This window comes from Cricetulus griseus (assembly GCF_003668045.3).
Source record: "Cricetulus griseus strain 17A/GY chromosome 1 unlocalized genomic scaffold, alternate assembly CriGri-PICRH-1.0 chr1_0, whole genome shotgun sequence".
In the NCBI taxonomy this organism is placed as follows: Eukaryota; Metazoa; Chordata; class Mammalia; order Rodentia; family Cricetidae; genus Cricetulus; species Cricetulus griseus.
Genome location: NW_023276806.1, coordinates 258,218,635 through 258,361,025, shown reverse-complemented (window position 1 = coordinate 258,361,025; position 142,391 = coordinate 258,218,635). Strand labels below are relative to the sequence as shown.

Sequence of the window (142,391 nt, the reverse complement as noted above, 5' to 3'; positions counted from 1 at the left end):
GGGCTTATGACTGTAGGGGAACCTGTAGCCACGCCTGCTTAGTGGCTGGCTACAGGTCTGCCTGACCACGCCTCTGAGGGCGTGGTCAGGGTGATGTAGAGTGAGGGGGGTCAGGGCTTCGTTTCAGTTTCAGTTTCGTTTTCCCTTTTGGGCTTGCATACAGACTGCTACCTTGCCGACTGGCTAGGTCGCTCTGTAAGTAAGGCTTTTCCCTATTAAATACCCTTATATTTCTACTTGGCTCCGTATTGGTAATTTCCCACTATATATGACTGCTTGTAACTCTAGTTCCCAGGGATCCAATCCCTTCTCTGAGCTCTGCGGGCATGGGCACTCTCGTGTGCATGTAACTCCCACACACATACGCCCATGATTAAAAACTTTTTCATTGATCAGTGATGATGAATGCCGGGAGGCAGAGGCAGGCAGATCTCTGTGAGTTCGAGGCCTGCCTGGTCTACAGAGCGAGTTCCAGGACAGCTAGGCCTACACAGAGAAACCCTGTCTCAAAGAAAAAAAAAAAACCAAAGAAAAAGTTTTCAAAATTTTAAAGCCTTAGAACCTTGTCTTCACAAACATTATCAAAAGGATCCAGCACATTAGAATGCTCACCGTGAATGTGACACCCTCAAACCCCTGCCTGATGCTTCTGAGATGTTGCTGTGTTTCTGTGAACATTTGACATACCTAACATTGCTCTGGTGCCCAGTGTATGTACCTGTGTTTATGGTTTGGGAACCAGGCAGCTGGTGGGTACCTGGAGGGGACCCGAGAAATGAGCATTACCAGAGTGAGTGACGAAAGTGACAGTGGCAGGAAGAGAGCCCAGAGAGAAAGGGAAACCAAGGAGAGTCCCCCCTTTCCCTCCCCTGGTGCAGGGATTCTACTAAGTTGCCAGAGAACATCCAGGCAGAAAGTAGACAGCACTCCAGATGTCTCAGACAGGAGGAATATAAGACAGATAGTTGGTCAGACAAGGGATGATAAGACAACTCCGGCTGGTGGGAGGAAGAACGTGATGGTCTGTCCCTTTATACTGTAGAGACAGAGGCAGGAAGTCATACCATACTCCAAGGCTACCCCAACAGCAGTCAGGGCCAGCAGGAAGCTAGCTGGCACAGAGTCTGATAGCTTGAGAGGCTATCTCTAGGGAGAAGAGAGGGCAATGGTCAGAAATGGGTCTGAAATCAATCCATCCCTTGAGAAGGTGTGAAGGACCTGGCTACGGGGCAGAGACCAGGCAGGAAAGGCCACCTCATCTAGATTGCTCTTGTAGAGGTCCTGGGCTCCATTCTCAGCACCCACATGCCAGCTCACTACTGTCTGTAGCTCCAGTTCCAGGGATCTGATGCCTTTTTTCTGAGCTCTGTGGGAAGCAGGTACACACATGGTGCATGTACATACATGCAAGTGCACACACATCAACGAAAAAAGAAGAATAATAAATACTTATTTAACAACAACAACAACAAAAATCAAGGTGGGGTCAGATTCCATCTACTTGGGGTCTGTAGATACCTGCTAATCAGACCAGATTCCATCTACTCCTCTGACCCATGTGTCTTCCTTCCCCCTCTAATGGACGAGACCCTTGATAATCAAAGTGATTTATACATGCAAACAGAGAGCTTGTTCCAGCATAGGGGTCATTTTGGCTCTGGGGGAGTGGTTGCCCTATGACCTCATATAAGATACTGACCTTGGGCCTCCTCTAGGAATGGCCACGTGCTGGCTGTCTGGTGAAGGCGACAGTGGTAACTATATAACAGAGAGTAGCTGGATGGGGGTGTGCATGGTACGTGTCATGGGTGGGGCGTGGATGCTACATTGGTGGTATGTGAGGGGGTTGGTGTGGAGAGCGAGGTGTGTGGCTCCCGTGTGGAATGGCAACCTTATCTATTTCCCTCTTTCCCACCAGCCGCCCACACCTCATACATACCAAGTTCTTACCACATCAAGAATTCATAATCATCCCAAAATATTCAATGGGGATATGAAATATTTACACACAAGGCACCAGACGATGAAACGAGCGTGTCCCCAGTCCTGACAGAAACCTCTCTCCTGCAGGGACAAGATGGTGCTGAGGGGGAGGGTGGGTCTCCATGGGTCCTCTCTCTTCCCCAGAACTCTGTACTCCCAGAGCATATTTTGGGTGTGAGGTGTGAGGACAGTATTAGCTTTCAGTCTCCTCCCTGCTCCCCACATGGGAGCCTGAGGGCAGGCTGGCCTCGGATTGGCAGGGGACATGGGGGGAGGGATGAAGTGACAGGAACCCAGGGGTTTCTTATCCATCACTGGTACCTCAAATCTACTCCCCCACCCCAAGTGTTTTGGGGAAGCTCATGTGCCTGCTGGCTTACACCTCAATCACAGGGACCTTATTAAATGATGATAATCTTTTAATAACTTACAGTTCAAAAGCTCTTCCTTGCAACAAGGCAGGCATGGTAGCCTGCGATCCCAACATACAGAGGATCCCAAATTTGAAGCCAGCTGAAGTGAGTTCAAGACCAGTCTCAATTACACAAAAAGGCCCTGCCAGCATCCTTCTCTCCCTGAAAAAAGAGGTAAGAGAGGACAAGAAAGTACACAATCCCTAGCTTAGAAATGGCTCCACACTCCACCCACCAGCCCTACTCAGCCTGGCATTCCAGCAGCTTGTTCAAAGGTCACCTTGCCCATCCCCCCAGCAGCCTGGGTCTCCAGTGTCAGCAGACCCCAGCTCTGTCAGCACACTGGGACACACCAGAGCACAGATGGGCCCCCAAGCAGCCCTAATGGCCTCGTCTGTCTAATTAGCATGCAATTAGCCTAATGCATATTTTAACATCACATCAGAGTTGCTCATCAATCATCCCCCAGCTAGGCATAGACAGACAGACAGACAGTTGGCCTGCAGAGCCAGGAAGAAAAAGACCTTGCTTGTGACTTTTTGGGGGGTCTGTCCCCACTCCCAAGGAGCTACAGGGTTGCCTGGGGGCTGTGCCAAGTCAAAAAGATCAAGTCTTTCCTTCTAGCTCCCATGACAGGAAAGAGATGCCCAGTTCTTAGTTTCCCCTCTGCAGCTTAACTGCCACTTGGGCCAGCAGAATTGGTCACATCTTCCCGCTATTAAAGCAGATCCCCAGGACACTACCTCCGCCAGGCTGGGAATCCTTTGAGGACAGACTCATGTCCTCTCTTTTCTCCACCTGTCCCAGAATTCCCAGCCCAGGACTATAATCTAGGACAGAGAGAGCACTGGTCCAGGAGTCACTGAAAACAAGTGACACACAGAGTAAGATGAAGGCTTAAAAAGTCAAGGTGTCACCCAATGCAGGCCCACTATGGGCTAGCTGGGTGACCCTGAGAAGCTGTGTCTACCTCTCTGAGTCCCTGTTTTTCTCAAATACAAAGAGTTCTCATCCTGTCTCTGCTATGGAGTCGGGAGAGAACTGGTTAGTTGGCATTACACTCACTCGGCTTTCGGTTCACAGGCTCCTTCTTGGACTATGGCCACTTGGCTGCTGGTGCCAAGAGAACCCTTGACACTGGGGCTGAGTAGAGGCCTACGCAGGGGTAGGCGGGCTTTGTGAGGAGAGGTGGGGTGCAGTCACGAGTGGGAGAGGGAGAACCTTCCTCCTCCATGGGGATGAAGTGGAATGTGACATTGTTCCCGCAAGACCCTGAGCGATAGAACAGAGGCGCCTAAATATTTCATGGTCAAATTCATCAATAATGGAGACCAAGACTAAATTACATAACTGTCACCTTTCTGTTAAATAATATTTTCTGCGGGGGGCTGGGAGGGGGCCAGGGAGGCCTTTATTGCAAGTCATGAATGATTTAGGATGGCAAATAAAGGGGATCTGGAAGGGAAGACAGGGACTTCCAGAATCATCTAACGTGCTGCCCTGCCACGGGGGACAGCTGGACAGACTCGGAGGACAGGCAGAGAGGGTCCTGGCATCTCTACAGAGTGTTAGACAGACCTCTGTCACTATGACAAATCACTGGAGATAAATCGATGTAAAAAGAGGAAGGCGGAACTGGAGACATAGCCAGGTTGGTAGAGTGCCCGCCTAAGTATAAAGCCCTGGGAGGGGTTCCCTGTCCCTCACTGCGAGCGGTGGCACATGCCTGTGATCCCAGCACTTGAGAGGATCAGAGCTGCAAGGCCATCCTTTACTACATAGTTTGGGCCATCCTGGGCTACATGAAATCTTGTCTCAAACAGAATGTAACAAACTAAAGTTAAACAAAGAGGGCAAGTGGGCCGGCTCAGCAGCAAGCGTTTGCTGTTCAAGTGTAATGACCTGAGCGAAATTCCCAGGGCCCAAATAAAGGAGAAAGAGAAAAACAAATCCACAAAGTAGTCCTCTGGCTTCCACACATGTGCTTTGGCACATGCTTGCCCTACCCTCAACATCAAACACACACACACACACACACACACACACACACACACACACACACACAGAGAGAGAGAGAGAGCCATAATAAATTTAAATTTTTGTTTGTTTGTTTGTTTGTTTGTTTTGAGATAGGGTTTCTTTGTGTAGCCCTGGCCGTCCTGGAATTTATTCTGTAGACCAGGCTGGCCTCAAACTCAGAGAGATGTACCTGCCTCTGCCTCCTGAGTGCTGGGATTAAATGTGTATGTCACCACCACCTGGCTTATAAATTTTAAATTTTTAAGGAAAGAAAGAAAGATGGGTGGGAGGAAGGAGGAAAGGAAGGAAGAAAGATAGACAAGGCATGGTGGCTCATGCCTTTAATCCCAGCACTTGGGAAGCAGAGGCAGAGGCAGAGGCAGGCAGATCTCTGTGAGTTTGGAACCTGCCTGGTCTACAGAGTGGTTTCTAGGACAGCCAGATAGAGCTACATAGAGAAACTCTGTCCTGAAAAACCAAAAAGAAAAAAAAAGAAATAAAGGAAGAAAAAAATCTGATATGGTGGTTCAGGCTTGTAATCCCAGCTCTTGAGAGGCTGAGGCAGGAGGATTGCTGCAATAATTCAGTCAACCTGATCTATATACTGAGTTCCAGATAGAGAGTGAGACTTTGCATCAAAAGCAAGAGCAAGGTCTGGGGAGGTGGCTCAGTGTTTAAGAGCACTGGCTGTTCCTGCGGAGGACCTGGGTTTGATTCTCAACACCCACATGGAGGCTCTGTAACTCCAGTTCCAGGGGATCTGATGCCCTTTCCTGGCCTCTGCAGGTATCAGGCATCCATGTGGTACACATACGTACATGCAGGCAAAACACACAAATAAGAAAATAAATCTAAAAGAATTTTAAATGTAAAAATAGGAGAGTGTCTTTGTTTAGACTGACAGTTTTGTGGCTTGCAGCCGGGTGGCCCCATTCCTTTGAAGCTGCAGCCAGAGTGTACACAGTAGAAGAAGCCGCTCACTTCATGGCAGCCAGGAAATAAACAGTGCCAGGAGAGGATGGGGTTCCCAGCAACTAGAGGCCTTCTTTTATTTTTTTTTTTAAATTTATTGTATTTCACATGCGTTGGTGTTTTGCCTGCATGTATGGCAGTGTGAGGGTATCAGATCCCCTGCAACTGGAGTTACAGTCAGCTGTGAGCGGCCATGTAGGTGCTGGGAATTGAACCTGGATCTTCTCTAAGAGCAGTCAGGGCTCCTAACTGCTGAGCATCCTTGCTGGAGGCCTTCAAATAGGCCTCACCTCCTGAAGGTCCCACTGCCTCCAGAGAGGCCCTCACCTCTAGTCTATGAGCCTTAAGAACCCTCCAGAGGCAAACCACAGCAGGCAGGCTGTGGAAGCTGCCCTGGTTTGCCGGGGAAATGTCCTCCATAGGCCTGCGCATTTGAACAGTTAGTCTCCAGATGGTGGAGCTGTGAAGGCTGTGGAACCTTGGGGAAGCCGGCCTGGCTGGAGGAAGTAAGTCGCTGTGGACACGCCTTGGGGCTTTATAACAGAGCCCCTCTTTCCTGATGGTGGCTGCAATGAAAACAGCAGTCTCTTGGCTGAAGAGATGGCTCAGAGGATAAGAGCACTGACTGTTCTTCCAGAGGTCCTGAGTTCAATTCCCAGCAAACAAATGGTGGCTCACAATCATCTGTTATGAGATCTGGTGCCCTCTTCTGGTTTGCAGATATACATGGAAGCAGAATGTTGTATACATAATAAATAAAATCTTAAAAAGAAAAAAAGAAAGAAAGAAAACAGCAGTCTCTCACACCTGCTTCCCGGCCAAGAACAGGCTTGAGGGAATGGCGCCCCAACCTTCAGTTTCCATGGAGAGAAAGATGCCCAGAGACAGTCAGGGACATGGGCACCAGCTTCCTGTGCAAACAGAGGGCAAACAGAGGGGTGCTGTATGAGGAGAGGCTCCACCCAAACGGCAGCTTGGGCAGGTTTGTCTCCTGTATGTAGCCAGAATCTGCGTCTTCCCTCACTCCAGCACTCCTCCACCTTACCCACAACAGTGCGGTATGATCTGATCAGGGGCTCCTGGAAGGCTGGTGTCTGTCCCCCTAATCACATCTCCTCTGTTAGACTAAGGGCTTCTTGAGGTCTAGACTGCACCTTCTCCTTCCAAGTCTGTGTCGCCTTAGGGAGGTGCCCAAGACCACTGTCTGGAAGGGTTGCATTGTAGAGTGGCCAGGCTCTGTTGTGGTTCCAGGCCTCACAGCAGGCGAGCCCTCCCCTCCTGGGGAAGGAGTCTCCGTGGGCGTGTGTGCAAACTCACCCTGCACCGTCAGCCCATGTGGGAAGGGTGAGGGGTGGGAGTGCTGTGCCCGCTAAGTGTATAATTACACGGTACTTGGGGTAATTTCCCTGTTCCTCAAGAAGCGCACGTTGGCCCTGATTTTCCTATCTGCAGATTGTAAGCTCGTAATTAGTAGCAAATTACCCACACAAGTGACAAATTTTTGTGCTTTCAAGTAAACAGACAAAATACCCACAGTTCATAAATTGCCTCTCGGTGCAGCAGGCACCTGGCTCTGGCAATGCCCAGCCTGCCCACACATGGCAGAGAAGAGGCCGGAGTAAGCAAGAGGTACATGGCTACACACAGGGAAGAATGGGGACTGGCTCTTCTTTTCGCTTGACTCTTCCAGTCTGCAGACCAACAGGACACCAGCAGGTCACTCTCAAGGGTTGCAGAAACTTCATGTCTCTGGCAAGGGCTCCAGACACTAGGGTCTTAGCCTCAGCTTCAGTGTTAGGTGAGTGTCTGTAACCCACCCATCACTCCAAATTTCGCTGGTGTTCCTCCAGCTAATACCACCTCTCTGGGTATCATGCAGACAGAATACAGGCCTTTGTTTTAGACAGAGTCACATGTAGACCAGGTTGGCCTCAAACTTGCTGTGTAGCTGAGGCTGGCCATGTCTGTAATCCCAGCACTTGGGAGGTGGAGGCAGGAGGAACAGTTCAAAGTCATCCTTGGTTATATAGCAAGTTTGAGCCTGAACTACATGAGATGGTATTTCAAAAATATACAAAAAAAAAAAAAGAAAAAAAAGAAAAAAGAAAAAAGAACAGACAGACAAATACAAATCCTTGAACTTCAACCACAGGCATTTTAGAGTTCAAATCTTGTCTCTACTCTGTTTTAGCTGTGTGACCCTGAGAGTCTGGTAATTTCTCTGTGCCCAGTTCCCTATAGCAGTGGTTCTCAACCTGTGGATTTCGACCCCTCTGGGGGGTCAAATATCAGATATCCTGCATGTCAGCTGTTTGCATTATGATTCAAAACAGTAGCAAAACTACAGTTATGAAGTAGCAACAATTTTTTTTTTTGAGACAGGATTTCTCTCTGTATAGCTTTGGAACCTGTCCTGGAACTCACTCTATAGACCAGGCTGGCCTCGAATTCACAGAGATCTGCCTGCCTCTGCCTCCCAAGTGCTGGGATTAAAGGAGTGTGCCACCACTGCTCTGTTGGCTACAAAAGAATTTTGGGTTGGGATCACTACAACATGAGGAACAGTATTAAAGGGCCACAGCATTAGGAAGGTTGAAAACTGCTGCCTGATGGGTTAGTGTCTTACACAGGGTTGTAAGCATTAGATGCCATAATGTGTGCAAAACTCTTATCAGACTCTTGCACACAGCAAATGCTCAGTTGTGTTTCATTTATCACTGTTAATCCTCAATTTGTGCAAGTCAGTCCTTAATCCCCCTTGCTTGTCTACTGCTTCGAGTGTGTGTGGTTGTAGCTCCCACTCACTCAACAAACACTGGTGTTCCCTGCTCCCTTCCGGTTCCCTAGTGCCATCGCCTCCTGGATCACATGTGCTCTGCCACCCTGTCTGACCCCAGGGTCATTATTTTTAAAATGGGAGTTCTCACTGCATCAGGCTGACAAGGGGTAACATTGTGAAATCCCTGGCAAGAATATCTGGTGTGTCACAGTGCCTGTCACTAGTTCTAGTGTGTGTGGGAATCTGCTACGCTGATGGCATCCAGTGAAGCACACCTAGTCACAGTTCTATGTGCTCTCATCTCACGTGACTCTGGGGTGGCTTAACTGAGACTGGGGCAGGAATCCTGTGGCAGTTCCTGCCTGGGTCTTAGGAAGGCGAGGCAGCCTGGTGAGCTGTTGCTGGCTGGCTGCTACCAACTGGCCAGGGCTAGTTTGTAAATCTGAAGAAATTTTATGGGCTGACTGGTAATGAATTGGTAGCTCACAATAAGTCTTCTGTTGTTGTTTTGGAGACAAGGGTTCATGTAGCTTAAATTTGCCTCCAACTCACCATGTAGCCAAGGCTGGCCTTGAACTCCTGACCCTTCGAATTTCTGCCTTTGGAATGAGCCCGGATAAGAGCATTTATACCATAGCAACTGGCAAATACTCTAAAACCAAAGGCTCTTCCTTCTTTCCCTCCATTGTTTATTTGTAACTCAGAGTCTCACTCTAGCCACAGCTGACCTGGTACACATTTTATGTCACCTATGCCGCCTTCAAATGCGCAGAGATCTTTCTCTCTCAGCCTTCTGCGTGCCGGCCTGACAAGAGTGAGCCACCATGCTTAGCTCTTTCTCTTTTTGTCCTGAAAGGCCAACCTACCCATATCTCGTAGCTTCCATTTCGAGTTCTAGTGGGGCTGATCTGCCATCTGAGCAGTTCCATGCTAGCCTCCTTGCCTCTGCTCTTGTTTCAGCAAAGACCCTGACCCCACCCACCCCACCCACCCCCGTGGAGAGCCCAGGGCAAGGTCTTGAGATCCCCAAAGTGACAACCAGGAATCTGAGTATCTGACTCGAGCCTTTCCATCTGGCTGTAACCCAATGGTCCTCCTACCTGGGGCATCACCTGGGAAGGAAGCAGCTATAGACGCTGCATCCCAGGGGTCAGCTCACCCTTGCTGTAACCTACAGGCTTATGATCAAATAAAACACTCTTGTTTTAAACCAGGCAGTGTAGGGTGTGTTGTATCACAGCAATAGATAACCGAACCCACAAAATCATGTGTCCCTAAGACAAAGAACCAAACAGCCCCGACACCCTGGTTTCTTTATTGTGTGTCCCCCCTCCCCCATCCCATTCCCCATACCTTTCTGTAGTTCTGGAGGGTCCAGGAAGCCCAAATAAAGGATGCTCCCAACAGGACAGTGTTGCTTGCCCGGGAGCCACACCTGTTTTGCAGAGATCCCAGGCAGCATCCTGCTCACCCTCCTCCACAGGACATACAAGGTGAAGGGATGTGGAACGTGGGTTTCCACTGGGGATCTGAGACAGGCGCCGAGTCCCCTCCCTTCCCTGTTGACATTTGCGAAGGACTAAATTAGAAGACAGGTAAATGCTATTCTTTTCTTCTCCTGGGGACCAGGGAGGAGGGAGGCAGACTCCCCTGATTCTGAGTGCTTCAGGCTTAGTCAGTTCTTTGGGGTTCAGTGTGATGCCAGCCTTGCAGGTGTTGGGCTGTTACCCTCAGCCATCGTTACTGAGACTGGTGTAGGGCAACTACCCTCAGGCTAAACTAGCATCCCAGGGCTAGGATTAAACCCAAGGCCCTCTACCTCAGGCATCGTTACCCATCAGTGATGTGTTTCCAGATTCCTGACGGAGCCTAATTTGGAAGATTTGGGAATGGGAAAGTGGTATCCCTGAGAACTCTTGGAAGTTTCTAATACCATACACTATTGTGTATTTCTTTCCATCTCACTGTTTTTAAATAATGATGTGTGATTGTAATGAACAGTCCATCAAGTTTCAAAGTAATGTTCAAAATCTCAGAGGTCACTTTAAAAAAGACATAATATAAAATACATGGACTGTTATTACTAAGAGCCACTCTCAAAAAAAAAAAAAAAGAGCCACTGTCTTCTCACAAGATTACATTGTAAGAAAATATAAAATGAGCCAGACGTTGGTGACGCATGCCTTTAATCCCAGCACTCAGGAGGCAGAGGCAGGCAGATCTCTGTGATTTCAAGACCAGCCTGGTCTCCAGAGTGAGTGCCAGGATAGGCTCCAAAGCTACACAGAGGAACCCTGTCTCAGAAAAAAAAAAAAAAAGAAGAAGAAGAAGAAAAAGAAAATATAAAATATTTCTCTACATGGTGTAGAGGTTGGGCAAGCAAAACCATCAAAATAAGGAAATATGGTTGAGTGGTAGGGCACACGCTTTTAATCCCAGGACTTGGGAGGCAGAAGCAGGTGGATCTCTGTGAGTTCAAGGCCAGCCTGGTCTACAGAGTGAGTTCCAGGACAGCCAGGGATACATAAGGAAACTCTGTCTTGAAAAACAAAACAGCAACAACAACAAAAATAAGGAAATATAAAAATCACAACTAATAGCTGGGAGTGGTGTTGCACACCTCTCTGTGTAGCCCTGGCTATCCCGAAACTCTCTATGTAGACCAGGCTGGCCTCGAACTCACATAGATACTACTGCCTGCCTCTGGCTCTGGAGTGCTGAGATTGAAGGTGTGCACCATCACAACACGTTAATGATTAATTTTTTTTATTGTGTAATGAAAACTTTAAAATCCAGATAGCAACTCATTAGCTAGCCTGGAAGTCATGATCTCTGTCTTGAAACAAATATTCCAAACATAGAAAGCAAAAATTTTGGTGGTGGCATGGGGGTGGGGGATGGGTGGTGTTGACATTGCTGGAGTGACCAAGTCTGTATCTAATGAGAACTTTTAATGTGGGGATTCAGATACTCAAGACTTCAGATACTCAAGACACAAACAATGAAGTGCATTGTCTACGAGCCAAGGTTTCATTTCTATCACTGAAATCGATGCCACTCATTCATATATTGAATGGGCTTCTGAGTTTGCAGCCGAGAATTCCACAGCACTCCTAGTTTTTTTCTCTTTGCATTTTGTTCATAGTTAATATTCAATCACCGGAAAAAGGCAGCACCCGTGACAGGATGGTATTTGAAGAATGGTAACATTTGGGTCTCCCCGCAAGGTTAGCGGTACTATGCATACAAAAATTGCCAATTTAGGGGCTTATTCTGCTTCTAAAACTTATTTCTTGAAATATTGCCCACAGGATCTGCATAATGTATGCTATGCAAATAAACTTATTAATATTTATTTTATTTGGAAGATTGACTCGCCATCGGCAGTAGACAGGGCCACAAACATGCACTCATATAAAGGCTGGTGGCGGGAAGGAGGGTGGTAAGGAGGACCCCTGATGAGATGGCCACTTCCTCCTCCTGTGGACTCTTGTCCCCCAATTCTGGGAATATTGCTTTAACCTTCAACTCCATGTGTCCAGGATTCTGACACCTATTTTCAACTTAACAGAAAGGGATTCCTTTGAATTGTAAACATTCCCGTGGGGATTATGAGGCTCCAGCCCTCAAGGAGAACTTTTAATACCTCTCTGCATTTTTCAGAATTAGAGATTTGGGAAAAGATAACTTCCTGAGAAATGCTAGGGAGAAATTGCTGCATTGTGGCATTGGGATAATTAGGACGGTGGTTAGGAGAGCCAAGGGGGCAGGAAATGTCCAGGGGACTTCCTTGTCCTGTGAGGTCTGTAGCATGGCTTCAGGATGTGGGTTTCCTCGAGGGAGAGTGAATTGAGTATGCCTGTCCCCAGGCAGGAAGGGGGGCTGTGGTTCAGGACTGGGTCCAGGTAGCAAAAAGAAGGCTGGACTTGGCGAGTAGAAAGACCTCCTGACTTTGGTACCACCTAGACTGCTGGCCTCACCTAAAATGACACTGTTTCTCAAGGACCTGGTTTAACCTGTTTACCATCACACCTCCCTGGCCTCTGGGACATCTATGAGCTTGGCTTCACTGTATTAGAGAACCCTAAGGTCAAGTTTCAGTCTAGACCTTCGACAGTCCATCTTCATTGTCAGATTGACTGGAGACACACCTTGGGCATGTCTGTGAGAGGCTTAACTAAGTTGGGAAGACCCACACTAAGTGTCAGCCACACCATCCCATGGGCTGGGGTCCTGAGCTGAATGAAAACAGAAAAGGCGGAACCCAGCTGGGCACCAGCATGATTCTCTGCTTCCTGGTGGCAGAGGCAGCAAGGCCAGTCACCTGACAGTTCTGCTGCCATGATGGTCTGTTTCCCCTCAAACCGCGAGCCAAAATAAACCCTTCCTTCCTAAAATTCCTTAAGTTGTTTTGGTCAAGTGTTTTATCACAACAATGAGAAAAGCTCTAATGTGTGGTAATGGCTAGTGGGAGACTTTAGTAACCCCCAACAGGCAACACTACCCAAGGGTTAGCCTTCCCCAGGCAAAAGATTAAAATCACCCTGCCTGAGGAAGAACTGACTAGCTGAGGTACTTATGAAGACAAATGGGGTAGAGGATGAAATGACAAATAAATGCCAATTACCGACCTGCAGTCTGCCGTGGAAGCTACTGTATGCACCCCGATTGCACTCCAAGCTGTCTTATGGGTATTTATCTATTTTAATGAAGTTCTCTTTGCTCTCCTGTCCTTACTGCCCATTGACCTCATGTGGAGATGCTTTTGACAGTGATATTTAGAACCCACTATATAGATTATAAAATGACATTTGGGATCATGGTGGATTAAGGAGAGAATGAAGTTCCTTTGTCATCCTGGGCAGTGACCAGCAGGGATTTGGCTGGTTCCCTTTGGGGGAAAGAAAGAGGAAATTTTCATTGGCAGGGAAATTGTATTGTGTCAGGTAGAAGCAGGTGTTGGTGATCATGACAGGCAAGAATGGACAATAGGGGCTGGAGAGGTGGCTCAGTGGTTAGAGGCATGTCCTCCTCTCAGAGGACCTGGGGTTGGTTCCCAGCTCCCACATGGTAGCTCACTCCAGTTCCAAGGAACCCGGTGCCTTCTTCTGGCCTCCACAGGTACTTTCTCTGCTTCTCAAATGTTGAGGTTACAGATATGAGATACCATGGCTGGCCTCTGCCTATGACTTCTAAAAAATAGGTTTAATTTTGCCCTTATGAAATAAGTGTTTTGTCTGCATGTTTGTCTTTGTACCAAGTGTCCTCAGAGGCTGGAAGAGGGCATTAGGTTCCCTGGGACTGGAGTTACAGATAGTTGTGAGCCACCATGTGGGTGCTGGGAACTGAACATGTGTCCTCTGCAAGAGCAGCCATGTATCTTACCACCGGAGCCATCTCTCCAGCTCCTCTGCATAGGACTTTAAAACATTCTTCCTTTATAGAAAGCCCCCATGTGCTTTATGTGTGTCCCTGGACACCAAGTTCTGATGGGGAATGTACTGTGTATGTTCATCTTATTGATTGTTGAATAAAGTACTGTTTGGCCAATGAGGCACCAAGTTAGATGGGACTAGGAGTCAAAGAGGCTTCTGGGAAATGTAGCAAAGAAGTGGTGATCCAGGCAGGAAGTGACATAGCATATGTCACTTTAAGGAAGTGAGACTCATATTTAAGGAAGGACAAGCAGGAAGTGGCCCCTTTTCCCCTTTTCATCCTCCAGTTGCATGATGTGATCCAAGGGAGGATCCAATGGAAGGCGTCTGATAAGTTTATAAAATATATAGATTTATGATAATTAAGACTGAGCTAGCCACTATTTGTAATAGCCAGAAACTGGAAGCAGCCTAGATGCCTCTCAACTGAAGAATGGATGGAGACAATGTGGTACATTTACACAATGGAGTGCTACTCAGCAGAAAAAAACAATGGAATCTTGAAATTTGCAGGAAATAAATGGAACTCAAGGAAACCATTCTGAGCGAGGTAACCCAATCACAAAAAGACAAACATGATATGTACTCACTCATATGTGGATTTTAGACATAGAGTAAGGGATTGCCATCTTACAATCCACACTGCCAGAGAAACTACTAAACAAGAACGACCCTAAGAGAGACAAACTTTGTCCCCTGGAGAAGGGGAAAGGGTCACCATCCCCTGAGCAAATTGAGAACATGGGAAGAGGGGGGAGGAAGCTACAAGAGTGAGGAGGGAAGAAAAGGAAGGATGCAGAGGTCATGAGGAAGCAGAATTTGAGTCAGGTGTAGATTAGAAGAAAGGACATATGACAGGTAGGATTTTAGTTGGGGGTGGTAGAGGAGGAAGGGAGGGAGAAGGGAACTGGGATCATCATGTAATTCAATCTTGCTTGTAATTCAAATATATAAAAAAAAAATTTAAAAATAGAAAAAAAAAAAAAAAGACTGAGCTAGCAGATGAGAAATCTTAGTCATTGGCCAAGCAGCATTTGTACTAATATAAGTCTCTGTATTATTTTGTCCATCCACGTGGCGGGCAGAACTCAGGTGGCTGGTGGAGACCGCCCATGTGGCCACAGAGCTTGGGCAGCTTTTGGCGGAAAGGTTTATCGTAACAAAGTTCCCTGTCACACACCCTCTTTCAAGATGGGGATGGCCCTTGTTCCTGGGCCTGGGAAGACATCCTTCTGATAAAAGGAGAAAAAGTACCTGTCGGCTCAGGGTTTCGGTCCATGCTCAGTTTCTTCCTTTGTTTCTGGGCCTGTGATGAAGCTGAACACCACAGAGGGGACTGTATGGGAAAACAAAGCAGTTTATTTACTTCATGGCAGACAGGAAGCTGACAGATAAACACAGGAAAAGACCTGGGCAAGACAAAGCCCCCTCCGAGAGCATCCCCAGGTGATCTATTTTTTCCACTTAGACCCCCACCCCTGACTCCTGAAGTTTCTAGAACCTTCCAAATCAGTACCACCAGCTGAGAAACAAGGCTTCAACACATAAACCTGTGGGATTTTTTGCTGTTGTTTTTGTTTTTTGTTTGTTTGTTTTTTCAAGACAGGGTTTCTCTGTGCAGCCATGGCTATCCTAGAACTCACTCAGTAGGCCATGGTGGCCTTGAACTCACAGAGATCCGTCTGCCACTGCCTCCTGAGTGCTGGGGTTAAGGACTTGCACCACCACCCCTGACAAGCCTGTGGGATGTTTTATATTCAAACCATAGCATGTTATCCCTGACTCCCAAAGGCACATATCCACTTCATCATGCAAAATAGACTTAACTCATCTCCAACTGGCCCCCAAATTTGAAGAGTTCCAGTATCACTCAAAAGTTCAAGTCCAAAGTCTCCCTTGAGACTCAAAGCAAACTCTTTGTGGGGAGCCTTATTACGAATGAAATCAAGTAGGGGCTAGAGAGATGGTGTCATGGTTAAAAGCACTGGCTCCTTTTGCAGAGGACTTGGTTTGGCTCCCAGCACCTATACCAGGCAGCTCGCAACTGTCTGTAACTCCAGCTCCAGGGCATCTAAGTCCCCTTCTGACCTCTGTGGGTACTTCGTGTACACTACATACACAGACACATGTGAGCAAAACACTCATACACATAAATAAATAAGCAAGTTCTGTTTTTCTTATGAACAAAAGCACAGAGTAAGCCTATCCATTTATTTATTTATTTATTTAAGACAGGATTTTACTAGGTAGCCCTGGCTGACCTGGAACTGGCTATGTAGACCAGGCTGGCCTTGAACTCAGAGATCTGCTTGCCTCTGCCGCCTGAGTGTGGAATTAAAGGCATGCACCCACCACACACCTGGTTATGTTCCCAGCACCTCTTCAAACAGCACCCCAGCTGGGGACAAGGGCTTAGGACATATAGCCTGTGAGGGACATTTCATTAAAACCATAACAACAAAGTCTATTCATTAAAACATTAAAAAAAGGGCTGGAGAGATAGTGCAGAGATTAAGAGCACTGGCTGCTCTCCCAGAGGACCTGAGTTCAATTCCCAGCACCCACATGGTGGCTCACAACCATCTGTAATGAGATCTGGTGCCTTCCTCTGGCTTTCAGGCATACATGCAAGCAGAACACTGTAATATAATAAATAAATAATAATAATAAAGCATAAAAACAAATCTACAATGAGATTATAGCTCCAGAAGATTCTCTGTGAGGACACTAAATTCTGTCATATCTTGCTACTCAGGCATAGTGACTAGAACAGATTTCAGTACATTTTATTTAATAGATGGCCGGCTCCAGAGCCATAAACAGTGCATTTTTAGCATGCAAGATCCCATTTGTATTCTTGCCCTGAGTCCTGCCAATGTTAGAGACTAGCCCCAATGTGTGGGAACCAGTGGCATTCCTGTCTGTCTAGTCACAGGTGGAGAAGGCTGGCCCATCTACTTCTCATTTGGACATGGCTCCTACCTGGGAGATTTATAGGCTTTAACATCTGGTTTTCCCAGAGAGTCCACCAGTCACCTAATCCCCTTTGTGAATTCCTCTGTTGTGTCTGTGTGTTTGTTAGTGGGTAGTGCTGTGTGGGAGGGGGTGGGGGGGTAAAATACCCGTTCATATGGTGTGTGCATTTGTGCATGTAGGCACACGTGAAGGCCAGAGGTCAACGTCTGGCCTCTTCCTCAAGGATGGCTTCCTATATTATTTTGAGACACTGTCTCTTGCAGAACCTGGGGCTAGGCTGTACCTGGCTAGACTGGCTGGCTAGCGTGTTCCAGGCATCTGTCTATCTGTGCCTCAACAGAGCTGGGATTTCAGGCCCATGTTGTCACGTCTGGATTTTTAATGGTTTCTGGGGATTCAAGCTCAGGTCCTCATGCCTGCGTGGCCAGCACTGTACCGCCTGAGCCATCTCCCCAGCTCCTGTGAATTCCTCTTTTGCAGAAAGCAGTGGCAATGATCTCTGCTGCTTGCAGCCCAGAAAGCCTGATCAAAAGCAACTGGCTCCAGGCTGTCTCATTTGAGTCAGTTCAACGCACACTGAGAACTCGCCCCTTGGCTGGCTGGCTTACAGGCAGCAGTGAGACAAAGATGTATGAGGCAGGTTCATATTGTTAGAATAGTTGACACTGCTGGGCATGGTGGCCTATGCCTGTCATCGAAGAGTTGGGAAGGGGAGGCAAGGAGATCAGGAGTTCAAGGTCTTTCTTGGCTACACAGGGAGTTTGAGGCCAGCCTGGCCTACACAAGACACTGTTTCAAGACAAAACAAAACAAAATGATAGGGCTGGTGAAACGGCCCAGCAGCTAAAAAGACCTGCCTCTCAAGTGTGAAGACCAGGACTGGCACTGCGGAACCCAAGTAAATGCCTCATGGGTGTGGTGGCCCACCTGTGACTCCAGCCTCAGAAGATGGAGATTGGATCTCCAAATGCTGAGGTTAGCTGTGTGAGCTAGCTCTGGGCTTGATTGAGAGATCCTGATTCAATGAATGAAGAGGCAGAGTGATCAGAGAGGACTGCCAATGTGAACCTTGGGCCTTCAAATACATATGTACATATCTGTACCCACACACACTGTGTGTGCCCACACTCGTGCAAGCACGCATACATGCATACCATAGATACAAGAAAACTTAAAAGTAAGTAAATAACCCTGGCACCGGTGAGATGGCTCAGAGGCTAAAAACACTGGTTGTTCTTGCAGAGGACCTGGGTTCAGTTCCCAGCACCCACATGGTGGCTCGCAGCCATTTGTAACTCCAGTTCCAGGAGACTCAGCACCCTTTTCAGGCTTCTTCAGGCACCAGGTATGTGCATGCTGCACATACATACATGTAGGCAAAACACTTACACACATGAAATAAAGTAAATGAATAAATCTAAACAACAACAAAAAAAGCCCAGAAGACTAAAACAGAGAAAACCACTGTCTGACATTTATCGAGCACATATACTGAGACGACACTATGCTATGAATCCCAGCCCCCCAATATTTTGGTTCTCACATTGGAGACAGGGAAATTGAGACTCAGAGAGGTTAAGTAACTTGACTGAGACACACAGCTGGCCTCTGAGTACAAAGAGCTTGTTCCTAACCATCTGAGGAGATGACCCTTCAAACCAACCATCTGAGGAGAAGACCCTTCATACCATGGAACTGGTTGGTCAGAGGTAGAGCGGGGCACTTCAGACTGTGGAAAAGTGTGCTCCCAAAGGACCAGAGGCACTGGGTTACATGGCTGGAGTGGCCTGTGGCAATGTGGGGGCAAAGAGGGTAGGGCAGGAAGGCAGGGCCCAGACATCCCCCCTCCCAATCAATCGCCAAGCACTGAGCTCCGGCGAGCTGAGCCTAAAAAGCTGAACTTGATCCCGGAGGCTGTAGAGCCATGAAGGGATTTTCAGTGGATTTACAATTCGGAAATCTCTGGCAGGTTTGCAGGGTGTGTGGGCTGGAAGGAGGAAGCTATTGGGAGGCCCTTTATGTAATCCAGGTGAGAAACGAGCAGGGCCAGGATGAAGCCCCACTGGTAGGAAGAGGAAATGGACAGAGGGGGCGAAGATGAGAGAGAAAGGCAGAGAGCTGCAGGCCTGGACCCTGAATACTAAGAGGGAAGGAAGCACTCAGGGTGAGGTCCCCTGAGTCTGCTGAGCCTACGCTGAGATGAGAGATACAGGAGGAAGAATGAGGCTGTGTTCTAAGCAGCGAGGTGGCAGCCCTGGGGAGCTGGGCTGAAGATATAGCTAATGATGGCGGACAATTACGAAGGCATGCAGCAGAAAGGGCGACCTCCCAGGGATGCAGGAAGATTAAATGAATTAATACACACAGTGGGCTGAGAATCGAGCCTCTCACAAAGCAAGCATGCTAAAAGAATTTGCTATTAATTTTACTATTGTTAGCCTTGCTTCACAGCGCGGGAAACTGGGGCAGGCAGAGTGCTCATGGAGTTGGCCTGGGTCACACAGTCACAGGACAACCTCAGTCTCACTCAGGGCACTGTCCTGGCCCCACACATGCTTCCTGCAGCAAACAGAGTGTGGAGGGTGACCAGAGGTTAGGGTGGGTAGGTCACACAGGGGACAGGAAAGAGGTGAAGACAGAGGCCAAGAGAAAAACCCTTCTTTGGCTAAAGTGTGTGGCCTCTGGGCCTCTCTGAAGCCTGAATTTCAGTGACACACACTACTCATCTCTGGAGAACCTTTTTAAAAAGGTATCCTCACCAGCCTTTTGGTCTTGCCTCCTACCCCTGAGCCTCTGCTTCAGCCTTTCTGGAAGGGTCAAGGTCCTGACCCAAGTCTGAGAAAGCCTACACACATGAACGAGGCTGAGTACCCAAGACGGAGTTGGAAGGATAGACAGGGTTCCAGTTTGTTTGTTTGTTTCTATTGAGATAGAGGCTCCTGCATCCCAGGCTAACCTCCAACTCCATAAACAGCAAAGAGTGACCTTCAACTTCTGATCTGCCTGGGCCCGCCTCCTGGTTTACTCAGTGCTGGGGACAGTCCTTGTTACCTGTTAGAATGAAGACTCATGAGACAACACTAGCGGTGATGGGGAGGGGTAGCGCTGAGGGGCAGGGGTGGGTGGCCAAAGCAGCCAGCCTCAGTTTGGGTTCTGCTTCCCCCTGGAAGGTCCTTTAGAACATGTTTCCTCATGGTTAGACTGGCCACCGGAATCTCTGCCTTGCAGGGTTACAGTGATTAAATGACTGGATGTGTGACTACTTTGGGGGCTGCTGGGAGGGTGTGTGTGTGTGTGTGTGTGTGTGTGTGTGTGTGTGTGTGTACAAACAGAGCGCTCTGTCACAATCCTGTTGCTTCCACCTCTAGAGGTGGCTGGTGACAACTAGGAAAAGAGCATGGGAAAGCTGTCTGGGACTCCGTGGGCAGCTTAGTGGTTTGGCAGACAAGCGGAGCAAGGTCAGTGTGTCAGACTGAAGAGGAGCAGGCGTGGGCTGGCTCATCAGACCCAGGAGGGGACTGTCGAGGCTGATGGACTGTGGCCTCCTCCATGCCTCCTTCTTCAGCATGCCTGATGGTTTTTGTTCAGGAGTGCTACAGGGGGATGGGGTCATGCCCGAGGGCAAGCATGTGGTGCCAGAGAAAGAGAGTGTGTGTGTGTGTGTTTGTGTGTGTGCACATGCACACTCAAAGCCCCCCCCCCGCCCCCGCGCGCTTGGGTCCACACTCAAAAGGACACTCCAGGGAGGTGGTAGGTAGGATGGCTTCTCTGAGAAGCAAGCCTCTCCAGTGGGTGACTTTGTTGCTGACCTCTGCTTCCAAACTGTGGGGATAATTGGAGCACTTGCGGCATTTGGTTTGTTTGGGTGTCAGTGCACTGTCTGCAAGCCAAGCATGCGCACATGTGTCTGGTGCCAGCCAACCACCCACGGAGCAACCCCGGGTGAGTGGAAAGAGTGGTTGTTTACCAAGGTGCATCCTGGTGGCATTGAGAGCGGTTGGATGGTGGCCTCTTGGCCACCTTCTTGGTGCCTTCTGCATGTGATAGCCCCTTCCCCCCAACCCCTCCGTCCCCCAGGGTCAGAACTTTCTTTGAGAAGAAAAGGCGATGGGTGAGTTACTGGAAGAAGGAGGAAGGGGAGAGATGGTGTGGTGTCTCAACAACAACATGCCCTGGGGTCAATAAACAACCCCCTCCCCAAGAGTTCCACTCTTGTCATAACCATTTCTTCCTCCAAAAGCCAGCTTTCTGTTGCAGCTGTGACTGGAGAGCTGTGCACTTTGACCCTGGTGGGTGATTTGTGTGTGTTGTGTGTGACTAAGCGTAGGGAGTTCAGTTGTGCCTGTTTGCAACCCCCCCCCCCAAGCCGGGCTTGCTGACTGTTTGCCCCCATTATGGAAGGGTGGAGGAGGTCACAAGGCTCATACTACCCGTTGTATGCAGTTCTGCCTAACTGCACATGGCCTGAGGAGAGGCTAGACTACATAGACCAGGGAAGACTAGGGGACTGTCATTCAAGTCCCCGTTCTTAGTGTGCTTGCAGACGTTCACAGTACATCCATCCTATTGACATTTGACATGACACAGTCATGTAGTTATCCGCAGAGTTGATAGTGAGAACTACTCAGTCATTCACACACACACACACACACACACACACACACACACACACACACACACCTCATTTTAAGTAAATTTATAATTTTGTGTTGGGTCATATTTGCAGCTATCCCATGGGCTACAGTATAGATGTGTCTGGTAGAAGTCTCTTGGGGTTTGGGGGGTCAAATGTGATCTCTAGCTAGACTGGGTTCCTCCAGTGGGGCTAGCATACAGGAATGCTGTGGTAAGTTTAACAGCAGGCTCTCTCTGGAAGTGTCCTCCTGGATGTAGGGTTGTGTCTAGAAGCCTGCCAGTTTGGGAGTGGGATGTGCTAGTTTGAGGATACAATTGTGGCAGCACCTCTCTATAAGCTTTAAAAGCTGGTGTCAGCTAGTACCTGGTGCATAGTAGGCCTTCAGTCAATACCTGTTTAAATGAATAGGCTAAAGGACAGATATATGAATGAATAAACACGAGTGAATTAACAAATGCATGAATGAATGAACAGCTGGCTGGCTGGGAGCTGAGGACTGTTGCAGGTTGGGCTAACTTTGTTGAGAGATGGAGAAAGGGGACAGAGGCCTCAGAATCAGGACCCAGTTGATCCAAGGGGCCCCAGCTTCCCCAGCTTCCCCAGCTTCTCCAGCTTCCCCAGCTTCTCCAGCTTCCCCAGCTTCCCCAGCTTCTCCAGCTTCCCCAGCTTCCCCAGATCTGGCCACCACTTTGCATATTCTCTCATAAATAACCCAGGTATAGTTGAATGCAGGTTTCTTGTTGGATCTTTTTGTTTCTTCAATCATGACAAAAGCCATATTAATGAGTTATTGGAAAAAACCAAGGCCTGCTCCAGGCCAGAGAAGTAAGAAGTGGCAAACACAGAGGGGGGTGCCAGGAGGTGGGGGTGGGTGGGCTGTCTCTGAAGAATGGGAAAGGGAACTTAAGTGTTCCCATAGCTCTTGTCTGTTGGGGCACTACAATTCACACAGACTGTCTGAGGGATTCCTCACAGCCTGAACGGGCTGGAGTCTAGTAGCCTACCACTGTTAGGGCAGCTACCTCAGGACCTTTGCCCCTAGATAGTCACTCCAGTCACCCATCCCTGGTGACCTTGCCTAACAGGTCATTTCTCTCCAGCCCCCTACCCTAGCTCTATTTTAATTTTGGTTTCATAGTATGTAGAAATTTCTAGATTTTTCTAGAAGTCGACCCAGATGAAAAATTTGAATGCAAACAGTATTTGTTGGCCCTAGGAAATAATTAAAAAGGGGAAATGATGGAGGCATAAGTAATGAGGTTGCCACTGTGCAGGGGGTGGGGAGGTGGGGGGGCTGGGGAAGGTGGGGGGTGGGGGTGGAGCGCACATCACTAGGGAACTGTAAGACACATTCTCAGGGACACCTCCCCAAGTGGCAAGGGAGCTGGGATAGACCCTAGGCTCTCTCTGTGAGTCAAAGGTTAGGAGCCGTTCCTGAGGAACATTTTCCTAATGAAAATGGTGTGGCTTGGGCTGGTGAGATAGCTCAGTGGGTGAAGGCGCTTATGATATTATATGGCTCAAGACTGACCTTGGCAGGGGGGTCGGGTCCAAGGAACACACCATGCAGACAGAGTTTATGTGGGAAGGTTTGTTTGGGGAAGGGAAGAGAGAGGGTGAGGTGGAAGGGGGAGAGAGAGAGAGAGAGAGAGAGAGAGAGAGAGAGAGAGAGAGAGAGAAGGGAGGGAGGGAGGGATGGAGGGGGAGGAAGAGGAAGAGGAAGAGGAGGTAGGCAGGCAGAGTTCCACCTTTTAAAGGAACACACAGAAGGCCAGGGTACTGTGCGCCATGCACGTTGGGGTCATGTTCTCTGATAGGTCCTCAAGGGGCGGGGTCAGGTTTGCTTGGATGCTAACATTCCTCCCTTCCTTATTTATTAAAAAAAAAAGGTGAGGAGTTAGGCGTGGCAGGTTAGGGAAATAAGGGCAATAAGTTGAGACTGTTTCCTGCTGATTTGTGGGTGTTGAAATCTTAGGGGGATCTGTGAAAACTGAAGAGATTACAGGAGGTAGGTCTTTGGGTACATCTCTTCCAGTCTCTCTCCCCCCACCCCCCACCCCCGGGTTCCCTCCAATCACATCCCGAGCTAGGACAGTCTATACCCTGGAGGTCCGGCTTGTGGGGTTCCAGGGAACTGTGAAGCCTCCTTCAGGGACGAGCCCTTCTCCCCGGACTTTCCTGCCTCAGCTGGAGTAACCAGAGCTTTGGATGTTGTTGTCTGAGCAGCAGGCTATCCCACAGGTGGGGTGGGGCGACTGAGGGTCTTCTGGTGTGCAGAGAGGCAGTTAGCTGGGCACGCTGATCTGAGAAATGGGGGTTCATCTCGGCAGAGGCGGGAACCAAGTAGCTAGACCCTCCGTGGGTCTGCAGGCCACTTGAGGTCACGAGGATGCCGTGGTGGGTGCCTCTCAGAGTGTGTCCGTGTCCAGGGCAGTGCAGCCTCATATAACCTTCAGGAGCCACAGTGACAGTGACATGGCAACACAGGTTTCTTTTCCTGGGCCCTAGAGAATCAAACATAACGAAGGCTGGTTTCTCAGCATTGCGGCAATTGGAGACTTGGGATCCGAATTTATTTGACTTGGAAAAATAAAACAGGATGACATTTATTGCAGGAGGATGTGGCAGTGTAAATTCAAGCCCACTCCAGTGCAGGAGGCCCTTGGGGCCTCTAGGCAGAAGGGTCTGGGTTGAAAGGCTTGCCCTGGCCAAGTGAGAGGAGGGGCATAGAGGTGGGGGCGGGGCAAGAAGGCCACTAGGGAGACAGCAGAAGAATGCAATGTTTTGTTTTGTTTTTAATGTACTTGAACAAAAAAATAAGGTTTCTTTATTTCTGATTGTAAAAATAACACCGGCTGCTTGTGGAAAATTGGGGAGAAACCATAATATATGATGTCAGAGTTGCAAATCACCCCTAATTCCATCACCCACGATAGTCATTAAAACAGTATTATCCAACCTTCTCATCTTTATTCCATACCCAGCTCTTCCCATAATTGAGGCCATATTAATATTATTTATATAATTTATATTCTATCTATAGAAGACGGCAGATCCCTTGGGCTCTGCACCGTAAACAAATGAGAAACCCACACACACTCAGTCCCTTGCCCATACACACTCACGCCTTAATTTGCAGGGCGGGGGAACAAAGAAGAAAAAATGACAGGTACCAACTCTGCCAACAGACAGTATGGTGACCCCAAAGAAGTGATCCCATGCCTCAACTGCAGAATCTGTACCTCACAGAATTTTTGAGGAGAGTCCTTTGAACAATGTCGTTTAATGACTGTCATGGTGCCATCCAGCCATTGTGGTGAAGGAAGACCAGTAGGCAGAGCTGTAGTGTTCAATTTGCTATACAACTTCAAGGCTGCTGCTTCTTCTCTTTCTCCTTCTTCTCCTTTTCTTCTTCCTCTATCTCTTCTTTTTAAAGATTTGGTGCTGGAGAGAAGGCACTGCGGTTAAGAGCACTGGCAGCTCTTGCAGAGGTCCTGGGTTCAGTTCCCAGTGGCCCACAACATTCTGCAGCTCCAGCTCCAGGGGATCAAATGTCTTCTTTTGCTTGTCATCACCAGGCATGAATGTAGCCCACTTGTATACCTGCAAGCAACACACACACACACACACACACACACACACAAATAAAAACAAATAAATCTTAAAAAAAAGAGAGAAAAAACCTCAGTAAGGTGAAGAAAAGGCAGTCAATAGTCTCTGGTTTGAATGCCAGCTTTGCTTCATGGTACCTATCTGTGAGGCACTGGTGCTGTAACTAAACGTGTCTGTTCCTCAGTTCCCTCATCTTCCAAGTAGTTGAGGACCGGTCTGTGAAGACAAGCGGTTTTTAGTCTGGGCTGTGAAATTTGAAATCACAGCCTCCCCTCCCCCAGAAAGCCCTGGAGTAGGGGGATAAAAGGGGCATGTAATAAACAGGCTGGATTATCTTCAAAGGGTTGAGAGGTTGGTCCCTTCCATCCCTGCAGCCATCCCTGAATCCTATGCTCCATACCCCTGCTGGTAGGCTCTGGAGATCCCCAAAAGAGCCAGACAATGAGACTGGTTAGTCAAAAGGACAGCAAATCCCCTGGACTCTGGGCTTTCTGAACTGCTTGGCTGGTGGCAGGGGGCCCTGGCATTTCCAACCCTCCCTGAATACTCAGAGCAATCAGAGCAAACCCTGTGGAGTCAGGGGACAGAAAAGGGTGACTGGAGGGAGGAATATATGCCCTTGTGGCCCTGGGGTTGATGTAGATTGGAGAGAGAAGGGGGAATGAGGCCCTGGGTAGGGTGATGCCAGTCTGGGGTCACATCTGAGCAGAGGGAGGAATTCCATACTCCCAGTGTTCAGTGGGACCAGGGACAGCACTGGTCTTATGGAATCTGTGTGAATGGTGCCCCCTGCAGGAAATGCCATACCTTCCCCCCCCTCTCTCTCTGTGTGTGTGTGTGTGTGTACATCTGTGGGTACATACAAGCTACCCCTCCACATTTGCTGCCATTCCATGCCCCCCCCCAACCCCATACTCAGGTCACAAGTGAGTCATGGCCTGCCTGGCCTAAACAGAGAGTTCAAGGCTAGCCTGGGCCATTTGTAAGATCCTGTCTTGAAATAAAGAGAAAGGGACCTGGGCATAGCTAGTAGGAGACTGCTTGCCCAGTGTGAGTAAGACCCTGGTGTTCTTTTAGTTCAGTCTTGTGTGTGTGTGTGTGTGTGTGTGTGTGTGGTGGGGGGAGGTGATTGATGACTAAAGAAAACAATTTGGTAGAAGATTAAACAGAAAGAAGCAAGGAAAACTCAGGGCCTGTCCTTGAGCCCCAGGCTATGACCTCAGCTCCACCGGTCTCCTTCCTGGGCCATCTCTTCAAGCCGGGGAACATTTGATCCTGCTTCTGGCAGAGCCTGCTGGGAGAGTGAGAAAGGCCAGCTCAGCGGAACAGGATACTTCTACTGGGGCCCCAGAAGCCAGAGGACAGGCCCTCTCAGCCGATTATTGCAGAAAGAACATGTGGCCAGACCTCTGGCCCAGCCACATCTCAGAAGCTGGAGGCAATGGGGACACTGTCTATAACCTGCTTATACAGGGACTTCCTGTGGCCACCTGCCCCTCACCTGGTTGCTTTTTGTCTCCAAGAATCAGCTCCCCCAGGCTGCATGTGACTCAGGTATAGCTATGGAAGCCTGGGCCTTTGCATTTGCACTTGCCCCTAATCCAACTATCGACCGGGTGGTTCAGGCCTCGTCCAAAGGCAATTTTTGTTGATCAGCTTGGCTCACGAGCACACAGGTGACTGCTGTGTGTTCAGCCCTGGGTGCTGTCAGTGGCCCCCAAGAGCAGGACACATACAAGTATATATATCTCAAGACACTGATGCCTCTTCTAGGCCTGGGACATGGGTGACATCCTGGTGGCAGCTGGGGTTCCAGAAGTGGCTGATCCGAAGATGCTGGGCAGTCCCAGGGGCTGAGATGGCTCCCGGAAAGGCTATTGGAGGCTTCTTGTCTGAGGAAAGCCTGGCACCGCGGTGAGAGCAGGTTCTCTTACCTGTGTGTGTAGCCAGCTGCCAGCGTCAAGGACTTCACCAGCAAACAGGCCCTGTTCCCAGGAGTCTACAGAGACATTTACATTGAGAGAAAATGCCCAAATAACACTCGGGCTGCTTTCCTGGGGTGCTAAAACTGGGAATCTGCAGACAACCAGGCAGAGGGAGCGAGAAGCAAGCTTGCAGTAAGAGCAGAGAGTCATATACCAGCCTAGGGCCTTTCTCTTTACTATTAGAGTCCATCCCTCAACGTGTGTTTTAATCCGTTTCTACATCAGGATGGGACCCATCACCCCTCTACAGGGGGAGACAGGGCCCAGGGGCTGTGCCTCTTCCCTCACAGCCAGGCTCCCTGTGGACAGGTTGTGTTTCCTCAGATGGGACTTTCTAAGGTCAGGTTTTGTCCCCCTCTGACTGGGCCTCCCTGGGGACTGGCCAGGTCTCCACATGCTGGTATCTGCTAAACAATGTAGGTATGAAACTTGACCAAATAAATTGTTCAGTTCTTCTGCCTGTTGTTGGGGACACAGCCTGGTATCCCACTATCCCTTATGCCTGCTCAGAATACATCTATTTTTTTAAAGTCAGTGTTAAAACAAAATTACTTCTGATCTGCTGAGGCATCGGCTCAAAGGAGGTTAAGCAAAACCTCCCCTGTTCCAACAAGAATGTGAGCAGAGGGAGAGGCTGGGACAGCCCAGGCGACTGTCCAGTGGGAAATGGTGTGTTTCAGATGCCAGGCCTCGGTCATAGCTCACAAGCCTCGAGTCTGATGCTGTGAGGAATTTCAAGAGGTAACCCAGCAACGTTGATATATAGCAGAAAATTCTGGAACCCAAAGAGAAGAAGGTCGCACAGTGAGGCAGGGTGCAACCATGGCACAGTGGTTAGCCAGTCAGGAGTAGCTCGTGGCTTCATTGTTCACATCTGTAAAGTGAGAAGGCCACTTGTCTTTACCTCACAAGAAGGTGAGGATAAAGTAGTATAGTCTATGTGGAATTCCCTGGAAAGTTCAAATTTGACCTGACTGTCTTAGGGTTTCTAGTGCTGGGATAAAACACCATGATCAAAAGCAACTTGGGGAAGAAAGGGTTTAATTCACCTTTCACTTCCACTTTATCCTTGAAGGAAGTTGGGCAGGAAGTCAAGGCAGGCACCTGGAGGCAGGAACTGAGGCAGAGGCCCTCGAGGAACCCTGCTTACTGGCTTGTACTCCGGAGGGGGTAAGAGTCTGTCATGGCTTTAATCTCAAAGCCCACCTCCACTGACACAACCCCTCCAGCAAGGCCACCCCTCCTAAATGTCCACAAACTGTGTCACCAACTGGGAGCCAATTCTTGAAATACATGATCCCATAGGAGACACTCTCATCCAAACCATACAGCTCCCTTTGTTCTCAGCACTCCTGCTTCCTCGGCTGCTTCGTTGCCTCCATAGCTCCCTCACCACCACGGGGACTTTGCACTTGCCACCTCAGCCTGGCAGACTCTTCCTGCTAGATATGTGTGTGATCCAGTTCCCTCCAGTCTTTAGCATCATGGCTCCAGCATCAGTAAGAGTCTAGATTCTTTCTCTGATCGTTCATCCCTCACCCCTCCCATGCCTCTCTCTAGCTTTAACATTCTCGTTCGACATATCTCCTAAACACTAGATATGTTTTCTTTATGTCCCAGGTGTTTTGTCTTTCAAAAAAATTTCCCAAGCTGGGTGGTGGTGGTGCACGCCTTTAATCACAGCAGAGGCAGGCAGATCTCTGTGAGTTCCAGGCCAGCCTTATCTACAGATGGAGTTCCAGGACAGCCAGGACTACACAGAGAAACTCTGTCTTGAAGAACCTAAATTAATAATTTTTACATGAGGTTACAGTGTGTGTGTGTGTGTGTGTGTGTGTGTGTGTGTGCGTGTGCGCGCACACACACACAAGCACTGGGGAGTCAGTTCTCTCCTCCCACCATGTGAGTCCTGGGCATGCACTCAGGTCTTCAGGCTTGGCAGCACCTTTACCTGTTGAACCATATCACTGGCCCCAGAAGGAATTTTGTCTCCTTTGTACTGAGTCCCCAGCACCTAGGGCGACTAATGAATGGTTCGCGTGAAAATGAGTGTCTGCATATGAAGCCTGCATTCTGTTAGCGGGTCTACCTGGGCATGGAGGAGAGAGGGAGTAGTCAGGGCTGCAGCCTTGGTGACAAAATTTGGTAGGTTCTTGCTCTCCCAGAGTCTCAAGGAAAGACTGCCTTATCCTTAGTCTTGAGCTGCACAATTTATAACAGAAGTTAACTGCTTACTAATTAGCAGCTGGAATCATTAATTGGCTATTTGTTAGAGCTCGAATTAATAAACTGGTCTTTCAGCGGGGTCATAACTCTCGCCATTTCTCACCCCTCCCAACCAGCCTCCCCCTCCCCCGCCCGCCCCCTGCCCAGAACTCAGCCTGCTGTGAGATTCAATCAATACCTGCCACCGTATGATTTTCAGATGCAATCTACCTGGCAAGACGACGACACCATCGGGGCCAGGCCCAGTCTCTCTCCACTCTCCCTCTCTTCCCTCCCAAGCTCTGATTCACAGAAGGAGAGCAAGCAGCTCTTGCTTGCTTGGATGAGATGGAGAGCTTCCTTGTGACAGTGATGTCATTAGAGTCTGAAGCTAGCTGCCCTGACTGAGCCCTGCCCTGGGACCCTGCTTCCCTGGCCCATCTTAGTCACACAACTAGTGTTAGCTAGTTCTGGTTACTTGCTGGGGCCCAAATGCTGTGCTTTCTCCGAGACAAAGCAAAGAGGGTTTTCTTCTATGAGGAGTGATGGTGGCCCTGGGTGGCCTAGGCTCAATGGTTCCCCTCAGGGGTTCCCAAAGATCTTGGGGATCTAGCTTGCATGCTGCCACACTCTTAGCAGCCCCACGCAGGGTCCAGAGCACTGTTTTGGTGCATGTAGAAACTTGAGATGCTTCTCAGGAGACGTGACTAGCTGCCTCTGGGCTTGCAGTGCCATAGGTAGTTCAGAAGGAAAGAGATAGGCCGTTCAGCCTGGCTACTCATATGAGACACGCCTAACATGAAGCCTTTGCCCCTGCAGCAGGGACCCAGTTCTCTCAACCACTCTGGTAGGTAGGGATCCCACCTACTTGACATCTGGGGAAAATGAGGCCCAGAGAGATCAGGGCTGGAACATGAGACTGATGGCATTTTGCTTTCTCTGAGGTTGCCTGCCATTGTCAGTTCTAGGGCTCTGTCCCAGGCAGCAGGTCTGGAACACCAGGGGAGGAAATGACTGAGTTGACAGGCACACATGAACAGGCTGTCGAGGTGTTTACACTACACACATCAAGTATTCGCAAGTGGATTAGCACAGCAAATGTTCAATCCCAGCCTGCCAGGCTCTGGACTTCTGCTCCCCTCCTCCCCAACCCTCCTCCCTCACAAGGCCTCTCTCTTCTCTAGGCCAGTGTGTGTTCAGACAATATCCCCATCCTCTCTGCTGTGCCAAAGAGGAGCAGTTTGATGCTGTTTGGGGTTGGGGTAGCTAACTGGAAAAGAAGACGGCAGCTTCCCAGAATAGGCAAAGCCAGGGGAGAGCCTGAGTCATCGGGATGACTCTCTGGGAGCTTCCTGGGGGATTCTGGAAGCTTTCCAATAATGGCAACACCACAGTAAACCGAGCTACACACCATCACCCCCTCAGTTGGTGCTAGTTCCCTTTCAGACTGGGTGGGAGAGGTGGGTGGGAAGACATTGAATACTTATGGAGCAGACCATGCGTTTTCCCTTTGGGTTGACGGGAGGCTGTGAGTAGAGATGATGGCCCATTGAAGGTTGCCTTGGGCTGCAGGATCTGGCCAGCGATGGGCATCATTCATTCATTCATTCATCCATTCATTCAGTTAACAAATCTCCAGTTGGGCTGAGTTGGGCTTGGACAACCTTAACTGAGCCTTGGACCTCCACAGTAAAAGGAGGGAAGGAATGAGGAGGGGCAGGAACAGTGTGGATGGCCTGGATGAGTCAAAGGGAAGCTAAGAAAGGGTAGGCTGATGGCGCCCCTCCCCAGGAATGTCATGCTCTCCACTCCTCCTTAGAAGGTTAGGTCTGCCCAGGAAGGCCAGAGGAGGAAGATCACTGTGGGAAATGGATTTGGAGAAGGAGGGGTTTATTACTAGTATTTTAATTTATGAGTGAATTTACATGCAAGAGAATCAACTCTTTGGGTGAACAGGTCTTTGAATTTGGACAGATGTCTAGAGTCATGGATCCACCATCGCAGCAGATTCTGAACTGGATCCAGTCTCCGAGCTTGTTAGCTGCGGCGGCTGTCGGCGCTCCCACCGGCCGGCCGCTCTAGTTCAGTCCCTACGCTCACGCCGAGATAAATAGCGGCGACAGGTGGAGCAGGTGAGATTAGCAGGACCCGAGTTGGGGGACGCGATCGGAGGCTCCAGGGAGGTCGCACGCACGCCTCACTCCCCAGCCCACGCCCCTCCCCAAGGGCGTATGGAAGGAACTATGTCTTGGTGGCGGCTTCGGGGAAGGCCAGGTTGAGGTGACAGGGAGACCTGGAGTGCTGGATCCGGGTCCCCGGCTTGGCTGCGGGAAGGGCGTGCACCTCTAGGACACTTGGCCACGCCTGAGGTCGCGCGAGGAGGCAGGCAGGGTGCAAGAGAAGCAGGCTGAAGGGAACACTTGGTGCCCCCGTGGAGCTCTGGCACTGGGGTCTGCTGGCAAACCTGTTGGCAACCTGTGGGCCGGGGCTAGGACGCGAGCTACAAGCGCGCCCTCCTCAGCGGCTCTGGCCGTGGCTCGGCGCCCGACCCGGGGAGAGGCCCAGGCGGCTTGGAAGGAGGCCGGGGGTCTGCCAGGGGCGGGTGGTGGTGGAGGCGGCGGGATTCCCAAGCCGAGCCAACATCCCTGCAGAGCAACAGCAGGCAACCGGCTCTCGCGCCAGCACTGGTCTAGAAGAAGCAGACGTCTCGGCCTTTCCCTCCGGCCCTAGGCTCCAGTCCCGCCTTCTCCAAAGTACAAAACATTCATAAGTGTCCAGTGCCCTGCAGACATAGGTCCCCGCAGCGAGCCGCCGGTGCCTGGCCCGCGAGCATGCAACGACCGTTCGCATCCGGCCCGGGCTTTGCCAGCCTGGGCTGTGCAAGGGCGGGCGGAGAGCGTGTGCGAGTGCGCGGCTGCAGAGCCCGCGCCGAACCCACGTTCCCGCTACTGTCCTCGGGATAGATGGATCCATTGCTGCTTTCTGACATTTTTCTGCCAGGGGGCTGGTGGGGGAGGCGGAGATAGCAGAGAGGGCTGGGAGGAGGAGAGGAGAGAGAGAAGGGGAGAGAGAGAGAGAGAGAGAGAGAGAGAGAGAGAGAGAGAGAGAGAGAGAGAGAGAGAGAGAGAGAGAGAGAGAGAGAGAGAGAGAGAGAGAGAGAGAGAGAGAGAGAGAGAGAGAGAGAGAGAGAGAGAGAGACTGCTTCCCCCAGCCCTGTTTTGTTTTCTCTAATTGGTCCTGGGGGAAGCGAGGAAATTGGACAGAGGCTGACCGGGCGAGCTGGGCTGCCTTTAATTGGCTCCTTTTTTTAACTGGAGGGGAATCAAACAGGAGAGCGAGCGACAAAGGGTGGGAGAGCGAGGAGAGACCGATCGCAGAGATGGGAGGAGGGAGAGAGGGAGGAGGGAGAGAGGGAGGCGGGGTGGTGGTGGGGAGGTGGAGGAAGCGCGGAATGAAAAGCTCGGAGGGACCAGAAAGCAGCACAGCGAAGCCCAAGTTGCCGAGCGAGCGGAGCGCTTCCGCGGCCCCGGAGCCCGAGTGGCCGCCGCGCCCGGGAGCTCGGCCCGGCCCCGCCCGCTGGGGCCCCCTCGGGCCCAGGCCTCCGGGAGGGGGGCGGGGACGCCCAACTTGGGGCGCGGCGCAGCCCGGCTCTCCCGAGATAGCGGAGCCGGGGAGCGCCACGGCCGCGGCCAGACGGCGGGAGAGGAGCGTGGAGACAGGAGGCGGCAGGCGGCTTCCGCGCTGCTGCCCGGGCCTCGGCAAGAGCGCGAATTATTTTCAAAGGACCCAAACTTTCCTCCTTCCCCTGCTGGCTGCGGTCCCTCTTGCTTTGGAATCGTTCTCTGGATTCCCGCGGGGGCGCCGGGACGAGATCGCCTCCCCCGGATTCCTCGGCGGCGGCTCGGCCAACTTCGTGGACCCGGGGACCCGGAGCGCTCGCCCTGCGGCCGAATCCAGTCCTCGCTGCTCCCACGGTCGACAGGACGGGGACCCAGGGCGCCTTCGCCTCCAGGAAGGGCGCCTAGCCCCGCTCCCTAGGGTCGGGCTGCCGAGACCTCCGCACCCACTGCAGGACTGGAGCGAGCCGATTAACCTCCCTGCCTGGCTCCACGTAGGGGGCGTCCCCTTGGCGGGGAACGACAAGTTTGTCAGGCATCTGTGGCCTGTTGGATCGGAGCTGGGCGGCCGCCGCAACAGAGAGATCCCCGCACTCAGCACCCTCGGCAGACAGCCCTGGGGACCCGGGGCTGCTAGGTGGCCGAGCTTTCTGGGCCAGGGAGCTGGCTGCTGCGCCCGGTGCGCAGAGGCACCAGGGTCTGGGCCAGCGCCCCCTGCGTCCCCACCGGGGCAGCCGCCCTGTGGGAAGAGGACAGAGCCGAGTCGCCGCCTGCTCAGACTCCTGCTCTCGGTCGCCACGCTCTCTGTCGCGTCTCGGGAAAAAGGAGGGAAGGCAGAGGGCATCGCGGTGCCCCGGCGGATGCGCCCCCCGCCGCCTCTCAGGCTGCGCCGCCTCGCGGGGATGAAGCACTGGCCGTGAAGATGGAGGTGACCTGCCTTCTACTTCTGGCGCTGATCCCCTTCCACTGTCGGGGACAAGGAGTCTACGGTAAGAGCCCGAGTCCAGCTCCACCCTGGTGGAGCCGCGCGGAAACTTTGCAAGATCTTGCTCAAAGTGCGCGCTGCCGGGCCTTGGTGGAGCCCTGGGCTTGCACTCTGGAGTGGATGACCGCGTCTCCGCCCTCACCCGGGCGCCAGGAGACTCAGTGGGCTGCTCCCGAGCCTAGGAGATGGTCCTAGGGTATGGCATGAAGCTGGGGGTGCCGGGGCGAGGTCTCGGCTTTCCGAAATCTTGCCAGGGTTTGGAGTGATCTGGAAGTCTTGGGAGAATTCAGTGGCTCAGGAGACCCGGGGAAGAGCCCAAGCTCTGGGCTGGGGAAGCGATTTCCACCGAATCTTCTTCCTTCCCTGGCTCAGCCTCCCGAGTGAAAGCAAGCTCTGCGATCCGGAGTTGTGCGCGGGCGAGATGCTTGCCAGCACCACGGCCGGGCGGCTGGCTCGCATTCCCGGCAGTAGCCACCGCTCAGCCGCCTCTTCTCGCTTCCTTCTTAACGGTCTGAGCAGATGCTGGGCATCCCCTAGTCCAGGCGCCTCCCTTTTCAGACCTCTCCCGAGCCAGCTCCTCCTGTCCCTGGTTCCCACCCTCAGAACCCCAGCCCCAGCTCCCTTCTGCCTGCTTGCACACACAGACACATTCAGCCACCGTCCTCAGGAAACGCAATCACCGCTCGTACCCATCCGGCTACGTGTCTAAACTCTGCCTCCTGTCACGCAGCTCTGCTCCCGCATCCCCAAGCCACGCTCCGGCGCACGGAGGAGTATTTTGGCCACATTTTCTCCACTTCATGCTGTGGGTTTTCTCAGTGAAGGCTTCTTGGTTCAATACTACCCAGGGTCATCCTCCCGACGTACACAGCACAGAGAGTCAGTCCCCAGAGCCTATGGCCCTGACTTTGCCTTCTCATGACCGCAGGGTGGGCTTTGTAGTTACTTTCTAATGATGTGTGGCTGGGGTGGGCAGGGTTGGCCCTCTTTCTCTGGGGCCAAGAATTTAATTATTCTCTTTGAGAGAGGAGGGAGTTGGAACTGTACTGTGTGGGTGACAAAGCCCATGTCCCCAACTACTAGCTTTAGGTCCTGGTTCTCTGCCTGTGCCTGGCAAGAGAAAGGAGCTTCCTGGGAAGCCGGGATCTGGAAAGTATATACCCCTGGGCTCCAACAGCTAGCTGGCTTGGGCTTAATTCCCTGGTGAGGCCAGCCCAGGCATCCAGCCAAACTCCTTTTCTTAATTAGTTTGTGTGTCTCTTGCTGCCTGGCCCCTGGCATGGACCAGACCAGGCAGGCAGAAGGGATGCTGCAAGAGGCTGAGTTGTATGTATGGGGCTGGGTATGAAACAGGTCTTCCCTCTCTAGATAGGAAGATACCAGAGGCCTCAGAGTCCTTCTTTCTCCAGTATCACCAAAGACACCAGCAGCTTAGCCACAGCCACCTTTAAGGGAGTCCCCCAGAGAGGCTATTGCAATCTGCTCATACAACCTCCCAAGTTCTCAGTCTAATACCAGCACTTTCCTCCCGTGCTCTTGGACAGGTCTGATGAACTATCTCACGCTGTCTGGTTTGGGTTTCTCCAGTCATTCTTCATCGGGGTGGCCCAATGAGCACTTAAGGAAACCTCTCTGGGCCTATGTCGGAACCCCAACAATGAGGACAGATTAGGAGGCAAGAGCCACGGTCTCTGTAGAGCCTCTGGCCCTCCCCTTCTCTGCCCCTCCCCTTTCCTTCATTTTCTCCCATCTCTCACACGCCCTGGTCTCAGCTGCTCTTGTTACAAATGAAAGAAGAGTAGGTCCGTTGGGTCCACCCTTGGCTCTTCCCTGGCATTCTTCGCACCTGCTCTTAGAGAGCCTGGCTCCAGGGAAGGCTGGGCTGCAGGGAGATTGCGGCGTGGGAAGTCTTCTTGGAGGTGGATGGGAAGCAAGAGAAAGCTGGGGGACACTGCCCCTTGTGATGCCTCAAGCACCAATGACACCTCAAGGAGGTTAGGACTGGCCTAAGAAGTGCGGTAGAGAGCTAGGGTTTGTTCTGCCCCTCCCATTCCTCTGTACCCCAAAGCAGGTGAGACCAACTAGTAGGAGTCTAGTGCTAGACAGGAATGGAGGTATCCACCCTGGCCATCACCGCAGCATCCAGTCCCAGCATGGTACCTGGCACCCTATAGGAACTCCGAGGAGGTTTGTTGAGTGGGTGAAGAGCTGCGGGTTGAAAATGCTTCATGAAATTCTCAGGTTGTCTCTAGAGCTCGCCGCTCGCCAAGACAAACGGCTTTAGTTGAAGGTTTCTGCTCAAAACCATGAGGCCCTAGGCCTGCAGCCCTAAAAGAGAAGAGACTGAAGTGCTGGGTTTTGCTTTGCATCCAGGAGGGAAGCAGTTTGTTGCCATGTGCTGGGGATGGACTTCAGCTGCTGCTGTCATTCGGCCTCAGGCCTGTGCTGCTGATGAAGGGGTGGGCTCATAAGGAGGGTGAAGACAAGGGAGAACAGGGACAGGATAGAGGCCTTTGGTGTGGGCAAGGGTCAGTCCATCCTAGTGGGAGACAGCTGCTCAGAGCCCTGCCTCCTGCAGGGTCTGCCCTCCAGCTCTAACCCTGCCGTCAGCAGCAGGACTGTGGAGGCCCTCCCAGTCTGGCCAGGTGGCTTTGCTCTTCTTTGGGGCCACAGATGCTACAGCAGCCGGGTGTGAGACCAGATGGTCCATTTGGAGCGGTTTGGAGCGGGGCCTCCTCCTTCCCCGATTCTCAATCTCTAGCCCAGTTTTTGTTTACAGGGTGGATCCTGTAATCTGCTTTTGGCCTGGCCTAGCCAGCGTGTGTGTGTGTGTGTGTGTGTGTGTGTGTGTGTGTGTGTGTGTGTGTGGCTGAGGCTGGCCCCAGAGGTCTAGTTCTTTAACAAACACAGTAGACAGGTGAAAGAGGGTGGCATGCTCTGTGAAGACAGAGTTTGAGGCCTTCCGTTCTCTGTCCTGGCTTCTTGTCCCTCTCTCAAAGCAGTCAGACTTCCAGGCGGGGGCCAGTGAGCAGGATTCAGCTGCTTACAAAAACACAACAAACCCCTGGATTATTTAATATGCAGGAGTGGGAAGTGACATTATCCTTAAGACAGGTTGTTTGCAACGTACTGGGGGAAGTCAAAATATTTCACCAAAGGTGTCATCAGAAACTACTATCCTATGCTAATTTTTGTGGGAACATGAAGACAGATGTTGAATAATTTGACAAGAGCAGCATCGCTTACAGAATTATCACCAAGTCAGCCCCCCCTTCCTCGGGGGAGTGTGGGGAAGGAATTTCGGGAAGTGAGTTTCCAGTGTGGGGCTTCTGAGTGTTGATGGGGGTGGAGGTACTTGGGACTCCCCCCCCCCAACACCCAGTCCATGCCTTGAAAGTGGCTGTCTGTATGGGGTCTTCCCTAGGGAAGGCCTCACCTCTGGAAGCAGGTTGCCCCTAGAGTCAGCAGCAGGCTTAGGTCTCCCCAAATCCCCAACAAGGTCCCTGCCTACTTCCCTTCCTTTTTCCCTTTTCATTCTCTGTTATAGACATTGTCTGAGGGAAAGATTGTCTTGTGTCTACAAATCCAGGCTATTTTAGCTGTGCTGTCTTTGACAACCCCCCAAGCCTGCTTGGGGGCTCCCCACAGGGCTATTCTATAGAGCTCTTCTTGGTGTGCCCCCCACCCCACTTGAGGTAGATGTGCCTTCCTATCCTGCAGGCTGGGCATCCGAATGTCATACATGGGTGAAGTTCTAGGGTCTAGAAGCTAGATTGGAAGGGATTGTATGAGTCAAGGAAAGCACCCTTGAGGGGCAGGCTGGGACTATCTAAGGGGCCTCCGTGTAACTGGCTAGGTCTGGCTCTGAGCTGCTGTGGCAGGGTGGTAAAGCCTCATTTAGAGCCCAGTATTAGCTTTGCTTTGCCAGAGCATGGAGGGATGGGCGGGGAGCTCCGTGGGGAGGAGGAGAGAGCTAATCACAGCCGCCAAGGCCTGGCAAATGAATGATGCCGAAGATCGATACCTGGAGTGGCAGTGGAAATCAGGCCCTGATAGGAGGACTGGCTTCTCCTGGTTTCCCTGGAGGCACGGAGAGGCCTTGGAGTATTAAGGCCCAGGTAGGATATGGAGGACCCCTCCCTCTCAACCCCACAGCAACCTTCCTGTGACTGGGTTCAGGAAGATTTGACCAGAAGGTACCCACCCAGGAAAGTTTGGGAGACTAGAGGTGGAATCTCGGGTCTCTCAGTCTAGCAGGAGCTCCGCTTCTCCCTACCCAGACACCTCTATCTGAGTAGGTCTCTGAAGCCTGTGTGTCAGAGAGGTCGGGTGTAATCCCTTTGGGCCCTGCAGTATAAAGCTGGTGCTGCTCTTCCAGACGTTGCCAGCAGGGGGCGGGCTTGGCCACTACATCGATGCTTCCCTTTGCTGGCCTCCTCACCCCAACACAGAAGAGGCAGACTCCTCCTTCTGATTGCCCAGTCTGAGGTGGAAGGGGGCTCTCTCCAGTTCCCACATACCTGCCTCAGAATCCAAGAGCACTCAGAATCCACTGTGGATAAAGCCACACTTTCTGCGTTTTCAAGATGACCCAGTTCTTCTCTTGGCCCCGCTGAGAACTTTGTGGGCATTCAGCTGAGCTGGCGGGGCTCTGACTCTAGGAGGCTGTGTGTGGGGAGGGGTCTGATTCCCCTACACAATCGCATCTTTGCAAACCTAGGTGCGGTCTCTGGCCAGCATCTCATTTTCCACTGTCACAAGACCAAGGATCCATGTGGCATTTAATAGCTGGTGCAAGAGGCCAGCAAGAGCCACACTTAGCTCAAAGGGATGAATCTTTTCCTTCCTTCCTTCCTTCCTTCCTTCCTTCCTTCCTTCCTTCCTTCCTTCCCTCCTTCCTTTCTCTTTTTTCTTCCTTCCTTTCCTTCCTTCCTTCCTTTCTTCCTTTTTCATTTTTCTCTTTCTTCTTTCCTTTTTTCTTTTCTTTCCCTTCCTCATTCCTTCCTTTCGAATGGAAGACTAGATAACAGATGAAAAACAACCCAAAGCATACATGAAAGTATAAGAAAGTGAGACCCACCAGGCGTTGGTGGTGCACTCCTTTAATCCCAGCACTCAGGAGGCAGAGACAGGTGGATCTCTGTGAGTTCGAGGCCAGCCTGGTCTCCAGAGCGAGTGCCAGGATAGGCTCCAAAGCTACACAGAGAAACCCTGTCTCGAAAAACTAAAAAAAAAAAAAAAAAAGTAAGACCCAGCTTCCAGGAGTTGGGTATCGCCCTTTCTGTGTCTTTCAGTATATAGGAGAGTGGCCCCTTTCAGGGAGACTCCTTGATGAAGTTGAGAGTCCCTCACAAGCACAGTGGTTCCTCATGCCCTGCCAAGTCTCGGCCTGACTGTGGCCTTTATTTCTCTGTATTCTGAGAAGGCAGTCCGTGGAGGTGCCTGTCTTCATCACTGAACTGAGGTTCTAAGGATATAGGTGACCTGCTCAATGTGACATAGTTGGCAAGAGGGTCTGGGGCCCCAGCGTTATTCCCATGGTCTTTCTGGGTAGGAAGTAAGGACAATGAGAGGTGATTTTCTTTGGTGTCTACCTCTTTGGAGTCTTACCTCTGGTAAAACTGGTTCTGTTCACCAGTTTGGGGCTTCTTGACATGAATCAGGGGAAGGAGGGAGTGGTTCCCCAAAGATTTGATAAATCCCTCATGGCAAAGACAACGAGAGGCAGCAGGAAGATGGAAAAGTCACCTCCCAGAGTTTGTGGAGGACAGAGATTGGACCAGCCTTGACCATCAACAGCCAGGCCTGGGGAGGCTGTCCCTGGCAGAGGGCATATAGACCTGAAGACCCTGGGCATGGGGAGAGTTGCTCTGTGGGTCAGGCATTGGTTGAAAGGAAGTTGAGGCTGTGAGGATTGGAAAGACCAAGGAGTAATAACAACAGTGACAGAGATCATGAATATGAATTGCTGTCTCTAGCTTGCACCAAGTCCCCTGGAGAGATAGATTCTTCAGCCCATTTCACCCTTGAGGAAGCCAAAAGGTTCAGGGAGATGAAGTTGCAGCCCTTGGATGAGGCCCAGAAATGTGGACTGCAAAGTCTGTGATGGAGGCCATGCTGGAATGATGGGCTTGGGGAAGTGGGCATGGAGGTCTTGGCTGGGGGCATGGTGGTAGCTAGTGTTTTTTGAGGGGGTGGTGTGGAGAGACTTTCTGGAGCCTTTGCAGGGTGCAGAGCTGTCATGAGGCTTGGCCTGGCTCAGTGGCTGGGAGAAGGGGTAAGAGGAACTGACTATATAACAGGATTGGTGCGGGGGATGGTGGTGTCAGTTCTTGTTTCTCCTAAGGTTTACATGTCTGTGGAGGGAGAGACTGGCCACAAGCATGAGAACATGAATGTGATGCATTTTACTGACAGGAGTGTCGTGTAGACAAGGGGACTGAGTAGAGAAACTGTGGGTCAAGTTCATTCATGGTGGCTGGAGTTGGGGGGCTTCCCTGTGGAGGTGCCCCTAAAACAGAGACCTCATGGACAGCTGTGGGAAGTATTCCAGGCAGGGGAACAGTCAGTGCAATGGTCCTGGGGTAAGGATGGGCCTGGCTTGTTAGAACAAAAGTCAAGGAGTCCATTGTGGGCAAGAGAATGAACCGGAGGAGGAGGGTGGCAGACAGGCGGCGTGGACAACCAGTAAGGACAGATGTCTGAAGTATTGAAGGCTGTGTAAGGACTTCTGAGTTTAGTGGGTTGGGTGCGGTTATGAGCATGTGAGGAGCACAGTGGACACTTTCTAACAGAGTCCCTTGAAGGAGGGGAGGGCATGAGTGAGAGATACTGCAGAACCCCATCACGAAACCAATTCGGGGCAGGGGAAAGAGATCCTGTGGGGACAGGAGTTGACAATGGCCTGCAGTTGGCAGCTGGGGAACAGGCTCACAGTGGGAAGAGGAAGAATACAAAGCTGTTGATTAGACAGATTTGGGGCAGGAGAGTGAACAGGGTAAGAAGCCCCGGCTTCTCAATTGCTGCTTGATCCTGCCCCAGAATGAAGCCGGAGAAAAGGCGCTGCCCTGGGTTAGCCCTCTGTCAGGGCAGACGGACAAACAAAGGCCTTGACAAATAGCTTTAATGACTGGGGGTTTTATTTTGAGTCGGGCTGGCTAGGTAGCCAGGAGTGACCTTGAACTTCTGCTTTCCTATCTTCACCTTTCAAGCGCCGGGGTTACAGTCATATCCCATCGTGCCCAATTTATGCTGGGGACTGCACTCAGGACTTTGTGCAAGCTAGGCATGAACTCTACCGACTGGGCTGCCTTCCTAGCCATCGATTTAAGGTCGGCTTTGTGTGTAGGCTGTGTGGCAGGGAGGCTGTTCTGAGGAGAGCACAACTCAGAAGGGGTCACTGTGCACCTTGGTTTATGTCCACAAAACAATATGGACTTGGGAAGGTATGTGTCCGTGGGGACACTGGGATGAGGCCAGGGTCCCATGTCTAGAGAGAGGAGAGAGGGGGGACAAAGTGGATGTCATTAGGGAGGGGATGTCAGAGGTGGCTTGAGAAGGGATAGGCACTAGAAAGCCAGGGACATAGTTGGGGGCCACTGTGTGAGGGAGAGAAGAGGCCCACTGAGGGAGGGGACTCCTCAACTCTTCCAGGGAGGGTCTTGGGGAAAATGCAGATCCAGGCTCTGTTTCTAGCATAGCCCTCACAATGGTGACAGAGACGCTGGTGGCACATGGATTGCTCTGGCATAACAAGGGCAATGATCAGGAGGGCAGGGTCTCTCTTCAAGGAGAGTCTCAGTTTCCCTGTCTGGAAGGTGCTGGGGTCATGGGGAAGCCTCAATATAATGCCAGTGTTTTGCCAGCTCTGCGGTGACTTGTAGGGACTTGCAGGAGCAGAGGTGGTGACAGCAGACTGAGGGAAGCCCCTGTGTGTGTGCTGCACGGAAGCAGTGTTGTCTGAGAAATTTGGAAGACCTCGGAGGCCTGAAGTGGCTATGGTTCTAACCTGGGCCCAGCCTGTCTGTATCTGGTAGAAGAAATTGGGACTTTGGGATGGGTGACCTTGTGGCTTGGAAGAGGCTAACCCAAGCTCCCTTTGGGTCCCTTCCAGTCCCAGAGCCAGCCAAGAAGCTAGGATTATCTGGTGGCTTGGAAGCCGTGAGGTAGCATATCACAGCTATCCGGGAGCTTATCCACAGAACAGGCCTTGCTCTGCCTGGACCCTCTGCTGCAGGAGCTCTGCAGATGGAAGCTGCAGCTGGAAGCCCTGGAATTGGTGCTTTGACACAGAGGCTAGCTGGATCAATGCGGTGGGTGTAGACACATTGGAATAAGTCAGGCCAAACTGCATCTTCTCCCTGGGATGTCTCCAGCGCATTGTCTAGGCTTCCAGGCTGACACCCAAACTGAGGTTCAGCCAAGCTCTGCTGGACCCTGGGGGCTGTACTGCAGGCCACTTATTGTCCCCAAAGTTACCAGCTGGATGCTTTCTGCTTGCACGATTCTCACAGAAAGCTCAGGCCAGCATCGGGATAGAACTTTATCCCTGCTTCCAATCACAGGGCCTCCTCATCCCAAACCAACTAAGAGCTGGAAGGTGGATGGGTGCTGAGTGTCCCTAAAGATCTTTCCACAGCCCTCATTTTCCAAGTGCAAAGGTTTATGCTCAGGCTGAGTGATGCACCTAGGTTCCACAGTTGGCGGGTAGATGGTAGAGTCGGGATTTGAACTCAAAGCCACCCAGTGCCAAACTTCATGCCCGCCTGTACTACCCCGTGTGAGGCTACTCAGGGGGTGCCTAACTGGTTTGTTCCCTAGTTTTTGTTAGGGTAGGGGGCGTTGATTCTTGACGCACGAGGAGCCCTCCAGCCCTCCAGAGACCACATTTGGCTATGAAACACTGGGGCTTCAGTCGCTGGCTCCTCAGTTCCAGAGGTCCCCCAGGCTCCTTCCACCTCAGGCCCTGCTTAAGTGGTAGTCCTCGGATTTGGCTGCACATACCATAACCAGGGACACTTGGACAACTCCTGGTGCCGGAGTTGCATCATGCCCAGTGAAATCAGCAAACCTGACATTTCGGCTCAACCCTCCTCCCTTTAAGGAGACTTCCCAGAAGCCCCTGGTGGCTTCCATTTACGTTGGGCAGTCTTGAGTTCCTTGGCCATTTTAACTGTCAGGAAGGCTGAGATGGGCACTTTCTTGCTTACAGAAGTACAGGAAGAAACACGTGGGGCTCAGTGGGGAAAGGCACTTGCCACCAATCCTGAGGATCTAAGTTCAATCCCCAGGAAGGAGAGAACTAACTCCTGAAAGTTACCCTTTGACCTCCACAAGTGCTCTCTCTCTCTCTCTCTCTCTCTCTCTCTCTCTGTCACACACACACACACACACACACACACACACACACACACACACACTAAAAATTGAAATAAAAAAAAGACAGGAATGGAGGTGGATAGTGATGAACTAGACACCAGTTTCCACTTAGATACCTGTCCTTTTTGGGGGTTCATGTACATTGGAGACCAGAGGCCGATGTCAGCGGTCCTCTTCAGCTGCCCTCCACCTTAACTTTTGAGACTGGGTCTCTCCTGGACCTGGGGCACACTGACTGGCTAGAATGGCTGGCCATAAAGCCCCAAGGACCTGCCTATCTCTGCCTCCCCAGAACTGTGACTAAAGGCATGTCTGGCTCTATCTTTTTCTTTTTAAAATATGTATTTTATTTTTGACTATGTATCTGTGTGTATGTGTACACACACACACACACACACACAGAGGCACCTTTAGAAGCTGGAATAGGGACATCACATGCCCTGGAGTTGGAGTTTTAGGTGGTTGTGAGCTGCCTGATGTGGGTGCTGGGAACTGAACTTGGGTCCTCTGCTAGGGCAGCCAGTACTCTTAAGCCCTCCTTTTCACCCACGCCTGGCTTTTTCAAGTAGAACAGGGGTTCCCAAGAGAATGAGGCCTCATGTGGCCCGGATGGGGATCTCTAAGGAGGAGTTAAGGTCCTGGAGCTGTGCAGCAAACACCTTACCCTCGAACCATCTTCTTTCCCCACCTGCCACTTCCTGACTGAGGAGGTCTGACTGGTGTGAGTGGCCCTCGTTCACCCACTCTGCCAACCTTGCTGGAGGGCAGGGCTTGGAGAACACCGAGACCAGAGCGGGCAAGGGACTTGCCTGGAGTCACCCAGACACTCCTGTGAGAGTCTTGCCTGGTCTCCTGCTGCCTGAGTCTCTGGTCCCTCCACTCCCAGCCCCACCCCTCTCTGGCTAGGAGGCTCTCCAGGGAGTCTATCTCCACTTCCAAGTGTCTCATTTCAGCCTGAACTCTGTGACCTGGGAGTAGCAGCTCCTGGCTTTCAGGCACTGAAGTCTATGGGGCTGGGAAGTTCTTCTGAGGTGAACAAGTTTACTTGCCAACTTCTGGGGGAGTCCCCTCTCTTGTGAAATCACGAAGCCCCTCTACAATTCGCTGCATCTTTCTTTGGGCCTTCATTTAGAGAAGTTCTTCTCACTGTCTGACCTGATGTCAACTTGCTGGAACATGACCTGACCTCAGAAAGACCTGGTGCCGAGTCTGCTATGCTGAACTTGAATCTGTCCTTGGCCTTGAGCCTCTTCTCGCCCTCACAGAGGCTTGGAGGGAGGCTCCTTTCTCTGAGTGGAACCCCAGGAGGGCAGACCAGGAGGGAACTGAACTCCAGTGCCCTGATTCCTTGAGTCTGGCTCTAATGCTCCAGTAAAGTGCAGGGGACCTTGGGGAAGGTGGGGCTAGCTTCCTGCACCACTGAGGCCTGGCTCCCCACAAGGCTGCTGCAGAAGTACCAGAGGGTATGGCAGGCAGGACTCAGTCACCCCACAGTGACCTCATGTGACCCAGCCCATTGGGGTCGCTGAGATTCAGTGTAGGAAGAGACTTGAGACCAAAAAGGACAAGCAGTTTGTGAAGGCCACACCTATTAGGCTCGGGCCTAATGGGTAGCTGGGTTCAGGCATGGGGTATCCAGGAACAATGTTTGGGGTAAGGGAGGGAGTGGTTAGGCAGGGTGTGAACTCTGGGATAAGGTCATGGTGCTTTGTGGGGGGTGACACCGACAAGACATGGGTGGGGGCTGGGATGGACTACCTCCATACACCATAGATCATCAAAACTCCCTTGGAGCTGTGGTTTTAGGTGGCCTGGGTTGAGAAGCAGAGAAGTAAGCTTGGAAAACTAGGGGACCCCTCCCCCTTGAGCCTGATTAAACCAGTTGCCCTGTGGCCTTCCGGAGGGCGCTAGTTCATATCTGTCTCTGCTCCTGGGCTAGGGACACACCCACTGCTGCTTTCATTGGCCAAGCCTCCCCCATGGTAGGACTTGTTAAATAGAAACATTGGCTGTAGTGGTCAGGGTGGTGTTTGACTGCACAAGATGGCAAGTGCTAGCATCTGGGAGCGAGATGAATGGCCACTGAAATGGCTAGAAGGACCTGGGGGACTGACAGCAGGTACCATGCCATCACCCTTTGTGGATGGAGCCAGCCTGATTTGGAGAGCAAGCTACTCACTAGATCTCAGTGTGTGGGTTTCCCCTAGACCAATGGTTCTCAACCTTCTGATGCTGCGATCCCTTAACACAGTTCCTCATACTGTGGTGATCCCAACCATAAAATTATTTTTGTTGCTACTTCATAACTGAAATTTTGCTACTGTTATGAATTATAATGTAAATATCTGATATGCAGATGGTCTTTTTTGTTTGTTTGTTTGTTTTTTGAGACAGGGTTTCTCTGTGTAGCTTTGGAGCCTATCCTGGCACTCGCTCTAGAGACCAGGCTAGCCTTGAACTCACAGAGATCCGCCTGCCTCTGTCTCCCAAGCGCTGGGATTAAAGGGCCACCAACGCCCGGCATGATATGCAGATGGTTTTAGGCCACCCCTGTGAAAGGGCCATTTGCCCAAAGGGGCCAAGACCTATAGGTTAGAAACTACTGCCCTAGACCTTTCTAGAAGATGGGGGCAGGGCTTATCCCTGAAGGGGACAGGGTAAGAGAGTCGTGAGGACAAGCAGGAATCTCCAGGGTATTTTGGGCAATGCTGTGAGTGGATGCCAGCTCTGAGGAATTCCAAGTCAAGGTGGAGGTGGCCCAACACCTTGCCCTTCAGGCAGAGTTTTGAGATCTACAGAATTCTGTCCGTGCCCTCAAGGAGTTTGCTGCCCTGCAGTCCTGAACACCTGGAGCTTTTCCAGGGACCACATAGCCTCTGGCCTTTTGAGGAGCTTACAACTGGGACCTGAGATGAATTTAGCATTTAGTGAGCACCTACTGGGTGACACCCAGCAAGTGATACCGAGCTCAAATCCAGAGGTTAGAGGCTGATGACTTTACAGGTGAGCTGGTCTATTAACTCCATCCTTCAGAAGCAGAAACTGGTGGCCAGGTATAAGCCAGCAGCCTTGCTCCGTCTCCTCAGTGGGACCTGAGCTAACTGAGATGTGGTGTGTGTGTGTGTGTGTGTGTGTGTGTGTACATGTTCTTGACACAGCAGGATAGGCAAATGTTTCTCACTGGGACCCTGACAGCGACAGCCACCTCGCACCAAAGCCTCTTGTCATATCTCTCATGCACATGGAAATCTGGCGGGCATGTGTGAGTGGGTGCACAGACACGTACTGGTGCTGCACACGGATGAATGCATGGATGCACTGGGTGTGCCCTGGGGACCTCCTCAGGGACTCTGAACAGCTACCTTTGTCCCCAGCCCTCCAACAGACTGTGGTTCCTGGAAGCCAACAGGCTCGGCCCCAACACCCCGGGTTCAATCTGTCTGTTCCTGGCTTTGGTTCCTGCTGGGCACAGGCCCCCTCTTCTCCCCCCAAAAGGCCTGGAGTGGGGGGCAGGGGCAGGCCGAGGCTGGCCCGGAGCTCATGGCTAATTTTCCCGGCCACAATCGATCCAGCAGTTTCTCCTGAGTCTATTAGCAGTCGGCAAGTGAAAATATCCCCCATCGCGAGCCCTGACCTGAGACAGGGAGGGATCCATAGCAATTTGTTCAAACAGAGGAGAGCGATTCCCTCTCATTTCTATTCCAATTTATTCCAGGGAGAAGGGGGTCAGGCTGGGAGGCCAGAGCTAGACCCAGGCCTTGTCCACTGGGTCTCCTGTGCCAGCCAGGGTGGCAGCTGGTGACACCCTTAGTTCCTGGGGGGGTGCTCTGTGGGGGACTGGGAGGGAGGCCTGCCAGCCTTCCCGGCAGGCTTTGCTTGGCTGCCGGGCTTGGTTGTGGGTTTGGTTTTCACAAAACACAAAGCCACCCGCCAGAGCCTCATTCCCAGGCACCGGGCCCTGTGCCAGGCGCACATTCACCCAGGACACCCTTGCCAGGAAGGAGGCTGGGCTGGTGCAGGACCACAGTGCCCCCAGCTGGGGCCAGCAGAAGGAGATTCAGGGCAGAGAGAGGGGTTGTCTTATGAAACTCCATGGCCAACTGGTTGGGAATAGCCATGGCTCCAACGGGAGAGTCATCCCCTTAGGGCTACTATGCGCCTAACTTCCTGACTCAGGCTCCTACTCTGAGCCTGGTCGGGACAAACCCTTTGCTGGTAGCCTAGCCAGGGAATCTTTTTCAAGCTCCTTCAAGCTCTAGGGCTGGGGATGTAGGGTAGTTGGTGGAGTGCTTGCCTAACACTCATGAGTTGTGAGTTAGCTCCCTGACGTGGCATGAACTGGGTGTGTGGGCATGCCTATGATTTCACTACTTGGGAGGCAGAAGCAAGAGATTCAGGAATTCAGTCATCTTGGCTCCATAGTGAGTTCAAGACCAGCTGGGCTACCTGAGACCCTACCTCTAGGGAGAAAAAAAAAGCCTCCTTCCCCAACATTTAAGTGCCTACTGTTTTCTGGTCACTAGGCAGAGGAGCCAAATTCCCGCTTCCCCCATTTACCCTGGTTTCTCCCTGTCGTTCCTTTTGCTCTTGTTCACACCTTGTCCCCTCAGCCATCTGCCTGGTCCTTTTCAGGGCCCCTTCGGCCCCAGAGAGCAGCATCTTCCTTCTGAATGAGGAGACCCTGTTGACTGCAGCCTTGGGACTGGGGCCACTGCAGCCCCTTCTCCAGGGACACCACGCACAGGACCCCATCAGACCTAGGCCTCTGAGGAGTGGTGCCATGGCAACCAGAGAGGAGGCTTCTGGGAAGAGCTGGCCAAGTGGCCCCATGCATGGAGGCCCCCTCCCTCCTTCAGAGCCCCAGGCAGGGCACGATGGGAGAAGATTCACACTGAGGTGTCATCGGCTGGCTCGCAGCTCTGAGGTCAGCTGTTGCACATGACTTGTCAGGCTCAGGTGACACCACCAAGGTCTAATTTCAGTATCGAGTAACTAAATATACCACAGCGAGTGAACAATGTCTCTCTTGCTGTGTGTGTGTGGGGGGTGAGGCGGTGTGAGCTGAAGGGAAGCTGCAGAACCTTTGGGAATGGGTCCTGGGTTCCAGTCCCGCCTCAGCCATGTGAAAATTTGGACAGGATTTTATTTTTTCCCCTGTTCCTCAGTTTCCCCACCTATGAGGAGAATCCATGTGCGCTAAGCTGTCCTCAGCCCAGTGCCTGGCCCAGGGAGGTTTAATGACAGAGATGTTGAGAGAGAGCCCCGAAAGCAGCCACTGTCCCCACTGCATCCCATAGAACGCCACCAGAGTAGTGGGGTAACATGATTGGTGCACAGGCAGGTGACACAGTATTGATGAGGGAGAGGACGAGGCTAAGGCTGTGGCCCCAGAAGGGAGAAAGGTAAGAAGGTTCTCGCTGCGATCCTCACGCCTGAATCGTTCCCATTCCTCTGCCTCACCCAGACCCACCAGCAGCCTCGATGTCACTGTAAATGCCACACTTCACCTTGCCTTAATGAAAGCTAGTCCCCTCCCATGTCATATCCACAGCCTTCCCCTGTGGAGCCCTTAGCCCTCAGGAGCAAATCCTTCACCCCTCGCCCACCCAGTCATTTATAGGTTGTTTCAAAGCATAGCATTATAATCAGATCCCACGGTTTGTGCCATTTACAGCCACAGAGAGAGAGAGAGAGAGAGAGAGAGAGAGAGAGAGAGAGAGGGAGAGGGAAACGTTTCAGTGATGGAGGGAGAAAAAACAACAAGGACTAATAAGAGCATGCTTAAGAGGAGGGCAGTGTTGTTTCCTGATTTATAAATATATTGGATGCTGAAGAGAGAACATTCCCAGACTTTGGGTTTTTGAACTGACTCTTGGAAGAAGATGGCATGTCCTTTTAGACATGTAACATATGTTCCCTCCTAGGAGTGTTTGAAGGGACACAGAGAGAGAGAGCAAAAAATATGGCTGGGTGTGGATGGACTTTATTTCTCTTTAAAATATTATATGTATGTTTCTCTCTCTCTCTGTCTCTCTCTGTCTCTCTCTGTCTCTCTGTCTCTGTCTCTGTCTCTGTCTCTGTCTCTGTCTCTCTGTCTCTGTCTCTGTCTCTCTCTCTCTCTCTCTCTCTCTCTCTCTCTCTGTGTGTGTGTGTGTGTGTGTGTGTAGTGGAGGTTTCCATGGAGGCCGGAAGAGGGCATCAGATCCCCTGGGACTGGAGTTCCAGGCAGTTGTGAGCCACCTGATATGGGTGCTGGGAATTGAACTTGGGTCCTCTGTAAGAGTAGCAAGTGCTTTTAGCTGCTGAGCCATCTCCCAGCCCCTGATGAGCCTTAATAAAAACCCCACAGTCAGCGCAGGGATAGGGCTGTAATTGGGGTGCCCAGGGAAAGCCTCTTGGAAGGAAGTGCTGGAGAGAACTCTGGAGAGATACCTACCCAAGCAGAGCAATGCCATATCAGAGGCTGTGAGATAAGGGTGGCTTGGCATGCTTGAAGAACTGTGTGGCTGGGCTCAGGAGAAGGGCTGTAGAATGCCAGGTGTGAGGGAGCTGGTCACAGGACACGGCAGGCATGGTGGCTGATCTTCAAAGTCAGCTGACATTGAATCACCTAGGAGACACGCCTCCTGGGTGTGTCAGTGAAGATACTTCCAGAAAGGGTTAACTAAGGAGGGAAGACAGTGTGTGCACCTCTCTCTGCTCCAACCACGGATGTCAAGTGAGCAGCTGCCTCATGCTTCCCCACAGAAATGGACTGTGAACCAGGATAAAGCCTTACCTGTCCAGTAATTGGTCACAGCCGGGAGGAAAGAAACTACTACAGCTGGTTGTTGAAGGCCTTGTTAGGTTTAGGTGAGATAGTAATGGGGTGAACAAAGGAAAACAGGGTGCTGTTAAAGGTCGCTTCTGCTGCTGTGGTGTAGGCTAAGGGGTGAGGGAAAAGGCTGCGTAGACCTGTCAGGAGGCCACTTTAACCATCCAGGCAGGAGCTGGTGATAGGGACCAACAACCGGGTGGCATACAGGAGGCAAGCTCCAGGAGAGAGCTGGCGAGGCTCGCTAGTGGGTTGTGTGTGGGATACAGGAGAGGTCTCAGGTGCCTCCCGGCTTCCTGACAGACAGTGAGCATCAGGAGACAGTGTGTCTCACTCATGTCAAGGTGTCTCCAGAGGCCAGTGGCTTGAGTGGTGCAAGAGTCAGTGTAACCTTGCAGTGAGCCCACCCATGGGGCCTGAGTGATAGATATGCTGGCCTTCAGGATCACACCGGTGACTCTACATGTAAACAGTCTTTGGGACGTTCTGGAAGTGTGGCTGTGGTTCCTCGCTGAAGCTGGCTCACAGTGTCCCAAGACTGGGAACTCCACTGGGGACTCACAGCAACCTGGGGTAGGCGAAAGGGGTCCCCAGGCCAGAGTCCCCCTTTCTTTTCCTCTTTTTCTTCCATCCTAGGAGTTGGGGCCCTGCCAGCTCCCAGGCTACAAGATTGATTTTGCTTTCAGTGTTGTTATTGTTATTATCAGCCACTTAAACAACTTCGCAGGAAGCAGCCGGCCCCTGTGCCCATCAAACATTAACCACTCATTCGAGCTCTCTGCCCATACCTGTCGATACATTTTTACATAGCGGTAAACAGTCTTCCCTTCCTCCCTCTCTGCCGACTTTATCTCCCACACACGTCTCTCGCTATTGACAGAGCCCTCAAACCTGCCACTTTAATGGGCAGGAGGTAGCACCCTCTGCATTGATGGGCCAGGCTCGGGTCACCATTTCTCTGTAGCCAGCTCCTGGGCAGATGCCAATTTGCCTTTCTCTTGAATACCACCATCACGGATATCCTTATGTGAGTGTTTTTCCTCTTTGCAATTCTTCAGAGGCCTCTTCCCCAAAACGAGATCACCTTGCAGCTTCTGGCACAGAGACAGTCGGGTGGTTTCCTGGTTGCTTGGCCTGGCTACGCCAATCTGATCATTTCCGTGTGTTTGTCTGCCCTGGTTTCATAGATGTATGGTCTCATGCTTTTTAATTTCTGACTTTTCACACCCCGAGGCTGTGTTTGGACCTCTCGGCACCTGATGATCGTGGCAAGAGTAGATAGTCACTGGGCTTTGCAGTTTACACAGCACTTTGTTAGATGCTGTACTTAGCAAGACACTGTGAGCCTAATATTATTTTGTGGGGGTTTAAGTCCAGTGAAGAACTGGCGCCCACTTCCAGCAAATTCATGGGAAGGGTTCCCACCCAACCATCACCACCACCTTCTGTTTGAGGGTTCAGGATCTCAGACAACCCCCCCCCAGGAGCCCAAATGGAGCCCTATGCTTTGGGGTTGGGTATTGGATCCACAGGCTCAAATGAAGCCCCATTAACCCTTCATATTCCTGGGATTTGGAGTCAAAGTCTTCAGGGACCCCTGGCTTTAGTACAGTACTGCTTTGCCTGTTCCTGGCCAGGGCCTGACCCAGGCTCCGCCTTCTAGGATGAGATCTGGATGTAGTACAGTAGGAGAGGCCTGGTTCCAAGGACCTGTGTTCCAAAATATAGGGACAGCAGCACTCAGGGGGATGTGAGGATCCACACTGGACTAGCCAGAGCTGCCGTGCGGGTCTGGGTGATTGTGCCCCCTCCCGTCTGCCAGGCATCCAGTGCTGATCCTGGGGCATACCATCCTTACATGTTTATCACTCGCTATTCATGGCTAGCCCATTTTGTAGTCAGAAAACTGAGGCTTCAAATGAGAGTATTATGATTTGCTTCAAGTCACACAGCAATTATTGTCACAATTGAGACAGGAAGCGTGTCCCCTGAGACACCCAGGGGCAGATCAATGTATATGTAAGGGCAGGGGCCTGGGCTATAATCAGACTCTGGACTACCGGCTGAAGGAACTGTGAGAATGGGAGAGCATGTTGGGGAGAGCTAGATGATGAGGACCCAAGTTAGGATACCGAATGAGTGAACCAGTGAACACAGCCCCAAATCCCTGAGCCAGATCAATGGGCAGCAGCCTCAGTCCCCCACCAGCAGATGGCGCTCTTTCACTGGTGACCAGGCTCAGCCTCCTTTGCTGCTCTGGTTTTTGTATCCTGCTAAAATGTCCGTCGTTGAATTTTGTTGACTCCTCTTGTGGAACTTCAGGACTGTTTCCCAGAAGATCCTGGGCTCACTTACCAGCTGGAAATGGAGCAGAAATGAGCGCCTACCAGGCACCAGTCCCCGGGCGTGGTTCCCAATGCCCAATCCTCAAGCAGAAGTTGAGTGGTGGAGTATGAGGAACAGTGCTTCCCCATCTTGCAGATAAAGAAACTGAGGCTCAGAGGTTTACTAACTTGCCCAAGGTCGCATGACTGTGGAGTCCTGCCTTTGTCCCTCAGACCCACCTTACACAGCCCAGCACTCACAGCCTCAGTCTAGCAGGCTCCTGCTTTCTCTTCCCCTGAACGACTGCTCTATCTATGCTGGCTACTGCTGTTCTCTGTCCTCCTCTAGTTTGGACTGGTGTCCCTGCAGGTTCTCATTTAGAGGTCTTCCCCAGTGGCCTAGGGAGGCTTTCCAGACCCTCACGAATGGACGTGCAGCTTCCATGGCTGCTGACTGGCAACTGACAAATGGGAGCTTCACCTGGCCTCCCACTGATGAGACGCAGATGTGGTGAGAGGTGCCTAATGCCCCCAGGGACTTGGGGGACAGACAAGCAAGCCACCACCGTCAGATAGGTGGGGTTCATAAGAGGTCCAGCCTCTTCCAGAAGCTTCCGGCTCTGCCAACAGGCAGTGCATCTGCTGATGTAAAAGCAGCTTGTTTCTGGGCCCAATGGTGGTGCTGGGACAGCAGACTTCTCATCCTTCGATATGGACCCATGCCTTGCTCAGTGGCCCCTCCCTTCCAAGTAGTGGTGAGGGATCCTTGTTGAGGAAGGGGGAGGTTGGCTGGGTGTGTGATTGGTTTTTTATTGTTTACTATTTATTATTAGCATATGCAAATGTGTACGCAGACACATGTGTGTGGAGGCCAGAGGTCAACTTTGGGTGCCATCCACCTGGATAGATTGAGACAGAGTCTCTCACTTGATTTGGCAAGGCTGGCTGGCCAGCAAGCCCCAGGGATCTGCCTGCCTCTCCCTTCTTGGCTCTCACTGCCATGCTCTCTGGCTTTTTACATGGATGCTGGGGGTGGAACTGAGGTCATTGTGATTGCAAGACAAGCACTTCAGTGACCGAGCTATTCCTTCTGTCCTGTGGATTCGGTTTTGATCAGCACAAGAGGCCTTGGGGTGGAGAACACGTTTTACCATGGTCTAAGCGGAGGAGCCCCAAGGCTCCTCACAGAAGAGGCTTTCTATTTATGAGGCTCTGTATCCTGGCTCGGAGGCCAGAGATCGCTCATTTTGGAGGCTCGAGAAGTGTTACAGAACCAATCAACACATAAGTGGAAAATTCAAAGGCGATTGTCTGTGCCCTAGGAAGGCTTGGAGTACAGGAAGAGCAGGAGGATGAAGCACAATGAATGTGGCCTTGGGCTGATGCCTGGAAGAGAGGACCGGGTGGATGGGCCAAAAGTCTGCTGGAATTTCTCTGAAGGTGGCTTGCATTGGGGTGAGGCTAGAGGAGATAGGCCCGGAGAAGTGAGATTGCTTTAAACTTATTTTCCCACAGAGGAACTGGAAGTAACTCTAATCTAGGTGGGTTTCCAGAAAGTCTGGGTCACCCCAGGCTTCTGACAACATGTAGCTCTCTGGGCCACATGAAGGTTAGACCAGCCCATTGCAGAGAGCACGCAGGACAGGGCTCATTTCCCCAGGAGACCCATGTCTGTAACCCGAGGGCCACAGGAGGGGCACAGAAAGTCAATCCTAGCAAAAGATGGTCGGGGAGGGCTGGCTGTCACCTGCCCAGGAAGCCTTCTCCCAGGTCATCGGGCACCGTTCTCTGAGCAGCTAATTAAGGGGAAAGCTTGTTAATATTTCAGCACGATTAACTGTGCTACACTGTCAAGTGTCCGCTTGCTTTACATGCATAAAAGGATCAATAAACATGTTCGTACCCAGAGAAGAGAGGGCAAGAGGGTTCTCAGGGAGGGAGCATGCTGGTGAAGGGTGCTGCCCACATGACCCAGGGGCTGTGTCCTTAGCCTAGTCCTTAGCACCATATGGAGCACCTGGCAGATGAGATTCAGGAAGTGCAGTGGCCTCCAGACCAGAGCAGTTTGCAGGGCACACATGACATTGTGGAGCCCGAGCCCCATCTTTCTTATCTGAAAGATGGGAACAATGACAGGCTCATATCTGTAGAACAATGCAGAATAAGTGTGTTTCTTCTTAAGCTATTGTGGTGAGGGTGTGGAGAGACTTGCCGTATGACCAGCTCACACAAGTCTCTCTGACTCTCAGCAGGCCTTCAGTCACAGCTGGTGGCCTCCTGGGGAAACAAAGTAGGGGGGATTCCACAGAACAGTGAATGGAGTTACAAGGTAGCAAGCCTGGGTTCGAGTCCCCGCTCTGCTATGGTCTTAGTGAGTGACCCAACCAAAATGTTTTCTTCTGAGTGCCACGGTTTCCCCCTCTGAGAAGGAGGATAAATATTGACTTGTCCTTTCTGTCTTGGAACAGAGATAAGGAGCTTGAACATATACAGGGCACACTGGGACCAAGCCACTACTCAGCAGGGCTGTGTGGCAGGGTCTTCATTCAAATGTGTCCCACCTCACAGAGATAAGTGCCTGAGAGCTGGTGTTTGTGTTAGCCTCAGTGTGGTGGCCGATGGTTTAGGTGGCAGGCACCATTTAATTTTGTTTGTTTAGTGTGTGCATGCATGTTTTATATCTGTGTGTACAAGCATGGTAGATACATGTGTGACATCTGCACATGTGTGTTCCTGTATGCATGTCTGTGGGAGTCAGAGGGGTGTGTGTGAGGTGTCCTGTTGTGTTATTCTCCACCTTATTGATTCAGAAGTCTGTCTCTAAGCTTGGAGCTAGGCTGGCGACTATCAATCTCCTTGTTTCCCCCACCCCACCCCACCCCACCAATTCTGAGGTCAGGCCCTAGGCTTTTACATGGGTGCTGAGGATTTGAACTCAGGTACTCACGCTTACACAGCAAGCACTCTTGTGCTCTGAGCCATCTCCCCAGATGTTTTAAACACTCACGTGGATTTAATTTCACATTCCTCACAGTCACTGCATTTTTTTTTTTTTAAGTAAGAAGACTAAGGCTTGAGGGACACCGTGCTGTAAGAGAGGGGGGGTTCATAAAAGCACCCCAATGTCTTCAGTCCCAGCATAAATTTCTGGTGTAGTGTCTGCTTTGTGTGTTTCCACCCGGGATGGAAGATGACCACAGTGGCGGTCTGGTGTCCCTCCTCTTGCTCCTGTTTCATCATCCTGGGTGCTGTCATTCATCATGAGAGCTCGTGTTATTTGGGCCAGTGTCTCACTGCTCATGGTGGCTCTGAGAGACATCACCATTCTCATTTACGAGCTAAGAAGCTTCGGCTCAGAAAGCTTGAGAAACTGGAGCAGTGTATCCTAGCAGGTGGGTAACAGACCTGGACGTTAGCCCTAGACCGGTGACTTCAGAAAATCTGTCCCTGTGGTTCTTTGTCACACCCCTTTGCTTTGGAGCTTTCACTGCACTCCCTGAAGCCACCTTGGCTCTCTTGGCTTCCCTGCTTGATCATGCTCTTTGAGGGTGAGTCCTGTTTACTTCTGGTGACAGTCTCTCCAGCAAACAGCAGGGTGCCACTGTCCCTGAGCTTTGTTGTTGGCCAGATGGAAGGAGGGATCATGACAGGCCCTGGCTTGGTGGCCTTTTGAAGCAGATGCAGCCTCTCCTCACTCCTCTAGGCTTCTCAGGACATGCAGAGCTGGGGGCTGAGGAGAAGTACAGTCAGGGGACATTGAACATGAAGACAGCAGAGTCTGTGTTTGTGACCTGTGCAGGACATTGCACAAATTGGCATGTCAAGGCCAGGGGACACGAGGTATGTGATACCAGGAGGAAAATGTAAGGCTGGAGCCAACTCAACTCTTGTTTGTTTTGTTTTGTTTTGTTTTGTTTTGTTTTTGAGACAGGGTTTCTCTGTGTAGCCCTGACTATCCTGGAACTCACTCTATAGATTGAGATGGGCTCAAACTCACAGCAATCCTCCTGCCTCTGTCTCCGGAGTGCTGGAATTAAAGGCGTGTGCCATCACCACCCGACCCAAATCACTCTTAACGAGTGGCTTTTCCTGGAGGAGAAGTGTGTGAACATCTGTTCACCCACTTACGGTACCTCGTGAAGCTGAGGTTATGGTGTTTACTTACAAGGGGGCTCCGTAACTCAGGCAGGACAGTCCAGGGAGCTCCATGCACAACTTCCAGGCAGCTCAGCCAAAGAGTCCTCTCTCCAGCAGTGTTCCTGCCTGTATGACCTTGCCCAGGGGCCCTGTGACCCCCCTGACACTCTTGGAATTGCCTGGTAATCTGCAGGAGTCTTTCTCCTCCCATCAGGAAAGAACTGTTCCAGTTCCCTGGAAATGGCTACACAACCATCTCCAATGTGGGGGTTGGGTGATGGTTCTGGGTGCTCTGGGAAAATTACAATGATCACTGCCAGCAGAGACAGGCAAATAGGTGTCTTATTATTTTTTTATTGGTTCATAAATTGAAGTATAGCTTAGTGTTTTGGTCACTATGACAAAATACCCAAGAAACTCAACCTAACAGTTGAAGAAAGGTCTCATGGTTATTACAAATGCACACTACCATGTCCAGCTTTTTTTTCCCATGAGTTCTTTGGATTAAACTCAAATCCTCATGAGTGCAAGGCAAGCACTTTACTGACTGAAGCAAGGTCTCAGCATTACCCAGCCCCATCTGAGATAGGATCTCAAGTAGCCCAGGCTAGCTTCAAAGTATGTAGTCAAGAATGACCTTGAAGCGATCCTCCTGCCTCAGCCTCATAAATGCTAGGATTAAGGACGATGTGAGCCATCGTGCCTGGTTTTATGCAGTGGCTGGGATCAAATCGAGGGTTACATGTAGGCTAAGCTACAAATTGAGCTGCAGCCTGAGCCCTCTTTATCAAAGGCCTCTGATTGATTGAATTAGTACCCTCATGATCCCGTCACCTCTTAGCATAGTTGGGAACCAACCGTCCAACTTGTGAGTCTTGTGGGGAGGGCATGTCATATACACACTATACCAGACAGGGTGATGCCCAAACAGATTCCTGGGTGTATGGATCTCGCTACCATTTAAACCAGCACTCAGATGGAGGTTCATCCATCCCACCTCCCTGGGACAGTCTGGTATTCCCTTCCCAGTTATTAATACCCTGTCTACCCAAGGCAGTCACTGCCAAACTTCTGTCACTACAAGGTTAGCTTTTGCAGTTCTGAATTTTGAACAAATGAAATCATGCATTATAGACACTTTTGTGTCTAGATCCTGTCAAATCGTGCCTGGGAGGTTCGGCGGTGTTGGCCTGGCTATCGCTCATTTCCTTCACTTAGGCTGATGTTGCACTGTGTAAAGACACCGGCGGGGGCTGGAGAGATGGCTCAGTGGGTTAAAACACGTGCCTCGAAAGCCTGACAACTTGAGTTGGATCCTTAGAGCCCATGGAGAATTTGGGCACAGTAATGGAAGCAGCTGTAATACCAATACACTCTTACCGAGAGATTAGAAGGAGCGATGGGAGAACCACCAGAGGCTCCATGGCCAGCCAGCCTGCAGCATGTGGCTGAGCCACCCTGCCTTTTGCTTGTTTCATTTTTTGTTTTTGTCTTAAGACAGAGTCTTCTTGTGTAGCCCTGGCTGGCATAGAACCTGCTATGTAGACCAGGTTGGCCTTGAACTCACGAAGCTCCACCTGTCTCTGCCTCTCCATCGCATGAGCACATGTCACCACACTGGGTTCACCTCTACCACTCTTGACAGGCACATGGGTTGCTTCAGAGTCTTCATGATTGGAAGGAAAAACCACTCAAAAGGCTCTCTCTCTCTTTTTTTTTAAAGGTTAATTTGTGATTATGCGTATGTGTGTATAGGGGGCAGGTATGTGCACATATGTGCTGGGAACTGGACTCAGGTCCTCTACAAGAGCAGTCCATGTTCTTAACCACTGAGCCATCTCTCCAGCCAACCACTTGGAAGATTCTCGGACCTGTCATGCGTTGGTCATAGTGCTCATTTCTGTTGTATCTATCCCCAAAAGGGGAACTATGGCATCATGGGGCACATGCATGTTTAACATTCGTAGATATGGCTCAAATCTCTTCCAGTATACTCAACCTTATTAGAGTAGGATCGTCTTAGTAGCTAATATCAGCAGAGAGAGGTGGGCAATCTTAATGACGTCATCGAGATGGCTGCTCCTTGCCCATCTCCAGTGAGAAAGCTACAGGCCCTACCTGTGTCTATTACCCCTCTTCCCCCACGTGTGTACCCTGGCTCAGGCTTGCTGTGCCCTGAACATGTGCAGCTTTGTGGCTCTTTCCCATCATTCCTTATCAGTCACCAAAGCTTCTGTCATTACAACACTGCCTTGCTGTGGGCAAGCCACAGCGTCCAAGATTATAGCTTATCTTCCATTGAAGCCTGTTCAGCCGATGTCTTCCTTGTCAAGAGGCACCCCAGGCTTCCTGCAGATATCCATGCAGCCTTCTGGTCTTATCAGCAACCAGCATGCATGACATCTCTTGGTAGTTTGTTGCTTGATGAGGTTTCCTGGGGACCCGGGCCAAAGATGCCTATCTCTTCTGTGTATGGTGACGTTCATGCGTTTTTATGGCATGGTGACAGTGACAGGCCGAGTCCCTGGAGTGTGGTGTGCATTTTATACAGACACTGTGCACTGATTACAAAATCAATAGCAAGTTGAAAAAAACCTCAGAGATCATCAATCCACTTTACTCCTACAAATGGGAAAACAGGCTCAGAGTGGTGACTCAAATTGTGTGAAGGCACACAGCTTCTCCTGTAACTGCTCAACCTGGGTTCATTCCTCCGTGACAGACATGCACTCAGGGTGGCCACCGGGACACTGTTTGTAGAAGTTGGTCTTTGTAAGCATGGCCAGTGTCATGCCAAGTGGCTGTACCACAGGTTTTCAGCCTATCTGGGGTTGATAGCTTGTGCCTGTTATCCCAGGCAAGCCGGAGGATCAGGAGTTCAAGTTCATCCTTGCCACAGACTGTACTGGAAGCCAGCCTGGGCTCGATAAGAGGAGATAGGCGGGGAGAAGTGAGTTTGATAAGACCCTGTTTCTTCAGCTGCTGGCTGGTCGCCTTTTGGGACAGTGCTCTGGTTAGAACATGTTCGTCCCAGCAGTGTTGATGACAGGCACTCTTTTGGAACACATGGCAATTCTACTTTTCATTTATCGTAAGTTGGCTGCATCCCCATTTCAGAGACAGGTAAAGTAAGGCCCAGACACCACTGCTGTTCTCCCTCGGTGACATGCAATGTGGGACTCAGCTCCGGCCCCTAGCAGGGATCTTCTTTGCTCTTTGAAGGGCAAGTGCTGCTCTTCCACAGAGCCTCCTAGGGTCCCCCTGCAGCTCCTACTGCATTCTCCTCCCGGGACCACCCTTCTCTCCCCAGGCATCCTGATGAATTCACTCCTCAACATGGGGCCTTGAGTAGGAACCAAGTTGAGGCCTACAGACCACTATCCTGAACCTGACAGGCAGTCTGATGTGTGCACACTCTGGATACAGGATGCTGGAAGGCACCAGAGGGGATGCTCCCCACTGGTCCTTTGTATCGAATCTTCTCCCCCTAATCCCTGTTCTCTCAGTCTTGAGCAAGTAGCTGTGAAGCTGGAACCTCCCCTGCTTTCCAGAGCCCAGACACTGGCAGGGTGGGGGAGGGGGTGGGGGGTTGTGTTAGGAGGATGGGACTAGACTTTAGTCAGTTTCCCCCTGTGCCCCTCTAGCCTCACCCTTGACTTATACCTCTGGACACTGGGTAGAAGGGATCCACAGTCTTTGAGGGCTTTTAGCCTCCCATTAAAACTTCTGTCCTTTGCAGGAGAAGCTATGCACACAGCTTGGGGACAACATGAACAGATAATCTAGTGCTGGCATGGAGCGTTGCTGAGGTGTTGTCTCTAAAAGCCAGGGCTGAAGGAAGGGGCTGGGGAGGTGGCTTAGAGGAGAAAGCACTTGTTTTAATGCCTAGGACCAGAATTCGGAGCCACAGGTGTAACCACCAGGTGGGCATGCAACGTGCCATTAATCCTAGTGCTCCCTTGAAGGGTGGAAGAGAGGAATCCCTGGAGCAAATTGGCTATCTAGTTAGCCATCTGAGAAAAATCTGGATTCACCCGAGAGCCCCTGACTCCACGAGTAAGATGGAGAATGACCAAGGAAGACTCCTACCATCAACTTCAAGCCTCCACACAGGTGTGCACACACGTTTACATATGCACTCACACACATAAACACCACACATGCATACGTATTCAAAGTGAAATTGAAAAAGCAGAAGCTTGAGAGGATGGGGCAGGTGGTGTGTAGGCATGTGATTTCTAGGCACGAGTGTGCTCTCAGGAGGAACTGAGATGGGCAGCCAAGCAAAGACAGGGTTAGGAAGTTTAGCTTCAGCCTGTCCCTAGGGGCAACCTGAGAGCCTGAGCAGCCACGATCACCCCTCCTTCTGAGTCTGTGTGCTCTCAAGAGTGCATGGATGCTGGCGCATCTGGGTCACCTGAGTGCTGTCTGCTATTAGTTGCAGAGAGGGGTGAGCACAGCTGTCGTATTGTAGAGCTGGGGGTAGCACCAAGAGCACCCAAGACTTGGAGCCACCACGACAGGGAAGCCAAGCTATCAGAGCAATTGACTACACAGCCTGCAGTGTTAGTGAACTTGGGGGTTACAACCTGTGGCCCAAGTCATGTCTGGCCACTGCCCTCAATATGCCAGTTAAAAGAGACAACAGTAGGATACAGAGAAAGATTTACTCAATATGGCCACATTGGCAAGAGGGACAGAGATACAGGGAACCCCCAAAGTCCATCTTTGGGGGTCCTGAAATGAGATCAATGACGAGCACATCTAAGCAGTCTCTGTGAAGGTGCCATCCCGCCCACCATTGACCCATTATCCTCTGGCCTTGGGTCTCTTCCTGTGTTGTTGGAACTGTGTGAAATCCTCTTGCCGGGGACAAGTTCCTCTTCTGTCTGGCCCTTTCCTTCCTTCCCCCATGCTATTCCTGGGGAAATTTCCCATCCTTCTGGGTCCTTTGTTTTAATAGTCTGAAAGGATACATGGGGAGATACAGCGTCTCTTTAGAATTCTTCATTTCTGCCATGCCTGTTACAGCAAGGTATGCAGAACAGCAGCCACCCCATCCCACTGCACTTGTCCTTCTCTGAAAAGCAAATATGGTACCCACCTCTTTCCCAAATCCTGAGGTCTCCTGATCCCGGCCTCTCCCCAGACACGCTGAGAGGCAGCCCTAGCCCCTGAGCTCTGAGTTTTTTCCTATCCCTTCTCTGTCCTTTCTCCACAGCTCCAGCCCAGGCCCAGATCGTGCATGCAGGGCAGGCCTGTGTGGTGAAGGAAGATAACATTAGCGAGAGAGTCTACACCATCCGCGAGAGCGACACCTTGGTGCTGCAGTGCCTGGTCACTGGACACCCTCGGCCCCAGGTAAGCTGGGCCTTGGCCTTGCTGGGCTCCTATCCTGCCCACACTCTCTATGGCCTGGGATTAGAGTTTAAGAGGAAGCAGGAGGCAAGGAGCTCATACACTCCAAAGGGCAAGCAACATGACAGGACAAAAAAGACTGGGGGCAAGACTTGCCTGGAGATTAACTCTTTAGGGAAGTAAGTGCTGGATGGACTCTGGGTGTCATCACCCCAAAACATTGACAGCTGAGAGGAAAACTGTAATGCCTGCTGTTCCTTTCCACTCCATCTCTCTGTGGAACGCACACCTTTTTACACACACCCTCAAGAAATGCTGGCGGGTAGACCATATGCCAAGGAGGCCCCTTGCCCAGTGGTCTCTCTCTCTCTCTCTCTCTCTCTCTCTCTCTCTCTCTCTCTCTCTCTCTCTCTGGCTCCTCCAAAGGCCCCATTTTACAGCTAAGAGAAAGCGAGGCCCTGGGAGGCTGGCCAAACTCCCAAGGTCCCACAGCACTCCTGAAAACAGAAGCAGAATTTGAGTCTAGAAGCCATACCCTCTGTGGCTTGGCACACTGCCCTCCTCTTTGGGTTAGAAGCTACACGGATAATATGGGCAACACATCAGGCTTTTGGCAGGCCAGAGCAAACTCTGGAGATTCAAAGACACAAAGCAATTAGAAGGGGACAGAAGACAAGTGTCTGGAAATGCCAGATGAGTTTTGCCATAGATCAAGCGCTCAGGTTCCGGCAGGAGGTGGTAGCTGGCTACTGCTGAAGCTGATGGAGGAGGCAGGTGGGGAGGCTGCCTGGCGAGCTGCTGTGACCTTTAATACTTGAATAGCAGCAACAAAGGTGGCAATTGGATTCTAGGAAGGACGTTGAAATACAGAATCCTTTTTTTTCCCTGATAATTTGGGGGGAACGGAGACAGCTTTCATAGCTCTGGCATGAGATAAGCAGACGTGCATAGAAGCCCCTAAAGATTTCTTCCATCTAAAGCCACTGTCACAGCTCGCTCCCGCTCGAAGGTTTGTTTGGCATTGACATCAGTGCAGCTGCATTTCTGTGGATCTTTGTGTCACATGTGATGACTACAGCAGGGATGTGGCTGGTGAGGCCAGCAAGGAAGCTGCCAGGCTACACTGATCATCTGTGCAAGTGTCCCATACATGACCACTAATGGCCATGGCTGGGTAACAGGGTCTCACGTGACCCAGACAGGTCTCAAACTTGCCACATACACAGGGATAACTTTGAACTTCTGACCTTCCTGCTTGCACTTACTTCGTGCAGGCATTACAGACCTGAGTTTCCACACCCAGTTTTTGTGGTGCTAGGAACGGAACCCAGGCTTTGGTGCACGCCGAACACGCTAGGCAAGCATCCCCTGTCTTCCTGTTTTCATTGATGGCTTCATTGCTCACCCTGTCAGACAAGCTCACATATTGGGCTTTGCCCTATCTCCCAACAGTTGGCCAGACTCTGGATTTTCATGCCTTATGCAGGTCTCTTTTTTTTTATTACCCTTCTAGTTCAGATCTTCAGTCCTGTCCCTGGACCGCTATAGTAGATTGAAATTGATCTCCCAGGCTCTTTCGCTTCTCCCCCACCTCCATCCCATTGGAACAAACACCCCCAAACCTGCTCCATTACCTGTTTCCCCGCAACTTAGCAATAACCAGTGGCTCCCCATTGTTCACCAGCTTTGCTCAAATCCCTGGGGTACAACTGGAGACTTTTTGTATCCTGGCTCTGCTTGTCCCTACCCACCTGTGTCCCAGCTATGTGGGCCACCCATCGTTCTCCAGGTATGCCCTATTTATCCTGCTTCCATCACTGTGGTGTCCTCTTTTCCTGCCTGCTTCCTTACAGTGACACTGAGCATCTATCATGTTCCAAACACAGCAGATGGGTGTCAAGGATGCAGCTGGGGCACCTACCCAGGGGGGAGCAATTGGGAAGCCTCAAGGCCTTTGCCAACCAAGGTCAGGATGGAGGAATGACCAGACAGAGTTCATCAATTCAAAGAAGAAGAGCTCAGGCAGGCTAGGGTCTGCAACTCAGAGGGAGTCCTGAGAGAGAGGGAAAGCTGCAAACCCAAGGTTTTTGTTGCTGCTCAAGCAACCAGTGACTTGAGGACAAGTTGTTGGGCCAGGAAAAGAGAGGCTTAGAGAGCCAGCAAGCTGCAAAAGATGGAGGGATGTAGCTTAGCAAATGAATGTAGCTCAGCCTAGCATGTGCACTGGGACCCATCCCCAGCACTGCAAAATAAGGTGTGGTGGTGCACACAGATAATTCCCAGAGCTTTGCAGATGGAGTCCGGAGGATCTGGAGTTCAAAGTCTTATATCAAGTTCAAGGCCGTCTGGGCTATACCTGAGACCCTGTTTCAAAAATATAAAAAAGGTTCTCCCCAGATGGTGGGTGTCTGGCTTATGTAGAGAGCTGTGGGGGAGGTGTGGAACAGATGGGAGGCAAGTAGTTTGGGTCCTCAGGGTGACCACAGACTTAGGGTTCGCTGCCTTTCTGATTTCCGGGTTCTCTTCTCTATGGGCCCCTGGAGTAGTCTGGGCTCTTTAAATCTAAGGAAATGCTATGGATGAGAAAGACTTCTGTTCTTTGTGCTTTGGGTTTGCTTTCCAAGGAATAATTAATCCTGTAGCTAATTACTATGATACAAAAGTCTCCTCTGGGAACGAGGAGAGAGTGGAAAACCACTTTTCCCCAGAATATGGGAGAAACAGAGAAAGCAACTGAAGAACATTTACTGGAGCTAGGCAGTTTTAAAGCTGTTAGATGTCATCCACTAGACAGCTAGTGGGAGACACTGGATATGGCCCAGCAGTGCGACCTCCCGAATCAGTGGGATTTTAAGTCAGCTAAGAACAAATGAATCCAGAGGGTTTTTTAAAAAAGGATTTTGCCCCCTGTCTGGTGCCAGTGGCAATGAGCAGAAGCTGAGGAGCCTGGGTTTGCATGCACCTCAGGACGAGGTGTGTTCATATACACAGGGCCAGTAGGCCTGAGGCCCACGGGAGGCAGTGTTTCCATTGCTGTGACAGAAATGCCTGAGAAAGTGAACTTTTATATTAGGGTTTCAAAGGTCTCCCAAAGCATGTCCCTACTTCCTATGTCCCAGTTCCCACAAGCTCCATGCCATCAAATCTGAAGCCATCGATAATTCACCTCCCAAAAGCCCATTGGCTATCAACAAAGCCTTGAACACACAAACCTTCCGGGGACATGCATATCCAAACCACAGCAAGGCTACAGGTCCATCTGGGACTAAGAGCTGAACTGGATCCACAGCGAGAGCTTCTGCCTATGAAGGGGACCAGAAGCCTATCCCCAGAGTCACAGCAGGGGTGCAACACCTAGGAGGAAACAGAACCCTACTGTGTCTTGATCAGTTTGATATGGGGAAAGGCAAAGAGACATAGGAATAAATGCAGTCGTCTATCTTTAACAAATGGCCTTAATACATCAGAGAAAGCTAAAGAGAAAATTAGTAAATTGGGTGATAGATCTGAGGATGTCAACCACAACTCTGGGGCGGTAATAGAAATTATGAAAGAGAGGTTTGAGGATGTAGCTCAATTAATAGCGTGCCTAGCACAGGTGTAGCCCAGGGCTTGACCCCAGCACTGCATTAACGGACATACACCAGCCTCTGTGGAGGTGGAGGCAGAAGAATCGGGAGATCAAAGTTATCTGTCCGCTACATAGCATTTGAACCCAACCTGAGATAAGAAAAAATAAATAAATAACCATCTGTAACACTCCAGTTCCAGTGGGTCCCCCGCCCTCTTCTGGCCTCCAAAGGAGACACATTGTATACAAAAATAAATAAGATAAAACAAAACAAAAAGCCCTACTACCCAAGCCAAAATCCAAGTTTTGGACAGCATGTTAAAATCCACACAGACAAATTAAGGTAAAAACCACAGAGCATCACCGATGAACTGAGGGTGCTATTAACAATAGAAGTTGTTGAGTGACTAGTGTATCTTTAAGTGCTCCGCTTCCTAAGCCTCACAACTTGCAAAGTAGGCATTACGCTATATTAGTTATTGTTGACTGGCAAATACTTCAAAGTGCAGGGGCTTGGATCCTGGAGCCCTTCTTGTCTCCCAGCGCCAGTGGCAGGAATCCAGCAGCAGTGGCTGAGTCTGAAGCAAGGTCTCTCACAAGGCTGCTGCTGCTGCTGCAGCGGTTGGGAGTCAAGTCATTTGCGCATGACTGAGGCTGGAGAGCTCTCTGCAGAGGGAAGAGAGTAGCTGAGGGCGCCTCCTAGTCTCCTTCCTCTCCATGGGACTACTGGGGCAGAAGAGCCATGGTGGAAATCAGTTTCCTAGTCTCTCTCTCCTGCTGAAGTCTACTGGCCACGCAGATCCTCCCTAGAACAAGGGGCTGGGCCCATAGAAGAGAGTGAAGCCCAGAAGCCCATCTTTGGAGACTGCCTTCCTTCCGGTAGAGCTCTTTCACATCCAGGAGTGTGAGACTGAGGGTTAAGTAACCTGTGAGGTCACTAAGCTAAGAGGTGGGTTCACACACACACACACATACACACATACACACATACACACACACACACACACACACACACACACACACACACACACACACACACACACACAGTTTATTTAGTCTTCCCAGCGCTAAGTATATACTCACCCAATCCTCCCTTAGGCAACTTAGTTGGGCAGGCTCCTGACTTAGAGCCTCCTCCCTCTTGGCCTTGACTTCTGTCCCGCGGTTCTTCTCACTGTGGTGTCCTGAGGGGTCATCTGTGCCTTTCTGCCACCTGTTTGGGTCAGACCTGGGTCCACCCTCTCCTGGGCCCTGGAGAGCATGGGGCAGGCAGGGCTTGCATAGGGTCCTCAGCCCTCTACCCCAACCTTAGTGCGGTGACTGCCCACCCAGGTGCGGTGGACCAAGACTGCCGGCAGCGCATCGGACAAGTTCCAGGAGACATCTGTGTTCAACGAGACGCTGCGGATCGAGCGCATCGCCCGCACGCAGGGCGGCCGCTACTACTGCAAGGCCGAGAACGGCGTGGGCGTGCCGGCCATCAAGTCCATCCGTGTGGATGTGCAGTGTGAGTCGAGGCCCCATGAGGCCCTGTACCCTGCAGGTGACAGCTTCCAGGTGTGGGGAAGGGGCAGGATGGAGAAGTGGCGTCGTGGTGGAGGATGGAAGAGACCTGTCTTTGGCAGTGGACAGCTGTTTCTCCCAAACCTTTCCTTCCCATGTCACCCTTCTCCCATGGGCCTTGATGTAGCCCTTTAAAGTGGACAGGGCGTATTGGATTATCGTTCTTCCACAGAGGAGGAAAAGCAAGGTACCAGAGCAGGGCAGCTTCCATGGGAGTTGAGGACCCAAGGGCAGCTCTGAGATTTCCCTCTCCACTGCCCTGTGCAACTATGGGCCCCCAGTCACAGCTCTGGCTGTACACTAGACTCTGAGGAAAGCTTACGATTTTGTTTATGTAGTTTATGTATGTAGTGGGGAGGGGGGAGGGTCACAGGACAACTTGCAGGAGTTTGTTCTCCCCAACCTCCTGGGATTGGGGATCAAACTTCCATCATCAGGCTGGGAGGTTCTTTTACCCACTGAGCCATCTCTCCTATCCTCAGGAATTTTTAAAAAACTGCTGATCCTTTTGCTGGGTGTGGTGGTGGCTCACATCTTTAACCCCAGCACTCAGGAGGCAGAGGCAGGCAGATGTCTGTCTGCAAGTTCAAAGCCAGCCTGGTCTACAAAGCGAGTTCCAGGACAGCCAGGGCTACACAGAGAAACCCTGTCTCAAAAAGCCAAAAACCAAAACCAAACAAAAACCCTGCTGATCCCTGGGTTCAACTTCAACTTCCAGAAGCACTTACGTGAATGACAGGAGTGTGACCTGACGTCAAGGGTGCTCTTAGGCTACCAGTTCAGCAATGGTTTATATTTGCACATGTGTAAGCCCCACTGGCCTCCACATGTAGTGTGTTCTGAAGGATCTAGACTAAGGCTGATCCAGCCTGTGGTTCGGAGACCATACGCACCCTACGATGGCTGTAAATACGGCCTGGCACAAAACTCACTTAAAGCGTTATTAGGTTCATTTTTCTCTTTCTTTTGTCATCTGATTTTGCAGTTCCCAGCCATGAACTTTCTAGATGAAAGCATGATGCCCCACTGTCAAAAATGCTGGACATGCCTGCTGGGCAATTCCCTCATAGCCCCTTTCCAGTCAATAACACCCCAGAGGTGATCGCCACCCACTGGGAGTTCTAGGCATCAGTGCTAAAAAGGAATTTCAGGCTGAGATGTGGCCCAGTGAGTAGAGTGCTTGCTGAGCATGCAAAAGGCCCTGGGTGTGACCCCCCCCCCGCCGCGCGCGCGCGCGCACACACACACACACACACACACACTGCATAAACTGGGTGTGGTGGCACATGCCTGTAAGACACAAGCTTGGGCCCTAGAGGCAGGAATATTAGAAGTTCAAGGTCAGCCTCAGCTGCATGGTGAGTTCCAGGTCAGCCTGGGATAGGTGAGACCCTGTCTCAAAAACTCCAAAAAAGCAATGACAAAGAGAAAATCTCCATGTCATTTAAACAGAGCTAAATGTTACCCATCTCGTCTGATTGGCCAATGAGGACATCAAGGCCCAGAAAGAAAAGGAAGTTAGGCAGGTCACACTACAAAATCACAGCCATTGGGGGATTGAACTTAGCTTTCAACTTGTTTCCAGTCTCTGGTTGCTGTTCCATCCCATGAAAGGTGTAGAGCTTGAGGCCCCATACAGGTCTCTGGCAGGGAGCCCTGGAAGCCCCTAGATTCAGTCCCCTGCCTCTAACAGCTTGGTCAAGCCTGCGGAACGGAAGACAGGCATCAGCTTCCTGTGGTGTTTTTTTGTTTTGTTTTTGTTGTTGTTGTTGTTGTTGTTTTTTGTTTTTTCAAGACAGGGTTTCTCTGTGTAGCTTTAGAGCCTATCCTGGCACTTGCTCTGTAGACCAGGCTGGCCTCAAACTCAGAGATCTGCCTGCCTCTGCCTCCCAAGTGCTGGGATTAAAGGCGTGTGCCACCAACGCCCGGCTCCTGTGTCTTTTGAGAGTGGTTCTGCTCTCCCCGAGGGCCTTCAAGGGTCCTGAGCCCCTGCTCTATAGGCACCTGTACTATAGAGGTCACCTCATTTTGACTTAGGGCTGGTATCCTTGCAGACTTGGATGAGCCTGTGCTGACAGTACACCAGACAGTGAGCGACGTCCGAGGCAACTTCTACCAGGAGAAGACCGTGTTTCTACGCTGCACCGTCAGCTCCAACCCACCCGCCCGCTTTATCTGGAAGAGGGGCTCTGACACCCTGTCCCACAGCCAGGACAATGGGGTTGACATCTACGAGCCTCTCTACACTCAGGTCAGGATGGGCAGCTGGCTCTCCACACTCTTGTACCCCTCAAGGGTACCCCATAAGGGGCTGAGGCCTGGTGACCTGGACTCCTGGACACTGACCTGAGCTCAGCAATTCAGCACCTTGGCAGGAGGCACCTGTACTATAGAGTTCACATAGCCCCCGGTGAAAAGTCAGACAGCAGAGAGGTCAAAGGGCAGGGTGAGTCACAGACAGAGGAGTCCAGAAGGCCACATGTGTTCCCCAGAGCGTGGCTGGATAGGAAAAAAACATCCCAAGGGCAAAGGACAAGCAAATCATCTGTGCCTGCTTCTGTGGCTGTTATGGGGATCCATGAGCAGATGCTACAGGAGTTGGGGTGAAAAGGCCTCTCTCAGGCCATGTTCCCCCCACAGTTCCTGGAGATGGTGATAAAGCCATTCTGCCAGGGAGGGCTTTCAGAAGACACTGTCAGACCCTTACCTGGCCTGTGGACCTGTCCAATGTTATGTGGGTTGCAAGCCACAATGGTGTTCCTTTGTCACTCCTCCTCTTCCCAGAAAGGGACCCTGACCGCCCTAATCCTAGACAGTGTGCACTAGGGCTACCTCTGCCCCAAAGAAGCCCATGGAAGCACTGCCAGGAGCATTGAGGCTGGCTACCTCAGGGAAGATGGGTAGGGCTTGAAGAGATAAGAACTAGACCAGGAATTGCCTGTCGCCTGTGGTGTGGGGTGGACAAATGAATGTGGGTGACCCCAAGAGACCCAACCAGGTCCTAACTCCACTGATCTACTGCCATCCAGGGGGAGACAAAGGTCTTGAAGCTGAAGAACCTGCGACCCCAAGACTATGCCAGCTACACCTGCCAGGTGTCCGTGCGAAATGTGTGTGGCATCCCAGATAAGGCTATCACCTTCCGGCTCACCAACACCACAGGTACAGGCAAATCCCCACCCACACCCACTTGGACCCCCTCCCTACCCTAACGCCCAGTCTTCCTCTCCAACATCCACTCCTGTGTTTCTCTCATCCATACCAGAGTGTCCCTGGCCTCTTCCCCTACCCAGGTTTCTCTATCCCCCTCATCTCCCTCTCATTTAGCACTGGAAGTCTCCTGAGACCCAACCTCCTTGTCCCTTTAGCACCACCAGCCTTGAAGCTGTCTGTGAACGAAACTCTGGTGGTGAACCCTGGGGAGAACGTGACAGTGCAGTGTCTACTGACAGGCGGCGATCCCCTCCCCCAGCTGCACTGGTCCCACGGACCTGGCCCACTGCCCCTGGGTGCTCTGGCTCAGGGTGGCACCCTCAGCATCCCTTCAGTACAGGCCCGGGACTCCGGCTACTACAACTGCACAGCCACCAACAATGTAGGCAACCCAGCCAAGAAGACGGTCAACCTGCTGGTGCGATGTAAGTGACCTGGAGGGGTTGGTGGGAAATTGCGTGGTGAACAGGGAATTGCATTCCTTCAGGGAATGCAGGTGAACTGGGAGAGGGAACTGGGAGAGGGAACCATCTGTTTGCCACAGAGGAATAGGTGGGTCAGGGTGCCACAGTCTAGGTGCACGGCTTCTCCTGTAATTCAGAAGTCTACCACTAGGGACAGGAAAAAAAAACCCCAGCAATTTGTAACTTACAAGAAGGGCTGGTACTGAGGAAGTTTCTTTTACACTGGTAAATGGAGGCTCAAACAAAACAAAACCAAACTGCCTAAATGTGGGTACTGTAGGCTTCAAGGGATATGTCCTAGCTTTCTTTCTAGCTGCAGATTGGCCATATTTAAGTGACAGTAACACACATTTCTATAGACCATATATGCATTAAATCTTTTTTTTTTTTGAGACAGTGTCTCACTATATAACTCACAGAAATTCACCTGCTTCTGGCTCCTGAGTGCTGGGATTAAAGGTGTTCTGTATATATACAAATCCTTAGTATCACAGAATGTCATTGAATCTGAAGATAATTTATCAAGTGTAAAGCAATATCAAATTTGAAGGTCTAAAGAAGTACAGACGTTTTCCTCACTAACCCTCAGCCTTGGTTGCTTTCATTAGCTGCTTGTTGTAATTAATCTGGAATTTTCTTCTTCTTCTTCTTCTTCTTCTTCTTCTTCTTCTTCTTCTTCTTTTTCTTCTTCTTCTTCTTCTTCTTCTTCTTCTTCTCCTCCTCCTCCTCCTCTTCCTCCTCCTCCTCCTTTTTTTTTTTTTTGGTTGTGCAGTGGTAGGTGGTGTCTTTTTTTTTTTTTTTAAAGACCCAAACTTTCAGGTCCTGATGACCCACATCTGTCATCCCAGAACTTGAGAGGGGGGAGGCAGAAAGATCAGGAGTCAAGGTCATCCTTGGCTACATAGAAAGTAAGGCTAGCCTGGGCTGCCTGAGACCCAGTCTCAAAAAACAAAAACATGGGCTGGAGAGATGGCTCAGCAGTTAAGAGCACTTGCTGCTCTTGCAGAGGACCCAGTTCCAAGCACCCACACTGTGGCTTACAACTAACTACCTGTAATTCCAGTTCTAAGGGGGAAGACTTTCTTCTGGCCTCCGTGAACACTGTGCACACATGTGGTGCACATACATACATACATGTGGTGTAGATAAACATGTATACACATTTAAAATAATTTTTAAAAAAATATCCAGGAATATTTTCAGCCCTTTAGCCTTGAAAGTCAAGTACAGGTGCTGACAAACGTAACTGAGCCTCTTTAGACTGGCTTCTGTGTTCACCTCTCGATGACCAGTCAGTCTCTTTCCGGGTCTTCTCTCAGCAAGAAGCCAATTCTCTTCTACCTGACTTGGCTCGAGAGATAAATGGACAATATTGGAGCTCACTGGCCACAGCTCTCTCTTCTACAGCACATTCCCTATCAAAGATGAGCTGTCTCCACCTCATCCCACTTGACCTTGAAAGCCTGGGGTGGTGAGATCTTTCTGGACATCCATAGTTGTGGTCACCTCTCAGAGTAGCTCTGCAGCCCGGTCCTGATCTCCAAGCCACTGTTCCAGTGTCCTGTCAAGTTATCACACCGCTCATTAAGGGCTTGAACTGACTTCAGACAAGACCCACATTTTAAAAAGCATCCAGACTCTTTGGTTTCTAAACCACACAATTGCATGCAAGAGCATCATGTTGGCTTTTTATCTTAAAAACAAAAAACAAACAAACAAAAAAAACACGCAGGCTTGTAAAGAATCAGACAGTACAAAAAGAGGGAAAAGTGCAATTAATTGTTCTTCCGTTTCCTTTGGATCCACACTAGACAGAGCAGCTACTGAGTCTCATGTTCCCTTCTATATCAGTGCTTTGTATACACAAGGTTGAAAAAAAAAAGCAGTGTGTGGTCAAGAAGGCTTTGGGGGCACAAGTTAGATTGGCTGAGCCCTAGTTCCCTCCACAGACATTGGGACAGGTTAGATGCACTGATCCATGTATGATGCCTGGGCCAGCACCTCTTACTGATGGAGTGTGCTGATTAATAATGCCTGGAGTCAGCACCAAGCTCACTTTTCTGCATTGAGCTCTTTAATACTATTGAAACACCTATGAACCATTGGAGCCATTTCCGGACAGAAGTGTGTGTGTGTGTGTGTGTGTGTGTGTGTGTGTGTGTGTATGTACAGGGGTGGGGTGCAGCCAATTTAAGAGGAGCAGCTGCAGTGGGACATGGATACCTGTCTTTGGGTCAACCCCAGCCTTTCGTTGCTCCCATCTCCTTGCAGCCTTGAAGAATGCCACGTTCCAGATCACCCCCGACGTGATCAAAGAGAGTGAGAACATTCAACTCGGCCAGGACCTGAAGCTCTCCTGCCACGTGGATGCAGTGCCCCAGGAGAAGGTGACCTACCAGTGGTTCAAAAATGGCAAGCCAGCACGCATGTCCAAGCGGCTTCTGGTGACCCGAAACGACCCCGAGTTGCCCGCAGTCACCAGCAGCCTGGAGCTCATTGACCTGCACTTCAGTGACTATGGCACTTATCTGTGCATGGCTTCCTTCCCGGGATCACCGGTGCCTGACCTCAGCATTGAGGTCAACATCTCCTCTGAGACAGGTGGGGCCATTGGGAGCTATGGGGAAGCCTGGGATTCCCAATGTGGTGTGTGTGTGTGGTGGTGGGGGGGCACAGCAATTTACAAATGGGTGTCTAGAGGGAGGAGGGCACCATTTGTTCATGCCACACACACATGTTGGGTCCCTCTCATAGGCAAGCTTTGGGGTGGAGTTATGGGAACAGTAGATGTCACATTCCTTGCATTTGGCAGGAAGATGAAACCTATTTCAGACAGGTCATGAATAAACATATCACCTCGAACTGTAATTTGAATGAGTTCTGAGGGGTGAGCAAGAGTTTGCTAAGCAAAAGAGAGCCAGGGAGGCCACAGAACCAGCATCTGCAACTTCACCAAGGTGGGGGAGTACCCTGGTCATCTGGAGGGTGGAAGAGGGTCAGTGGCTAGGAGTGGAATGGTACAAACCCAGAGAGGCCACCCTGGGGACCTCTCAGCCATGGAGGTTGGAGGTCTGAGGTTAAGGTTGGGCTGGCTGGTGGCATCTTCTCCCTGTTCATGTCTATGTCCTAGACCGGATTGGGGAGATCCCACTGGCTTCAACCTTCAAAGGCCTGTCTCCAATTTAGTCACGGTTTTTCAGACACTGGCATTAGGATGGCAACATATGGATTTTGAGGGGTCAGACACTATGACGGGCCATGGTGATACGAGTCAGGTCTTTATTCTTATAATAATTATTATAATATGATGAGTTGATAATAGGAAACTGAGCATTCAGTTTCTGTGTATTCTTATGAGCGTGTGATTTCTTTATTCACCTCTGTGACTTGTTTTATGGTGGCAGAGTTTTTTTCCATTACTTTACTCATTTATTTTTGTGGGGATATGCGTGTGTGGACATGTACCGTGGTGCGCTGTGGAAGCCAGAGGACAACTTGATGGAGTGGCTTCTCTCCTTCTACGATGTGGGTCCCAGGGATCAAACCCATGTGGTCAGGTTTGGCGCCAGTGCCTTTGGCCATGGATTTATCTCACAGGCCAGTGGGGGTAGCAATTTATCTTCTCATTTTTCTGAAGAAGAATCAACCCTTAGAAACTTGAGCTTGAGAAACTTAGCAACCAGTGGAGATGGGGTGAGAGCCCAGGTAAGGGTCTGTGCTTGGTACCATAGGAAGATGGCATGAGGCCCCGGGGGCAGTAGTGATCTTTAGAAGAGGGCTCCAGGACCTTCTACTGGGAAGCTAACTGATCTTGGCTGGTGGGTCACGTGACCAGTACAATGCCAGCTCTAATTGTTATACATTTCCTCCTTTGGCACTTAAGCTCTGGTCTCAATTTCTCTCAGTGGGCAATTAGACCCAGTGGCCTCAGAGGACCCTCCCACCCCCACATCTGCACACAGGGAAGCCCAGTGAGCCTGGAGAGTGCAGAAGAAGCTTGAGTAGGACCTCAGAGTGGGTGGGAACTCTGCAAGGAGTACAAGCTCATTTTGCAGAGCACTTCATGCAAAGCTGTGGGAAGCTAAGAACCCAGACTCCAGCACCCCAAGCATCTTCCTCAGAACTCCCTGTCTGGGCAGGGGAGCTAGGGCTGTTAGGAGAAGGGAGTGGGCAGGGGAAACGCCAGAACTCTTGCTTAGGAGTCTGTAAAGGGGACACTAGCAAAGGAAAGCCAGGCTGCCTAGGAAGTCAGAGAAGGCTTTCTCATCTTGGAGGGTGCTGTGGGTTCTTCTCAGGGACCCCACAGTGTAGGAGACTAGGCGTGTCTCGGGGTAGGTGAGCGGATTCCTCACAAAGGTGCAGCTGGGACACAGATGGGAGTTGAGGCTGGGGGTGACGGAGGGCAGAGTCTGAGTGCCTTCTCCTCAGAGCCTAGTACAGAGCTTTAACCTGAGGGCACATGTGGGGGCCTCTCTTCATCCTGGGGGGCCTGGAGGTGTCTGACTGAGGGAAGCGGCCTATGGCTGCTTCTGCATTTGGCTCACAGGTCCAATGCCTGGAGCACAGAAGCCTTGTAATCGCCTCTGGGAACAATTTAAACCTGGAGGGGGAAAAATGAATGAACTGGCTCCAAACTACGAAGAGAAAGCATGAAATGAAAGCCAATAGATGCACAAATGTTGTCAGGGCACAATTTATATAAACCAGATATCTGGACCTTTGCCTGGTTTTTATAGTTATTTACAAATAATTGCTTTATATTTAATTATATTTAATATTCAATACTTGACATTTAATGATAAATCGTTTGATGTGGGTTAAGACCCAGGGAGGTCCTCTCAAAACCCTCCATTTGGCAGTGTGTTGGGGGTGGAATGGATTCAGCTGTGAAAAACAGAATTCTAATTAATAGTGATTTAAGCATGGGGTGTGGCTTAGCTGCAGTGCCACTGGCTTAGAATGTTTAAGGCACGGGTCCATCCTGTAGGATGCACACAGACTAGATGTGTGTTGCTTCTTCATATGGAAGGCTGGTTGAGGATAGCGACTGGCCTCTGAAAGTCCTCAGGACTCCAGGTGCCACCTGCGTGTCGTCACCTCCTCCATGATGGCAGTTCCACCGGCAGCCAGTGATCTGAGTAGTTGTGATCTGCAGGAAGATCTTTATTTTCTTTGATATCCCACTGGTCAGCATTTATTCAGAGGCATGCTGGGAAATGTAGTCTTTATTCTGGGTGGCATTCCCGTCTGAAACCAAACGTCCTTATTACTTTGGAAGAACTGCTACAGGATGTCGGGAGACTCAACGTGGCGTGCTGATACCCATAGGCAAGAAGAGCTGGAGAGATGGCTCAGTGGTTAAGGGCGCTTGCTGCTCTTGTAGAGGACAGGAGTTTGGTTCCCAGAATCCATCCGCGTTGGTAATCCAGGGGTGCTCACAACCCTCTGTAACTCCAGTTCCCAATGACCCGGTGCCCTCTTATGGCCTCCTTGGGCAATGCATGCATGTGTGTATACACACAAATACACAGAAAAATAAGTCTGTATGCAACATTGCAGGGCCAGGAGTAGAAGGGCTGGGAAGGGAGAGATTTAAATTGCCCGAGAGTCTGAAGCAGGAGGATGAGTTCAAAGATAGCCTCGGCTACATAGCAAGTTCAAGGCCAGCTTGGGTGGCCTACAGAGATCCTTTCTCACCCTCTGGCACGTGCAAGAAGAAAAAAAGAAAAAGAAAAAGTAGGACACCCCTGTATGAATGTTAGGGAAGTGGAATGGTTAGGCTGACTCCAGGGCTCTTTCTGAGTTGGGAGAGCCTAAGGTGGAGATGAGATGCCGGGAGTGGAGCGGACTCGGGAAGGCCATTTCACTGTGCTCTGGACATTCCAAGGGACTGTGGGTCCCACAGGCTGGATAAGGGGGGAAACCGGGGACCCCTAACTCCGTCCACCCCTCTCCACCCTCCTCCAGTGCCGCCCACCATCAGTGTGCCCAAGGGCCGCGCGGTGGTGACCGTGCGCGAGGGCTCTTCCGCCGAGCTCCAGTGCGAAGTGCGGGGCAAGCCCCGGCCGCCGGTGTTGTGGTCTCGCGTGGACAAGGAGGCCGCCCTGCTGCCCTCAGGGCTGGCCCTGGAAGAGACTCCGGACGGGAAGCTGCGGCTGGAGAGCGTGAGCCGCGACATGAGCGGCACCTACCGCTGCCAGACGGCTCGCTACAATGGCTTCAACGTACGACCCCGGGAGGCCCAGGTGCAGCTGACAGTGCACTGTGAGTCCCTTCCCCAGACGCCCAGCCTAGGCCAACCCCACCCCTCCACCTCCTGTTTGCACACCTAAAAACTTGGTGATCCCTCCATCGAGGCACAGAGAAGTTAACTAATTGGCACAGCAAGGCTTGGATTTGAACTGGGTCTAGGGACAGTGCTCTAAGCTCCGTGGCTGTGGGTCTTCCGTTATGTGTTGGTCGAGAAACCCACTGAGGCACGGCCAGAGAGAGACCCCGTCTGGGAAGCATGGCTGGAGGGCAGGCTGAGCTTGGCTGTTGTATGAATGAATTGCGAGTATCGGCCCTGAGATCCTCCCAGGTCAGGGTCACGGGACTGGGGGACAAACAAGCCTGCTCCTCCATTGTCCTACTGACGGCAGCCCTGGTCCTCAGTCCCGCCAGAGGTGGAGCCCAGTTCCCAGGACGTGCGCCAGGCGCTGGGCCGCCCAGTGCTCCTGCGCTGCTCGCTCCTGCGCGGCAGCCCCCAGCGCATCGCCTCGGCCGTGTGGCGCTTCAAAGGACAGCTGCTGCCCCCTCCACCTGTTGTCCCGGCCGCCACGGAGGCCACCGATCACGCCGAGCTGCGCCTGGATGCCCTGACCCGTGACAGCAGCGGCAGCTACGAGTGCAGCGTCTCCAACGACGTGGGCTCAGCCACCTGCCTCTTCCAGGTCTCCGGTGAGCGTCTGGTCGGCCCCGCCCCCGCCTTCCCACCCACGCCCACCCGGGGCCAGACTCCGCCCCCTGCGGCCCTGCCACACCTGGCTGGGCATCTGCATTCCTCCTTCCAAGACCTGCCCATGCCAGGTGTAGACCTCGCCCCGTGAAGCCCAGATCCAATCCTTGGCCTCCTTTCCAAGTCCCGTTCCCCTCAAGACCTCACCCCTCCACCCCTGTGCTGGGCTTTCTCCTTAAGGCTCCCGCTGGTGACCGGTCAGCCCCTATCTTTGGCCTCCTACAGCCACGCCCCTTTCAAATCCAGTCTCTGCAAACGACCACGGTAGATTTAGACGCCTTCGGCCTCATCCAGCCCTGTGCTGCTGTCCCTCCAAGCCCGCTCACACTCAATACTTGGGCCCAGTCCTATCTCAGCCATAAGTCTAGGCCTTCCTCCGTGGTTCCTGACCCCGCTGTCCTTGGCCTCAGAGGCTGCGGATGGGGAAAACCATTGGGTACCCGGCTTGTAGCTTGGAGGGTAGAAGATGCTCCTAAAAAGCTGGAGAATGTCGGGCTGAGGATGGGCTAGCCAGAACACAACCCCCCCCAGTCCCTGCCCCCCACTTGCCACCCTAGCAGTGCAAAGCTGTTGAGTGTTCAGACATCCTGCTCAAACTCTATTTTGCATCAGGCCTCTCCCCATGAGCCCAGAGGGCTGCTGATGGGCCAGAATGGGGGACAGAAAGGCTGAGAGGGCCAAGGGCAAATACAGGCTGCCTGGGTGGCCAGTGGCCTTTCTCTTTGTCTCTCTTATTTGAGAGCCACCTGCCTGCCAGATCTGGTGGCAGTGAACCTGGGAGACCTGTTTCCCTATTGGCCTGGCACCCTGGGATTTCTCAGTGTCCCCTCCCAGGCACCGGGTGCCCCCTTCAACTCTTGTACCTCTTGATCCCCCCAATAGCAGAGCTAGAGCTGCAGGTCGCTGGCCACCTCCAAGGCCTCTCCCCACCTACTCAGCTTTGCCAGCCAGAGGCCCCTGTGACATTTCCCGCCTCCTTCCCTCTCCCGGTTCCCCGCTTTCCCCCATCTCCCCACCTTTTGACCTCACCCACCATTTCTTCTTTCTTTCCTCTCTGTATGCCTGACCCCCGTCTTTACCAATCTTTCTGTTTCTTCCTTGGCCTTTCCTCGCTATTCTCACCAACATCCCCTTTGGATTTACAACCCCCACCCCTCCTTCTCCCCCTCCCCTTTACCTCACCCGCATCCTCCCCAACCCCTCTCCTCCCAACGCCAACTCTCCTCACGACACCCCTTTCTCTTTGTTGCCCCCACCTCTGACCCCCTCTCCCATGGCTCCTCTCTCCGTGTCTCTCCCACCTCCACCCTCCACGGCCCCATGCCCCCCTCCCTGCCCTCTCAGCCAAAGCCTACAGCCCGGAGTTTTACTTCGACACCCCCAACCCCACCCGCAGCCACAAGCTGTCCAAGAACTACTCCTATGTGCTGCAGTGGACGCAGAGGGAGCCAGACGCCGTGGATCCCGTGCTCAACTACAGACTCAGTATCCGCCAGGTGGGCCAGGGCGTGAGGTGAGGCCAATGGGGCGTGAGGCGTGGCCAATGGGGCATGGGGCATGGTCAAGGGTGTGTGAGGCGTGGTCAAGGGGCATGAGGCATGGCCAAGGGTGCGTGAGACATCGGGCAGGTCCTGGAAATAGGGAAGGGGAGGAGTTACCGGCCACAGCCCCTCCTCAGAGGAAGGGTCTGGATGTAGTAGCCAGATCTGGGAGTCTCTGAACATACTGTCCCTGGGCACAGCTGAGAACCAGACTCTGCAAGACGGCATGGCAAGGCAAGGCCAGTATGGCTCTCAGAATGAGAATTTATTCTGCTGTCCGGGGTCGAGGGCAAGGGCTCTGTGAGACAGATCCCAGGTCTGTGAGCTTCTCTCATGCCTGCCTGGTCCAATCTATGCCCACCAGGCAGTCGTGGGAGGGGAAGACTGTGGCCCTTGGGGACAGGGCCGGTGAAGGGCTGAGTGTCTACAGAGTTTAGTAAGCTTACAGCTCTTTTGACCCTCGTTGGCTTATCTGTGAAGATGGGGCAATGTTACTATTTCATCCTAGAGGACTGCTGTTTTGAGTATTAATTAGATGAGTTATGGTGCCTAAGAGCTTTATAGTCCTATTATATATCCTTGTTGGTATAGGGACAATGCTGGAAGGGGGTCTGGAACAGCAAATTGTTCCATCTCAAAGGTGGGGAAACCGAGGGCCTGATGTCCCAGACCTCTGCTCTTTCTTCTCCCCTGAGGCATTCCAGGGCCTGGGCTGCCCCTCCAGGCGAGGCTATGGCCTGCTGGGCATCTGGGAACCCTCCTGTATCCACAGTTGAACCAGCACAATGCCATGGTCAAGGCCATCCCTGTGCGGCGTGTGGAGAAGGGGCAGCTGCTGGAGTACATCCTGACTGACCTGCGTGTGCCCCACAGCTATGAGATCCGCCTCACACCCTACACCACCTTCGGGGCTGGTGACATGGCTTCCCGAATCATCCACTACACAGAGCGTAGGTGATGGTGGTGGTGGTGGCTTTGGCAGTAGCAGGAGGCATGTGTGGGCCCATCAAAGATACCCCCTCCAGATAGTCCTTGGACTTGGAGCACCCCATTGTGTACACTTACCCTGGCATTGCAGGCCAGGCCTGATGGTCCCCAGTCCCAGCTCCAAAGACACCTCCCAAGAATCCCCAGCCTGGGCACACTTTGCATAGCCACACACCTCAGTTCTGACTTGGTTTCCTTTTTTGCTTTTCAGCCATCAACTCGCCCAGCCTATCAGGTGAGACACCAGTCCTTAATTTTCCCTACCTGTCAGCGACACAGAGGCTCTCCTGATGGGACATAGGGACCTTAAGAGATACTCAGAGAGAGAAATAACTTCTTCCAGTGTTCCCATGCCAGCAACAGAGGATGGGATTGGAGACACTTTGCAATCAGAGTTTGTTCTGGGGCTTAGAGACCGCTCGTTGGTGGAGGACACTGTCTGCCAAAGTGATGGAAGAGTCGGGCTGTCCTGACTTCATCTGTTTCTGCAGTAAAATCCCCTAGACAAAAAGCAACTTAGGGAAGATGAAGAGCAGGGTGCTAGTCTGTGCTGCTGGGCTCCTGCGAGGGACCTCTGTCTGAATCTGAAGAGGTGCAGCGTTATTTATTACTTTCTCAGCTTCTGACAGAAACTTAACGGGCTCTTTAATGATGAGCGTAGACAACAAGCCACAGCAGAATAACCAGTACCTGTCACTTTGTCACCGGCAGGTTCCCAGTGTTTTCCCGTCGCTTTACAGTTGTTGCAGATATCTGTAAATGTCACTTTCATTCATTAGTATTTCAGAGCCACAGTAGTTATTAGACCTAACGCAAGATCTTGTGATTTAATTATATAATAAAGAGGGCCCCGTTATTATATAACGGATTACAAGAATATTTTGACAACTGTATTTCAATATAATTGATTTCCTTTGAAGTCCTTGTGTATTTTATTGTATGTGTCTAGAATCATTATTGTGGAAGGAAGTCTTAAACCAGAAGGCATGCAGTCCTGTTCCTGAATAAATTTGTCCCGGACCCCACTGCCTGGTCTCTCTGACCCTGAAGCCCTGGGCCCAGATTTAGATTATTTATTTAAACTTGGCTTAGAGATGATAGGGGAGGCCAAAGCTAGACAAGAGGGCTAAGGCTGAGAGTCTTTATCCCACCCCCTGTGCCCTCCAAGCAGACAACACCTGTCACTTTGAGGATGAGAAGATCTGCGGGTACACCCAGGATCTGACTGACAACTTTGACTGGACGAGGCAGAATGCTCTTACCCAGAACCCCAAGCGCTCTCCCAACACCGGTCCCCCTACTGACATCAGTGGCACCCCTGAAGGTGAGGACATGGCCTCTTGTTAGGAATAGAAGATAGCCTCTGGAGGAGTCTAGGCCTGTGGGCCCCCTGTCTGAGAATGGAGGGAGACACATACAATCCTCCAGGACCCTGTGAGGGGGGTAGAATTCTGGCCTGATTGAAGATCAGAGAGGAAGAAAATTGTCCATAGAGCTGGGCACTTCTGAACGCTGCAAAGCTGACTGAGGAGCCTTGCTGGGGATGGACTTCAGGAGCTTGTGCCAGGTCTGAAGACCATACAGCTGTATGGAGGCTGGGTGGCTGAGGAGTGGTTGCTAGTACACACACCCTGGCTTCCACCGCAGGCTATTACATGTTCATTGAGACATCCAGACCCCGGGAGCTGGGGGACCGTGCGAGGCTGGTGAGTCCTCTGTACAACGCCAGCGCCAAGTTCTACTGCGTCTCTTTTTTCTACCACATGTATGGGAAACACATCGGTGAGTTGGGGACCATGATGCTGGCAGTGTGCGCTGCCTGGGGAGGATGAGGGAGCCACAGAAGGCTCAGGACTTCCCAAGGAGGCTTCTCAAGTGGGCTAACCTGGGAGTGGGGGTGGGGGGACTGTGGGCACGTGGTGCTGAGGATGGAGAATACAAGTTAGCTGTTTGGGTTGTGTATCAACTGCTTGCCAGGTACTGGGATCCATATAATTGAGAGGTGTTGAGCGTTTCCTCAAGACCGCACAGCACAGCAACTCAGGTCTGGTTTCCCTGAATCTTAAAACACAGCATTGGATGGGTGTGTCTCCCTGAGCCAAGAGGGGAAGTGCTGCTTCCTAAGCGTGAGAGTGAGTTAAGGACCGCCAGAGGAGGAGAGAGGACAAGTAGGAGCATCACTTTTCATCCATGAGCTCACCAGCCAGTGTCAGTCACTCTGATGCAGGAGATAGACAAGTCCCTGTCCTTCAGCCTAGGGGGACAGGCAAATCTGACGGCTAATGGCATCTGATAGGAGTTAGTGACCACTGTGGTAGTGCAAGGACAGCACCATGACAGCAAATGACAAGGAAAACGGTGTCCTTCTGGAGGCTGGGCTTGGGAGACTGCAGAGAACATGAGGATTATTTAATGTGCTGTTTATGCTGGGTGTGGCTGTGCATGCCTTTGATCCCAGCCCTCAGGAGGTAGAGGCAGGGGTCAGCTTGAGGCCTGGTCTACACTGCCAGTTCCAAGCCAGCAAGGACTACATAGTGAGACCCTACGGAAGAGCTAATGATTTTACATTAGCTATCCCCTCCCGAAAGCTTTACTGCCCAGTGTTTGCTCCACCCCTGGGAAGCCCACAGCAAGGTCTGTGTGCCACAGAGCCTGTCACCTCAGGCCTTCTGTCTCCCTAATCCCCCAGGCTTATACCATCTGTGTCCCCCTGACACTTGGGACTGAAAGTTATGAGTACAGTCCACAACTCCTGCCCTTCCTGGTCCGGCCACTACAGAAGGCAGTGCACGGCGCCTCTCTCTCTCACTATTTTATACTCTGTTTTTATACTCACCATTTCCCTCTCGCCATCCATCATCCTGGCAATTCTTCCTTATCGGTCCACTGAAGCTTCCTCGTTGCCCTTGCATGCTCCCTCCCCCTGCCCAGCTTGCTGAGGGAGTGACTTTAAGTTTCACCCTGGGGAAGTTTCCACATGGAGGGAGGAGGGTCATGCCAGATGGATGAACCAAGGATGAGGTAAGATAGGAGATTCTGCACTCATGGAGCCCCGCCCCCAACCATCCACACAGACCAGCACTGCACCTTGGTCTGGACTCTGAGAAGTTTCACCTGTGGTGGTGAGAAAGACTGGTGACCCTGGCTTCCATTTAGTTTCAGAGTAGTCGACTCTTTCTGGCTTCCCTAGTCTTAGTGGTGGGTCACCGTCAGCTTGGAGCCTGGGCATCCAAGTGTCAGGGGGACACAGATGGTATAAGCCTGGGGGATTAGGGAGACAGAAGGCCTGAGGTGACAGGCTCTATGGCACACAGACCTTGCTGTGGGCTTCCCAGGGGTGGAGCAAACACTGGGCAGTAAAGCTTTCGGGAGGAGACAGCTTTGGGCCTGCTAAGGGGGCCTCTCATCGTCAGACCTGTGGGTCAGGAGTGGGCTATTCCAGAGGTGAAAGGGCATCCCACCCCCAGACAGAACTATCCAGCTGTGGAGAGACTCCACCCCAGATTATACAACTCCTCTGCCCAGGACCCCCTGACCCCTTCCTGTCACATCTTCAGGTCTCTCACGCTAGACACAGCTCTAACCCCTCTCTGACCTGGTTTGATGCCACCCGATGCTGACCCCCCCTCCCATCCCTTGCTCCAACCCTCTAGGCACGTTCCTGCCTCTGAGGGCTTTGCTCAGACTGTCTCTGCCCTGGAATGCTACTCCCTCCTCCACTCAGGTCTCCTGGGGCAGCCTTCACTAGCACACCCTACACAGCTGCACTTACCTCTCCTGTGACTATGGGGGACGGGGCTTTCGTATGTACAGGTCTCTCTGTGTGTGCACGCATCTTTGTGTGGGGTTCAGAGATCAACCATCTGGCATGGTTCCTCTGCCAAGTTCCACCTTATTTGCTTTTTGTTTTGTTTTGTTTTGTTTTGTTTTGTTTTGTTTTGTTTTGTTTTGAGGCAGCGTCTTTTTATGTAGCTCTGCCTGGCCTGGAGCTCACTATATAGCCCAGGCTGGCCTCGGACTCACAGAGATCCACCTTACTTGCCTTCTGTATACTAGGATAAAAGGCCTATGCCAACCTTAATTTTTGAGAAAGGGTCTCTCACTGAACCTGGAACTCACTGATTCAACTAAAGAGATGGAGTAGAGGTTAAAAAATACTTGCTGTTCTTGAAGAGGACCTGGGTTCAATTCCTGACACCCATGTGATGGCTCAAAATGATCTGTAACTCCTGTTTGGGGGCATCTGATGCCCTCTTCTGATCTCTGTTGGCATCAGACACCCTGTGTGGTACAATACATGTCTGCAGGCCAACACTCATACACATACAATAAAAATGAATAATTATTTTTAAAAGAATGTTTTTGAAACAGGGATTCATGTAGCCCAAGCTAAACTCAAAATTGTTTTGTAGTTGAGGGCTTGTAAGGACCCTGAAAAACACTGGGTCTGGGCTGTGCTGAAGCCAGGGTGGCCATTTCCTGTTCTGCTGGGACAAGTAGCAGCCCTCTTAGGAGCCCATCCCTGATTGATGAGGCTTTGCCAGCCTTGAGCCTTTACTTTAGCATGTTCCCCAGGCCTGGCAGTGCTATGTAACCCTGCCCCCCCCACCCCACATACACACACAGACACTGTGCCTGGCAGCTTTGGACACCAGCTGTCTCTAAACTTTGTGTCTCGTCAGCTCTCCTTGGTCCCAGCCAACTCCTTTCATCCAAGGCAGGTAACATTTGGTGACTCTCCCCCCAGTGGGGGGAGGGAGGTGTCTGTCTATCTGGCGTCACAGATGGTGCAGCTTTGTCTGTGGGCAATGCCATGGAAATGCCAGCCACCAGGCGCCTCTGAAGATGGATTTCCCTTTCCTGCAGAGCCAGGTCTCTTGTGCCATGGGAGTGAAAGAAGGGCTGAAAGAGACTTCCGGGGCACATGTATAGCACCTGTGTGACTTTTAGTTCGCTGCAACCTGCTGCTCCCCTAGTGCCTACCCCTCAGCACTCCTAGGATACCAGATCCTCAAGGTCGCAACAGATGGGTCAGCACCCTGAGGCTAGTGCCCTTCAAATCTTGCCCTAATGGTATTCACCATAGCCATGTATGCCCTTAAATAAACTTGTTCTGTGTTTCAGTGTTGGTTTTTAGCATGTATTACAGAAAGCATGGCTCAGAAGGCTAGCTAGCTTTACCCAGTTCATAAGTCATCCAAATGAGGATCTGGAAAGCTTTGTGGGTAAAGTGTTTGCCATCCAAACATAAGGACCTGAGTTCAAATCCCCAGCACCCATGGAAAAGCTGAGTGGTATCACACATCTGTAATCTGATGGGGGTGAAGAGGTGGGGACCAAGATGGGCAAATTCTAGGGGCTTGTTAGCAAGCCAGCTGTCAATCCAGTGTGAGCTCCAGGGTCAGTGTGCAAAAAGATGCTAGGAAGATGTCTGATATTCACACACACACACACACACACACACACACACACACACACACACACAAATAAAATAAGTATCTCTATATATAATGTTTAAAACTATACAAATAAATTAAAAATGGTAAATCCCTTTCTGCACCCCAGTAATCATGTACCTACTGTCTGGGGGTGCACTTGTGCTCTGAGAATCCTGTCTGAGGCAAGGTGAGGGGTGTGCCTGTTCTGGGATGGTTTCCCTCCTGAATGGGGATGGCAGGGTTTGTGTGTGTGTGTGTGTGTGTGAGAGAGAGAGAGAGAGAGAGAGAGAGAGAGAGAGAGAGAGAGAGAGAGAGAGAGAGAGGCCTGATTCACTGATTACTCAGAAAGTAAGGAATGATGCAAACTGGTCTGAGGACAGGAACAGGTCCCGTTAAGCAGGGCAGTACTGTGTGCAGTGGTGAGGGAGGGAGAGGCCGGCCATGGAAGACAAGACAGCAAGCGGAATGTCATTTCCAGACTCGCCAGGCTCTCTGTCCTCCCGCCACAGGCTCCCTCAATCTTCTGGTGCGGTCCAGGAACAAAGGCGTTCTAGATACACACGCCTGGTCCCTCAGCGGCAACAAGGGCAATGTGTGGCAGCAGGCCCATGTGCCCATCAACCCCAGTGGGCCCTTCCAGGTGAGTCGACGGTGACGGCTGTCCCTAAGGCAGGTGGCTGCCCTGGCCAGAAGCTCCTAGGGAGGTCCTGTGCAGGTTCCTGGGGGGTTAAGGCAGGGGATAGGGGCTTCTAGGTAGCCTGAGGTGAAGGGGTGGGCAGGCTCTGGTGCCAGGCCCAACTTCCCCAACCCTTCCCCCACTCTCTGACCCCACCCCAGATTATTTTTGAGGGGGTTCGAGGCTCGGGCTACCTGGGGGATATTGCCATAGATGATGTCACACTGAAGAAGGGAGAGTGTCCCCGGAGACAGATGGATCCCAACAAAGGTATGTTACATGAAGTGGGTTGGAGGGTGGGGAGGGAGGAGGGCTGCTAGGGAGGGCTTTAGGATGTGTGGATGAAGAGAACTGTTCATGAGTGCCCACTTGGGCACCCCTCCCCCAGTCAGGCTGTGAGGAAAATGGAGGACTGAAAGAGGCCACGGGCCCTGCTCCCCTCAGCTTACTGACTCATCTGTAGTATGTACCTGTGGCCTGGGTGTTTCCAGTACCAAGAGCTCCAGTTGACTGAGCAATGACAGTGTACCAGGCACAGAACAGAAACCCTCATAGCAGGCTTTGCTTAGTGCTCCTGGCAGCTCCCCAGAATATCAAATGCTATTAGACCCATTTTGTAGGTAAAGAAACTGAGGCCCACTAAAGCCAAGTTCTTTGCTCTGTGGTCGTAGAGAGCTTGAACAGCAGCACGCTGATTTACCCCTCAAGAGTGTGAACTACCTGTCTGAACTGTGTAAACTCCTACCTTCAAGGCTTCCTTTACCCCCTGAAGAGAAGCAGAGTCATGGGGCCTCTCATGCCTATCTCTCTCCCTCCCTGCACCTGCTGACCTAACCAGAGCCCTGGCCTGTTTCTTCTCTACCTTGTGTCACAGTGGTGGTGATGCCAGGCAGCGGAGCCCTCCGCCTGTCCAGCCTACAGCTTTGGACATCCGTGACCATCTCCCTCTTGGCGTTGCAGAGATGATGAGAGCTGTGTGGCCCCCACCCCACCCCGCCCCCGGCACACCAAAGTGTCCACATCGTACCAAAGACTGACTCCTGCCAGCCGGGGTGCCCAGGGGCGGGGCCGGCCCGCCAGGGAGGGGGCCTTCATTGGCTGCAAGAATGAGCAAAGAGCACGGACAGAGGCCAGGCCAGGCTCTGATGGTTGTTCAACACACGCACACACTCACACACTCACACTCACACACAAAGATATACTAAAGCACAAGTTTCTATCCAACCTGCCAGCACCTTCTTTACTATGGAGACAAGGGACTTACCTGAAGGGCGTCCGCACCTCCATGGATCTCGGTGCGACACTGGCCTCATCTTGGCTGCACTGCACTGTTTCTGACTTTGCCCTGTCCCCTGACTCAAGGCCGAACTCCAGCCCAGAGGCTTGCCAGAAGGGAGCCAGGTGTGGGAAGACACATCAGACTTGTGCTGTCTGGATGGAGGTCGTGGGGATCAGAGGCAGGCCAGGTGGGACTCTGTGAGCTCCCTGACTGTCCCTTGGTCAGAGGCGGAGAAGGAAGGGGCACCTGCTACAGGCAACGGTCTCCAGAGTGTGGAGACAGGCTGAACAGTCGAGGCGCCAGTCAACTTAGACCCCCTTCCCTGTCCCTGAGATGTCATACTCCACTCCCCACTATGCCCAATTGGAAGGGACCCAGCACAGGGCTTAGGGTAGGTGCAGTGTGAGGACTGCTCCCCTCCTGCCCTACTCCAGAGAGGCCTGTTCTGGAGATGCTGGAGGTGTGAGGCGTGGTGTCTGTGCCGTTTTCCCTGTGGCATTGACAGGAGCAGAGTCCCACCTCTGCGATTCCACGCTCCCACTGAGAACAGTGAGCTCATGAGTGGAGTGGATCCCCTGTTTCTTAGGTATTTAGTCTGACAGGGAGTTCTGGAAGGAGGGGGTCAAGGAGGATAAGACACTGTCCAGTAGTCAGCTGTGGAGCACTGGGGTGATGGATGGATGTGGCTGCATCTCCTTGTTCCCTGGGAGCTGAGAAGAGCTCTTTGTCCTTGGAAATTGAATTTGATGGGGATAGGCTCTAGAACTTTCCTCTTTGGTCCCCTTTACCCACCTCCCCAGCCTCCATGGGAGAGCAGAATTCTAGGCCCTTCTAGAATGAGTCTTTGTACATGTGCATGTGGTGTTTGTGTGTCTTGTGTCCAAGTGTGTCTGTGTGTGTGTGTGTGTGTGTGTGTGTGTGTGTGTGTGTGTGTGTGTGTGTGTGTGCGCGCGCGCGCACAGCACTGTGCATATCTCTGGATGATTGTATACAGGAATATGAGACCGAGTACAAGTCCAGTCTCTGTGGGTTGATTGTCAGTGTGCATTTTTCATCTTAATGACATGGTGTGTTTGTGGGGTGCTGGCCCCATTTGCAGCCTCAGACTGCCTGCCATAGCCTAAATCTTTCATCTCCTGTGGATGACAAAGAACTCAGAGATGAACCCTTTTGAAGGCTAGCCCCTTGGCTGGAGGTGTGGCACAGGGAGGAGCCCTGTGCTTTTGGGGGGACAGCTGCAGAGAAGAGGCTGGGACACCCCCCCATCCCCAGCAGCACCAGGAGGCACACTGAGGACCAGGACTTTTGATGCCCAGCCCCCAACTCCACCTGCCCTGTGTTATCATCATCATCACCATCACCATCATGGGCTGCTGGGTTGTCAGGTCAGGCTACAGCTAGACCTTCTGGTACCCAACCAGCGTGCCTGCCTTCCTTGCCCCTTCGAGGCTTCTGTCTGAAGAGAGTTGCTCTGGTTTCCAGAACATGCTTCCGTGGCATCTGCTGGGTATTGTTCCTTAATTGTCCCATCTGTGCGGAGTCTGTTGCCCCCAACTAGACTGTGAGTCTCTCCCCCTCTGAGCCCCTCCTCCACTCTTGCTGGCATAAGGGACCCTAGGGTGGAAACCAGGTGGGATGGTTCCATTAGCTAGTGGTTCCTGGCCCGGGCTATAGAACCGAGCCTCCGGGGGTCACTGGGGGTGGGGATGTGATCTAATGGTACCTAATGGGATGCAGCCTGGCATTAGAAACATTGGATCTTAGCACAACCGGGAGGGGAAGCTCAGATGCTCTCAACTCCAGGGTCTCTGGGCCAGTGCCATGCTGGAGAAACAGCTCCATGCCTTCCTCTGTGGGGTTCCCACCCACCCTAACCCTGCTCCCCTACATCTGCCCATTGTCCTGGCTGCTTTGTTGTGGGGGTCTCCTCTCTCTTTTTCAGCTCTATAGCCCAGAGCCAGACATAGGAAAGGTGCACAGTATGGGTTGACCCCATATTCCAGGATCTTCCCTGTGGTGAGAGCAGCCATGCCTGAGGGTGTGTGGCCTGAGCTTGCAAAGCCTGTCTGCTAAGACTATCCTCAGAGCTGGGGTGTGCATGTCTGTGTGAGCCTGTGGCGTGCAGGGGCTGGGATGTCAAATATGTGCGCGTGCTGGAAGCACTTAGGTGTGTGCAGGGCTGAGAGCCTAACTATGGCTATCAGGTAGGAGCTTTTTGCCCGTGGGTGCCTGTGAATCAGCATTCCTGGATGTGTCTTGTAGGTCAGTGTTGGGATAGATGACCACCAAAGTCCCGGGAGACTAGGCTGACAGGATCTAGCGTATCTCTTCAGTGGCAGCCTCACCCTCTGTGTTGAGGGAACAGAGGAAAATTGTGGCCTTAAAACAGGGATCCCAGAGTCAGCTCACAGGGTTCTGGGGCCCTTTACCCCTGGCTCCTGCAGGTTAGTGTCTTTCAGGACAAGGTAATTCTCAGCTTCACGGTCCTGCCCCTGGGACCACAGGTAAGCTCCCGGGGATGCCCCTCTCAAAACCATGCCTGCTCCTCCCAGCACACTCCTCCATGGATCCTCCTTCCCATTCACTGTCTCTCTCTGTTCTGTGGGAGCACCTGCTCAGGCTAGCAGAGCCAGGATGAGCCTCAGACACGCCAGCCTTTCATGGCACAAACACAGAAGCTGGAGTAGAGAGGGGCAGGGCTGGCTCAAGCCTTAGAAGCCTAGTGCTACAGCCCCGAGGCGTCGTGCCATTGGCCACTGCTCCAGGGAACGGCTCACCTGACTGAATAGCTACAGGCAGCTGAGCGGAACTGACCCTTCTCTGGGTGCCATCCACGCTGCTGGGCCTGTCACACACATGACAGGTGCCATGGGGATTTTTTTGAGAAAGAAACCATCTCCCTGTCCTATTCTGGCCTCTTCTCCCAGAGCACAGTGACTCCCAGCCCGTGGACAGCACGGGTGCCGCATGGATGCTGTCATTCTGTCAACACTGGCTGCAGCCACTGCTGCTCCCCCAGGCTCCAGACAGAGGAGACTTTGTTTCCCCACTGCCCGCTGCTATCTGCACAGGAGGCTGGGCTGTGAACCAAGGCTAGCAGATGCTGGCATTCTCATCCCCCTAACATCCTCCCCAGGACCAGCAAGGTGGTGGAGAAAGTGCCGTGTCCTTGGGTTTTCCTCTGCTTGCAGCTCCATGGGGCTGGGGGTGAGGGGTGGGTTTCCAGGGAATGTCCTAGGAGTGTGATGACTGACCTTGTACTGGGGAGTTTCTACAGGCCATTGGCTGAGCTCAGATTCTGGCTTCATTCTGTTCTGTCAGTGCTGTGTGTATATACGAGCAGGTGTGCCTGTGTGTTGGTGTGTGTGTGTGTGTGTGTGTGTGTGTGTGTGTGTGTCTGTGTCTGTGTCTGTGTCTGTCTGTGTCTGTGTTGTGTGTGTATGGGCAGAAGGACCACTCTTTTCTGGAGATCTCTTGACCCTTAGCACTGGAAGGGACCTTAAAGGCATCTAACCCAGTGTGCCCATTGTACAGGTGAGGAAACTGAGGTTCAGAGAGACGGCACCTGCCCATCCCCATCCCTCTCCCTTCCATGTGTGGCCTGCCTTCATTGCCCAGGGGCCCTGTTAGAAATGCTCTCCCTCCTAGCACCTTCCTGCCCTCCACCAAGACACCCCATTTCCCTCCATCTCAGCCCAGATGGGAAGGAGGGGGGTGCTCCAGGGCATCCCCAGGCACCACCATCCCCTGCCCCAGGGCAGCCTGCTCATCAAGTCCTTATCCCCTGGTCCATAAGGGACAGGAAAGAAGGGACTGTTCGAATCCTGGGGCCTCATAGATGGGAGGAATCCCTTCCCATATGCCCAGGCCCATATGTCTGCCCCGCCCACCCTGCCACTGAGGTAAAAGCACAACAGGAGACCCCCACTCACGGGTGACATGCCTTGGGGTCGTCTCTGGTCTCACGACCCTGCCTCACCCCTTTGCCTTGCTCTGTCTCCACCCAGCCTCTGTTCCCATCACCAATCTTTCTTCCACAAACCCCAAAATGTAACCTCTAGTTGCGGCCGCGGTTGTTTCAATCAATAAAGATGCAGTGTTCTAGAACTCAGTGCCAGCCTGCGTGTGTTGGGCTTCAGGGAGGGAGAGCAAGGTGATGGGCTGGGCAGGGGCAGTCTTTCTTTTCTTTGCCACCTGTCACTGTGACCTAGACAGAGGGTACCTGTGTCCTGTCTGCCCACAGTGAATCCTCGTTCTATTCATCTGTTACACAGATACAAACACTGCTATCATGTCCTGGAGTCTCCCACCTAGTGGGAGAGATAGACACGGAGCTAAGGCTGACACTAAGAAGTATATCACGGAAGCAGAGGGCTGTCAAAGAGAATTTGGGTTTGGGGTTTCGTGGAAGACATTCCTTTTTAAAAGAGACATTTAAGTGTGGAGCATGCTTGCAATCCCAGAACCTGGGAAGCCATAACAGGAGGATCTTGAGTTTGAGGCCAGACTGGGCTACATCAGAATGAGTTGGTGGTCAACCTGAGAAATTTAGTGAGACTTTGTCTTAAAATAAAATGAAAAAAAAAAAAAAGCATGTGTTGTGGGGTTATGGAGAGAAGGTTTGGATGCAAGACCTCACATAGCTCTTGCTGAGGACCCAGGTTCAGTTCCCAAACATGGGTGGCCAATAACCACCTGGAACTCTAGCTCCAAGGGATCTGGTTCCCTCTTCTGGAGGCTGCAGCCACCTACACTCACATGTACATATACCCACACATACATGCGATTAAAAATTTTTTTTTAATGCTGGGATATACATCTGTGGTAGAGCACTTGCCCCAAAATCATCACAGTTCAGCCTTTCTCATTGTCCAGGTGCCTCAGATTGCTCAGACTTCAGAGGTCACAGTCACTTGCTTCGGCTTCTTCCTCCATTCCCCTCAGGAGAAGTGGGCTTGCTGGGGTCATGGGGCAGGCAGTGGGGGAGGGAAACCCATGAGTTCTCGAGGAACGATGTCCACATCTGGATGGGTGTCATGATAGGGACTGTAGTGATACCAGGCAAGCAGCAGGAAGATTCTGTCTTGTTACTTGGTTGAAATAAGTGAGGTGGGTAGAGTCAACAGGCCCATGTTTCACACAGGGAAACTGAGGCTTCACAAGGCAGCAAGCTGAGGACTTTCCGCCTCTCTGGAGCTTTATCTGTGCTCATCATAGACGCAAACACACATGCACACAACAAAAGAGACAGATTCTGAAATGCCAACATGAGTTGAGTTGTGACAGAGACAGTGTCCTGGGCTATATGGGGATTCTGGGCTCAAGTTAGAACTGAGAGCTGAGGCCATCTCCTATAGAAACTCCTAGCTCCTGCTGTGAGGTCAAAATAGCCGGAAATTCCTCTTTACACTTCCTGTGGAGGCGGAGTCTGACTCCCTTCCCCTCTAGTCTGCACTGGTCTTGGAGATAGATAGATAGATAGATAGATAGATAGATAGATAGATATAGAGATAACTGAATGTGACTTTCAAAGCTGCTTCAATTTGGGCATCTTGAATGTTCTGTGCTGGAGTCACCTCACACCCGGCTCTATGGAGAGAGCCAGGAAGCAGGGAATCCTCCCCGACCACCCCAGCTGGGCCTGGCTTGCCAACCATTTCCACCACAGCCCCAGAAGATGTGGGAGTGAGCCATCTTGGACTCCAGACCAACCATTATTCCAGAGGATGCAGCGCCGGAGTCATCTGCCTGGATTTCTGACCAGCTCATCATGGGATAGATTGTGACATCCTTGAGGTAGGGGCTGGTTCATTTGTTACAAGCTCTGGAGTTAACCTGGCCCCTATGATTCGTCATCTTTGTCCCCTTCACACCCCCAACTAAGCGTATCCCACCCACATAGTTCCTCTCCTGACTCACGTCAGCTCCCTCAGAACTTCAGTCAACCAGCTACCAGGACCTCAGCTCCGTTTCTCCCACATGAGCTTCCTGTGGCAGCTGCCAGCACCACTGACTCAGCCTCTCAAGAGAAGTGGCTGCTGCCTGACTGCTTCCTAGCAGTCAGGAGCTAGGCCAGCCACACACACACACACACACACACAGTTGAGCAACCTGTTGACTAGCTAGCTGCCTGCTGTCATGTGACACCCACCTCTGGGCTAAGGGAAGGGGTCATGGGTATACAGCATGGCTAACACGAGGGCTGCCATTTTTAGAGTGCTTGTGGGTAGACCTGCTTAAAGAGGCAGGGGGCAGGTCAGTCTCCTAAGTCCTTCCTTTTCCACCCTTCCTAAAGTGGCCATCCATTCCAGGGTCACTGTCATATGGTGTGTGCACCGTGAAAGTCCGACAGTTGACTTGGACAAGGGCCAGCAAAGGTGTCAATACAGGACCCAGGTCGCTATAGTCCTGTTCACTCATGTTAACTGTTGAGTGAGAGACTTCTGGGGAGGGGCAACATACACACCTCTATTCACCTCAGGAAGGGAACCCTTGACAGACCAAGGAAGCAATTGGACTAAAATCCAATTAGGTGAAGCAATGAGGTTTTTGTTTGTTTGGGGGGGGGTTACTAACAGGAGTGTGGTGAGAGGTTGCTTACGGGAACAGGCATGACTCAAAAGCTGCTGCATTATCAGAGAGTTCATCCCAAAACTGGTGATGACTCAAGAAAGTTGTACCCCAAGAGCTCTGGGTACAGCTTACAGGCAGCTCCCTTCTGTAGTCTCCCCTTGAGATTGTGTGCTGTTTCTCTAAAGCTGGGGAAAGCCGGTGAGAATCTTGTGCGTGTCAGCTTTCCCAGACACGCACCCTCCCTTTCCTCCATAAACCTTCGTGGGCCTCCGCATCCCTCCTGGAGGGAGTGTCGCAGTTCTGAGGAACGTGCCACACAGTTGACTCAACTGTTTTACTTCTGTAGATGAGGACAACCTGGTTCAGAAAGGTGAGGTGGTCACAAAAATTCCTAAAATTCAGGAGGGAAGGGTCTGGAGAGATATCCAGAAGTTTGGCTCTCAGTACAGCATTCTTCCTCAGCCTGATACCCTGCTCTCTGTTCCCTCCTGGGGTTTGTCATATCTTGCTAACCAGCTCATCCCCAGACACCGCTGCCAGGAGAAGCAGAGTCCCCCGTGGGGCTTGGGCTCCAGCTTCTGCCTCTGATGGAATTGTCCCCTGCTTCTTCTTTTCTTTTTCTAGCATCCTGACCTTTTTGCATATGTCCTTTGTTGAAAGCTCTCCACTAACACCTTTTTTAGAAAGAGGCTGGGTAAAAATAAATGCAAGGAAAAAGCCAACACACTTCTCCTTGAAGTCACCCCAAACCCAGGCAGAGGCCTCCCTCCAGCCCACTTCTTACACCTCCAGCTCCCAGATCCATCTTTCCTGGGCACACAGCCTGACAGCACCCAGCGTGGCTTTCTGCTCTGAGGTCAACTTGGCAGCTCTCTCAGATGCAAATGCCTGAATCCATCATCTCCGGAACTCTTCAGCTGTTCAGGTCTTCTCTAAAGATGGCGGGGTAGGGTATGGTCTTTGAGCTCCTCTCAGGTGCCCTGTAGCCAGTGGGAGTTCAGGTGCATGGATTCTTTACGTAGAAGCCTCACCCAATTGTGACAGCTGCACTGAGCAGGGCTCCACTCTCAGATCCACTACTCACTGTCACCTGAGACAGGGGAATAGAGTTGAACAGAATGGGGGCGGGGCCAAGAGTGCAGTGTCCATGCAGTGAGTGTTCTCTGCAGCTGGTCAGAAGTGTCCACAATATATGAATGAGAGAGAATGGCCACTGGAAAATACATGAATGAGAGAGAAAGGCCGGTTGGAAAACAGCATGCTGATAACTACTTCATTCATGTGTGTGAAAGTGTGTACGCAGGTGCACATGTGTGTGTTTATACATGGGCGGGTGTGCGTGCGAGGCCAGAGGACAACCTCAGGTGTCATTCCTCATGCACTGTCAATATTTTTGTTGCTGTTGTTTTTTAAAGATAGGGTCTCTCTCTCTCTCTCTCTCTCTCTCTCTCTCTCTCTCTCTCTCTCTCTCTCGCTGGCCTGGAGGCTGCCCAGAAGGTTGGATGGCCAGAGAGCTCAAGAAGTTCTCCTGTCTCTGCCTCCCCGATGAGAGGGTCACAAATTCATGTCACCACACTAGGCTGGGGCGTGAACTTGTGTCCTTGTGGCTGCAGAACAAGTACTCAGCCGTTTCCTCAGCTACTCTCTCATTTTCCCAGTCATCGCTAGACCTTCTGCACTGTCTGGATCCTTCTACATAAACACGCATGAGTTTTAATAACCAAGAAGAAAGCCTTACTCTCTTGAGAAAACAAAAGGCAGAAGTCATCAAGGACTATAGATTAAAAGTAAAGGTCATCTTCTGTTCTTCATATTACTTCCATAGCTTAGACATCACAGAGTTTGGTAAGGGGCTTTGAACTTGAGATCTTTCCTTGCTGATTTATTCAGAGAAAAATACTCATTTGAGTGGAAGCAGGGATAGTAAGAGCAGGAGGGGCTGACCAGGGATAGGAAGTAGGGCTACTGAGACAATTAATTAGCTAATTCATTGTCTGTGGGTATACAAATGGGCACCCTATGATGTGGAGGTCAGAGGACACCTCTCGGGTGTCAGCTCTCTCCTTCCATCATGTAGGACTGGGGATTGAACTCAGGTCATCATGCTTAGTGGCAAGTACCTCTGAGCCATCTCATGAGCCCCCTGAGCCAAATAAGAGAAACCTCAAAGAGAATGCAGAAATCCCGGGGCGTTATGTCCAAAGTGGCATGCATGTGTATAAGGACACAGAGGGGACTCGAAAGTGTATGTGTGCCTGCACACCTATGTACTTCTGCAGCTACCTTTCCCTATAATTAGTTTTAAGTTAATAATTTAACTTATCCTGTTTCTCTTTAACTATTTTGCCTCTGGGTTTTTTACCTTTATTTTTATATCTTTCTTTCCTTCTGACTCCATGGCTGGGCGGCTGGGCGGCTGGGCGGCTGGCCCCTGACATCCTCCTCTCCTCCTTTTCTTGTTCTTCCCTTTTCTGTCTTGAGCCTAATTTCTACTCATATTTATCCTCTCTGCCGGGCAGCCCTGCCTATTTCTCTCCTGCCTAACTATCGACTGTTCAACTGTTTATTAGACCAATCAGGTGTTTTAGACAGGCAAAGTAACACAGCTTCACAGTGTTAACAAATGCAACATAAAAGAATGCAACATATCTTTGCGTCATTAAACAAATATTCCACAGCATAAATGAATGTAACACATCTTAAACTAATATACCACAACAGGATACCTACAAAAGGTCAAGGAGAGCTCCAGCATGCATCTCTGTTTCTATCGGTACAGCTGTGCCTGTTGTCTCCTCTCCCTGCCTGCTGTGCTGGGAAGCCCCACTACCCAGGCTTAGGTGGAATCCAATTGACCTCCTCCTTCTTCCCACATTCACTGGGAGGAGGGCAAGTAACAGGAGCTGTGAGACCAGGACCTAGAGCTTCAGATGACTTGCCTGGTGCCGAGGGTGGGGTGCAATCAGGGCGGGGAGGGTGGGGGTGTGTGTGGGCCAGAGCAGCCACCAGAGTGGTGCACTGCACAAAGTAGGCTTGAGTTTTGGGCTCCAGGCCCAGAGGTGGGCATCTGACTCATGCCAGCAGCATTGGGTTAAAGAAGAGCAGCAGTCAGAGGTCTGGCCGGGGGCCTGAGGCAGTGGGCCTTGGTGGAAATGGATTGCAGGGATTCTAGCTGTGGGAAGGCTGCCCTCATGAAGTCCCAGTGGCAGCAGACCTTCTGTCCTGGGTGTGGGCGAGTCCTGGATACCCAAGGTCATTGACCTTGCCTTGGACTCTTGTTTCTGCAGAAGGAAATAGGATGGGACTGGGTAGGGTCTGTTCTGGGACCCAGTGATCTATATGCCAAGCTCACTGCTGTGCCAGGTGGCCTCCAAATTGTTGGTCAGCTACACGCCCTCCAACCTCCTGCATCCTGAAGATGCTGGGGTCTAGGGTCTAGGCTCTGAGAGAATGGTCAGGAGCTCTGCTCTGCCCCCGCATGTGCCAGCAGGCTCTACGGAACCCCAGATTTTGGCTTCTGACTCACTCTGTGGAGACCATGATTCTTCCTCGAGATCAATTTCTGAGCCAATTTTGGAAACACAGCAGGACAGATAGTAAGGACCAAAAGACACTTGCTGATGGGTAAGTGATTCAGGGGAGTAGTTACGTCCTCAAAATACTGGGGACTCATTATAGCTGAGGGAAGGTTCCAAATCCAGTATGGGAGATTATAGAGGTGTGTCTTCCTCCCACAGGGTGTGCTGAGATCAAACTGTCTGTCTCCCTTAGACTGCAGCTCCCTGAGGACTGGCCATGTCCCCCTGGAACCCTCTAAGGACTGGCCATGTTACACGCAGACTGGGGACTCCTGAGGACAATCCTCATCCCCCTCAGACTGGGGCTTCTGCATGAAACATCTTCTGTATGCATTTCAGATGCAGAACGTTCTCTTGGGCTCCCCAGTGCATGTTCATACCCCCTCCCACCCCCATCTCCAGAGCACTGGCTGTGGCAAGGGCTGCAGATGGCATCCTGTAATGCTCGTGGGTGTTTAGGCGCCCTGGGAGTAAAGTTTAGCCTCATTACAGCTTGTTTGAGAGAAGAGCCAATTAGAGAGGCAATTTTCCTTGAGCAGTCTGAAGAATGTGTTGATATGCTAGCCGGTCGGATGGGAAGCTGGTAACCTTTTTCGCCTCTGCAGGCCTAATGATGGCCCTGACTGCCCCTCACACCTCTGCTGGTCTCTTAGCCACTGGATTTGGGCCAATGGCAGGAGAGGAGCCTTGAGCCTCAGTCCCCCTGAGACCTCTGGTCTCCAGAGGTTACCCTGACCCATCTCTCTCCATTAACTTCACACCAGCTTCTTCCATCCTGGTGTGTTCCTTGCTGTGGGGAAACTTCATTGCTAATTACCTTCTTTGGGGCTAAATGTCTTCTATTGAATTCTTTGTGTCGAAGGAAAGTGGGACGTGCCCTTGGGAGGAAGGCGGAGCCCCTCCCCCACTCCCCTTTCCCATCCTCTCCCATCTGCCATCAGCCAATGGAGGGACAATACTGTTCTAAAGCTCAGTGTTCGCCAGGGTACGATGGGCAACCAATGAAAGAAACCATCGAGCTAAAGCCATCGAGCTAACACAAAGGGAAGGACTCCAGGTCTCTCAGAATCAAAGCCAGGGTGGGGCTGAAGCCCAGAGCTCTGTGGGAGCCACAAGCTGCTCACTCTTTCTCTGGCTTTTGAATTAGGCCCCTGTCCCTCACAGGGCAGCCACCTCTCCTCTCTACCTCTCCCCTCCTAGCATTTCCATGAGGAAACAACTAAACGTCTGCTAGAGACTCCCAGGGTAGAATGCTGACTGGCCCAACTTTGGGCACTTGAGCATGCCTGCGGGGTGGGGATCCCTGAGAAAGGCCCCGTGCTGGAGTCAGAGCTGGCCTAGTGAACCCATGCCAGGAAGAGGACAGAGACAGAACTACAGGGTGGCCATCCATCACGGGGACAGATGCCACGATTCCTCAGTGTGCCTGTCATCCTGTCACACAACTTATCTCGAAACAGACACTATAAAGTCCCTATCATTTTCACCATGATTTATTTATAGGTGAGGGGACCAGGACCCAGAAAGTTGAGGAACTTTGTCCAAGTGAGAGAGCCAGGACTTGAACCCCAAAATTTTGGGCAACAGAAGTTGGGGAAAGAGGAAGGCATAGTCCATCTGATGGGATAAAATCTGAGCATGGAATGTGGACTCCCAAACCCAGGCAATCTGCACACAGGGTCTGAAACTGAGTGCACAGTCCTCAGAGGGCAGCTAAGAGCAAAGCAGGGCTCCTGGGGACAAGTGGCGTGGCTTATTGCAAAATGTTCCCATGCACTCTTGGTCCTCAGAGGGTGGCTCTGTTTGGGAAGGCTCAGGACCCTTTAAAAGGTGGAGCATTGCTGAAGGAAGGGGGTCCCTGGGCAAGGGCCTCTACTTCCTGTTAGCCCTCGGCTTACTGACTTAGGACGATGTGACCACCTGTCTCTCACCTCTGCTGCCTTGATGGAGGGGGTATATACCTTCTCCAACCTTGGACCAAAATAAGTCTGTCCATTTTTTGAAGATTTATTTTATTTTGTGTGCATGAGTGCTTGCCTGCATGTATGTCTGTGCACTACATATGTTCCCGGTGTCTAAGGGAGTGGTGAGCCTCCATGGGGCTGCTGGGAATCAAGCCTGGGTCCTCTGCATGAACAACAAATGCTCTTAACCTATGGCCAACTCTACAGCCTAAGCCTGGCCTTCTTGAGGTTTTGGTTAAAGCAATGAATACAGCCCGCAGACTTCCTGAAGGAGGCAGTGTCTGCAAACAGCAGGTTCTAGTTGCCCTGAAGAAAGTGTGGTTGGAAGTTGGGCTGGTGTACAACAAGGGTAAATGGGAGGAGAGGGGAGGGGGAGGGGAGGGGAGGGGAGGGGAGGGAAGGGGAGGGGAGGGGAGGGGAGGGAAGGTAGGTTGGGCTTCCCCAGCATCCTAACCAGTGACCACAGTGGGAGGCTGGGCAGCTGCGGCCAGAAAGATAGACATGGAAACCATAGCAGGGTTGGTCTTCACAGTGCTAGCTTGAAGACACTGTGGATTTCAAAAGATATATTTCTTTAATTTTTGCCTATGTGTATGTGGGGCCAAGCCCAAAGAGTTCAAATACCTGGAAAAGCCAGAAGAGGGTGTTGGATCCCTGGCAGCTGTGAGCTGCCTAATGTGGATGCTGGGACCAGAACTCCTGACCCCTGGAAGAGAAGCCAAGAGCTCATAACAGCTGAGCCATCTCTTCAGTGCCTGCCCTGCCCCTCATGTGACTTGTGGGTTTTTTAATGGAAGTGCTGATAGGAGGGAAAACACTTCTGGAGGATGGGTCTTAAATGCTTATTGAATACAACACTCCACAGCCCAGACTAAAAGTAGGAGCCAAGTACTAGGGCTCAGGCTTTCTGTTGCCCCATCCAAGGCAGAGCAGAGCTCACTGCCTTAGGAAGGCCGAGTGGGTTGCAGAAGTAGAGACACCATGGGTGCTCAGCGAAGAGTATATCAGAAGCCTGAAGGGGACATTTCAAGTTCAAATCAGAACAAGGAGTGACATTTAATTTACCTGAACACAAACAATGTTTGGGAGGTGTAGCTGTGTGTGAGCATACGTGTGTGTGCATATGAAGACCCAAGGTTGATGGCAGAATCATCCTCAATAGCTCACTCATTCATTCATGGAGATAGGGTCTCTCAATCAAACCCAGAGCTCATGGATATAGGTAGTCTTGCTAGCCAGCTTGCTCGGGGCCTCCCCTGTCTCCACCTTCCAAGGCTACCATACCTACCTAGAATTTTATGTGGGTTCTGGGGATTCAAATTCGGGTCTTCATGCTTGTTCAGCAATCGTTTTAACCACTGAGCAATCTCCCTAGCCCTTTACCATTCCTTAAGAAGACAATTTTGAAGAATGAACACCTACTCTGTGCCAGACATGGTCATAAAAAAGCCATGTTGTCTAGGTCATCAGTACATCCTATGGATTTCTATATTTTTGACAAATATGGAAAGGTAGAAGCCAAGACCCTGAGAATTAAGGGGGCATGTCCAAGGTCACACAGCTAAAAAATGAGAGACCTTGATTCTACTTATTTCCCAGAGCCAATGTCTTCAGCCATCAACCCTTGGGACCTCTGTGGGCATGGGTGGACCCCAGGCAGAGGGTGAGATTATGTCTCTGCCATCAGATTCACTGATGGGTGTTTCATTCTCCCTTCACCTTTAGGGTGCCCTTGCTCAGGGTTCGCATCCTTCAGCTCTGCACTGGGGTCCTTCGGAGGCTGCCTCGGGGACCTGGGTTCACGCTGGGCACCAGTAGCTTCCTGGGTATCTCTGAGAGCCAACTCCACAGCAGCGGACAGCCTGCTAATTAGGACACGCTCTTTATGACTTTGTATTCTGAGATGTCATTTACCAGTCTTGGGGTTGGGGGGTGGGAGTGGAGAAGACTTACACAGTTGTTTTTAATTACATTTGGTTTGCTAATTTCTGATAGAAAATAAATATTTACCGAGAGCCATATTTCTTCATTTCACGCCAGCTGACTTCCAGAGTTTATCGGGTGCCCAAACAGGCACGCCCGCTCACCTCCCCCCTCAAGTCCCCACCCCCTTGCTGGAGTCACACTCTAGAGCCTGGAGAAGGGAGTAGTAAGGGAGAGAGGGGGGTAATAGAAAGGGGGGAAGGGGTCAAGTTCAAGTTTGGACAGTATAGTGAGGACTCGGAGACAAGCCTCCTTCCTCAGTCTCTTGTGCTGTGGCTGTTGCAGAGAGGTCGGAAGGCAAGGTGGCCTTAGCCCTGATGTGTTTTCCGGGTCTGTCCACACTCATGGGCTACCTCTAAGATGTCCAGTCTACCATGTGCTAAGATGCACTCACTCTGGCTCCAAGATGGTCCCTCTGAGGACCAGGCTCCATGATGGGTGGACAGCTTGCTCACAAGGCAGCTTTGTCAACTCTTGTCTCTCCAACTGGCCTTTGCAAGGCAACAGGGGTGGGAGGAAAGAGCATAGGGGGAGGGAAGAGGCCCGGGGTGGGGGAAAGCACCTTGTTCCTGGGGTGGGGGGCTAGGATGTGGCTGAGGACAAGGACACACACTTAATGTGTGGTTATGTGTTCAAACACAGGTGTGTATGCAGATAAGTATACAGATAGGCTTGTATATGTGAGCTTATATACATGGAGGCCAAAGGTCAATCTTAGATGTCGTTTATCCAAAGTCACCCTCCTTGTTTTTTGTTTGTTTTTTTATTTTAAAGTGTGTGTGTATGTGTGTGTGTGTGTGTGTGTGTGTGTGTGTATATATACACTAGAGTCCAGAAGAGGCCATTGGCTCCCCTGGAAGAGTTACAGGTTGTATGAGTCACCTTGTAGGTACTGGGAACTGAACTTGGGTCCTCTGCAAGAGCAGTAAATTGATAATGCTTACCCCTTCTCCCAAGGTCCCAATGACTCCACCAATACCCCCCCTCCCCACCCCAGAACCAACGAATTGAATGGGCTTCCTTGCAAAGCCCGGGTGAGGGGTTCTTTACAGGGATGTGGGCATGTCCCTCTCAACTGGCGGCACCTGGAAAGCATACCCAACAGGGATGAGGGCTTCCCTGTAGCTACATAAATGGAGCTGTCTCCGGCTTCTATATGAGCTAGCCCCGCCCCCAGGCTGATGGACAGGTGATAAGGAAGGAGCAGCTAGGTACTTAGGAGGGTGAGGGAGTGGGAGAGGTGGGGAGGGGGTGAGGGGGTAGGGGTGAGGGAGTGTAAACCACCACCCAGCCTAGCTGAGAAGATCTTTGGCAAGGAGGCACAGCTGAATTCCCCAAGCTGTTGATTTCTTGGCTTGGAGGACAACCACTCAGAACACAGCTCTTAGCTGCTGAATGCTCTCTCCGGGTTCCCACCTCGTGTTTTGAGACAGAATCTCTCACTGGGACCTGGGGCTGAGTCCCACAGATCCTCCTGTCATCATGTCCCCAGCACCAGGGTTACAACCAAGCATCACTATACCTGGCTTTTTTTACGTGCCTTCTGGGGCTTGAACTCAAGTCCTCATGCAATTTACCGACTGAGGCGACACCCCGCCCCATCCCTGCAGCCCTACACCCCGCCCTCTGAGTTGTGGTCTTGGGACTAATGCCTTCTTGGTGCGGAGTGGAGGGCCTGGAGCCTGTAAGTAGCTGAGGGAGAGCAGGCTCTAAGTCTCAGCAGAGCTTATGGGGTGCATGCGCTGTCTGTTGGCACCCGGTCATAGCCCAAGTAGCCTGTGGTCAGAGTCCAGTCATAAGCCCACGTGTGCACGTAGGGCCCTCTTTGAGAAACGCTGTTTGAGTAGCCAGGAGGGTAGCGGAAGGGAGGAGCCTCAGGGAGACTGGGCGGAGCCTGGCAGCTGGGAGGAGTCTCGTGGTCCCGAAAAGGGATGGGGGAAGAGATAAAGAGCTGCGGGCAGAGGAGTGAGAGGTCCCTGCCCCCAGCCTGATTTCCAAATCCATGGTAAGCCGAGATTGGGTTTTTTTTTTTCTTTTTTTTTCCAATTACATTTCAATTTAGCTCAATTACTTTTCCATTATTGTTCAAGCGACTCGGTTTTAATTGAAGCTGGTGGTTCTTATCTCCCTCATTCTCCCCATACAAGGGAGGAGGGGGAGGAGGTGGAAGAGGAGAGTCGGGAGGAGGCCAAGGAGCTGTGGCCCCTTTAGGTGAAAGGTCAAGCTCACCTGGGACATCCCCTGAGTGACCAAAACAAATCTGCATGGTGACATAAAGACATAAGAAGCAACGTTGTTGGCCAACCCTGATCAGTACAGCGGGCCGCTCTTATGCCTGGTTTTAATACCTGCAGTTTCAGTGAACTGTGTTCCAAAATATTCACCTGGACTCCTTGAGGAGGGAGCCGCTGCGGTCCAGGACTTTCATTGCGATGCGTCGTTACAGTTGTTTTATTTACGGTGGCACTTCCCTTCCGTGCTTCCTTCATAAACCCAACTTTATGGTGGTGCGCATGCATGTGCGTATGGGGATCCCTGTCTCAGCTTTCAGGGGCCCGAGATGGATCCCGGGTGACCTCAAGGGACTTTTGGACTAGACTTGGTTGCAGCCAAGATTCATTTAACCCTTAGCAAAGCCCATGAGGTGCTTTACTGAGAAAACTGGAGCCCAGAGAAGTGAGGGATTGGCCCTGAGTCTTACAAAGGAGAAACTGCAGAGGTGGGGTATCTCAGCCGCGTGGGTCTGAAGCTTGGGGACTGCCCCCAGAGCCTTGGTTTACACACACAATATTACAGCAACTTGCCTTTCCCCAGCCCCAGCTCCCCGATGCTCCACTTCCAAAGTCTGTTCCTTTTGGCTCTCCTCCTCCTCCTCCTCCTCCTCCTCCTCCTCCTCCTCCTTTTCCTCTTCCTCCTCCTCCTCTTCCTCCTCCTCCTCCTCCTCCTCCTCATCGTCCTTGTAGTCATTATTCACCCTTCCTTCCCTCTCTCCAGGGAAACAAAGCTTTGAGGTTGGACAGATCTGAATGAAATGACCTGCAAACTGCCATGAAAGCCCTGGGAGTCCCCATGTCCTTCTTAACTAGATAAGAACAACATCCCCTTCCTGGGGACAGAACTAAATGAGATGAAGGACATTAGGAAGCTTCCCCGCCATCATGCGGTCCTGGCACCCATCCACAGCAGGTTAATTTCCCTACTTGTCAACTCAAATCAATGAGTCTAGAGATGTACCCAAACTCAGGGAGGAGGCACAAAGCCTGAATGGGGTCCATGTCTCTCTTAGTCACTTTCCTATAGCTGTGACAGGACACCGTGACAAGGGCAGCCCATGGAAGAGTTTACTGGGGTTTATGGTTTCAGAGGGTTTCAGAGGGTGAGTCCGTGATCACTACAGCAGGGAGCACGGCAGCAGTCAGGCAGACAGAATGGTGCTTGAGCAGTAGCTCGGAACCTAGTCAGCATCTGAATGTAGGAGGCAGAACAAGCTAACCAGGAACAGCAGGGGATTTTGAGCCCTCAAAGCCCACCCCCAGTGTGACACACCTTCTCCTAACCCTTCCCAGATGTTTCACCAGCTGGGGGAACCAAGCATTCAAACACAAAGAGCCTATGAGGACCATTCTCATTTGGGCCACAGTACCTCTTAACCTTAATTACCCTCAGCCCTGCAGCAGAGGAGGGTAAGGGAGGACAGTGTGATTGTCATCTTTACGAGCCCTTGGGGTAAGCATACGCCTGTGTGCTCTCTCTGTCCACACCTCCCTTATTCTGCCCAGTGAGCTGGAGAAGACCCTGTGACTCTGAGGTAGGTGCGTGGTTAGCAAGCCTCTGGCCTTGTGGGTATGATACATACATGGGTTTCTCAAATGAAAGATGCCTTCTACTAGAAATGATGGAATATTAAGCCAAAGGGGGCTTTAATTTTTTTTTCAAGTAGCAAAGCCTGGAGGTGTTGGTAGCAGTGGTTTGAATGAGAATGCCCCCTCTAGGTTTGCTTATTGCTTTTATAGAGAACCCGGGTTTGAGTCCCAGCACCCGCATGGCCACTAATTATCACCTGTAAGTTCTAAGCTGTATAGTAAGTTTAAAGCTAGCTGGAATACGCAAGACGTGTCTCGAAAGAAACACACAGGTGGTTGGGAGGCAGAGACAGGTTAAACTCTGTGAGTTCAAGGCCAGCCTAGGCTGCATATCAAGTTTCTGTTGGCTACATACTGATACCCTGTCGAAATCAATCAACCAATCAATCAATCAATGCACTAATTAAAATGCATTTAAAAAATAAATGAGCAGCCAAATCCTGTATCTCTTAAGTAAATAAAAATTACTTTAAAAACTGAAATACATTGGCCGTATGGTGTCTCGGATGAATCCTAGCAAACATTAAAAGAACTTGCTATACTTATCCTGCGACATCTTCCTTCAAACAGGAGAGACGGGAATACATCACAACTAGGCTGAGGGACTGAGATTGCCTTTATTTTTAAATAGGAGAAAGAGACAAGAGAAGAAACCTGCAGACTGCCATTCCTTAGGAGCCTAACAACTAAAATATTATGCAAAATACTAGGCAGGTGACTGCATCAATACACAGAAAGAATTACACACCACGGCCGAATGGGGCTCATCCCGGAATGTCAGGCTGGTTCGATATTCAAAAGTCAATCAATGTAATCCATCACATTAACAGCCCACCTTCTCCTCTCAAACGGAGATAATAAGCACGTGTTGCTGTAAGCTGCTGGCTGTTGACAGTTTGATACTCAGCAGCGGATTAAAAACCCAGCACAGCTGATGTCCTCCTCAGTCCCCTCCCTGTTCATTCCACACTCCCCAGGGGTAACCACTCGCCCAAATGCAGTGTATATTTGTCCTTCCTTCCTTCCTTCCTTCCTTCCTTCCTTCCTTCCTTCCTTCTTTCCTTCCTTCCTTCTCTCCCCCCTCCTTCCTTCCTTCTTCTCTCTTCTCTTTTTCTTTCCTTCTCAAGACAGTCTTCCTGATTCTGCCACCCAATTGCTGGGATTAAAGGTGTGCAACACCGTACCTGACCATTGTATGTGTTTATTTATAGTTTTACAATAAATGCTGGGGATTGGACCCAGGGACTTGTGCTTGTCAGGAAAGGACTTTGTCCCTGAGCTACACTCCAGCTCATATTTACAGGCTTTTAAAACTTACATAAATAATATCCACACCATAGGCAATCCTTCTGTTTGTACTGTGCCTGGGGCTGGCAATGTAACTCAGTTGGTAGATGCAGCCTGCAGGAAGCCCTGGAGTCCATCCCTAGAACTACATGAAGTTGGGCATGATAGCACTTGGGAGGTAGAGGCAGGAGGGCCAGAAATTCAAGGTCATCCTTAGCCACACAGTGAGTGGAGGCCAGCCTGTGTACGTGTGACTTGTCAGTAACAACAGTAGTGTGTCCTGAAATTCATGAGTGTATCCGGCCATGGCTCTAACTGCTGTGTGGCCTTCCACTGCTGTGGTTTATCCATCTTCCATGGAAAAAAAAAATTCATTTGTCCCCAGACAAATTCATTTGTCACAAAGTGTTGGCAGGAACCTTCCTGTGTCTCCAGGTGTGAATATGTTGGAGTTTCTCTGGGGAGAGAAACTTCTCTGGTCAAAACCTTCTCCACCAGGGCCCATATGAAGGTGCCAGTCATGGCTTGTGTGTCTGTGTGTTTCAGAAGGTTGGGAGGAAGGGTAACAGCAGCAGGGAGAGATGTCCGTGGGTCCTGTCTATGTACGAAGTGAACTGAGCAGAACCTTCGCTCCGTGAACGAATGTCCATTGCAAGGATTTGGGTTCTATTCTTGTCCTTCCCATCGGCCCTGATGGTCTCATCCCCTATTAGCTTCTGTCTGGCCTTCGAAGATCCTCACCCAATCCCAGCAACTTGTCAAGGTCTCAGTGGGGACATTAGATAGCATGAGATGACAGGCACCCCTGCCTCTGATATGATCCAGGGGCTGGGGGCTGCAATTAAATGGGAAGGCAGAGAAGGGAAAATGGAGAAGAGGCCGAAGTGGGGGGGAGGGCCACTAGAGGAGTAAAGATGCCCTTGCCACGGCAAGCTCAAGAGCAACCTTACCAGAAGTGTGTTTGAGCATCAGGGGTCCCTGAGACATTGCCACGTGTGCACGCATGCCCGTGTAAGCAAGCACACACGGCACACAGCATGCATACGTGAACATGAAAGCATCTGTCACAGCACTACACATACCCCATGCACGCGTGCACACACACACACACACACACACACACACACACACACACACACACACACACACCACACACTATCCCTGCTCCTTCTTAGCCCAATAAGAGAGCAGGAGATGATGTATGCCCAAATTCTCTCTTCAAATTCTCAGGCTCCACCCAAGGCTTTAGGAAGTTCAGCCTTGAAGAGTTCCATTCCCAGCTCAGGGTGGTGGCTCATGCCTGTGACTACAGTACCCAGGAAATGGAGACAGAGGATCCAGAGTTTAAGACCAGCCCAAACTACAAAGTGAGACCCTCCCCAAATCTGCTTTTAAAGAGAGGGGTGTGTGGCAATGCACACCAATAATCCCCATCTCAGGAGCCTGAGATGCAAGAGAATGACTTTAAGTTCCAGAGGCCAGCATGGGCTACATAGTGAATTCCAGGTCAGCCTGGTTACAAAGAGAGACCCTCTCTCAAAAGAAAAAAGGGGGGATTCTTTCTGTTTAGAGCTCTGATTTTTGTACCATTTTTCCACCTAATTGCATCCTTTGGGCTGTTACTTGTTTTTCAGCAGAGAAATAGCTGCCTTTTTTTTTTAAATTAGGAAAATAATCCCAGCTGGAGAGACAACTCAGTGATTAAGAGCACACACTGCTCTTTCAGAGGACCTGAGTTCAGTTCCCAACACCCACATTAGACAGCTTACAGTGACCTGTGACTCCAGGTCCAGGGATCAGACACCATCTTCTGTCCTTCATGGACACTACACTCAAGTGCACAAACCCACACCTACACACATACACACACACACACACACACACACACACACACACAATATATATATATATATATATATACATATATATATATATATATATAATTAAAACTAAAAATCTTATTTCATAAAAAATAACTCTTTACTGCTCACAAGTTAGATAACATAAAATAATAAGAACAAGATAAAAAGGAAACTTTGCACCATGTGGAAATGGGTCCTTCTAGAAGTTCCTTTCTTCTAAATAGACACTATCTCCCTTTTCCTAAATGTCTCCTAGTTTGTTTTTATTTGATAATAAATGTTTTTAAAAGCTTCTTTGATAAATAAAATTAACCAGCTAATCTTGTTTTTAATGTCTATTTAAAAGTGCATGGTGTTCCATGCTCTGGTCTGAGTACACTGTAATTTCTGAATGCAATTGTTACAATGTCTCACAAGTTCTTCTAGAACCATGGACCTCACTGAAGACAGGAGACTCTGTGTCTCTTGTCAACCCTGCAACTGACCATGATGACTGATTTGAGTGTTAAATACTGTGACTTTGTTTTAGACAAGATCTCATGTAGCATAGCCCAGGCTACCCTCCAATTCAATATATAGCCAAAAGTGACCTTTGGCCTCCACTCCCCAGATTGCTGAGATTACAGACAAGTGCCACCAGAGCAGGTTTATGTCCTCTGAATTCCATGAAACTCTGTGGGGCATGAGCATATAAGTGTACGTGCACAGACATACATACACACACACACAATCAATCAATCAATCTATCAATCAATCAGTGTAATGATGACTTTTAAAATACAAAATAAAAACAGTTGGCCTGAACAAGGGAGAGCACATCGACCCCAGATGCTGTCTGGGAGGCCAGTACAAGACTCATCCAGACCCTTGAACATGGATGTCAATGAGGAGGCCTCTGCACTCCAGGAAGCCTCTGGTAGTGGATTAGTATTTTTCCCTGGTGCAAGAAGGGACTTTGAGAGCCCATCCCACGTGAAGGGATACACTCTGGCCCTGGACACATGGGGAAGGGCCCAGGACCAGCACAGGAAGATTTGGTGGACTTTGCAGAGCCCCCCTTGAGGGCCCTACCCTGCCTGGGGAGTGGTGGGTGGATGGGGTGGGGGTAGGTTGGGGGTGGAGGAGGAGGGATGGGGGTGAGGGGAGGGAGAGGGAAAAGAGACTTACATGTGAAACAAGCTTGTTCCCTAACTTGAACTAATAAAAAAAAATACAAAATAAATTTACAAATCTCTTACCCATGGGCTGTGGGCATTTTCCCATATAAACTACAGAACACTGGCAGGTTTGTCCCCATGGGCGTCCTGGCACGATCTTGGACCCAATGAGGTTTTCCCTTGTAAGAGAAGGGGCAGTCGTGTCCCGTATATTCTTTGTTTTTTAAAGTGGCTTTTTAAATTTTTGTTTTTGAGATTTCAATATAATTATATCATTTCCCTCTTCCCTTCTCTTCCTCCAAAACCTCCTATATACCGTTCTTGCTCTCTATCAAATTGATGGCCTCTTTTTTCACTAATTGCTGTTTCAGTAACATGCATATGAATATATATGTATATATATATATATATATATATATATTCCTAAATACATAAGTACTGGTTTCTTAAATGGTGGCTGTAGGTTCTCCTCCAAGATCCATGATTTCACTAGCTCTGGCTAGTTGTTCGGGTTTCCAGTGCTGGTTCCAACTGAGGGCAGTAGCAACAGCCTAGTCCCATACATTCTTATTATTAAAGTGCCCCAGGCACCAAACAGCTTTGGCCACCAAGCCAGGCTCCAAGCTAGGACAAACACAGGCATGGTTTCCCTCTTGTTGAGCTTGTTGTAAGTCCAATTAGAAAACTGTTGGTAACTGTTGTGGAATGTGTGCCACTACTGCTCTCTTAGGGTTATGGAGCCATGCTGGTCGCTGCCCTGGTTCACAGTCACTATGCCTGGGTAGAACCTGTAGGTTTCTCTCTTTTGAGGGAGCTTGCATGGCGCCTTCTGGTGCCATGAGAACTAGTCCTCAGGTCAGTTCCAATGCAGAGGCTTCTGAGCCTTGTGTATGAAGTGCTTAATGTCTTCTGCAGTAGGGACTTACCTTCCACCTCTTGGGGACAACCAAGGACAATAGCAATAGCCTCATCCCATAAGAGTATTTTCTTTCTTTGTTTGTTTATGTGCTCTAGGCATAAAACAGCTTTGGCCACCAAGCCAGGCACTAAGTTGGGATGGACAAAGGACTGCCATCGGCTTTGCCCCTCTCTCTATAAGAACATCAATAACAAGGTGTATCTTTGCCTATTGCCAGGGGCAGGGGTCCCATATGCTCTTAGCAAGGGAGGAAAGAGACCAAGGAGGTCAGGTCTAAGCTTCCGGGGATAAGGACATTGAGATCTTCACGGGCTGCAGACACACATGGCCACACCTATTCTGGATCCTCTTGCTTGGGCAGCAAGCACTTTTCTGACACAACCATCTCCCCAGACCGGGAACTTGGGCTTTAGAACATGCATTTAAGAGTTGAGGCTCATCTTTGGAAAACCCGTCGGGACCCTCTGGGCCTAGACACACAAAACATGGGCAGCCTCAGTAGGTGGATAGTGATGCCTGTGGAGATGCGTCCGTCTTCTGCTCCATCTTTCCTCCAGGCCCAGGGTTGACAGCCCAGAATGCTGAGTTCTTGATTGTCCCTGCTCCTCTTTCAAAAAAAAAAAAAAAAGAAGAAGAAGAGAAAAAGCCCCACAACAACTCTATTAAAATAACAGCATGATATAGTTAATTATTCCCCCTAGAAAGTGAAAAACTGCAGGAGCACAGCTTCCCCAGCTCCCCCATTGCCTTCTCCAGTTCCCTGAACCTGTTCCTGGCCCCTCGTTATTGTGCCCGCCCTGGGAGCTTTAAGTGGTTCTGAAGATTGCCTAAGACAAAGCCCCAAATCCTGCTTTCGATATTTGAGACTGTCACCATCTGGACCCTCCCTACACACTTGCCTCGCTTCACTGGCAGGATTCTGCTTTCTCTACCAACTGGGCTGTCTACATCACACCCTTCTCTCCTCCTCACATTCTTTTAAGACCCTGGTCACACTCAGCTTCCTCCATGAAGGTGGCTTTGATTGCTGCAGCCTAGAGTTTCTTAAAGTAGACTCAAACCATCAGCGTCGATGACATACAGCATGTGTGAGGAGCATGGGGGCAGTGGGGGGCGGAGGGTAAGATGCTGATGCATAGATGTTTTGTGGAAATCCCCGGAGTCTCCTGTCTTGTAGCACACCGTCCCAATGTAACTGTAATGGTGAGCTTTTTAACTTGCCGTAACCTAGAATCACCTGGGCCTGTGTGCATCTCTGCAGATTGTCTGGATTACTAACGTCCAGCCCACTCTGGGCAGCAGCATTCCCTAGGCAGGAGGCCTGGACTGTGTAAGAATGGAGAAATTGAGTTGAGCATGAGCCAGCAATTGAGTGGTTGTACATTTGTTTCTCTCTGCTCTTAACTGTACATGTGATGACTAACTGTTTGAAGTTCCTGCCTTGACTTCCCCATAAGGACTGTAACTTGGAATTGTAAGCTGTAATAGATCCCTTTCTCCCCAAGACTGTTGGAGTATTGTTTCACAGCAACAGAAATAAAACTAGAATAGTAGCCAGCAGTCCTTCTCTGACCCCCTATAGCACTTGCCCTCCATCTCTCACTTAGACAAAGCTGATGCTAGAGCCTGATGGGCCAGTCACTCCAAAGAGCCCTCTCTCTACAAAACACCCCAGTCCTCAGCCATCCATGTTTAATGATCTGGGGTTTGGGAGCAGGCAGGGAACTCTTTGAGGCTGCCCCAAAGAGCACACACACACACACACACACACACACACACACACCACCACACACACATACACACACACACACCACACCACCACACACACATACACACACACACACACCACACATACACACACACACACACACACACACACACACACACACACACACACACACACACACACAATGGGATTGTGTAGGGAAAACAGAGAACCCCACCTGAGATTCCTGCAAACACTCAAGTGGCTGGTGTCCCTTGCCTTCAAAGAAAGCCACTACAAATCCTCTTTGGAGGAAAATGTTCCATTTTAGTCTTCCAGGAGCCTCACAGACTCAGGTCAAACACAAATCCATGATCATAGGGCTGGAGAGACAGATGGCTCAGTGGTCAAGACAGCATACTGCTCTTGCAAAGGGCCTAGATCTGGTTCTCAGCACCCATGTTAGGTGGCTCAACCTGTCTCTAACTCCAGCTCCAGAGGACCCAACAACCACTTATGGCCACTTTTGAGGAACTGTTCTGATGTGACCATACTATCACATGTTCACACATATTCAGAATTTAAAAATAAAAATGAATCTTAAGAAAAATACTCTCAGAATCAAAGTTGGAAAAAAACACTTAAGAAAGATGAGTGCAGTGAGTTAGAGCTAGAAGAGATCATAAATGACAGAGACAAATGCCCAAAGGATTCCAGATTTATCAGGTGCTGACTATAAAATTATCATTCACAAAGCAATGGAAGATAGGTAGGTAGGTAGGTAGATAGATAGATAGATAGATAGATAGATAGATAGATAGGTCCATATATATTTGAGACAGAATCTCATATAGCCCAGGTTGGCGTCATATCTGCTGTATGGCTAAAGCTGGCCTTGAAGTCTTTTAAATATTTTCACATTTATTATTATTGTATGCATTGTATGATGGAGTGAGTACATGTGCCACAGTCTGCACATTGCAGGTCAGAGGACACCTCCTTACAGTGGTCACTTCTCCCCTTTCACTGTGTGAGCCCTGGGGATCAAACTCAGGTCATCAAGCTTGTCAACAAATGTCTTTACCTGTTGAGCCATCTCAGTGGCCTGAGTGCATGTTTCAATATTCAGAAGACACGGGGACGTATCAGTCTCCTCCAACCCTCAGATACCCATTTTCCAACGGGAAGACAATCATGGATCCCAAACATTTGCAAATCCTACCAAGAAAAATTAATCCATACAAAAAAAACCATGATATTCTTAGCCCCCTCTCCCCAGACTTTTTTAAAATCTTGGACAGGATTTTATGTAGTCCAGGCTAGCCTTAAATTGTCTATGTGGCTGAAGATGACCTTGAATCCTCCTGCCTCCAAGAGCTTTTGAGTTGTAGGCACCTGACTTCTTGCCTAGTTTACTCAGTGCTGGCGGTCAAACCCAGGGCTTCATGCATGCTAGCTAAGCACTCCACCTATTGGGTCACCAACCCCTCCATCCCATTTTAGTGCAAATGCTACCTGCTCTTCAGGCCACTCCCCCTTACTCTGTCCCTTGTGGCTTGTCTTAGGATGGCCCCCATGAGTATTTGTACAGTCCCTGTTGTACCGAATTCCATCGTGATGGCTGTACCTCTTACATCCAGGTGTCTGACAATCAATATTGCTTTGCTTGCTTTTCCTTTGTGAGAGCTCTGGTAAAATCCTTTGGGTGTGGGTTCTTTCTCCTGGGGTTAAGAGAGTAGATGTGAGGCTTGTCAACTTCCCTGTGAACTGGGGAGTCAGCAGCAAACCCCTTCAGGGAACTGCCCTACATTAAGCCCCAGCCAAAGCCACCTCCCTCCTTGGGGTAGAAGGATCCATAGGAACACCAAAGCTTCACTGTGGGACATCCTTCACCAACCAACAGGTATCTGGCCAGCCCAACATTCCCAATAACCAGATCATAACGGAATCGAGACTCATGTCCCATTCACTGAGGTTTGGGTAGATGTCCAGTATTTTCAAAAGAAAGCACAAAAGAGCATGCATACAGTAGGTGTGCAATCAGTGCTGGGGGTATCTCTCCCACCTGACCCAGAAGAGAAAGGGCTTTCTGCAGAAGGTCATAGTGGGCAGGATAGACAGTCTTACTATGCTGCCAGGATCGGGGGACATATCCAGGTGAGTCATGGGTTGCCTGCCTAAGATGGGCCACAGAGCCTGGCAGGAGCAGGACCACCCAATGTCTTACATCAGACATGGGGGAAACTGGGACCAGGATGGGAGAGTACACACACTAGAGAGTGAGGCCAGGGGCTTACTTCCTGTGAGTTTGTCACAAGGGGAGGGACCTGAAAGTGGCCAAAGTTGTCTCCTCCCCAGACTCTTGGGCCCTCTATTTTATTCCAATGGAAGGCAAAGTACACAAAACTGGACTCTAATGAGATGGGTGGCGTTGAGAAACAGTTTTAGTCCCTCCCTCCTGCCCACAGAGGGGCTCTGCCTCAGCCCAACCCAGCCACCTCCTCAAAGGCAAATCTGGTCTTCAAAATCCAGCAGGAGAGGGAAGGGGGAGAACTATTTCATTGAAGGCATGGAGGTGTAGACTCTATGCTTGCCCAGGCCCCCTGTCTAGGTCAACAGCTCTGTAAAGGGACCTCCAAGACACTAAGTGCACTCAACATCATCACCATAGTGGCTTCTGAGACGAGGTGCTACCAGGTCTCCTGATCCCCACCTGGAATATGAACAAAACTCTAGATCAGGGATTGAGATGGGAGTATGGAGGGGCAACTTTACCAGCCCCTCAACCCAGAGGTCAAGGTCACTGCTACTCAGGAAGGAGGGCCAGCATCCACATCCTCTTTCCTCTCACCACTTGCCCCAAACACTCACTGACCCCCCCCCTTCTTTGGCCCAGCAATCAGAGCAGCTTCACACAGGCCCTGTGTGGAGTCCCAAGTTTGGGGCCCTGCAGGAGGAAAGTGGGGTGTGAAGAGTGGACAAGGTTTGCAGCACTCTGTTGTTGGCCATCTCTGAAGCATCCCCCAGACTACCCTTTCTGACCCCTTTGACTTTCTCTCTCCTGGACACTCTGGAGGCCCTCAAGGCCACCATAAGCCGCCAGACTCCACTCCATGGGAAGGGAATTCAGATAGGCAAGGACTGCACTAGCTCTCGGCAAGCTTCTCAAATGTCCGCCGGATTCTTACACTGCACAAAAATAACTGTGCACTAAATAAACTTTAATAACAGCCTGGCTTATCTAAATCCCGGTAGCTAGATCCTGCCAGGGCTCTGAGGCTCTGTGCACCCCTGCATGGACAGCCCCCCCACTCCGCCGCCATCCTCCATCCAGGCACCCCTTCTTTAGGAGGCCTCTTCAGCTTGTCTCAGTGGAAGTGTGCCCCCCACACCCAGCCTCGGTAGCCACCCCTGACATTCAGGCTCACAGACTCAATTCTGTCCCCTCAGATTCCCTCGTTGCTGCTCTAACCACCCCTCCCAGCACTTTGTACCTCAGGGAATGACCGTCTTGGAAGCAGGGTGTTTTACATGTGTGGTGAGTTAGGATGAGGTCATCCAGGAGTGGCCCAGGCCATTGTCAAATACTCCTGGGACCTTTCAAAAGGATGGCTGTGGGAAGAGAAGGACATTCAGGGGAAGCTGGTGTGCAAACAAGATGGCGGCAAAGCGGGCAACGTGGACAAAGCAGACACGGTTAGAGAAACTGCAGCTGCTGTCCAGAGTCCACAGAAGTCCCGCAATGCCAACCCTCACTTTACCCACCTGAACCATCCTGGACTGGAAAGAAGTTTGTGATTAAGCCAGTCTGGCATTTTGTCTGTGAGCATTGTGCAGGCTAGGGCATCACCCCACACAAGGCTGCCATGAACTCCTGGCTAGTGCATTTACACTAGGGAAAACTGAGTCCCAGAGCTAGTCCAAGGGCAGAAGCTTCCTGACTCTAGAGCAGTGATTCTCAATCTTTCTAATGCTGTTCCTCATGTTGTAGTGACCACCAACCATAATATTATTTTCATTGCTGCTTCATAACCAATTTTGCTACTGTTATGAATCGTAATGTGAACGAACATCTGTGTGTTACAAGAAGTCTTGACCCGCAGGTTAAGAATCAATGCTCTAGAGCCCCCTCCTTTTTTTTTCTGAGTCAAATGTAGTCAGTGCTGCTCTTGAACTTGCCCTATAGCTGAACTTGAACTTCTGATCCTCCCGCCTCCACCTCCCACACTAGTACTGGAATTACAGGTACATGGGACCACGCCCAGATGCTTGGGCTGGGACCCAGGGCATTGTCATGCATGCTAGGCAAGCAGTCTACCAGCTGAGCCACATCCCAGCTCCCAACTCCCACTAGCCTGCAAGCCCTTATAGTCCAATAGTAACTAATAATAATATCACAGAATGAATGACTCCAGGCTCTGGACTCTGGTGATGCCCACAGCACCGTGAGAGGAAGAATCTTCCAACTTCTTCAGGGACTGGTCCAGCTCCTAACCATAAAGAAGCAGGGCCAGGGCTCAGTGTGGGACCTGCTGCCTCTAGATAAAGATGCCCATTACAGTTCCAGGCAGATGTGCACAGCTCTCTCCTGGCCCGACTCTTCATGGCCTGACAGGGCTCTAGCTAGTCACCTGTACTCTGTGCTCGACAGGATGCCATGTCCTCATTGGGGGCCCCCCGCAAATGTCCATGGGAAGAGAGACCCCACATGTTCCTGAGACGTGACACAGCAGTCTCCTTGGCTCTTATAACCACATCTCATCCCCAGCTTTCCTGTATCGACGGCGTCCTCATCTCAGCCTGCTAAATGCCTGACTCATTTTCCACTCTATTGACAGACTCCATTTGACTTAACTGGCCCCCATCGTGCAGCAACTGGAAGGTTTCTCGTTACTCTAAATGATGGGGAGGAGCCGGCGCCAGGCCTGGGCTTCTTCTGCAGGTGCCTCCCAGAAAGAGGGCTTTCCTGTCACCAGGATCACCTGGACAGCTGGGAGAGGATCAGGGACAGGCTTGAGGCTCAGTCGGCACAGCACCACTCTGTCCCCAGTCACCCTCCTGTCCTGCCAGGCTGAGCATGCCTTTCTGTGTTGATCCTGAGGAGGGGACAGGGATGCAGTGCTCCCCAGACTGGCCCTGCTGACTCTCCCTGCCCTGCTCTGGGTTCCACCTCTCACCTCTTTCAATTCTCCAAGGCAGAGGCTGCAACTTCTTTCTGAATACTAACCTAGCATGGCCCATTTTACCCACCCTGCCCCCGCTGACCTTACATATCAGCCTTATCCAACCCGCCCACTGCCTCACTTTACCCCCTGCCATGCCCATCCCCTGACCTTACCCACCTGAAGCCTCTAGGACTGGAATGAAATTTGGGGAACCATATGCTGGGGATTCAGCCACGAACAAAGGAGCTGATGTTCCAGAGTGGACAGATAGGCACAGAAAGACAGAAGAGTCTGCCCCACAGGTGGATGAGCATTGTGGTAGCTGGGGAGGGGTGGATGACTTCAGTGACGTGATCCAGGATTGCGAGGGGGCACCTGAACACAGGGAACCATGTGTGCGTGTGGGGACAGAACTTCCCATGCCAAGAGAATAGCGAGCATGAAGGTCTTGAGGCGGGAGAGGCAGGCATTTTCCAGCAATAGCAAGGAGCCAATATAGCTAAATGGGCAAGGTGACCCAGAGGTCAAGACTTCAGGGCCTGCCTGGAATCTCTGTCTCTGAGGCTGGACCACATAAATGAGTTCATAGAGAGGGGTATGGACTGGCTTACTGTCAAAGATCCCTGTGGCTGCTGTGAGAATAGAACGGGCAGGGGAGGGGGGCACAAAGGGGACAGAAGGAGAAACGTAATAAACCAGTGTAGCTTGCAACAGATTGTGACAATGGAGCCTTTGTGCACATATGAGCACACACGAACACACACACACACACACACACAGCAGTCATTCCATATTTTTGTTCATTTGTTTGTTTGAGATATGGCCTCACTGTGTAACCCAGGCTGGCTTGAAGTTTACTATGTAGTTCTAGGCTAGCCTAGAACTCATGAGCCTCCCGCCTCAGTTTTCCAAGTACTGGAATCTAAGGCTTCATCTTGAAGTTATTCTAGAGACCACTTCATAGGTGGCCAAACTGAGGTCTGGAGACGGGAAGCGACCCATCCCAGCCATACAGAACATCAAGTCATAGACCCCAAAGCAGTCTCAGCATCTGCAGCTGGCTTGTGTGCCCCCCTTTGTCATCTCTGTCCCCAGAGTGCCCCCTCTATGCCACATACACACTCTCTCCTGACCCCTATCCTGCAGCTAGTGTCCATTTTCCCTCTCTTCAGGCTTGGTTTGGAACAATCTGGAACATAATTACTGATGAATTAGCAACATGAATCTCAGCAGTTGTCACCTAGTGTCAATGGGATCCTGGAAGGGGGCTTTGCTATCGGATCTTCACACCTCTCACCTCCTCTCCCGGGACAGGCTGTGGCTGCCCCACCCCCAACACGTAGCCCCTGGCACCACTCAGGACAAGTTCATCTTTGCCAATTAATTATTGAACGGTTTATTTTGCACCAGGAGGTGATAGGAGAAGGAAAAGCCGCCTGTTGTTAAGTTAGCACATTAATTACACACACGAGCACACGCAGGCACTACAGTGGGTGGCATCACGTGCCCCTGAGGGTGGGGAGAGAGAGGGAGCAAGGTTGAGACCTGACTGTGTGGCCCTGACTGGGGTCCCTCTGCATTGTGCTCCATGGACACACTCATACGGAGTTCTCAGAGTCTGTTTACAAACAGGGAAGGGGACAGAGAGGCAAGAATGGGGTCACAGGACACCATGGGTGAGACTGCAGGTGTCTTCCTAGTCCTCCTGAGTTTAGGCACCTCTGAGTGTGTGCAGCAGGAGGCTCGGAACACCTGTCCCACCCCCAGCCCACTGTCTTCATCCCAGGCCCATCTGCTCTCTCGTCTGCATATCCTAGCCACACCGGTCCTTTTGCTTCCCTTTACGATATGGGCACCCTTTGGCCTCAGGGCCTTTGCGCCCGTGGTTCTCTTTCTGAGTGGCACACACGCTCTGTTTTGCTCTGCTCACTCTATCTCCCCCTGCAGGAGAGAGCATCGCCTTTCCAGAAGGTACTCGGGAGAGCCTTTTTAAAATTGAAACCTTCACCAGTTTCTCTTTCTGGTGTCCCCTCCACCCCACCCACGACAGTTCATTAAATTCGAAACCGTGTTTTACTCACTAGCTATTATGTGACTCTTACCACACACAGTATAAGGTCCACAAGGCTTGGGAATTGTGTGTCTCGCTACTACCCACTTCTTCCTCCAATCCCCGTCTGTGTCACCAGCAATAAGACCTGTGCCTGGCGCAAAATAAACCCAGTTAATCATTGTCAAGTAAATGGACGTACGAGAGAGTGAATGAATGAATGAATGCAGAGCTATTTGTGTGCCGTCCTCCAAAAGCGGGAAGATCAGGGCTGGTCCCTTACCCAGAACAGGGCTCACACAGTACCAGTAATTTGGGGGAGATTCTTGGTAGAAATAGGGGTCTCCCATCCAAAGAGGAAACTGCTGGAAAAGTCATTTTAAAAGGCGAGAGCTCCTGTAGATCCGGTGTCTGCGCATGCCTCGGGGCTAGCAGGTCTGCTGAGCCCCTCCATCAGTCTCGAGCAGATTGGTCCCCACCCCCTCCCGATTCTCCCTAGGGAGGGGACAGGAGCAGGAGAAGTTGCAGACACTTTGATTAACTCCCCAGCAAGAGTCCCCACGCCTGTGTCTCCCTCTCATCCCCCCTAGGCAGTAAACCGGGACAGTGCCAGTGCGCTGATGGCTGGAGGATGGGCAGGGGCGCTGCATGGGGAGGGGCACCGAGGGACCGCGACTATGAGTGGATAGAGAGAAAGGACTTCAGTCCTCCTCTCTGCCCCCACGCCAGACCTGTGGGTTTGGGGGACCTGACAGCTGGAGTGGGCCACAAAGCCCCAGCCTGCTGTCCCCGCCACGTCCCCTCACCCTCTCCTTCAAGCTGGGCTGTCCCTCCCCACCCCGAAACGAAGATGGTGATTTTTTTCTCTTTAGAACCAGTTTTTCCCCAAATCTCTGGAGATGCTGGGAGCTGCTGTTTCCATGGAAACCTTCCCGCCAACCTCGCGGAGGTGGAGTTGGGCGGCCGCCCCCGCCCCTCCGCCTGCGCAGCCTGGCTCTAGCCCGCAGGGGGCCCAAGTTGCGAATCATCCCCTCCCCACATCCCCAATGGGGCTCCCAGACTGAGCGGAGGGAAAGGTGGTGTATTTGGCTTTGGCCCGGCCTGGGACCAAGCAGGCCAGAGCGGTGGGGCTGCTAGAAGCAGGTGGGGCAGGCTGCAGGTGGCAAGGGCCACCTCAGCCGGGGACCCTGGGGCTGGGTTTTTATTTTGTTTTGTTTTGTTTTTTCTAGGAAATACTTGAAAGCTCCCATTTATCTCTGATCTGGGGGGTTCCCCTCATTTCTTGCACCACTCCATCCGAATTCCTCAGGGCCCCGGCATTCAGAATGTAAATGATAAAACCCACAAAAAATAAGCAAAACTCTATGCAACTCAGGTGAGAAAGAAATTGATCCGGAGGAACAGAAAGAGCCAGGCTTCTAGAACAAGCTCCCACGGGAGGGGGGGGGGCAATTTGAAAAAGCAGGCTTGGAACCTGTCCAAAAAGGAGGCAGGGAATCCTCCTCCCCAGCAAGGGGACACTGCTCCTGGGAGGCTACACAGGAGCTTCTGCACAAACACCCTGTGGAGGCCCTCTTTTGCCATGGCTCCCTCCAGGGCCCCATCCTGAGCAAAGGGGTGATGGAGGCAGTTTTCCTGGGTGACAGAATGTCTTTCTCACTGTCATGGCGGTGGCATGAATCGATGACTATTAAAATTCATAAAATTAGACAAAAATGAGATCGATTTCACTGTATGTTAATTTAAAATATAAGGTCCCGGCTCCCCCCAAAAAATATCCTCTAGTGGCCAAGATGTATCATGTTCCAGCATACCAGTGACCAGGTCAGGTACCCAGGACTCGTCTCTGCACATATTTGCCCCCAGAATGGGCTGTGGCTCTGCCTCCCAGCCAGATTCACCAAGGCAGGAGGATTTCCAGGCTGAGGCTAGCCTGGGCTACAGGAAGTCTCTATCTCAAAACAAATCACAGAGGCAGGGCTCTGGGTGTGGGGTCCAGTCAGAGAGTGGCCTGCTTCGTGGGAGAAGCACTTGGATGCCTCTGGATGCCTTCTGAGAGTTAGCCCACCATGGAGACCTTGCTGCAGCCAGACCATCAGCTCCAAAGTCATAGAGACAATGCTGGACTGGTATGATGGTGTGGGTGCCCCAGGAGCTGTTTGAGCACACACTGTGTCCATGTATGCACACTGCCTAGTCTAGCCACAAGTAGGGATGGACGCTTTGGGGGCAAGGGAGGTCCATAGAGGGATGCTGTTCTTGAAAGGGCAGTCTGGAAGGGCTCTGTAACAAGGGGACTTCTGACCCATGACACTCGGGTCTTTGCCTGTCTCTTGTCTCTTTTCTCTTGCCTCTGTCCACTTCTCTAGGCTGGCTTCTCTGGTAATCTGTCTCCTGCCCAACCATCATTAGCTCATCTTTCTCCCTCCCTGTGTAGCTTATAATATGGGGCAGTAACCAGCCCAGGAGGGGGGCATAGGGAGGTAAATCTGGCACAAGAGTGAGGGATGTCAAGATCTTTTTATTAATGTGTTTAATTAATGTGTGGCATGCTCACACATGTGAACACATGAAGACCGGAAGTCTTTATTCAGTCTACCTTTACCTCTTTCCACCTCAATTTTTGAGACAAGGTCTCTCACAAAACCCAGAGCTTACCATTTCAGGTAGATTGGCTGGCCATCCAGCTCTCACGATCCACCCACCTCTGTCCCTAACCCCCAGGACTGGGGTTACAGACAAGTGCCTTCATGCTAGGCTTGAAGCAAGTTCTGGGAGTCAAACTCAAGTCCTTCTGTTTGTACAGCAGGCAATTTGCCCTTGAACCATCTCCCCAGAACCAGGGTTAGGATCTCGGTGGTCCTTCATCCATATGCAGAAAAAGGGCTCTACTAGGTGGCAATGAAAGTAGACGGGGACCATTGGGACAAGATACCTGCCCTGACAGAGCCACACGAGGCTCAGCAGGTCCCAGGGTAACTGGGATGGGGCATTTCTCTCCATTTCGTTCCTTCATTTCTCAGGCTCTATCTTAAGTAGACGTGGGGGTGTGGGAGTTTCTGCTACCTGGGGATCGCAGAAGAGAGATGAGAAGAGGTTGCGGGAATTATCCTGCTGCTTCTCCCCACCCCCCATTCAAACTGTTGTGAAGTCACAAGTCAGTCTCGTGGTCTGTGACATGGGAACCATAGTAGTGACCTCAAGGTTTGTCTGTGATGATCCAATGAGTTAGTAAAATACCAGGAGGGACCTTGCATGCTTGGGAGGACTTGGTTAGGCTGTACAAAGTCTAGCCCACTTGAGCATGTCAGAGGACATCACTGATTCCTGTGGTCACACAGTTCTGGGACCAGCCCTAAGGAAAGCTCATAAGTATTACTGAAGCCCCAAGGGTCCATGCCTGCCCCACCCCCACCCAGGCGTGTACAGTGGCAGGAGTGTGAAGGGCTATGGAAAGTAGGGTGTTCTTTTCCTTTCTGAAAGGAAAATTTCTCAACATTCTTTCACAAGTGCTCATGCTAATAAATTACACCACATGTCTGTGGCAATCATTAGCACAATCCGAGCCCAGGTTTTGCCATCTGGGCAAGTGGTGGCACCCACCTGCTCTTCTCCATAGTGGGGTCCCAGCTCTGTGATTCTGGCCTTGGAGCTGTGAGGGGAAGAGAAGTAGCTTTCCTGACATGAGACCCTCCACAGCCTGTCTGACAGAGATGACTGCCTGTCAGCTAATGTCCTGAGGTACTCTCTTCCTGTGCACCCACAAGAAACACTAGGAGTAAAAACTCCTATGATAGAGGACCAGGGAAATGGCTGGGCAGTTAAGAGCAAGCACTGCTCTGGCAGAGGACCCTGGTTCAGTTCCTAGCATCTGTATGGGTGTCTCACAGCTGCTTCTAACCCAGCTCCAGGGGATCCATCACCCTCTGCTGGCCTCAGCAGGCACCTGCACACTGGTGCGTATCCACGCAAGACACATAAAATAAAAATAAAAATAAATACTAAAGAGAAACAAAAAGAGACTCACTTGGGTGCTTTGAAGTCTCCAGGGACTGGGGAGGTCCTTGTCAACAATTCAAGGAAGCCTGTCCTGATGGATTCAGGAGCAGAACTAACACGCAGAGGAGGAAAAGAGTTATTGACAGTCCAGCCCCTCTCCCAGCATAGAACTTACATAATTGGGGTATCCATTTTTTTGTGTTATCTTTTCCTTGTATCGCTTTTTTTCCTCCCTGTGTTAGATTGCGCCAGTTAGCACTTGGTGTGGCTACAAATGTCAGATAACCCAAATTCACAAAGAATAACGTCAATTTCTTGTTGACAATATCCAGGAGTAGGTAGGTGGTCTGGAGCCAATGTGGTGATCCCATGATCCAGAACTCAGCCACCTTCTTGTGGGTGACTGTCATGTTCAACAGATGACTTCCTCCCAGTGACTCAAGATGGCTGCCAAGACTCAGACTATGACATCTGCATTCCAGCCAGCTCAGAGGAGGAAGGCATCAGGAAGGGTATGTCTGTTACTGACATAGGTAACATGGGAACTGTGCTGTCCCCTGGGGCTGTCCTATGTTTGGTCCATTGGCTGGGACTTTGTCACAAGGCCACTCTTAGTTGCAAAAGAGTCTGGGAAATGGAATGTGTATTCTGGGCAACTGTGTGCCCTGCTGATGTTTTTGCCAAGGAGGAGCGAGAGACCTAGGGAGGCTGCTGGCGGCTGCTGGCTGGCGGGGGCTCTGTAGCCTCACATTGTAGGCTCTGTGCTGTAATGACTGGTTTGGACCCTTTCCAATTTATTTCACATTCCGGGTAACCATATTAGTGAGAATTGCTTTTCTCCATTTGTGCTATTTCGTTGGGATTTATTTCCAAATGTGTGACAACCTGCCAGGTTGAAGGGTGTGAGTCGTCCTCTCTGGCAGGAGCTGCAGACTGGTCTACAGAACACTGGGGCAGCAGAGACTTTCAGAGCCCATATTCTTGTTTCCTCCCAAGGCTGCGCTGCCTTCTTCCTCCACCCTTTTTTCCTTCCCTCTCCCTTCCTTCCTTCCTTCCTTCCTTCCTTCCTTCCTTCCTTTAAAAACGCTTTATTTATATGCACAGATATTTTATCTGCCTGCATGTCTGTACACCATGTGCACACAGAGGTGTTGGATTCCCTGGAACTGGATTTACACATCCATATAGGTGCTGAAAACTGAGCCCAGGTCCTCTGCAAGAGTGGCCAGTCCTCCTAACTGCTTTCCAACCCCACCCTGCTTCTTTCCATTTGAAGCAAGGCCTCACTTTGTAGCTTAGGCCTCAGGCTTGCACCTTGCCTCAGAATCCCATAGGAGTGAGCCTCCATGCCCAACTATTTTTATTTAATTTTTTTTTCTTGAGGTGTTTGTTTGGTTGGTTGGTTGGTTGGTTGTTTTTGTTTGGCTTTGGACCAGCCTGGTGTAGCCCAGGTTGTACTGGAACTTTCTATGTAGGCAAGCATAACCTTGAATTCCTGGTTCTCCTGCCTCCAGCTCCCAAGTTGTAGAATTTCAAATATGTGCCACCATTCCTGGTTTATTTGCATGCATTTTTTTTAACCAATTTAACAGGTTGTGAAGGCTGTTTAACTTTTTAGAGTTACACTTACTTATTTGTGTGTGCCCATGTGTGTAGGTGTACACATGGCTGGGAATACAGATGTTGGTCAGAGGACAGCTTTTGGGAGTCGGTTCTCTTCTTTCTCTTTGAGGGTCCCAGGCATCAGACTCAGCTACTCAGGCTTGACAGCAAGTGCCTTTACCTGCTCAGCCATCTCACCCTGCTGAATAGCTCATTTTGTATCCATTGATAGCTAACTGAGATTTGTGACCTGGGCTAATTTCCAAACTATATATTCTCAAAGAATAACCAATTTTGTCCCCAGTTAGAAGGAAAATTCAAAGCTGAGAAAGCTAGGGCTTGGAAGACAGAGTCACAGGGCAGTTGGGCCAGAGCCCACGCTGGAACCAGCTGACCCCTAAGCTGGTGCTCACATACACAGGGCTAGTTTAAATAATGAAGCAGGGATGTGTCAATGCGGGTGCCAGCAGGAAGACCGTCGCATGGGAAACCGAGGATCTCCCTAGATGAGGTTTGGTCTGACTGAACTCCTCAGCTTATGCAGGAACCCCTACATGTGCTCCCCTATTGCAGAGATGAACCCAGAAAACAGACAGGATGGGCAAGAGGGGAGAGGAGGGTCCAGCAGGCCTGAGTCCAGGCCACCTTTTCACCTACAAGACTCTGAGTGACGTAATAACTCCAAGAGAGGATAATGGGGTGCTGAGGTCTGAGGACCATCTGCCCTCCCTCCCCAAGCTCAGCTGGCTCTGCCGGTTCACCCTGTCCCACCCTGTGTCTGCCTAGGTACTCATGGGGACTCAGCCACACTCTGGCAGCAAGGGTTAAGTTTATCTTCATTTCTTTAGGAGAACAGGAATTGTTAACTCTATTTTAGAGCCAAGGTGTGTCACTTGTGACATCCAGGGTCTCCTGGTGCTTTATCAGTGTGAGCACAGAACCACAGAGAAGGTGTCACTTTCTCAGGGTCCCCATGGCTAGTGGCAGAGCTACAGCAGAGTCCTGACTGCAGTTCCATTCTACTCTGTATTGTTTGGTTTTTGTTTGATTTGTTTTTATTTTAAGGCAGGGTCCCATGTATCCCAGAATGCCCTTGAACTCACCATGTAACTTGTAGCTGAGGTTGACCTTGAACTCCTTGACCTTCGCGCTGTAATTTATAGGCATGTACCTCCACGCCCAGGATGAGATGGTACTTTATTAGGCTCCCATGTGGGCCTGGCTTGTTAGCTGGAGAGGCATGTGTCTTGGGGCCCTCCTAATGTCCCCAGCTAGTAAGCCTGAATAGGTGCAGGGAGTGTAGGCCACACAGGGCTACCTTGCAGCTGCTTCTTTTCTATGTGTCTGAAGGGACACTGAGGGACTAGGAAGAAGCCCTCATTAGCCTGCCATGGCTGGCAGTGCACATACATTGAGATCTTATAACCAAGGTACCAACTGAGACCTTAACTGGTGAGATTCCAGTAGGCTTGCATATGGGATTTCCCTCAGGAAGATTCCTGAGCCCATTTGAGAATTAAGTCAAGGAGATATGAGGAGGGAGGGGGAAAGTGGCAGAGAGGACTGGGGCAGGTAGAGACAGCTTTAAAAAGAGCTCTAGCCACCCTACAGACCCCCGACTTCTACCTACAAGGAGTGCCGTAACGTGGGTGGGTGAGGAGAAATGCAAACCGTCAGCTAACATAGCACACACTGGTCATCCCCCCACTCAGGAGGTGGAGGCAGGATCAGGAGTTCAAGGCCAGCCCCAGGAGACCCTATTTGTATCAGTTACTTCCCCTGTTGAGCTAAAAACACTTGGAAAAAGGCAGCTTAAGGGAGGAAGGGTTTGTCGTGGCTTACAGTTGTAGGATACAATCTATCGTGGTGACGTGGTGACAGCAGAAACCTGAGATGACTGATCACATTGCATACATAGTCAGAAATCCGAGAGAGATGAGTGCTCAGGTCTCTTTGTCCTTTTACACAGTCCAGGAGTGTTCTGGAATATTATTTTAAGGTGTGTTCCATTTGTTTATGTTGTGGAACATTTGCTTTAATGATGTAAAGATGCGTTGGGTTTTATGTTGCATTTGTTTAACTCTGTGAAGCTGTGATTTTTTTTTTTTTTTTTTGCCTGTCTAAAACATCTGAATAACCAATAGGGATCGAGACAGGAGAAAGGATAGGAGGGGCTGGAGAGCAGAGAGAATAAATAGGAGCAGAAATCGGGGGAGAGGGAGAGAAAAGGAACAAGAGAACAAGGAGAAAAATTTTTCCAGGAGTCAGCCACGGGGTTAGAGTGAAAGTAAGGTATACAAAAATAGAAAAAGATAAAAGCCCAGAAACAAACGTTAGACTGGATAATTTCAGATAAGAAACACTGGCATAAATAAATAAATAAATAAATAAATAAATAAATAAGCTAAGGTCCAAGCTAAGGCTGGACATTTATAAGAAATAATTAGCCTCCATGTGATTTATTTGAGAGCTGGGTGTTGGGCCCACAAAAGAGCCAAAAGAACAAAGAGTAAAAAACTGGCAACTACGTTTTGGTGCCCAATGTGGGGCTAGAGTAAAACCAAACAGCAACACAGGAGTGCAGCCCAGGGAAGGTGCCGCTGGGGTTTCTCCTCCACACGTAAGCAATGAAGATTTGTGTCTGCGTGAGAATCCTTAGCAGGATTGCCCAGACAGGCTCTGCTCACAACAGCCAAAAGTGGAAACAGACAAGGTACCCGTTACCGATGGCAAGATGAGCAATGTGGAATATCCACACAGAATGAAATAGTGACACGGACCATCCCACAGGCAAACCTTCAAAACACCAGGTGTCATGAGTCAATCATCAATGCAATAATCTAGCCACTAAATTTAGCAACTGTACGCATCGAGAGAGGACAGGTCTATAGGGCAGAAGACTGATTAATAGCCCCTGGGGTTAGGGAGTGGGTGGGTGTGGTGATGACCAATGGAGACTAATAGGTACAGGGTTTCTTTGGGGAAGTAATGCAAATGCTCAAAAATTAATGGTGGTGGTGTTTGCACTGCTCCAAATATAGTTTAAATAATATCTGGATTGTGCGTTTTAGGATGGTGACATTTATAAAACATAAAGTGCAAAGCGTTTGTTTAGAGGCCACGGAAGCGAGGCTTATCTGAGACAAGAGGAGACAGTCACAGCCTGCAGTTTCTGCTGGGTCAGGGGAAGATGCTGTCTCTGAGATAAAATACCTTGATGGGAGTAGCTTAAGTGGGAGGGTTTATTTTAGCTTGAGGTTCAAGGTATAGTCCATCATGTCAGGACAGCGGGAGTTTGAGGCTGCTGGTCACGGCACATCCACAATCAGGAAGCCGAGAGTGATGAATGAATGCTGTTCGGAGGCCTTTCTCCATTTACACAGCACGTTCCCACCCACCACAGGCAAATCCTCCCACCTCAATATAATCCAGGTAACCAACCCCACCACAGGCAGAGGCCCAAGTCCCAGATTCTAGATTCTGTCAGGCTGGCAGTCCACACTATCCAACACCAAATCCCCTCCAAACATAAAGAAAAGCCAAGTGTGTGTCCTTCGTACCCGTTGGATACTCAGCACCTTGTCTGAAAGTCCTTGTGTAATCTTGCCTAGCCTGCTGGTGGCTCAGATCTTACAGGAATCAGTTTGGAAAAGACCTTGACAGGTCAAAGAACAGAACCATGATAAGACTTGGAAGAAATTTTGTATTTACCATCTGCAAACATTCAGAAGGGGGTGAGGGAGTGAGGAGTAAGAAGTTTGTGAAGACCTGGGTTAGTCATCAATTAGTAGTTAGTGTATCCACTTTTGGCCACATTAAAAGAAACAGAAGGAGGCTGTGAGATGGCTCAGCAGCTGTGAACTGCCGGTTCAGAAGACCTAGGTTCAGTTCCCAGCACCCATGTCAGGTAGCTCACAACCACCTGTAACTCCAACTCCAGGGAACCTGAGTCCCTCTGCTGGCTGCAAAGGGTACTGCACACATGTGCATAAACTCACACACTGGCATACACACACCTCTACGTATAACTAAAAGAACAAAATTCTCTTCTAGAAAGCAGAGTCACTGCATGAAAGGAGGTGACAGTCCCTGTGGGTGAAGAACTAATTCCCTCACTGTGTTCTGTTCTCGGCAGCATGAAGACACCACTCTCAGGAGAAATTGGCAAGAGATGTTAACAGCGTGAGAAACGTGTCAGACAATAATAACAAAAGTAGCCGAGGCCATTATAGCTGTCGCATGGAAGGCTAACTGGATGTGCTCTCTGCCTTTCTTCAGGGACAAGCCAGGACCACACATGTAAGATATGGGGGGAGATGGCTCAGCTTTCACCTAAGAAAGTAAATCAGAGTGGACTGTTGTCAAAATAGACCACCTGGGAAAGAAGTCACACCAACTAACGTTTATTGGAAAGCAGATGAAAGGCCCTGAATTTTATTTGCTTATTTTGAATCTGCCATGCATCCCACAGCTTTAAATGTAAAAACAATGCAGACAAGTGTGGGGCAACAGGCTGTGTCCTCATGTTCATGTTTCTCCTCCATATCTGATTTCCACATACAAGAACATTTTTTAAGTACTTCCAAAGTTTCTAGAGGCACATGCAAACCCATTCCTATGCCCTTCCTTGTTAAAAGACTTCTTTCTATTATTTTAAGTGTGTGTGTGTGTGTGTGTGTGTGTGTGTGTGTGTGTGTGTGTGTACTCACCCTTACGTGTATATGTATATGTGCACATGAGTGCAGGGGCCTGCAGACCACAAGAGTCAAATTCACTTGGATCTGGAGCTTCAAGCTCCTCTGATGTGGGTGCTAGGAATTGAACTCCGGTCCTTCACAAGAGCAGTACAATCTCTTAACGACTGAACCATCTTTCCAGCCCCCCCTTCCTTTCTTGTATAAAAGACAATACAACACACCATGTCTTTGCTTCAAGTTGGATTTTTTTCTATGCACCTAGCATGATCCTCTTTTCTGTTGGCCTAATGTTTCTCTCTCTGCCTCTCTCTCTCTCTCTCTCTCTCTCTCTCTCTCTCTGTTTTTCAAGACAGGATTTCTCTGTGTAGCTTTGTAGACCAGGCTGGCCTTGAACTCACAGAGATCAACCTGCCTCTCCCTCCCAGCTGCTGGGATTAAAGGCGTGAACCCACCACTGCCTGGCTCCTAATATTTTTTTAAACCCATATAGTTAGCTAGCTAACTAGTAGCCCAGGCTAGCTTTGTTGAGTCCCCACCCCAAGGAGACAGGGACACATGTAACCTAAGCTAGTCTCCAACTACTAAGTACTTGAAGGTTATCTTGAGCTCCAAATCCTGTTTCCTCCACGTGGGATTACACGTGGGATTTCATGTGTGTGCCACCATGCCCAGTGTTTGCAATAATGCAGACAAAGCCATGTCCTTGTGCACCAAGGCAAGCTGCATTCCCCAGTCCAGGGCTTGTTGGATTCTTAGTTTCATTACTTTCACTTTCAGGTTTTTATTTATTTATTTATTTATTATGTATACAGTGTTCTGCCTGCATGTATCCCTGCAGTCCAGAAGAGGGCACCAGACTACATTACAGATGGTTGTGAGCTGCCATGTGGTAGCTGGGAATTGAACTCAGGACCTCTGGAAAAATGGGCAGTGCTCTTAACCTCTGAGCCATCTCTCCAGCCTTCACTTTCAGTTTTACAGTGTCCATTTGATTCTTTTTAAAGGTTCTAATTCTCTGATGGAAGGTTGCATTCTTATCTCTTCACCCATTTTTTCTGGTTTCTTGAACATATACAAAATAGCTAATTAAAATCCTTAAAAATCTAGATCACTGTGGGTCTGTTATCTTTTTTTTTAATGAATGCTAGCCATTTTACACTTTATGTCTGGTTCTGGGGACTGAACTCAGGTGTTCAGGCCCACACAGCAAGCACCTGTACGCATTAAGCCAAGGATCAGCCCTATCCTAAAGCGTTTCCCATTGGTATATTGAAATATACATTGATAACTGGAAAATCATTTGTTTTCCACCGACGGGCATTATTATAAGCTGCTATCTCCAATCCATACAGCAATTCTGAACATGTATATAGTTTTCTTTTTGTGTGCCTATTTGGTTGGGCTTATTTATTCTTTAAAAGAACATACTTGTATTTATTAGTATGAAGGGCAGTGGGGTTGGGGGATGTGCTTGACACAGCTCACATGTGGGGTATCACTAAAATTCCTCCCCAGGAGGAGCCATAAACGATGTCTACCCCTCTTCCCAAGATCCCAATGACAAGTGACATGATCCTGCCAAAGTTCATAAACCAGTGAGTTTATTGGGCTCCTTTACAGAACACAATCGAGTCGCTACTTACAGGGGTGTGGGGGTGAGGGATCCCCAATAGCTACAGAGATGGAGCCCCTGCCCTAGTCTTCCCAGCCTATACACTTTAACTCCTCCCAGAGGCCACGTGCAATTAAGGCAGAGTTGCATAACTGGTGGTCAGAACAGCTCAGGTGAGGGTCTGTGATCCTCCCACCCCTCCACGAGGTGAACAGTCAGCAAGTCCAGCTGGGATGATCCTTTGGCAAGGGGGCACAGCTGAGCTCCCCAAGATGGCGGTGGCTCAGCTCAAAAGATAAATCACACACAACAGGAGGTCAGAGGAAAATGGGGGAGTTGGTTCTCTCCTTCTTTTGCCTCTAGGAGGGTGAGGATCAAATTCAGGTTGTCTGGCTGTCAGGACAAGAGCTTTCACACCCTGGGCCATCTTGCTGGCCCTGGTTTGATTTCTTGAGACAGAGTCTGTGATGGCTACTCTTGGTTGTCAACTTGACTACATCTGGAATTAACTAAAATGCCCCAAATTGAGGGGCAAACCTGGGAGGACTTTTGCTTAATTTGAAGTGGGAAAATCCACTTCTAATCCAGATCTTTGAGGTGAGAAGACAGGACTTGAATCCAGATCTTTGGAGCTGGGAAAACCCACCTCTAACATGGGCCACACCTGCTGGCAGCCTGTGTGAGGACGTGGAAGAAGGAAGCTTTTTCTGTCTGCCTGCTTGCCTTGTCTTGCTAGCACATCCATCCCTTGGCTAGCATTAGAGCTACTTCTTCAGGATTCCCGTGTGTGCGTGCTGAAGACCAGCTGAGACATCCAGCCTCAGGGACCGAACAAGGACTGGATTCTTGGACCATGGTTCAGAGCCAGCCATTGTTGGATTAACCGGACCACAGCCTGTAAGTCTTCTAATAAACCCCCTTTCTGTATATGTAGAGATTCATTCTGTAAGTCCTGTTACTCTAGAGAACCCTGACTAATAAAGGGTTTCCTGGAGTTCAGATGGCCTGAACTTACTATCTAGCCGAGGATGACCTTAAACCGTGATCCCCTCTGCTGCTTCATCTCCTAAATATTAATTAGGATTGCAGGAGTACACCACCAACACACCTGGCAAATGTGTGTCCCGAGTGTGTTACAACAATGAATATAGAGTCCAGAGCGTCTCGAGGAAATCCTAGGAGGCATGAGATTAATTTCCAAGTCCACCTGGCTCCAGAGCAGGCATGCACCCTCAACCCTGTGGCTATCCATCCACGGGCTTTACTGGGGGCAGTTGGGGGAGGCAACCACTGCAGAGTTCTAACCATTTCTGTTGTGAGGCTTGCTCATATCGGAGAAGCTATGCTGGCTACCCATGTAGGTGGGGACTGTCTTGGTTCATTTTCTGTTGTTGTAAATGACTATGTTATAAAGAATGGAGGTTCCTTGGGGGCTGGGATGGAGAGATGGCTCAGTGGTTAAGAGCACTGGCTGCTCTTCCAGAGGACCCAGGTTCAATTCCCAGCACCCACGTGGCAGCTCGCAGCTGTCTGTAACTCCAGTTCCAGGGGAACTGACACCCTATCACTGACTTAGATGCAGGTAAAACAGCAATGCACATAAAATAAAAATAAATTATTAAAGAAGAAGAAAAGGGGTTCCTGTAGCATGTGACTCTGGAGGCTTTGGTGACTGTCCTGGGGCAGGACTTTTTAACCTTCAGGCTTGTTGCCTTCTGGTCACAAGGTAACACCACAGCTCTGGGCAATTCACCTGCATTCGGCTGTATTCCAGGCAGAAAGGAGGAGAAGGAGCAGGCTTTGATCCTGGGATATACCAGGAATCAGTAGGTCTTCCCTGCAGCTGGTTAGCCTAAAGTGGGTCATATGCCCACTGATGAACCCATCGCTAGTCAAGCTAGACAGCATTTCCCTGGCCAGCTTAGACCAGGCATGTTTTGTTTCCTGGGGCCTGAGAATCCTCCCACTTCCTTAGACTTCTGTCTCTTCCTCAGTGGAACCCAAGGAAGAAGGGACTGACATCAGGTACATGATTGGCCATGCCTTTGACAGGTCTGAACCTTTCCAGGAAGCCCCAGGCATCTAGACACCCAGCTGAGGTGGCTCAGGGCCTCAGGGACAGTCACCCCCCCCCCTCTATGGCTGTTCTTCAGTCTCCCTCTCTTCCACCCTAGCAAGCTGCCTCAGGGAAAGGCCTCACCCCACAAGCTCTCTCCTGGGCCCCTTCTTTCAAGCTCAGAAGACAGGCCTGTCTCTCTGTTTGGGTCCTTGGCAGCTTGGGTACTGACTTGGGGTGGGGGGCAGCTCTTTCTCCAGGGTAGAGGCCAGTGGGAATGCTGGGGACAGATGATGCAAGGGCAATTAGGGGTGGGCAAGGGGAGCCAGGCAGTGACCAGATGGGATAATCACACCTCGAACCAGGCTGCTATGGTTCAGGGATCTGAGTCCCCGGAGATACCTCTACTAAAACCTGGTCCCTGATGTGACAGCATCACAAGATGAGGCCTTTAGGCTATGGCTGAATCATGAGGGCTGCACCCGGGGGTGGAGTCTATGCCCTTATAAAAGACACTGGTGGACATGGGGTCCCACCTGGGATCCCAGCCCTGGAAGGCTGAGGTGGGAGGGTCAAGAGTTACAGCCATCTTCATCAGATACTAGATTTGCTGGTGGCCTTCCCTGCTTCTGGGATGGTGGGTGACATGTTTCTCTTGTGTATCCGTATGTTGGCAGGGTTTTTGTTCCATCAGCCCAACAGACTAAGGCACCAGATATGTTCACATTAGAATAACCGTCATTGGATGCAGAATTAAGATGAAAAATCTCATATCCTAGCATCGCCTTTCCTTATTTCTGAGGCAGGTTCAAAGCCATACCCAGTGTGACAAGGACCCTGGGGGTTAGTTCACTAGAGGCTGAAGGGGGACAGGGCTGTCCTTATCCAGGTATTCAGGCCTATTCATCGGAAACCACTGCGAAAACTCACAACTGCCTCTGGTCCAGAAAACTCCCTCAGCTACCTTGTCCCATGGCCCCATCCTTGGCTCCTGGCAGCCAGTGACAGCCTGATGGGAGGAGTAAAGAACAAAATCCAGACCCCTGACTTCTGAGGGCCCCTGTCATTTGATGATCATGCTCCCATGTCCTGTCTCCTATGGGTCAAGTCTCAGCCATGCCTAGCCTTCCTGGGGGACTGCCCTGTCTCTTCTTTGTTTCCATCCAAAGTGAATCACAAGCAGGTTATTTCCATGTTGGCTCTGCTGGCAGGGAAAACGTGTCAACATAATATCTAGGGATTGTCCATGACTAGAGCCTGGGGCAGGACCTGGATGTCCCTTCTGCCTCCCCAAGGCTCCCCTGGGTGACTCCATCACCTTCCTGTGGCTCCCCATACTGAGTAGACCACAGGGCTCAGTACAGACATGAAGCAAGGTCTTTGGCATAAAAAGATTTCCCCCTTTTTAAAAGATTTAATTCATGTGCATGTGTGTGTGCATATGTCAGTGCGTGTGTGTATGTATGTGCTGCAGATGCCCAAGGTGGCCAGAAGGCGGCACTGGGTCCCCTGGAGCCACCCTGTGTGGGTGCTTGCAGCTGAACTCTGGCCCTTAAGTGCTCTTTACCACTGAGCTATTGCTCTAGTCTTCTCGTTCATTTCTATCTGAGGAGGCGGGCTGATAAATTGAAAGATGCTGTATGCCTTCAGGAGGGGACGAAGAGCAGCCAAAGATGAGCTAGGGCCATGAAGGACAGAGAAGGCTGGAATGGGACAGGCACAGACCAGAAAGGCTGTTTATCCTGCTGGCTTCTCATCCCACCTCCTCCCGGGAAAGTCCTGAACATTATGCCACACACAGTAGGTGTGTTGCATTTGGGGAGCAAGAGTCCTGCCTGTGGGAGCCCTCAGCATCCCTTCCTTCCTTCCAGACTCCAAGCAGGAACACTAACTGTACAGAGGAGGGGAGGAGCCTTCCAAGGCTGCACTGCCCGGTCTCTGGAGCATCAGAGAGCCTGCCCCTCTCTCCAGCGGGGATTTAATTAGATGCACTAATTAGTCACTGGGTGTGAGAGATGGAGATGCAGGCATCTGTGTGCTTGCAAGCTGAGGATGGCTTCGGGCTGGTGGTGCACAGGGAGAGCAGCCAAGGAAGACTGGCTGTACTTCGTGGGACAGTGCTAGGAACCAGACTCTGCTGGTACTGTCCCCATCCCTGTCCACCAAGGGTGTTCAGGCCAGAGAGGGAAAGGGCCCAGGAGCACACTCTGCTCACACACACTCAGACACATTCACACACATGCCAACCCTCACACACACACACAGTCACACATTTGTCTACGACCATATTGTCATTCTATTTGTGTATACATTCATACTAGATATACTCACCCAGTTCTCACACACACACCTGCTCACTTTGGCACACACATACACACACACACACACACACACACTCACATATTCACACACATACACACACATATATATCACACTCACACATTCATACACACACACATATATCACACTCAACACATTCACACACACACACACACACACACACATATATATATATCACACTCACACATTCACACACACACCCCTGCTCACTTCAGCACACACACACACTCACCTGCATTCACACATGCTCTCACAATAATTCATAGACACACCCATATTCACTTGTCTACACATGTATGTTTGAGCTCAAGCACACAAGCTCATGCACATCCGTGCAGTTGAGTGCAGGGTTTGTGTTTTGTGGGGTTTTATTTGTTTAATTGCTTTTTCTTGCTTTTGCTTTAAGACAAGATCTCACGTAGCCCAGGCTGGCCTCGAACTTGTATAGCCAAGGATGCCCTTGGGCACCTGATCCTTCCTGCTCCTCCCAAGTGCTGGGATTAATAGGCGAGCATCAGCAGCCTGGCCAGGAAAAGCAGTTTTGACTTCCACATCCAACCCATCTGAACCAATCGCTAGAGTCTTCTTTATGGCTAAATTCCAGAGGCCTCCACGGAGCCCCCACCCCACTCCTTACCAACACTCCACCTCACAATGGTCTCTTAGCAGTGTCCTCTCCAACTCTTTGGCTTTTTCAAAGGGAAAAGAAACTCCTCAAAATAGAGGCTTCAGTGTGGCCTGGGGACAGAGGTTCTTCCTCCAGTGACCAAGTGTCCTCCACAGTATTGGCCAGTGCCACCCTCAGGGGACACAGATGTCCTGAGAGAACACTGCAGCCACATACCAGTGGTGCATTCTTTTAATCCCAACGCCCAGGATGCAGGTGAAGGGGCAGGCAGACCTTTGTGAGTTCGAGGCCAGCCTGATCTACATAGTGAGTTCTGGGACAGCCAGGGCCATGTAGAGAGACTCTGTGTTAAAAGAACACAAAAGGAAGAAAAGGAACCTCTGCGCTTCCATCTGTGCGACAAGTTCAGACTGTTAGGGAACAAGTAAAATCTCATGTCACACATGCAACCTGCTGAGCTCAGGGTCTGGCGTGCGGTACGTGCTCAGCAAAGCTAACCCTCCTACCACGGAGGCAAAGCCAGCTTTCCCACAACAGAGTCCTGCCTGGCCTTCGGGCATGGCTGCCTCTTGCCTGCCTTCCCTGTCTCAGAAGAAGACAGGTTATTAGGACAAATTTGATGGAAATGACGCATGGATTAGCATGTGCGAGGCAAAGTCTAATTCTGTTTACTGTTCTGGGGTAGCACACAATCATTACAGGAGCGGGGACAGAGAGTTTTTAATAACATTCCTTGTTAAGATTTAATTACAGGAAATTGCATTTTCTTAATCACTGAAAACTCAACTGGCTAGGAAAAGAATCGTGATAATTTTGTGTGTGGCTTATTAAGTTCCTAGGATATTCTTTCTCTTACATTTTCCCTTTATTATATGCTTCTGCTAAGTGCTTTTTAACCCTTGGAGCTGCAGACACCCCTGCCTCTCCCACCCCAGGCCCTAAACTCATTTGCAAGCTTGGTGTCAGAACCCCCAACCAAGGTGAGAGAATGCAATGTTGGAATCCAGCCGCTGGGGTGGACTGGCCACCCTCTGATCTTGTAGAAGACCAGAGTTCAATTCCTGGTACCCATGTCTGATGCCTCACAATTACTTCTAACTCCAGCTCCAAGGGATCGATCTGATGCCTTCTTCTGACCTCTGTAGGCACCTACACACAAAAAAAAACAAACAAAAACAAAAACAAAAACAAAAACAAAAACCCACATTTTAAAAAAAGAATCCAGCTGCACTCAGGCTGCCCTCTCCACAGCCTTTCGCCTCTCTCACAGATAACTGACATTGTGAGTTCTTAGCTAACAGACTTCCAAGTGTTAGGGGAAGTTAGTTTCTTACTTGGGGATGGGAGTTGACACCAAAGCAGGTATTGGGGGCCACATGTCTCCCCTGCCCTGCTTCCTGCCTGGGATTCAGAAAGTCTGGCTTCAACTGTGCTGTGATACCTTCTCCATGCTCAGAAAGCTATGAGATCCCACTCTGTCACATGGACCCAAATCGTCTTTCTTCAGCACCCCCAGCATGCTGTTGCCAATCTGCCTATAGTGTTAGTGACTGATCTAATAAAGCCCTTGCCCCCAACAGTTCATCCCCTTGAACCCACATCCCAGACTTTTCACAAGTTACCCAAGGAAGTATGTCGGAGAACAAGCCAGCACATTCTCTCAGCCCTTAGTAGCTGGACCCCATTCTGCCTTTCTGGGAACCTTGCTACTTAGCAGACTGCCTTTGCCAGAAGCCTGCAGGAGCACTCAGAAGTGACCTTTTCACTCATGGGCACAGCTTAGGAGTCTAGGGCCCACAGTTGTGTCCTGAAAGTGAGGGTGCACTGCTGGAACTCTCTGCCCCCTGCCTGCCCCTGTCTCTGGGATGAGGCATTTCCTCCTGATTGGCCAGATAGCAGACTTCACCCCTGCTTCATTATGCTCCAGTGTGGGATTCTGAAATGGGCACCAACAGAGCTCCACCCTGGGAGCCAGGGTCCTTCCTGCTTCTCTTTCTGCTGTCTCTGTGAGTGTGAGGGGCTCGGGGAGACTAAGGCAGTTGAGAGGAGCTGCCGCCAGGAATTGGAAGAACCCAAGGTGTAAAGAGTCACCATGCTGGAGGGATGCTGGTTAGCTCGCCTCTGTGACAGCACCATGAGGAACAAAACTTAAAAAAACAGTGAGAGGTTGAGGCTAAGCAAGAATTTGTCAGCTAAAAGAATGCCTTCCTGGCCAGGCAGTTTTGGCTCATGCACACATGCCTTGAATCCCAGCACTTGGAAGGCAGAGGCAGGTGGATCTCTGCCTGGTCTATAAGAGCTACTTCCAGGATAGGCTTCAAAGCTATACAAAGAAACCCTGTCTTGAAAAACCAAACAACAACAACAAAAGCCTCCCTAGCTCTAAATATCTGCACTCCTGTCATGGTGTGTGTGTGTGTGTGTGTGTGTGTGTGTGTGTGTGTGTGTGTGTGTGTTGGAGGGGCCCTTGGCCTTAGTCACAGCTCTGTCCCTGTCTCCTGGACCCAGGACTCTCAACACACAACCATTTCTGTCTATATATGCTGTAGCCTTGTAGCCTTCCCTTCAGAGAGCATCACCCCTTTGGCAAATGAGTCCCACTGTGTCTAGCATAAGTTTCCCTGGTGGAAAACACACCCAGGACTTCTTGTTCTTTGGGCAGATAGGAGAGACGAGTCACCGAGACACTGACTAAAGTTCTGGATGGAAGGGGCTGATCAGACACATCTCCGGTCTGTCTTTCCACTCTCCTCTAAACTTGAACCCCCAGCTGTCTTAATTCCCCCCCAGTCCCCAGTGGCCTCTCTGTTCCCTCTAAGTGGCTTTGGTGTCTTTGTTCTCCTGGCTGGGGAAAGCAGGTTTGACAGCATTAACCCTGGTGGCAAAGTGCGGGACTTCAAAGAGGCTTCGAGCAGCTGATGGATAATAGATGTCTGGAAGCATGAATGATACATATGTAGATAAATGATGGATAATGGGGCCTGTATGATGTATAGGCAGCTGCCAGGTAATAGGTGTGTGGACGGATATGCACGGAGAGAGGCAGGGAGGGGAGGGAGGGAGACAGACGGTAGACACGGGACAGCAGGAAGGACTGAGTCCGGACCATGATAAATACCTTGAGACTAGGTAGGCAGGGAGACAAGGTGGAAGACCCTGAAAGGGAACTTCCTGGACCCAGGGCCAGCGGGAAGAACCCTCAGTGACAGCTAGGAGTTGTCCAGGCATCCGTGGCGGATGGCAAGATGGGACTGATCTGCAAAGGCACCATCTCATGAACTGATGATGATGATGGATGCCCCTGGAGACGATGAATGGCTGGACCTGCTGATAGATCAAGTTGCCTTCCTCTGCCCTCAGCACCATTAACAGCCATGACTGGGCATCCCAGCCGTGGGTGCTGCTCAGCTGGCAACCACACAGGGGCGCTCAAGGTCGAGGCCCTCTTGGAGGGGCCGAGAAGGGGGCTTCCAGCCGGCTCTGAGATGGTTTCCATGACAGCAGGACCACGTGATCCTCCTCTCCCCTCCTACTCCTTTGGTTCATAAATAATGTCCCTGATTGAAAACTGCTCCCCAAGGAAGGGCAAGAGAAAGGCTTCATTCTGAGTTGCTTGGCCTGGGCGTCTGAGCCCTTCCCCATCACTGCCGCCCCCTGGCCATGCTTTAAATCCTTTCCTTTTCTCTACCCTGACTCCTCCTGCTCCTCTGAGTCTTCCCGACTCCAGTCCTTCTCTGAGATAGCCAGCCGAGTTATTGTGCTAGAAAGAGCACGCGCCAATTCCAGGGAGAGTGGTGCTGGAGTTGGGTGGGTAAAGCTGATGGGCCCTTGTGCGGGCTGAACCCAGCATGAAGGTGCAAGCCTGTTCCAGCAGAGTAGCACGCTTGGGCAGCCCCTCCACAGGCAGGTTGGAAGAGCAGCATCCAGGATGGACATCCTTAGGGGATTTCCCCCTGGGATTTTGATGGGGTGCAAAGGGAAAGACAGGAGAGGACCCTAGGAAGGTAGCCACAGAGGATACTGGTCCTGTGGGTGGAGTTGTCCCTCGGAGCCCAAGTCTGTGGTTTCGTGGTAACTACTGGAAACTAGATGTAAGACCTGCAGTCATGCAGAGGAGACAAAGTCACTACCTGAGAGAAATACATTACCAGGGCCATGGGAACAGGGAACTCCAGAACTCTCTACAGAGAGGCCCAGAGAGGTTCAGCAGCTAGCTGAGCATCCTACTGCCTGGTACCTGCAGACCTACAGCTACCATCAAACCCAGGGGCAAGCACGCGAGTGCACGCGCACGCGCGCGCGCGCGCACGCACACACACACACACACACACACACACACACACACACACACACACACACAGTGAAAGCAGAAAGGGAGGAAGACTGTAAGAGAAGGCTCTTAGAAGAGCTGGGTAACAGTGAAGAGGGGCAGCATATTGTAGAAGCTGGCTTCCTTCCCTCTACCTCACCACCCCCTTATTCCTCTGGAGAGTAAAACTGTTTGGCACTTCTGCCCCTACCTGTAGGAAATGCCACCAAAGTGGCTTTAAGCAAGCAAGATGCCAGGCATGGTGATGCATGCCTTTAATCTCAGCACTTGGGAGGCAGAGACAGGCTTATCTGTGTGACTTTGAAGGCAGACTTCTATGTGCTAAGAACCTGTCTCAAAAAAAAAAAAAAAAAAAACAGAGGTGGGGGAAAGGAGGAAGAGATGGGCTGATGGACCGAGGTCAACCAGGATGGACCAAAGGTTGGAGACACAGTTGTGGAAAGGGCAGGGCTCAGAAGGTCCAGGGTAGGCAAGCAGAGTGATGCAGTGGACATTGGAGATGGCTCCATGGGAGAGCTGGAGGAGCCACAACAGGAGAAGGATGCTGGGGTGAGATCACAGGGGGCCCAGTTTGCCATGGAAGGGTTTTAAGCTGGGGGGTCACAGGCTCAGATCTGTAACATGGTTTCAGGGGTGTGAGAGCCTGGGAGGCTACTTCAGGATCTTCAGAGAGGTGAAGGGAATGGCAGGGAGCCGTGCCAGCATGGTAAGGACTGCTTCAAGGGGGATTCATGAAACATTTTGGACATCCAAAGCACAGGACCCAAGAGGAAGGAAACAATGGCAAAATGGAAGTCCAGACAGACCTGTGGTAGGGGCGGGCGCAAATGGCAATGCCACACTCTGAGAGTTCACACAGAGGGAGAGTGGGCTCAGGGAAGGAGTTTCAACTTGGAATGTGTTACATTTGAGGTGTCCAAGATCTCCCAGCCATGATTCCAGGAGCAGCTGGCAATGCTGACCAGAGTCTGTGGGGCAAGGCTGGACTGGCCACCTATGCAATGGCTGAAGACCCTGTGGGGAACAGAGCTGACCAGCTACCCAGGAGAGAGAACTGGTGAAAAGAAGCTGATCAGGAGACCCTGCCATTGCCCTGGCAATCAGGATAGTGAGTTCACGGGGGGGGGGGGGAGCAGCTGAGAACATCTATGTGAAGCGATGAAGGTGCCTGTGACCTTGGCAGTAGACATCTTATTAATAATCCAGTTTGGCAGGAAGCAGGGTCCATTCTATCAGAGTCATTCAAGGACAGTTTAATGAGGTGTGGGACGGGACGAGAGAAACCAGCAAGAAATATTAACTGGGGAACTGAAGACCAAAGAGGGGGTGTCTACCATGATGTCTGGCATAGCAGCTCCCCCTTTAACCAGAAAAGACATGGGAGGAATCTAGGGATCTAAAAACTTGTTTATTACATTTGTTTGTGTGTGTTGTGTGTCTGTGTATGCATGCCAAGGCGTGTGTTCCGAGGTACAAAGACAAGCTTTAGGAGTTGGTTCTTTCCTTTCATCATGTAGTTCTGGTGATTGAACTTAGGCTGGCAGGCTTGGTGGCAGGCGCCTTTACCCACAAAGCTATCTCTCTGGCCTCTGAAAAGGACTTCTGGTTTTTCTGATTCAGGAAACATGGGAGGAGGGAAACCCCACCCTCTTAGACTGTGTCAG

At 50.8% G+C, this 142,391-nt stretch overlaps 1 protein-coding gene and 2 long non-coding RNA genes across 5 annotated transcripts; 2 read left to right on the top strand and 1 right to left on the bottom strand.

Annotated features, from left to right (window-relative positions):
* Window positions 1-33,554: 33,554 nt before the first annotated feature.
* On the top strand, window positions 33,555-91,440 carry Mdga1 (MAM domain containing glycosylphosphatidylinositol anchor 1). 2 transcript variants are annotated; one of them, XM_027394413.2, is made up of 17 exons: window positions 33,555-33,621; window positions 61,492-61,631; window positions 66,532-66,706; window positions 68,817-69,013; window positions 69,792-69,924; window positions 70,131-70,400; window positions 72,711-73,040; window positions 76,407-76,703; window positions 77,094-77,378; window positions 78,781-78,932; window positions 79,750-79,927; window positions 80,176-80,199; window positions 81,136-81,288; window positions 81,612-81,746; window positions 85,912-86,042; window positions 86,240-86,348; window positions 86,953-91,440. In XM_027394413.2, exons 1-17 carry the CDS (start codon window positions 33,555-33,557, stop codon window positions 87,042-87,044), a joined length of 2,868 nt encoding a protein of 955 aa, XP_027250214.1. In that variant the 3' UTR covers window positions 87,045-91,440. The 2 variants fall into 2 exon arrangements, with proteins under 2 accessions (XP_027250214.1, XP_035307765.1); XM_035451874.1 differs by lacking the exon at window positions 80,176-80,199.
* Window positions 91,441-92,138: 698 nt separating this feature from the next.
* On the bottom strand, window positions 92,139-93,404 carry LOC113833362. The gene is made up of 2 exons (XR_003481011.2): window positions 93,070-93,404; window positions 92,139-92,559 (listed from the first exon to the last, which is right to left on the bottom strand). It is a non-coding gene; the product is annotated as an uncharacterized LOC113833362 (long non-coding RNA).
* On the top strand, window positions 92,783-130,867 carry LOC113833363. Of its 2 annotated transcripts, none has more exons than XR_003481012.2 (3): window positions 92,783-93,153; window positions 123,795-123,974; window positions 129,200-130,867. It is a non-coding gene; the product is annotated as an uncharacterized LOC113833363 (long non-coding RNA). The 2 variants fall into 2 exon arrangements; XR_004772031.1 differs by lacking the exons at window positions 123,795-123,974; window positions 129,200-130,867 and adding exons at window positions 97,421-97,554; window positions 97,668-98,043.
* Window positions 130,868-142,391: the final 11,524 nt, after the last annotated feature.

Excerpts from the sequence above, each read along its gene's own strand:
- Mdga1 (XM_027394413.2), top strand. The coding sequence starts at position 33,555 with ATGGAGGTGACCTGCCTTCTACTTCTGGCGCTGATCCCCTTCCACTGT. Across the intron at positions 33,622-61,491 it reads TCGGGGACAAGGAGTCTACG|CTCCAGCCCAGGCCCAGATC; the intron begins GTAAGAGCCCGA and ends CTTTCTCCACAG. Across the intron at positions 66,707-68,816 it reads CATCCGTGTGGATGTGCAGT|ACTTGGATGAGCCTGTGCTG; the intron begins GTGAGTCGAGGC and ends GTATCCTTGCAG.